Genomic DNA, 144,179 nt, shown 5'->3' on the forward strand with positions numbered 1-144,179 from the left:
CTGACAGGCAAGGGGGCTTCGCCCCCTGCCTCCACAATTACTGTCAGACAGGGAGCTTAGCAGGCTCATCCCCATCCTTGTTTTTTTTTTTTTGCCAGGGAGGGGCCGAGCCCCTTCCCTGTGTCCTTGTTTTACGAAATGTGAGGGAGTAGATTGTTTTGTATTATATTATTTTGTATATTTGTGCATTGCAGGTACGTAGCTGAGCTAATTACGCGATGATTAGTGCTAAGCATCGCATGTGACTAAAAATGCAATACAAAAAAAAAATTAAAAAATACAAAGGCAAAAGCAATTCAAATCGGGTAAATACCCGTGGCGAGTAAGTGATGCAAACGCATCATATGTTATTTAATTTTTTTGATGCAACACTTTTTTGTTCATACACTTACTTAGTTGTGGATATTTAGGACTGCTTTGATGGAGTTTGGAGATCATGTTGAGCATGACTTTAATGTATAAGAATAGAAGTGTTTTTATTTTTGAAGTACAGATTCTATGCTAGACATGATAGTAGTTAGCAGGATATTGAAGTGTGTTTACTGCATGTACATGTTTGATATTGTTTTGATATGAATGATTTGAATGTATTATAATGTTTGATATTTTTGTATCCATGATTGCATGAAGTTATTTTCCATTTGATTATGCCGTATATGTGAAATTATATCATGAATTTTTTGTTCAAATGAATATATTTGTGTCATCATAGCATTATTAAGAGTTTCTTTTAACTGTTGATGAAAATATCTGTAATATTTTAAGACAAAATGGATGCAAACCGTGAATAGATGTATCGTAGGATAGTTTATAATGAGGTGTCGCATGAATATATGGATGGTGTTGACAGTTTTATTGAATTCGCTATGATAAGTGTCAGTACAGTGGATCCTACCGGTCGGATCAGATGTCCCTGCACGATGTGTAAGAACAATCAATTTATAGAACCTCATGGCGTTATACATCACCTATACAGGAAGGGTTTTGTTAGTGGTTATCAAAATTAGACGCTTCGTGGTGAAGAATTTTGGAATAATTATGATGCAAGGGTGGATGTGGTGTACGATAATTCATATGTGGACCTGATATTTGATGCCGCAGGACTGAAAATGGGTTCTGTTGTGGGACATAGTGATGCACCAACTAGGGTAGAGGAAGAAGCAACAAACGATGCAGCTAGTACATTCTATGACTTACTTAGAGATGCTGATGAACCACTGTGGAATAGTTGAGAGAGTCATACTATCCTGTCTGCAATTCTTCAACTACTAAATTTGAAGTGCGAGTTTAATTTGAGTCAATCATGTTTTGACCGTCTGTGCTCTATTGTGAAGAGTATATTGCCCAAAGATGAGAAATTGCCACAAAATCTCTACCGTGCGAAGGTTATGGTCAATGCTCTAGGTATGGGGTATCAAAAGATAGATGCTTATCCTAATCACTGCATGTTGTATTTTAAAGATCAAGAAAAAAGCAAATCATGTCCATCATGTGGACATCTTCGGTTCAAGCCAAAGACAAAGGAAAATGGTAGCACAAGCTCAAAAGAAGTGTCGTATAAGTCACTCTGCTACTTCCCTCTCATCCCTAGATTGCAATGTCTTTATATGTCTTTGAGGACAGCTAAACAAATGATATGGCATGCAAATAAAGTTCGACATGATGAAGACAAGATCACACATCCTGTTGACGCAGAAGCTTTAAGGCACTTTGATCGTACTCATCAAAACTTCACTTTGAAAGTGAGAAATGTTAGGCTAGGTTTATGTACAGATGGATTTAATCCATTTGGGAGGTAGATCAACCTCATACTCGTGTTGGCCGGTATTTGTCACTCCATATAACCTTCTTTCAAGTTTGTGTATGAAGCATCAAAATCTTTTCTTGTCTCTATTGATCCATAGTCCGACATGTCCCACTAAAATCTTGATGTATATTTGAGGTCATTGATTGATGAACTGAAAATACTATGGGATGACGGTGTTCTCACGTACGATGCCTACAAAAAACAAAACTTCAATATGAAGGTTGTTGTTCTATGGACAATCAGTGACTTCCCTGCATATGGTATGCTATCTGGTTGGAGCACACATTGGAGGTTAGCATGTCCGTACTGCATGGAGGATACAAAATCGTTTAGATTGACGCATGGAAGGAAGCCGTACTGGTTTGATTGTCATCGTCGATTTCTACTCAACGATCATTCTTTCTGACGATAAAAGAATGTGTTTCGAGCAGACACAACTGAATTGGAAGGTCCACCAACAAGGTTGACTGGTATAGAGATTTTAAAAAGATTGTGATACTTTCTATGTGGACTGACAGATGCCCGTAGGGAAACGCCCTTTATTGGATTTGGGAAGAATCACAATTGGACAAAAAAATCATATTTTGGGAACTACCATATTAGCCAACCTTATTGATACGACATAATTTGAATGTCATGCATGTGGAGAAAAATGTGTTCAATAATGTATTTAATACAATAATAAACATGAAAGAGAAAACGAAGGATAATCCGAAGGCACGTATGGATTTAAAAGTGGTATATAAAAGATCAGAAATGGAACTCAAAGAGTACAATGGCAAAGTACTGAAACCAAAGGCAAGGTATGTGCTTGGTCTAGATCAAGTAAAGTTGGTATGTCAATGGTTGAAACAATTGAGATTTTCAGATGGCTACGTTTCTAACATTGCTCGGGCTGTGAAGATAGATAAGGGACAGTTATATGGGTTGAAGAGCCATGATTGTCATGTCATTATGCAACGGTTGATACCCCTAGCATTCCATGATATGTTAGACAAACCTATATGGGGGTATTGTCTGAGTTGAGTAGATTTTTTAGAACATTGTGTGCAACTGAAGTTGTAGTATCTGAGGTAAAGAATCTCGAGGAATCTGTCGTAACTACTATTTGTCAGCTAGAGAAGATATTTCTATCGACATTTTTTGATGTTATGGAACATGTGGTCATACATTTGCCATATGAACTTAGGGTTGGTAGACCTGTGCAATATCGATGGATGTACCTATTTGAAAGATATATGTTTATTAAAATTTTTCTTTTCAATACTATTGAGAAATTTATTATAATCCGAGATGTATATTATTGACAGCTGCATGTTTGACCTCAAAAAAAAAGGTTTGAAATAAAGCAGGAGTAGAGAGCTCTATTTATGAGGCGTACACCTTGGAAGAGATTTCAAATTTCTCATCTATGTACTTTGAACCTCACATTCCAACACGTTACACATTCCCACCTTGTAATGATGATGGAGAATAATTATCTGTAACTGACAAATTATCTATATTTCAACCACTTGGACATGCATTTGGCAGTTGTCGGTCAAGACTCTTGGAAGATTGAGAGCAAGACGCAATACAAATATATATCCTTTTTAATTGCTCAACAATCAACCCATACATTAAGTATAGTTAATACGTAACATTAAGTTCTATACGTGTGTACATGGTTCGGTAAAATAAGTTTATGTCAAGTATAGATGATTTGATCTGGAGTTGCAAAGAAAACTTTCACAACTCACTGATACAGAAGTACAGAAAGAACGTGAAAATAAATTTGTGGCATGGTTGAAAGAGTTGGTAAGGACGATTGTATACATTTTTTTCCTTTATACAACAATAAGATACTTAATTTGTCGTGGTCATAGTCCTTGTTTGTGCTTGTAGGTCCACCATAGTGATGTTAAAGATCAAGGAATATGTGATTTACAAAATGGTCTATCTAAAGTTGTGCAGTGTTACAACGGGTACATCATAAATGGTTATCGTTTCTATACAAAAGACTACGGTGTCAACAAGTCAATGATGAATAGTGGCGTGTGCGTCAAGGTAGCAACTATGGTGAAAATGAACATGACTACTACGGTGTTATAGAAGAAATAATGAAATTGACTTACTTAGGCACAAATAATAGCTTAACTTTATTCAAGTGTCAATGGTTTGATCCCACAACAACTAGAGTCAACAAAGTCTCAGGCATTGTGAAGTTGAATGGTAAGTCAATGTTTGGAACATATGAATCATTGATATTAGCCTCGCAAGCTCAACAAGTGTACTATACTTCATATTCGACTACAAGGAAGTCAGATAAAAATGAATGGTGGGTAGTTTGTAAGGTGAAGTCTAAACTATACTATGAATATGATCAGTTACAGGAAGACAAGATTGCTGAAGAGGATGAATACTATCAATCAGATGATATGTATGACTTCTCTTATGGTCACGATGTCACACATGGTATGCATGTCATATCTCCATTGGCTGATGGCACATGCATGGAAGAATGTGATCCAAATGATATACGAAGTGGATGGGCGCTAAATGAAGAAGAAGAAGAAAATGATGAAGAAGAGAAGGAGGAGGAGGAAGAAGACTATGAAAGTCAGACAAGTGATGGTGAGTCATTCATGAGCTAGTGAAATACAACTTGTAATACAATTTGATCTTAATGATCTAAATGATTAGAATGATTTGAATGTATTGAAATATATTGCATTGATTTGAATATATTGAAATGTATTGCAATGTTTGAATGTCTTGCATGAAGTTTTTTTCAATTAGATTTGAATGATTAGAATGATTTGAATGTAATGAAATGTATTGTATTGATTTCAATATCTTGAAATGTGTTGCAATGTTTGAATGTCTTGCATGAAGTTTTTTTCAATTTGATCTGAATGATTAGAATGATTTGAATGTAATGAAATGTATTGTATTGATTTCAATATCTTGAAATGTGTTGCAATGTTTGAATGTCTTGCATGAAGTTTTTTTCAATTTGATCTGAATGATATGAATGTATTGAAATGTATTATACTGATTTGAATATATTGAAATGTGTTTCAATGTTTGAATGTCTTGCATGAAGTTTTTTTCAATTTGATCTGAATGATTAGAATGATTTGAATGTATTAAAATATATTGTATTGATTTGAATATATTGAAATGTGTTGCGATATTTGAATGTCTTGCATGAAGTTTTTTTCAATTTAATCTAAATGATTAGAATGATTTGAATGTATTGAAATGTATTGTATTGATTTGAATATACTGAAATGTGTTATAATGTTTGAATGTCTTGCATGAAGGTTTTTTCAATTTGATCTGAATGATTAAAATGATTTGAATATATTGAAATGTGTTGTAATGTTTGAATATATTGCCAGTACATTTTAATTTGTTAGAATATGGTCCGTAGAGGACACAGTCGTCGAGCACCCAGTTGTAGTCAGTTTGAGCCTTCACCTTCGTGGGCTCCTTTGATAGGTATATCATTTAAATAATTATATATTTGATTAGTTGAATTTTACATTATATGAATTTCTAACTCATTGTTTTGTAGGTGTTGTTTCGCCTACACATGACCCACATACGCCGGATGCAAGGTCTTCTCAGTGTAACCCACAACAAGTAATTCAAATAGTGTATATCGATGGTCGACCGTAAGTATTTCATTGTCACATGTTCAATATTTAACTTATAAAAAATGTATATTGACGGTCGATTGTTAATGTGTATCTTTTCATGTGCAGTGCGAGATTTGAGCAGCAAGAAGTAATACGAGGAATTACGAAGTCATTACTGCATCATCTTCTAAGACCAGTAGCGCAATGGAAAGAGTACTCGAGAGAGGTGTTGGACAACTTAATTTCCTCATTCATGGTATGCAATTATTTATCATAACAAGCAGTGTTTTATATTTATGTGTGCTAACGTTCTGAAAGTATTTGTAGGCCTCTCATCGCTTCGCGAATGCAAACGAGGAGAAGGACGCGGGGGTAGTGTGACAGAAGGTGACTGTCAATCGATTTGTTGACATGCTGCACAATATGAAGACTGCAGCAAAAAAAGCAGCTGGTGGGATAGATGATCCACTGCAGTGGAAGGGCCATGGGCCAATTACTGTCAGGAGAGATTATTGGGAGGCATGTGCGACAAGTGGGCGAGCAATGATTTTTGAAACCGCTCAGCAAAGGCTACACAAAACCGAGCAACAATGCCCGATGCGCATCTACACACAGGTGGATCTAGGACTTTTGAGAGTCACTAAAAGAAAATAGTAAGTCATCAATATATATATATATATATATATATATAATCAAATTTGTGAGTATTTTTGCATACTTATTAATCAATTTTTTATATCATGTCACATTACAAGAAGCAGAAAAATGAAGCATTGTGCCTTACAAGGATGTGTTTGTTGAAACACACAAACATAAGAGCATGGGAGATTTTGTATCAGAGAAGGCGAGAACGACAACGGTATGTATTTATTGTATTAATAAACATTGTAATATACAAGTTACTTTGAATTATGTTATCATAAATATTGTAATTCTTAATTTATATTCTAATTATTACTTTGTAGGAGTCATATGAGCAGCAAATGATACGACGATATAGCGATGACTTCACTCAGTATCTATCTTTTAATCCTGCAGTATGGGTGACTGCTACAGGTGAACCCAAAAAGGGTCGTGTGTTTAGGTTTAGAAGTAATATGAACACCGTACCAGTCATTGCCTCCTGCAGCCCGAGCCCACAGAGTTCTCCCACCAGCAGCAACTCCCAACGTCCTATTGACCCTGTTATGTCTTGGGATGGTGTTTGTCAGCGTCTTGAGGATAAAATGCAACACTTTTTAAATGAAGTCATTCTCAACCTTATCCGTAATGAGTTGTGCAACTTTTTTCAGGACATGAGAACTTCATCTACATTCAACATGAGCTCAAGTGCCCGTCAGGTATGCATGATTGAATTGCTATAAATTTTTTCTTATAATTTTGTTAATATTCTTCAATTTATTACTAGTCTATTTGTCATTCAGCGATTTACTTTGTTGCATTAGATTAGGTGGATTGCATATAATTTATTTCATTATGTTTTGTTTATAAATACTAACATTTTGGTTTTTTTTTGTAGGATGATGGAGATGATCAGGGTAGAGGAACTAATGGAGGCATGGAGGAAGGAGCAGATCGAGAAAATGAAGAGGATGATGCCCAAAATCTTGGCGAGGATTAGATTTTTTTGTTTAATTTGTTTAACAAACTTGTAATTAATTATAACTTCGCAAGGACTATACTTGGTAATTAAAGTTTGCTTAACTTAGCATTTCTGTTTAATTTGTATGCATTTTTTATTTGTACTATTTTTTTATAAGCAGGATATATGAATTGTACGAGAATTTTTTTTTTATTTTCAAAATATTTCAAAAAACAATTTTTTATTTTTTATTATAAATTAGCGACAAATATTATCCGTCGCTACTCCATCACCAATTTGAAGTAGTCATCAATTTGAGGCAGAATTTAAGCCATCGCTAATGTTCGTAGCCAATTAGCGACAGATATTCATCCATCGATAAATGGTAGCGGCGAAAATAGCGACAGATTAAATTCCGTCGCGTAACCAAATCGATCATCGTTTAACGATGAATTCGCGACGTACATGATTTGTCGCTAAGCCATCGCAACATAGCGACAGATTGGCGACAGGTAAATTCTGTCGCAATTTAGCGACTAGAGTTATGCGATAGATGATATTTGTCGTTAGTCCGTCTCCAAATCCGTCGTAAACATGTACATCGATGGACTAGCGACGGACTAGCGATGGATAGCATCTGTCACCATTACACATTTTTCTTGTAGTGGTTCAAAACATATCTAATAAGTGATGATAAGCATATCTAATGGTTCAGATATACCATAAAACACCTAAAACTTTGATTTTTAGAGGGTCCCAATGGTGACCTAATAAAAAAAGAGGCAGCACAATCCTCTTTCCCCTTCTCTCTCTTTATATATATATATATATATATATATATATATAGAGAGAGAGAGAGAGACTAGAATATGAGAACTAATGTGTGAACTGCGATTTTTATGGATTTTTTATTCTTTTCTCTTGAATCTAACCATGAGGATGTGATCTACATGCTTGGTTTTATAATACCCCACTCTTGAATCATCTAATTTTGATGCATACTTTAAAATCAATGACTCATAATCTTTATAATTATTCAAGCATTCAAAAATTGTATTTTTTCATAAAAAATACACCATCCAATGGTTGATTCTTAGTAAATTTACCATTCCAAGAACATCCACATGGTTGGATTTGCAAAAAGAAGTGTTGGAAATGCCCATATTTCTAGTTCTAGTATTCCAGTGACTATATATATAGTTTCTAATTGCCAAACACTTCATTCTTCATGCATCCATGAATTTCTTTTTAAGTGAACTCGTCCAAACATTTCTTAAATGTTTGGTTCTTGTTGCATGTTTCATGCATAGAGCTGGTAAACGAGCCAAAAGAATTGAACATGGTATGTTTGGGTTTGGCTCATTTATCAATGGACTGAGATCAATGTCAGCTCTTCCCTGAAGGAGATGAGCGGAACACGGGCTGGTTAATGTTAAAAAACTATGTTATTTATATATAGAATGTGAAATCACTAGAATATGAGAACTGAAATATGAGAACCAAAATATGAGAACAAAAATATGAGAACTAGAAATATGGGCATTTTCAGCACTTTTTTTGCAAATCCAACCATGTGGATGTGCTTGGCGTGATGAATTTGCTAGGAATCAACCATTGGATTGTATATTTTTTATGGGAAAATGTTATTTTTGAATGCTTAAATATTTATGAAGAATATGACTCATTGATTTTAAAGCCTTAAAAAAATCTCATTTATGCATCAAAATCCGATGATTCAAGGGTGTGTTCTCATAAAACCAAGCATGTAGATCACATCCGCACGGTTAGATTCAAGAGAAAAGAATAAAAAAAGTCACTCAAAATATATCACACAATATTTTATGTATTAAACTTAATTGTTAATATTTTCATATATATGTTTTGCATCCTTCTCTTTATATATTACACTCAAAATATATCACACAAATTTTTTCTTATCTATACGAGCTCACCTGAGCTGAGATGAGATGAACACCCGTGTTCGGGGTCAACTTGTTTGAGCAAAATGAGATGCCCATGGCTTGGCTTGCTGTATGAGCTTGATTACAAACGAGTTTCTGATGAGCCAACTGAGCCGAGTTGCGAGCTGTTTGATTCATTTACGAGCTCTATTCAACCATCTCTTCCCCCCCCCCCCCCCCCCCCCCACCTGATTTCTTGATCTGGTAACTATGGTTTAGTCAAGCCAAAGATAAATGGATCAGGTCACTGCCATAAACAGAGCCAAGTCACTGCCATAAACAGAGCCAAGTCGACTCCATATATATGCCTCTGAACTGCTGTGAGGGTCTAGGTTCCAGTTGACCGTTGGTTTGAGACAGATGGGCACCACCATGCATGTGAACCGCATGAATTTTTTAACGAGTGTCCCCACCTAATGAAACATCTCAACTGCCTCAGGGAAGGATCCCATGCTGCTGTATGGCTCAAAACTGGCTTATTTGTCTGTCTAACTTATTGCCTGCATGTGCATAACAGGCCTATAAATGTTGGTGCCATTCCTTCAAAGTGAAAACTTTTGTATTCATTCCCCTCATGTGAGGACAACTTGGTTTTGAGAGGATATCACAAGTGCTTAAACATATGAAGACAACTTTGTTTTAGGGAGGAAATCACATTTTTTTATTTTTATTTTTTTGCATTAGTACAAGACCTGACAATTATCTTAGTAGTAAAAAATTATTTTGTCCTCAGTGAAAAAATTGACATTGAGAGTATGTCCTCTTTAACCTCATGTTTGCTTGTGTAAGAGAGAGAGAGAGAGAGAGAGAGAGTTTAGAAAAAAGACCCGATGGGCATGTAAAAAAGGAATTGTGGTTAGCCATCTTTATCAATCTATTCGAAAGAACGATCAAGTGGAATTTAAAGGGTGGGATGTGAATTTGTGGATATACATATCCCTTGCAAAGATCCAAACACAAATATGAAGATCCAAATCTGGACTTGATCTCCCCACTTCTTCTTTTTTCCTTTTCTTCTTTTGTCTCCCCATTTTTTTTCTTCTTTTGTCTCCCCATTTTTTTTCTTCTTTTGTCTAACTTGGATAAAATTTGATCTTGACTATTTTAGTTTTTATAACTAGATGACATTTATCCTTCTCATACTAGGGATGTAAACGGGTCGGATTCAGTTGAGAAGTAGGCTTTAATGAACTCGACCTATTGAATTGAATTGGAGTAATGGATTTGGATTCAGTGAGATCCAGACCAATTTGAGTAGGAATATGTCACATATGATCTTTCTTTTTGCACATTCAATGCATCCTGATATTTTGTTTTCCTTCAAAAACGGTGGCGCGTGTGAAACATTACCATCGTTCCTTCAATGGCATACTTGTCACAAACCATATGTCACTTTATATTGGGTACTCCTTTTCAACACATTGATTAATATCTATTGTTGTTTTTCTTTTTTAAATCTCCGACTTTTTCTTGTGGTGCTAGTAAAAAGCGTACTGTTCTCTTAAAATGGTATTCCAAAATGCCTTATTTAGCCCAAACTGATGAATCACGTAATTAGATTGGCTATCTCATATTACTTGACCATAAATCTGATGGACCTGAGCTAGGCATACTCTTGGTTCTATAAGGTTAATTATTGATGTAGGGTACAGACTGAAGCCTGATAGGGTTCAGTCCTGACTTAGGTCACAGCATATCTTGAATGTTATTTTTGTAAAACCATAATTGCCTGGTTAAGCAGATGCGAGTCATGCTTATATAGCCCAAGAGGGTTTGGCGTAGTGGGATGAGACCTAGGCCGCTAGGCAGTTGGTCTAGATTCAAATCTCATGTGCATCACCTCTTGCGCAAGCCGTGAAGGCAAAAGGTAAGACCACAGAGTTTTACGTTGTCAGGACAACAACAGTAAGTATGGCAGGCAAAGCCAGAGCGTGGTTAGGTCTCTGATCCTGAGAGTGGTTTCTCCATGTAAATATAAAAAAAAAGTCATACTTATATAATTAATATTATTTAAGGCTCCTTGACATTTTTCCTTTGTGCCAGTGGCAAACTCGTGACTCCGGCTAATATTCGTGTTTAGTGAAGCCAAGCTCGAGCTTGGCTCATCCTTGAATAAGGAGAGCTAAACACGAACTGCCTCATGAAAAAACATTTCATTTTATTTATACATGAAATATATATGTTTTTTATATATTACACTTAAAATATATAATTTTGTATAATATACTTATTAGTTCATATTTTTATGTATATATTTTTCATGCATCCTTTTCTTTGTATATATGTTTTATGCATTCTTCCTTCATATATTGTTATACTTAAAATATATATTATACATAATATACATTGTTTATACGAGCTCTCCTGAGCCTAGTTGAGCCAAGCGCCTTGTGTTTGGGCTCAACTCATTTAAGCTAAAACAGCAGTTAATGGCTCGGCTCTCAAGATATACCAATCGATCATGAACGAGTTTGTGGTGAGCCAAACCGATCCGAGTCACAGGTTGTTCGGCTCATTTACCAGCCCTATTCTCAGGTGTCAAATACTGGCGATATCCCTTCATCACAGAACAAATCGAGCTGCCCCCTAGCCAGGTGTGCAGAATCCACATGAGCATGGCATAGCCTTTTTTTTATGATGAGGAACCCTTGCTGAGAACCGGGCAATATTGGCAATGTCAAACGATTAGATGCAATCCATCTTGGAAATAAGTTTATATTGCATTGCCCTTTTCTCTTTACGGGGACTCCATAAAGGACTGCAGCTTGTTAGTAAAAGGCCGCAAAAGCTATCAATGTAGAACCAAAAGGGCCTTAAGTTTTACTTTTTAGCTTGGGCATGTGACCTTAAAGGGAGTCAAGATCCCAAAACTTTCTTCTAAAAAGACATGAAAACTTGCCATCTCACGAAAAGAATCACAGTTTCCTACTTGATAAATGATAATGAGAGTGACAACCATATGGCCCCACAGTTTTACCCTGCAATAATGATCACACCAAGCAAAGTTGCTTAGTTTTTACACAACTTGATATTTGTTATTCTAAGATTGTGGGTAAGTTTTCATGTGGAGCTTAATAATTCTATCTATTTGAGTAATTTATAAATAGATTTTTCATATATACACTTTTTTCAAAGACGGGAAATCACCTTTGGGATCAAAGACCTAGTCGCACTGACTAAGCCTGTCATACTTACGGCCGCTGTCCCGATGATATAAACATGTGGCACACCCCTTGCCCCTACAGAGTCACTCAGCTTCAGTTGAGCAAGAGATAAGCAAGGGCTTACCCCTTGATTTTTATCCCTTGCCCACATTAATCCAAGAGGTTTGGCACCTATGAAAATGAAACCCTAACCACCCATCTAGTGGTCAAGGCCCCTTCCACTGCACCAAACCCCTTGATGCTACACATCTATACAATGTTACTATTGCCTACTTACAAAGGCTCACTATGTACTGTCACATCAAAGTTTTTCAACTAGGTAGGAAAATAACCTCAAAGGGTAGCATACTTGGAGCGAGGCATCGGCTGTCATACGGGCAGTTGGGGTTCTATTCCTACGGGCACTATCCCTTGCATAAGCCGAAGCAAGCACTATGTCTCCAGTACAGATCGTGGTTTCCCCAGGTAAAATATGAAGAAAAAAAACTTGACAGGAAAATGATTTCCCGAGATTTAATGTCTCGTAGTCTAATGATATCATGGTAGTTGATAGATATATTGACTATTAAAGTAAGATCTCAGTAGTCACGTGAGGATTTCTTTAACTCAAAGCTTCCTTATTTTCTTTCCTTTAGTTTTTTCTTTCCATTTGCCTTGAACAGTAAGGCTGGTAAAGGAGCCGAATGAACTATGTAATGGGTGTTTGCACTCGACTTGTCTGGCGCCGGCGAGTTGAGCTGAACCAAGCTTAAGCTCATATAAGCCTGACCGTACGAGCCAAGCCTGAGTTGGTTCGTTAAAATAAAAAATGTTATATAATGAATATGGAATTCATGAATTGGAGCTTACAAGCACTGTCCAACCAATTGTGGTGTTATGTTTTTTTTTTTCTGAAAGGCAAGCTGGGGTTAGGCAGACCCCCACCGGTTTTTATTTAACATACCACTGGGTTTTGAACCTGCAACAAGGCATGCACTGACAGCTCCTACCAACCATGCGGAGCTCCCGTTAGTAGGTTGTTATATAATACTTGAGATTTTTTCATAATTTTTTGAGAAATAAAGAAGAAATTCATGTTCTAATTTTTGGTTGAATTTCAATTTGGATATGGATATTATAATTCAAATATTTAAATTTAAAATGAACTTTGGGTATGGAATTAAGACCCATGGGATGGGATGCCAAAAGATAAGGACTCAATCAAGGCCTAAACAAGGTGGGACGTCCCCACCTACTTTTCTATTTCTCTTATTTAACTTAGTCAATTTTGCTTAATTATTTTCTTATTTTATTAGGACTCCTAATTAGCTAGGATTCATGAATTTATCTTTAATTTAGATGAAATTCAAATTAGCTTAGATTTGCATAAGACTTTCTTACTTAGTTAGGAGATGACACGAGAAAACTATTTAAGAAGGCCTTTCTTCCCTTACTCCCACACGCCCCTCCCTATTTTCTCTCTTTTTCTTTTCCACTCTCTTTCTCTTCCTCACTCTTATCTTTAAAGAGAACCTACATTGATGTTTTTGTGTAGTTGCTCTCCCTTGGTGGTGCAACGGTTAGGAAGGAGCTGGTCTTTGTAGGATCTAATGATGTTTAGTTAAGTGTTCTTTCTCATAATTTTTTTAGGGATCAATCCTATTAGCCAATCATATTCAGGTTTTGGTTTGTCTTTGTACACTACAAGAAACCTGTGGATTAGCGACGACCTAAATCCGTCGCTAATCTGACACTAAATAGCTTAGCAACGGATTAGCATCGAATTAGAGACAGATAGCTTTCATCGTGAATTTTTCGACGCTAATTAGCGACGAAATATATATGTCACCCATTCCGTCGCTAAGTAGTGACAGAATGTATCTGTCGTCAGTTCCGTTGCTAAGTTGAGACAGAATAACAAATGCCAACATCCGTCGCAAGGTCGTCGTTACTATACGGTGATTTTGGTGTGGAGACGGATTTATAGTCATCGTTAATCCGTCACTACATTCAATGCTAATAGTAATTAGCAACGGATATATCCATCGCTAATCTGTGGCAAACAAGGAAAAAAATTTAAAAAAAATATTTGAAAATTAAATATCGAGAAAAAATTTGTCAAGATACAATTTATATTTCCTGTATAATTTATATTTCCTATGAATAAAAAATAAAGTACACATCAAAATACATATAAAAGGAAACTAAAACAATTAATCGATCCACTGTAAAATTCGCAAGTTCTAATTATTTACAATTCAACATTTATATTTTTTAAACAAAAAGAAGGTAGAACAAATTCAACACATGAATCTAATCATCGCCAAGATTTTGTGTGTCCTCTTGTTCATTGTCTTGATCTGTCCCTTCAGCTCCACTACGCTGATTATCGCTAGCAACCTACACGAGAAAAGAAATGTCAGTATTGATAAACAAAATATACTGAAATAAATTAAACTCTATATATGATTCTATCATGCTCATATGTATTCTAAGGCAGTAAAAAAACTGTATATGTGATTCTATCATGCTCATATGTGTTCTAAGGCAGTAAAAAAATTGTATATGTGATTCTATCATGCTCATATGTGTTCTTAAGGCAGGAAAAAAACTTATATGTGATTCAATCATGCTCGTATATGCTCTAAGGCAGTCAAAAAAATGTATATATAATTCTATCATGCTCATATATGTTCTAAGGCAGTAAAAAAACTTTATATGTGATTCAATCATGCTCATATGTGTTCTAAAGACAGTAAAAAAACTATTTTTGTGATTCTATCATACTCATATATATGTACTCTAAGGCAGTAAAAAATTGTATATGTGATTATATCATGCTCATATGTGTTCTAAGGCAGTTAAAAAACTTTATATGTGATTCAATCATGCTCATATGTGTTCTAAAGGCAGTAAAAAAACTTTATATGTGATTTTATAATGCTCATATATGCTCTAAGGCAATAAAAAATTGTATATATGATTCTACCATGCTCATATGTATTCTAAGGCAGTAAAAAAAAATTATATGTGATTCTATCATGCTCATATGTGTTTTAAGGCAGAAAAAAACTGTATATGTGATTATATCATGCTCATATGTGTTCTAAGGCAGTCAAAAAAAATGTATATGTGATTCTATCATGCTCATATGTGCTCTAAAGCAGTCAAAAAACTTTATATGTGATTCTATCATGCTCATATGTGTTCTAAGGCAGAAAAAAATTTGTATATGTGATTATATCATGCTCATATGTGTTCTAAGGCAGTCAAAAAAACTATATATGTGATTCTACCATGCTCATATGTGCTCTAAGGCAGTCAAAAAATTGTATATGTGATTCTATCATGCTTATATGTATTCTAAGGCAGGCAAAAAACGGTATATGTGATTATATCATGCTCATATGTGTTTTAAGGCAGTCAAAAAAACTTTATATGTGATTCTATCAAGCTCATATGTGCTCTAAGGCAGTAAAAAAACTTTATATGTGATTCTATAATGCTCATATGTGTTCTAAGGCAGGCAAAAAACTGTATATGTGATTATATCATGCTCATATGTGTTCTAAGGCAGTCAAAAAAACTGTATATGTGATTCTATCATGCTCATATGTGCTCTAAGGCAGTCAAAAAATTGTATATGTGATTCTATCATGCTCATATGTGTTCTAAGGCAGGCAAAAAACTGTATATGTGATTATATCATGCTTATATGTGTTCTAAGGCAGTCAAAAAAATTGTATATGTGATTCTATCATGCTCATATGTGCTCTAAGGCAGTCAAAAAACTTTATATGTGATTCTATCATGGTCATATGTGTTCTAAGGCAGGCAAAAAACTGTATATGTGATTATATCATGCTCATATGTGTTCTAAGGCAGTCAAAAAAATTGTATATGTGATTCTATCATGCTCATATGTGTTCTACGGCAGGCAAAAAACTGTATATGTGATTATATCTTGCTTATATGTGCTCTAAGGCAGTCAAAAAAATTGTATATGTGATTCTACCATGCTCATATGTGCTCTAAGGCAGTCAAAAAACTGTATATGTGATTCTACCATGCTCATATGTGTTCTAAGGCAGTAAAAAAATTGTATATGTGATTCTATCATGCTCATATATGTTCAAAGGCAGTAAAAAAACTATATATATGATTCTATCATGCTCATATGTGTTCTAAGGCAGTAAAAATATTATACTGAAATATTATATAAAAGACCAGTATTAATAAACAAAATATACTGAAATAAATTATATGCAATGCACCTAAGTTAAGACAATCAAAGTTATATGAAATCTAACGACATGCAATACATCACATAAAACTTTTATACCTGAGAGGCACCTGCAAACGAAGCTCCTCTGTTCTGCAAAAACCTTTTAAAAAGCTCGATTAGCATGACAGTTAGAAAAATTGTTAACAGCTACCACCTTTCTCTCTCTATATATGAGTTTATATTTGGTGCAATCGATTGTACCTACAATCTAATTTGAATCTCATGATGCATATTGTTTTGACATAATCTAACCTAATAGATGTATTCAACATGCCCAATTTAGTAGGAATTAACTCTCACTATAAGAAAAATGCGGATTGGCGACAACTTAGCGACAAATAGCGTCTGTTGCATAATCTTGGTTGCTAAATAGTGACAGAACTGATCTATTGCTAATTCGTCACTAATTAGCGACAAATATAATCCGTCACTAAGTCATTGCTAAAAAAGCACAAATTTGGTTTTGCGACGAAATGTAATCCATTGCTATTTTAGCGACGGATTACAATCCATCACAAAACCAAATATTAGCGATGGATATTATCCGTCGCTAATCCATCACAAAATTTAAAAAATATATAAAAAAATTTATTTGAAATATAACTATCGAGAAAAAAATTCTCGTTATACAATTTATATAAGTTGTGTATAAAAGACAAAGTACACATAAATAATACATATGCAAAGTAGGTGAAACAAATTTAACACAAGTTATGAAAAACAACAATGTTTATTTCCCAGGAATAACTTAAAAGCAAATATTAGATTGAAAATAAATCATTTTGCAGTTTACCGCAGTTATTCAATATAATCAAATCAATATGGCTTCTTCCAAAACAGTAATTGTAACTATGAAAGAAAATTAATTAACATGTAGATGCAGGCTCAGAATGTGACCAAACAATGACTTACCAACCAACTTAGAATAGACAAATTTCTTGAAAAGAAAAGAGAGTGCTCCCTGATAAAAGAATGTTGTTGAACATCGATCACCTTCTTCTCCAAAACTGCGTATAATGTCCTTAAATCAATAGTGTTCCACAAAGAAAAGTGGGTCCCAAACATAAGCCCAAGAAAAAAAAATCTTCTTGGGGGGGGGGGGGGGGGGGGTTGCCCCCCTATTACCCCCTGCTAGGGGTGGTCCCCTTGGACCCCCGACTGCTGACCGCGCAGTGGGACACGCGTAAGAGGGAACCTCTGGACCCCCCTCTAGTAAGGGCAAAAACACTGAATCAGGCTCCACAACTCATCAGCTTCCACTAAAATAGCATATAATAAATTGGAGTAGGCATATATTCCTTCATTCCTAAATGCATAAAAAAAACTTTCATGTAAAGAAACAAAAATTTGATAATGTATATTATACTTATCATTTGCAATTGAATCTTCCCAATGTTTTCATTAGCGTATCTAGCAAAGAAAGCTTATAAAAGTCAATAATAGATGATTATACTAACCATTATTTCTCCACAATATTCATTAGTTATGGGAACATAAAAAAACAACTTGATTTTTGTTGTAGCCAAATTAAGATATTTGGTACATATGAATAGAAAAGAAAAAATAAACACCTATTTTAGATATCGTAGCACCTCCCAGGAGCATGGTAAGAACACTGAAAATAACATGGACAATAGCCATCACAAAGATAAAGATATACAACTGATGTATTGCTTCAAGTGATAAGAGTTGGACAACCAAATTACTGAGCACAACATTTGAATTTTACAATGGAGTGAACAATGTATCATCAAATTATCTAGACCTACTTTCAGACTGCAATGATTTGAGTTGCCGCCTGTTACAAGCAGGCGCCTTTTGCTACCCGATAAATTGGAAGAGCCAAAAACTTGATAGTGGCTCACTGACTATGTAGATGTGGATTCCTTCTCACATGGAAGCATGTGATTAACAAAAATTTAATCCTCAAGAAGCCACACAATAGGGCAAGGAAAATCAAATTTCAATATTATAACAATTTTGGCAATAATAATTACAAGTGATAACATCACAAGATAAATACTTGTACTGGAAAAGGTAAGGTAACAAGGATATTATAAAAACTGTCAGAGATACATGAAAATTCCATGACAACTCGAATGTGATACCAAAGGCATAATACTAATTCAAATATGCAATTAAAATATGGAAATTTCACAAAACCTTGTGTACAATTGCTTGAATAAGATTCAAAATTTCAAATATCTAATTATAGCGTAACAATACAAATATGAATTCTGAACTTGAAAAAAAAAAGTGGAGTTAATGAAGCCATCATCCATGATACCAAATCACATGAAATTTCTCCTCCTATCTTCAAATGCTTGGTAAAAACCCAAAACAATGCCTTATGAAGAACCAATTTTGCAATAGATATATTAAAATTATGCACAAAACTATTAAAATTATGAGAAATGAAAAAGAAAATGAGAAACAGAAAATGTTCTAACGAACAGAAAGGATTGAAACAAGCAATGCTCACGCTATGGTTGAGGAGTTCGACAGAGTACAACAAATAACTCAAAAAAAAAGGAAAACATCCTTCTGGAAAATATTTTCCATGAGCAACACCAGATTTTCCCCAAAATGTCACAAGAATGACAAAAACCGAACGAAAATATGGGGAGATCAGTGGAAAATAAAAGGAAAATGTTAACCTAAAAAAAGTTTCCACAAGCCATGGAGGATTTTGCAGAAAAATGCAAGTAGAGCAAAATTAACTATGATGCGGGGGTTCGACAACATGCCACGAACAACAAACAAAAAAAAAAAGAGAAAGGGGGGGGGCGACCCCCTGCCGGAAAAAAAAAAGAGGCAGAGGGTCCCCCCCCCTGTCGAAAAAAAAAGAGGCAGGGGGTAGGGGGCGACCCCCTGCCCGAATAAAAAAATGAGGCAGGGGGCGACTCCCTGCTGAAAAAGGAAAAAATGAGGCAGGAGGTTGCCCCCCCCCTTGCCGAAAAAAAAAATGAGGCAGGGGGGCGACCCCCTGCCCGAATAAAAAAATGAGGCAGGGGGCGACCCCCTGCCGAAAAAAAAAATGAAGTAGGGGGTTGCCCCCTGCCGAAAAAAAAGAGACATGGAGGCGACCCCCCCCCCCACCCTGCCAGAAAAAAAAGAACGAGGCAGGGGGGCGACCCCCTGCTGAAAAAAAAATGATCCACTTACCTAGGAGACGTTGGGCGGCGGGCGGCGGAACGGGGGGCGATGGACCGGAGGAGGGACGGACGGTGGACCGGGGAGTGATGGGCAGCGGGCGGTGGGCCGGGGAGTGTGTCGGGCGGGAGAGAGCGGCGGTCGGGGGAGTGCGTATGGTGGGAGAGACGAAACAGGAAAGAGAAAGAAGGGTTCTTATTAGGGATTTACGGGAAACTTAGCGACAGATTTGGCGACAGCCTACTTCCATCGCAAATTTACATGCCCAGTTAGTGACGGAATATTAACGTTGTTGCTACGTAGCGACGAAAAAACCTCTGTCGCTAAATGTCGCGGGTATTGCGACAAAAATCTGACGTCGCTAATTAGCGACGGATTTGGCGATGGAAGTTTTTTCATCGCTATTTTGGTAAATATTACCGATTTTGTATGAAGTATCTAGGTTGGATTTGTTTCTCTCGTTAATCCGCTGCAAAGTTGTGACGAAAAAAATCGGTCTCAAACTTCCGTCGCTAATGGTCATTTTTCTTGTAGTGGTATATTGGGTTTGATACAAAGTATAAAGCTTGGCTATAGACAACAATCATGTGTTGCAGAAGGGATATATGATTTCTTTCGTGTTTTGGAGGTATTTCGGAAGAGCTACAATGCAATTTGAGCTTCGTTTTTGTGTGTTGTATTTTAATCAAACCAAAATTGTATTAAAGTACAAGATTTTTACATTTTTCAGCATGTATGGGGTTTAGCATAGGTTGATCAAGCATTGAACCTTGTTTCTATAGATTGTGTATGGAGGATCTAGGTTGGATTGATTTTTAAAACCCTAAAATTGACTTTCATAATAATAGATTTTGATTTATAGAGAAAAACATATGATTTTGGATGTTAGATTCAACATGATTCTATGGTTGTATGCATGAGTCTAATGTGTTTTTGATGAATTTAAATTTTTTAGATGATTTTCTTGATTGTACTTTTTAAAAATTATGAAGTTCTTGGTAGTTTCTTGAAAAACTATATTTTATTCTATGTATTATATTTCAACTACTTAAAATAATAATTTTGTTTCTTCAAAATTGAAAACCCATAAATCCTACAAGTCGGCATAAGAATCCTGTCCTCAGAGTGCACCTGTGGACATATTATATTTTTGTAAAAATCATATCTTCAAAAATACTCAGGATCTGTGAATGAGATTTTAAGGTGTGTTAGTTTGGATATGGATGAACAAACAGTTAAAATCTTGGAGGTTGATTCCTTATGGTTTGAAAATAAAAAATCGAGAAAGTTGTTTAAGAATTTATGATTTTCTGAAACACGTTCTGTCAAATAATAGAAATAGTAGATGTTAAAGGATTTTTAGCTCTATGCTAGAATCAAATTTAATTCGGAGTTTTTGTGGGCTTGAATCAGACATATCAAAGTACCCACAGTAAAAATCACAAATATCTAATTCGTTCTGTATGATTTATAACTGATTTTTTCTTTGGAGCAACAAAATTGAACAAGGTTGTTATATGAATAAAAAATTGTTTGTGTCATAGGAATTTTAATTCCTTGGACTTTAATGAGTTAAGGTCTAGGTCTAGGTCTTTGCTTGTATGCATGTGTGAACATCCCAAATTTTTCCAAAAATCTAAAAATTCCCTTTTACCCCTGACCTCCAACTTGTGAATAAATTGGGTTAATCTCTGATAAAATTCTATTTATTTCTCGAATTCACTAGAATTCGAATTCAAAGTTCCATACCTGACCCAATCCTGCATCCAGATCTGATATCCGGGTCCAATTCTGAGTTTGAATCTCTTATTTTTCAAAAAATCAAAAAAATCAATTCTTTGAATTTTCTCGGATGTTTTATCTGGATCCAATCATACTTTGAGATCCAAACCCCATATTTTCTAAAAAACTTGGATCCAGATCCATTTTAGAGTTTATTTCTGAAATAAATCATGTATTTTTTTCAGAAAATCCTTCTTTTGTAAATACTTTTAAATTTCACAAAAATATTTCAAAATCCTTTGTTTTCTCATAGTTTTAGAGTTTTTATTTCAAAAACACAAAAAAATACAAAAATTACAAAGAAAAAGAACAAAAAAATCAAAATAGAAAAAGAAAATACAAAAAGAAAATAGTTCAAAAGCCCCTTTTTGAAAATCGTCTTTTGTTAAAAAATCACTTTTTAGAAAACCTTTTGAAAGGAGCCCCCTTTTCAAAAAACAATCCAGAAAAAAGAGGGACGTCCTCTGAAAAAAATTTAACGGGCTTATGTTATAAAACAGAGTCGATGTTGCCTCTTCCCTTCACCGAGTTTCACCCCTCCACCTTCGATCAAGGATCTTCTTCACCTCACCACGTTCTTCTTCTTCTTCTTCTCGATCTTCTTCCTCCTTCTCCTCGTTTCCTCTTCTTCATTCCTTCTTCTTCCTCTTCTTCTTCACCTTATTTCCCTGATTTTTTTTCCCATTCGGCTGAAGGAAGCTGACCATCTTGGCAGCAAGGCTATGATCGATCAATCCTTCAGCAATCCAGATTAGTCCTGGAATGAAGAACCAAGGTAAGAATCATCCCTTCCGTTTTCTAAATTTTATTTTTTGTTCTTTCTCTCTTAACGCAACCATCATAGTCTCGATTTGCTTATTGCAAAATCGACCTATGCATATGCAACATCATTGGAATGTGTACATTCCAACATTTTTCATCCTTTCTTTGCAATTTATCTTTGATTTTCTTGCTTTAAATACCCATTTACGTTGTTATATATTAGATCCAACGATTCTTTCTCATTTCTTTTTCTTTCTTTTGTGCAGTTCATTTGTAGATCCTTACCTATATTTTTCTTTACAACATCTTGTTTTTGAAATGCCTATGTTGCATGATTTTATCTCACGTACATTTGAGCATTCCCTATCCCTCGTTTCATTATCATTTCTTTATCAGATTCCATTGATTGTTGATCATTCATGTCGCATTAAACATCTCATTCCGTCTGTATTGCATTCGTTTCATTGTTTAAGGGTTGGATCATATTCATCTAATAGTTTTTCATAATTTATGGATAATATGTAACTATTGATTTGGTTTTAGAGTTATTTCTTTCATCCAATTGATATTTTCATGTATATTCCAAAAGATTTTCAATATGTATTTCATCTCTGGCTCATCCCATGGCATCGACCATGCTGTTATGTTCATAGATTCAAGTATTGCATCTAGCTTTAGGTCTCTTTTGTGTTGTTGCTCTGCGCATTCCCCTTTTGCTATATCGCACCTAACTCTTTTAGATTCATGACAGCTCGATTTCGTTATGTTTCTTTATCAATATTCCTTGTTAATATTTTGCAAATTCCATTTATTATGTGTTCTTTCATTGCGTCTGATATCATTTTGTTGTTTACCATATGTATAGCACCTCTTAATTTGTTGTGTCTTCTTTTGATTCGGCAATATATCAGTAGCAACATCACAGTTTATTTAGCATCATTAGTAGTATTATGTATCTTTGTTGATATCGCTGTAATTACTTGTGTAATCTATCTCATCACAGATTTGCTTCATGAAGTAACATTTGCCTCATTTAAGCGAGTAACCTCAACCACCATGACATCCCACTTCACTGTATCTCACCCCCACGGCATTCCAACATTTCACTCCTTGTAACCCCAATCAATAGAGAGACTTATCTGGATAAACTCCCTTGGAGATACAAGAAGGAAAGTTAACCTTCTCAGTTTTCAGCAGGAGATCTGCTTGTGAGCACCGTGGATCCCTTGAAGGAGTCACCTCCTATCACAAGTAAGTACAGTTCCGCCCATTCTGGTTGTGAACCATCCTACACGCAAAGTCCCCTTCCATGTTTTTGATGACGGTGCTGTAATGCTGACCCTTGAAGCATTAGCAGAGACATTATAGTTTGTAGGAAAACTACAGACATTAGAGTGGCATTTGTATAGAAATTTGATCATCCAAAAGGATGAGGCCTTTAACATAGACATTGTCAATCTGCTCGGGTTTTCACCAAAAGAACTCCCTCAGGGAAAGAATAGATTATACTTTTTTTTTCTCTTAAGGTGTTCTTGAGGAGCATCGAGTACTGATGAATCCCTTTGGTAGGAGAAGCTTTGAGTCGAATGTCTAAGTCTGTCACCTGACAGACTATCAACAATGGAAGCAAGTGGATTGATTCCTCCTCTAAGTCCTAATATAGGATTCAGTCTCAAGAGGGAAAATCATGGCTTTAGTGAAAATTTTCAAGTATTTGATCTTACAAGGAGGATTTCATGGAAAACAATCAGATGATATTATCCAAGTTTGGAACTAGAAATAGTAGCCTTATAGATTGCTTTAATCGAACCACTAGATGTGTTTCAGTGATATTCATCTGGGATAACCCTCGTTGTTGTCCTAACTGTGGACATTCGTCTGGGCTGATCATAAGACACCTCCTGCTCTATCTCTCAAGGGCTTGAAGGGAAAATAACACTCCCTCTAAATGAAGTTACCTACTGTCCTATTAATGGAATCTTTTACTTTATTCCTAAAAATGCTAATTCTTACATCTAATTATATTTGCCAGGAACAGTTCCTAGCATTCAGCCCCTAGAGGCTCCAGGTATCTTTTTACTCTATGATTGTACCCACATGTTAATTAATTTCACCTGGTTATGCCTTTTCTGTTTAATCATGTATGCTTTTCCTTGTATGACATTTTGCACATTAGTGATTTACAAGGGAAAATCTGTATTAGAAACGTCAAATGTTTGATGTTTTATACTCATAGGTGTAGTAGCTATTACATTTTCCCTGTTTATCTCATGCATTTTAAATAAATTTATTTTATTTTCCTAGCCTTCCTTAAAATACTCTCTCTCTCTCTCTCTCACTCACATTCACTCACCCCTTTTTCACCACTTTGTATAATATCCCTCCCTGCACCCATACTCTCTAGCACACCCCATCCTTTCCACACTATGCCATTGTAGCAATACACCTTGCTCCCACACAACACACGCTCCTCCCCTGCGTAACCTCTGGCTGTCCATACCTACAACATTTAGACACTTCCAGCATGTTCACTGTGCTGTCACCTGTCCCAGCACCTTCACTCAATATTTTCTTCAACACAGATCCCTTGTATCTTTTACACGACTACCCTATCTCACCTGTCATACCTATTACTGTAACATCCCCTGTAATACTTGCTGCTATCTTCTTTGTAAAACACATTCACCAGTACTTCACTCCCCAGCATCACTACTTCACCCACCGTATCCCTTGTGCATACACTACAACACCTGCTGCCAACCCATTTGCAGTACACAACAGCCCTTCTCATTCACCCCTATCTGCTGTAATATTACTTATAGCATCACCGGATTACAGTACATTCATACTGTAGCCCCACCCTGTAGGCTCACAGCAGTGGCAAACATTGTTGTGGCTTCCTACATTTTTACACATCTTCATTGCCATCACTTCATACATTACAACATTCCAACCACTATTCTCCACTTCCTATATCACTATTGTACCACGTAGCAGCAGGACATTCACCTGCTTATCACAACCACCTAACCACCTCCTGTGCATAGCCGGTGTACCTCACTCCATATCTACATAAGCACCCATGTATATTTACACAACATTTCATCTACCGTATGCCATGTGTACATCACACCTGTATAAGCATGCTGCACTTCATTCCCTAATCCACCTGCTAACGGCATACTCATGACCAGTTACACTTGCATTGGCCACTTAACCACATAACATTTCCAGTTTTATCACATACCTATAGCATTTTCATTGTCCAACCCACTCATCCAGCTCCAACACCCATACATCCATCATCACTTCACATTCTTACTGCATATTTGTAACCCTTGTATATATTCATTAATACACTTTCTCACTAGTTTAGTGTACCACATATATGCATTTTTTATGTAATCTTCTTCATGAACCTATGCATCACCCTTGGATCAAAGTATATACCCTTCGCACCCCTCATTTAGTATAATTAGCATATTTAGATAGGTATATTTACTTTTCGTCGTTAGCCTAGGCATGACCATATGCACATTGACTTTTAATATAGTATTTTCTAGTTTCATTTATATTTTCATATCTTGTCCTATGTTAACTCAATATTTTGCAGGAAATATATAGAAAATGTTGCTTTCCTTCTTAGATTAAGGATTTTAATCTCAATTTCAATTTGAAGGTTGTAATAATTAGACATTAACGAGAATACTTTACATTTTCAGTATTAGAATAGAATGTATGAGCATGTAGATATCACAAATTGCCTGTTTCATATTATTTTCCTTTTATTTTCAAAAAAATCCACAATGGTGAAAACATGAATGGCACGTGCACCATTCTAATAAGAGGAAATCACTTTGAGATTAAGATCAATGCTAAATTCAAGACCATTTTTTAAATTCAATCAAAATTTCTCAAATCCAACTCCATATTTTCGAATTCCACTTGGATTTCTCAAATCCACTTGGATTTCTCAAATCCACTTCCAAAATCAAGTTTAATTTGGATTCCCAAATCCATCTTCAAGATCTATCTGGATCTCTTGAATCCAATTCCAATTTTCAAAGTTTCATCTTGAATTCCGGATTTCAGATCCAATTCCATCTTGAATTCCGGATTTTAAAAATCCAATTTCACCTTGGGTTCCTGATTTCAAATCCCATTCCATATAGGAGTCCAGAATTCAAATCAATTCCATATTGCATTTCAGATTTAAACTCCAATTCCTTTTTGAATTCCAGATTTCAGATCCAATTTCATATAGGATTACATATTTCAAACCCAATTCCATCTTGCATTCAGATTTTCAAATCCAATCCCATTTTTCAATTTGATTTCCAATTCCAAACTCAATTCCATTTTTTCATAATTCATCTAGAACTCAAGATTCCAATTTCAAATCCTATTTCCAAAACCATTTTTTCAAACCTACTTTCTGAGTCTGAAATCAATTCAATTCCTTTTTCAGATTCTGAAATTAAGAATTCCTTTTTCGGAATCGATCCATTCAAATTCAAAGTCTATTTTGACTTTGAGACTTCATTTTCTTCAAAAGTTCGATCTCAAGTTGCAAATTCCTCTTTTTCTCTTCATTTCTTCAAATCCAAGAGCTATTTTCAAATCTTTGACTATGCCAAGACTTAGATATTCAAATCTTTTGGGTCTATTTCAAGTTTTAAGTTAGATTCAAAATCTAACTTTTCTAAGTCAATCTTCAACTTTCAAAAATCATTTCTTCACCATATTCTCAAATTTATTTCAAAATCACTTGGAAAATCCTAAAATTTCTAAATTATTCTTCTCAAAAACATACATTTCTGCATTTGCATTGCACAAGCATGATTCTTTGTGCATTTTAGACTTAGGATAAATTCTTAGACAATATTCAAGCAAAGCAAAAGGCATAAGTTTGATTACCTCTGATAAAGGCGCTAGGAACGGTCGAACCTCATATCAACGAGCGAATCCCGTCTCTCCATTTTTTCACAAATATTTCAAAAACAGAGGTGAGTAATTTTTCAAAATATCTTCAAAATTAAGGTCAAGTGAGACCTTTGCAAAAGAGCTCATCTCTCTTCTTTCTTTTATTTTCTCTTTTCTTTTCTATCTTTTATTCCTCTTCAAAAAGGGAATAGAGGCTAGAAAGACAAAGAGAAGGAAAAGAGGGAAACCAAGAGAAAAATTTTCGCAATGATCACAACATGCAACAAAAAATTTTTGTTAAAATCTTAGAGTCTGAATCATTTTGTATGATTTATGACAGAATTTACAATGACAAGTAAATTTTATATTATCAGTTCCGAATTAAAAAATTGTTTTGTTGAATGCATGTGATGGTTTTAAATGTGAACCAGATTGACATTGTGACATGTTGTTGAGCAACGTGTGGGCCTATTGAGACTATGTGCTAGTATAATATTTTGTAAAAAAATATATTGAATGCAAAGTTTAAATTCTGTCATGATGCATATGATGAATGATACATAATTTGCACATACTAACACATATTGGCAATTGATGTGTATGATGTTGTGTCTAAGTAGGGAGGTTGCCCAATTAAATGTTGCATAAGATAATATGCATGTTTGAGCTAGATATGAAGCTCATGTGGCACGAGTGCATGATATGGATGTTGTGAAAATAACATATGAAAATTAAATATGTAAAAAGATACTCGAACAGTGTACTAATAATTTTTTATTTGCTTGCCCTCTAAGAATGGCTATCGCGGGTGATACTAAACTTCATGGTATTGTTTTTTTTGATATCTCGATATTGCAGCTCATATCTTCAGTCATGGTAGTAGAGAACTTTTTTCATCATTATGACCCAAGAATGGTATGGTTATGCTTCAGCTGTTAGCGTTATTGGTATACTAAGAAGGTGATTGCCTAGGGTGAAAAGATTCTCAATATCATCTCGAAGAACATGTGCATACCAAGTTAATAAAATATAATAGTGTGTGTGAAAAATACACACTAGTACTGCCTTGAACTACTGTTTTTCCTGTGAACAATATTTATAAAAAAAAACTTAAGCTAATTGCAAGTAACATATTCATACATTCAAAAGTGACTCTAATGGAGATAAAAGCTACCTCATACATTGTTCATTAGTTTATGTATCTCATGTATTTGTAAGCTGCTGTTTGTTTGATTTATGCTTTATGCTATACGGTTGGATGATGTAATAATTTTGTATGAGAATTCTAGTTTTTGTTTCATATTTTTCAAACATTCAAACTCAAACTAGTTGAGTGACGTGCGAATTCTATAAATTATAAAGTGTTTTTTTTCAATGGTTGGGTAGAATGAAAAAATTATGAACTTGAAAATTATTATATTTTGGGTTAAACTAACAGGAAAAGAAAAAGAGACATGATGGTGGATGGATAGCATGTAACGAGAGAAGGGATAAATGGCGATGGTGGTAGAAGGAGAAGAAATTGGGGATGGTTATGTAAAAAAAAAGAGTGACAAAAAAGCGATGGGGATCAGCAGCAATTAAAAACAAAAAAGAGTGGTTAGAGGTAGTGATAGTAGTGGAAAAGGGAAGAAAAGGTGGTGGTGGGGGTGGCGGTGGCGGCAGAGGTTGCATAAAGGAAAAGATTTTCGGTTGTTGTAGGCCGGAGAGTGAAGGGGGTTAAATTAGTAAATTTATGTTTAAAAGTTAACCCAAGTTAAACCAATAGAAACATAAATACGGAACATAAACTTAGGTGTGTTTTTAACAAATTTTCAAAACTTAAGTGTGTTTTTAATAACACTAAAATACGTGCTTTTTTTTTTAACGTTTCTTTTTTCTTTTTTTTGGTCATATTGCGGAATTAGTGGGGATAAAATTGTCACATTGCAAGAGCCAACTCACATCTACCCTTCTTTTCCAGCAAACCTACAGGGCCTGCCATTACCACAAAGATATAAGGGTATTTTGGTCATTAAAAATTACTCTGTGCATTGTAATCTTTGGAGTATCCCATATTCTCATGTATTAGCCCAAATAAGTAAATATGTAATCAATTCAATATTAAATTCCTTTTGTCTTTTTTTCTCTCTCCAAAAAAGCATAACGTCATCGTTTCAGAGCATCCCCTCTTTGTTCCCATGCTCCTGTGAATTATATGCCCAGCCTCTTCCCCCCACATCAGGAGGGATCCATAAGAGGTAAATTCCGTCGGAGAGCAATACCCATTTCTTAATTTCTCTCATAACTATTTATTTTTATTTTTATCAGTTTTTTTTTGCGTTTCTGGGTCCACGGAATTCAAATTTCTCGCTGCCATTTTCGTGATTTTTTTGTGGGTGATCTTGATTTTGTGCAGGCTGTTGCTGATCTTGAAACCCAATTCAGGACAGGAATTGAAGGGCTGGATCCTTCATTTTCTGATTTTTTTTGAGATTTTTGAGGTTTTAATTGTATATATTTTGATAAATGGGGGTTGTGTCGAGGAGGGTATTACCGGTGTGTGGCAACCTCTGTTTCATATGTCCTTCGTTGCGAGCGCGATCGAGGCAGCCGGTGAAGAGATACAAGAAGCTTCTAGCCGATATTTTCCCTCGGTCTCAGGTGAAATTCTATGATTCAGAATCATGTTTTTTTTTTGTTTCCTTTTTCGAACAATTGTATATTTTGGAATTGAAAATTCTATAATTTTGCGTGATTGGAAATCATGAGTTTTGTGCATGTGAGGTCAGTTTCACTTCTTTTTCTGTAATTCTTTCTTCGGAGCTCAATGGTGCTTTTTTTTACACTTTCCAAAAGAAAAGTTTGCGCGTGGTAGCGGTATTCATTGAGTTCTTTGATTAATTTCTCTTTAAGTACTTAATCTGGGCTGTCTTTTGATTCATTCGATCAATGTTCTTCAAGTTTATATTCTCCTGCAAAAGAAGAATTTGCGAATTTGATTTGAACGTTAAAGTTTTGGAGTTCGTACGCATACTGAATCGTAATCATTGTTGGTGAAAAAAGAAGCAATGTATTAATGATATGGTGAAATTTTGGGCTTTGATTTCAATCTTGTAAAATTTTAGCAAGGTTTTAGATCAACTAGTGCAAACATGTTATTGTTCTCCCACTTGATTCATAAAGTTGAATTTGCCAATTAAGGTCAATGTGCTAAGAAGAATTCATTTTCTCGAAATCTCTTTTTTTTTTCGTGCTTCATTAGTGTCATCTTTAATTCTTTTCTTCTTCTTCTTGTTCTCCTCTTTGCTGGTTCTCTTCTGTCTAGGAGGCTGAACTAAATGATAGAAAGATTGGCAAGCTTTGTGATTATGCTTCAAAAAATCCTCTTCGCATCCCCAAGGTAAACGTTCATCTTCCTTCTTTCAATCAGGTTAAGTTTAATTGATCAGGTTAACATTAATGACTTAAAATATGAACCATAGCTTATGCCATGATTGAGTCAGTAAGAATTAGAATATGACTTAAAATTGCAGCTTGGATACTTTTTAAACATCTTGACCTTACTTATTTTGTGTTTGATTGATGTTTATGACTTCTTCTATGTACTCAATTGGCACTTTTTTTCTCCACAAATTTGAGGGAATCGTGACAATGAAATACAATTGAGATTTATTCTTTTAATTGTCCTCCAAACTCCACACGTTGTGTCATTTGTATGATTTTGATTTTAATCCTTGCGTCTGACTTGACTCAGTGAATGCCATACATCAATAATCCAAATATGTTGATGTTTTTGTTACGTTGCTAGAATAAGATACTCCTCTGTTAAGCCTTCTGGTACACATTATTGAACTTAACGTTAGATAGCTTATGAAATATCTTCAAGCTTGAGTTTCAACTTCATCTAAGGAAGTGCCCTACTTTTAGATGCTATAATACCTTGAGAAGCACATAAATCTCAGGCCTCTTGTGCTTGTGCTTTCTGGTGAAATGTATTGGTGAAGAGGGGAAAAAAGGTATACTTTAGAATGAGTCTGCTGAACCATGATGGCTTTGATGTGGTTATTATGGTTATGACATGTATTATTTGAAATAAATTCTTCAAAATATGAGTTCTCAATCTCCTTGTTCGTGTTCTGCTCCTTTTGTAATCATAGCATTCATTTGACTTTTTGTGACAACTTAGATCCTATATGAACAGTGTGTATTTCTATTAAGCACTCTACTTCTCAAAAAGAATAATCTATCAAGAAAGAAGTATGTTTCCATGTATTTCACATTCTTTGAAAAATAGTCTTTCTGTGGAAGTGGGGAATGCTAGCAACGAACTTGTCCGCTTTGTCTGTTATCTTTCTGCAGTTTCTATTGATTCTAGTAAAATGTCCTCCATGAAAACTGGTTAAGGGAGAAGAGTTCCTCTGGTGAAATATGTAATGTAATGCATAATCATGGAAGATTATGTGCTTTTAGGGAGAGAATTTCCTTCAAGCATCAACATTTCCATTGCCTAATGTAATGAGCCCAAAGAGCTAGATGTACCTATTTCTCTTTGTAAACACAAAAGACTATGCACTTCTTAGCTCTTGTGCCATTTAGTTTCAATTATTCCTTCTCTAAAGCTTTCAAACAATCATTTCGAGACACCCCTAAAAGTGTGACAGAGGCCTTGTTAAACCAAATTGGAAATACCATGGTTAATTGAAGCTCCTTAAAGCCTTAGATTCATGCTCTCCAGGAAGTTTGCTTCAGAAGCATGAAACTGCATGTTTCCAAAAGATTTAGGGCCAGCATACTTCCATAGAATGGGAAGCTTGCTTTATTTAATATGAAAATCAGGCTTTTTGGATATTAGAAATTTACTTTCCTTATACAGGAATTGTACTTTCTTTTGAAAAATCCTGCTTTTCTTATATAATCGCTTTATGATGGGTAATTTGGAAGAAAGCTGAAAAGAAGATGCACACACATGTTTCAACTGCTGTTTTTATGTCACTTCCTGCCTGCTTCCATCGTCACTTCTTACTCATTTTGCTAATGCTTTCCACACTGCTTCATGCATTAGGGCATCTCTTACACACTCATTTTTTGTCTTCTATTTCATGCATTTCTTCTTGTGCTGCTGTCTTTCTCTGGAATGTATGGGGAAAACACTATAATGAACAGAGCAATGTCTGCATAACAAGATGACTTAATGGTCTAGTTGTTAAGACAATTTTTTCTGTAGCTCTCTCCTTAGTAGCTTACTAGATGCTCTGAATAATGAAATAGTTGTGAAGACTTTCATGAATATCTCATGAGGAGATTTACTTGGTGCCACATAGGGTTTTTTTTAAGGGAAAGCAAATTACAAAAAGGTGATTTATGTGTTGAAGTGATTGCCCTTGGTCTGAGCTTACCAAAGCATAATCAGTTTTAGTTACAAGATACGTGCATCTGATCACATTCTATTTCTGAAACATGAATAAAAATTATGCATCTTGATGATATATGTTAATGATATTGTTGTTGCTTGGATGATAGGGGAAATCGAAAAAAGTTAAACAAGTACTTTTAGTAAGCCCCTTTTGTTTTCTAATTCTTATTTTTCTTTAAACGGGTCATAAATGAATTCATTGAATGATGACAAAAGTTCAAAGGTCAAAGGCCAAACAAAAAAGATGAGATCTGCAAAACTGGAAAATATCCATAAACAACTCAATGCAGTATGAGCCAGTTCAATTTAGGTTCTTATTTGGCCAAACCAGGAAAGCAAGAGCTAGAAAGCTTACTGCAATCATTGACAAGATGAAGTTTTGTTTTGTTTATGTGATCAAAATGATCGCACTCTTCTCCATCCAAATGAACCACCTGTAATGAAATATGCGGAAATAAAAACAATGTCCTATAATGGACATTCACATATAAAAAGCAAAAGAACAAGTCCAAAAAGGACATACACAAAGGCCAACAATGGCTTGCAAACATAAATTCTTATAAATGCAAGAGAGGGCTTGAAGAAGCCAATACTTTACAAAGGGGGATGCCCCACTTATTTATAGGCAAGAAGGAATGAGAGAGAGGGAGAAAAGTAAGAGAGAGAGACCACATTGGGATGCCCAACAAGGTGTCGTTGGGCTCCCAATGGTCACAATTGTGACCGTTGGGGGCCCAATGACTCTTAGTTGGGACCCCCAATGTGAATGCATTAAATGCATTTTTAGGAAAAGAAATCAGAAAAATAAAAAAAAGAAAAAGGAAAATAAGAAAAGAAAAACAAAAATGAAAAAAAGACTACATTGGACAGAATTACAGGAATACCCTTATTGGGTATGATTGAATATATATATATATATATTGATTACATGTATTTTAACACCCTCCCTCAAGCTTTACGTGGATATAACTGAAAGCTTGTTGAGAAGGAACATAAAACGAGGAGCAGCAAGGGCTTTAGTGAAGAAGTCCGCCAACTGGTACTCGGATGTAACGTAGGGTAGTGCTGTGGTTCCTCTTAGGTATTCATCACGAACGTAATGACAATCCATCTCGATGTGTTTAGTACGCTCGTGGAAGGTGTGATTGCTTGCGATATAGATTGCACTTTTATTGTTACAACACATCTTCGAAGGAGTAGAGATGACTATGCCCATATCACTGAGAAGACTTCTAAGCCACACAAGCTCCATGGTTGTAGTGGCCATTGCACGATACTCCGCTTCTGTTGAGGACAATGATACTTTGTGCTGCTTCTTGCATCTCCAAGAAATCATAGAGTCACCTAAGAAAACACAAAAACCGGTAGTTGAGACTCTATCATTGGGATTTCCTCTCCAATCAACATCAGTATAAGCAATTAAATCAAGTGATGACGAAGAGGAAAGAAAAACTCCCTTAGTTATGGTGTTTTTGATGTATCTGACTATACTTAAGACTGCACTCATGTGCACAATTGTAGGTGCATGTTGAAACTGACTGACTGAGTGAACTGCATGAGGTATGTCTGGCCGAGTGATGGATAAGTAGGTCAGAGACCCAACAAGTTGGCGGTAAGGAGTAGGATCCTCGAGTAGTGTTCCATCTTCCAACCTTAACTTTGCATTGATAACTTCAGGGGTTTCTGTCTTCTTATCATCGGAGATGCCAAACTTGGAACAAATATCAGCAACAAGTTTCATCTGAGAGAGAATGTACCCTCGAGGAGAGTACGCTACTTCAATTCCTAAAAAATATCTTAAGAAACCAAGGTCAGACATGTCAAAATTTTCTTTTAAAACTTTCTTAATATCATTGATTCCTTGCTCATCACTTCCACTGATGATCATATCATCAACATAAAGTAGTATAATAACTACTGAAGACCCTGCACTTTTCACAAACAAGATAGTGTCAGTATAGCATGAGCGAAAATTCAAACTCATCATTACATTGCTAAATCTATCATGCCAAGCCTTTGGAGCTTGCTTTAACCCATATGATGCCTTTTTAAGTTTGAGAATTTTATTTTCACCAATAGATACTCCTGGTGGAGGATCCATGTAAACCTCTTCATTTAGTTCACCATTTAGGAATGCATTTTTAACATCTAATTGATAAATAAGCTATTTTTTAACTGACTCAACCACAATAAGAGTCTTAACACTAGTCATCCTAGCTATGGGAGTGAAGGTTTCTTCATAGTCTATACCGTATTCTTGAGCGTATTCTTTTGCTACCAACCGGGCTTTATAGTGTTCTAATGACCCATCACTTTTAGTTTTAATTTTGAAGACCCATCTACATCCAATAGATCTTTTTCCAGTGGGTAAAAAGGTTATTTCTCAAGTTTTTGCCTTTTCAAGGACACTAAGTTCTAAGTTCATGGCTTCAACTCACTGGGGAATGTTTTTGGCTTCATTATAATGTGAAGGTTCATAAAAAGAGTGTAACGCAATTAGACACGCTTTATGCTTTGGTGTTAGAGACTCATAGGAAACAAACCTATTAGGAGGATTGGAGATTCGGTTGGATCTCCTTAAAGAGGTTTCTTCTATGTTGGACCCTTGAGAGTATTTTTCTAAGGCACTCATGGGAACTTGTTGACCACACCTGACATAGGTTTGGATGGGTCGATCACTTTCATTTTCAATATTGTTAAGAGGAATATCCTCTAGATCATTCAACAAATCATTAGAGATTTCCTCTTGTTGAGGAGTCACATCTTCTTGAGAGATAAGATCAAGTAAGAAAGCATATTCGCTTTCGTCAATATCTTTAGTTTTCTCAAAACCATTTTCATTTTCTAAAAGGTTACATCTTTAGACACATATAGTTTGTTATTTTTAAGGTCAAAGCATCTAAAACCCTTTTGATTTTCTATGTATCCTAAGAAAACACATTCAATAGCTTTAGGAGATAATTTATCTCTTTTATGTGTAAGGACAAAACATTTACACCAAAAAATTCTTAATCTATTGAAATCGAGTGTTCTTTCAAATAATTTTTCATATGGAGATGTATTTTGTAAGGATGAAGATATTTTTCTATTTATCAAGTAAGTTGAAGTTAAAGCGGTTTCGACCCAAAAATTCTTTGGAATTTCTTTGGAAATAAGAAGTGTCCTAGTAGTTTCCACAATCTGTCTATGCTTTCTTTCGGCTAGACCATTTTGTTGGGGAGTCCTAGGACATGATCTTTGATGATAAATTTAATTAGTTTTCAAATAATTTTGAAATTCATTTGATAGATACTCTCCACCCGAATTGGATCTAAGAGTAGAGATATTACTTGAAAATTGATTTTTGACTATCATATGAAATTTCTTGAAGAAGTCAAAGACTTCGGATTTTAAATTGAGAAAATAGATCCACACATATCTAGTGTAGTCATCAATGAAAGTAACATAATAGGAGTATCCTCTTTTCGATATGACCGGAGAAGGGCCCCAAACGTCCGAATGGACTAACTCAAAAGGTCTTTTGGATACAAAAGTTCTATTTGGAAAAAGAGTAGATTTCATTTTTCCAAAAATACAATTGTTGCAAACAAAATGTTTCTCATTACAATTTTTTTTTCCAAAAGGAAAGGAGTACATTTTTGAGAAACTTGGATGTCCAAGTCTTTGGTGCCAAGTTTCAATATTTTTATCTTGGACGTGATTACAAAAAGAGTTAGTGAGAAGTTTCAAGTTGCTCATGTAATAGAGATCTCCCATCCTATGGCCTTGCCCAATCTGCTTTCCGGACCGAAGATCCTGTATAGAGCAATCCTTAGTTGAGAAAGAGATTTCACACCCATGATCACATATTTGAGAAACAGAAAGGAGATTTAAATTAAGTTGAGGTACCACTCTTACGTTTGACAGAAAAAAATCTTTTTGAAAAATTTAAAGTTCCAAAACTTTTTACTTGTAAAGATGTACCATCGGCGGTTGAAACATAAGAGTTTTTAGAGTTATTGCATAAATCAGAAAGCCCATTTTCAAGAAGGGTCATATGAAAGGATGCTCTAGAATCAAGAATCCAAGAAGACATACCTGGAGGAGAAGAAAAAGCTATGGCGACACCCGAAGTTGATGGTGATTTGAGTAGGATTTGAAGTGCTTCCGATAGTTGAGCAAGAGAGAATGACTCCTTCCTTTTGATAGTCTCCTCCTTCTTTTGAGTAATTTCTTCAACGGAGGCAACCTTACTTTTTGGTGCTTTATTTAGCTTAGGGCAATTAGGTCTTATATGACCCGGTTCTTGACAATGATGGCAAATGACTTTTCTATAGTTGCCATTATAGTTATTTTGCCTCCCAAAGTGTGGAGGCTTGTAGGCTTTCACATGATTGCCGGGTTTAGACACGGCCAAAACTTCATCTCCTCCCTTAATCATGCCAAAACAAGTTTCTTCTTGGCATATTTCGGCTATGACATCTTCTAAAGGAAGCGGCTTAGATCTATGAAGTAGGGAAGATCTAACTTGTTCATATTCGGGCCTAAGCCCATGTAGAAATTAAAAAAAGTATTCTTTTTCTATTTGTTCTCTTCTTAGTTCCACATTTTCACTATAAACCCACTTTGGTTCTAGTAAAGATAGCTCATCCCATAAGGGTCCAAGGGTGCTAAAGTAATCTCTTACACCCGTTTCCCCTTGCTTAATGGTCCAGATTTTTTTTTTTGGAGAAAGAACTGACGAACAAGGTCTTTTTGAGTATACATACCTTTCATAAAGAACCATGCTTCATTTGCCATCCGAAATTTAGCAATGTTGGCGCAAATTTTAAGCTCCACGTTGTTCATGAACCAAGCAAGAATTTTTGCATGCTTGCTTTCTCAATCTTCCACTTTGGATTGGTGATCTTCAATGGCCTTCATGCGGCCATTTCCTTCAAGAGTTTTTTCTTGATCACCATCCATCTTGGTGAGTGGGAGTTGTGGTTCCGAAATAGTGCCCATGACGTATCCCCAAAGCTTTTTACCCTTGAGGTTGTTCTCCATGGCGGTGGCCCACATCATGTAGTTGAAACCATTAAGTTTGAAGGAGAGATCAATCTTTTGTTCTCCTTCCATTTTCAAACTCAAGAAGACAAACCAAGAAAGAGAAATACAAAATAAAAAATATAACTAGTCAACTAGCTATATCAAGAATCAAGAGCATACACTTGGCTCTGATACCATGTAATGAAATATGCGAAAATAAAAACAATGTCCTATAATGGACATTCACATATAAAAAGCAAAAAAAACAAGTCCAAAAAGGACATACACAAAGGCCAACAATGGCTTGCAAACATAAATTCTTATAAATGCAAGAGAGGGCTTGAAGAAGCCAATACTTTACAAAGGGGGATACCCCACTTATTTATTTGCAAGAAGGAATGAGAGAGAGGGAGAAAAGTAAGAGAGAGAGACTATCTTGGGAGGCCCAACAAGGTGTCGTTGGGCTCCCAACGGTCACAATTGTGACCATTGGGGGCCCAACAACTCTTAGTTGGGACCCCCAATGTGAATGCATTAAATGCATTTTTAGGAAAAGAAAACAGAAAAATAAAAGAAAGAAAAAGGAAAATAAGAAAAGAAAAACAAAAATGAAAAAAAGACTACAATGTCCCTATTGGACAGAATTATAGGAATACCCTTATCGGGTATGATTGAATATATATATATATATATATATATATATATATATATATATATATATATATATATATATTGATTACATGTATTTTAACACCACCAAACACCTTTCACCAAACATTTCCATACTAGAATACTATTTTGATGAGAAGCTTTTGATATTAAGTATGTGGGGTAGTTGCAGTACTGATGACGAATGAAATTTGCAGATCTAGGGGAACTAAGATATTGTTTAAAGCCACTTGATGTATCCAACGATTTCTTTATGTTGGGTTTCAAAGCAATTGACATTCCTACTCAGCAATAGAACGGTTAGTAGGAGTAAATGATTAATCTTTCATAGATAATGTAATGCACCAATTCCTTGTAGATGCAATAATGTAGTTGACATCTGGTACATCATATGTTATTAGTGGTGTCACGAAACACCAAGAGTTGTGTGGATGTCATTTATGGACGAGCACAAATACAATGATCACTTGTGGGTCAATAAGAAGAACACAATATGGGCACAAATCACACATAAAAAATATGATTTTTATTAGAGGCAAATGCATTGAGAAAGCATAAAATGAGAGGGGTTTTAACCCTTTATATACAAAAGGGAGAGACCGTATAGCCGTTGGGGAGATCCCAATGACTCTTTGGCCTATGACAAAAATGCCCTCAGCCTAATACCTAAATTACATACTAAAAAATAAATACAGGAAAAAAGGAAAATACATGTACAATGACCACTATACCGTTACACAAGAAAAAAACTAAAATACCCATATACAGTATATATATAGATATATATATACATTAACACTCCCCCTCAAACTTCCGTTGTGATCACCAAAAGTTTGTCTAACAAAAAATGAAACCTTAGGGAAGGTAGAGCTTTAGTGAAGAAGTCTGCAATATGATATTCAGAAGTTACATATGGCAGCAAAATAGTCTTCTTCAAAAATTCTTCTCTGACATAATGACAATCCATCTTGATGTGCTTAGTGAGCTCACGAAAAATATGATTCCCAACAATGTATATGGCACTCTTGTTGTCACAACATAATCTTGATGGTGTCGTTAATGGTACTCTCATGTCTTCTAATAGGCATCTCAACCATACAATTTATGATGTATGGTTGAGATGCCTATTAGAAGACATGAAAGAATGAAGATGTGCCAGTCATAAATTGAAGATCGAGTTTCTTGAGGAGACTATCTCTTGTTTGGGTATCTAGTTGATATAAGACCATCAAGTGTTGCATGTTGGTGAAATTTTGCAGCATGGAGAAGAAAGAAACATGAAAGTATTATCGTCGTCAGTAACTTCTATGATGTGTTTATGCTTGGACATGTATAGTTGATTGTTTCCCAATAATGCATGTAACTTAATATAGTTTTGGACTATGCTGAATTTCATTTCTATCTTCATTTGATGCTCGTTGAGATGGTCACTTGACATCTCCTTGAACTTGCTTATATTGAGCCACTCATTTTTGATCTCTTCCTCAAAATTCCTTTTTCCCATTACCACCCAAATTGCTTGCTCACTGCATTTTTCATGCATTCACTTTAACTGCAATTCATGGTTTATTTTATTTGGTTTAGATAACAAAGCATCTTGAGCAACGATGCTATAAGGATTTGCGAAATGAGCAGTTCAATTCAGTGAAAGTTGTCTTGTGCATATACAGGAAGCTCTTAACTTCCTGTAAGGATCAAATGTGAGTTCCTAGTTTTGGTATTTGGTTTGCCTATGCATATTCTGGTCGGTGATGTGTTAAATCAAATATTGCTTTTAAACAAAGTGTTTCTATAATGATAACAAATATGGCATATATAACAAGCTTTTAATTAACAATCTCAAGGGGAAACCAGTGCCATTGCTGGTGCGAAATTATAGTTGGTGGAAGAGATACGGTTTCTAAAGTGGAACATGAGCTCTGTATCTGGCCTAATTCTCCCTTTCTGAATGGTGTATTTTTCATGTTAGATTCTCCCATTGCCTTTCTCTTTTCCCTACTATATCATTTTAGAATTATAATTTGAATTTAAGCATAAATTTTTAGCAGTTTCTTGAATATAGAAATGATGAATAAACAGAATGTTTGGGAAAAAAATATTAAAATGGTTGGAGAAATCAGATCCTCTATGTTTTATGTAATCGAATTTCATTGAAGAACCATGACTATATCACTTCCACTAGAATTTCATTGGGTTGTATGTCTATCTTCTTGTAATGGAGATCATATCTTGTTAGGATGTCTAATGAGAGATCTTTCACTATGAGCTGTCTAATGAGCAATCTTTCATTATGAGTTGTTTTTGCTATGTTTGATCTGCTTATCCATTTTTGAGTTATGATACCTGGCCTTGTCAACAATTTCATTTACTCTTCTCAGAACCATTCACTGTTTTGTTGATTGTTTATTAACAAGAATAGTCTTATGCATATGGTAGTTCTTTTATTGAACTTCTGAAGATCCTTGTGCCTTGAATTTCTTGTCCTGGAATTCATTTACTCTCACACTCTTCTTGTTGGGAGCTGAATGCAGATAGCATCTGTTAAAAGCAGATCTCTGTAAAAGATATTTTTCTTTGATATGCCTTTTGTTTAAGGAATCCTCTGTAGTGGACTAGCACGTCTAGAGTATGTTACATCATTAGTTTCATTGATCTTTGCTTGAGTTTCATGGGTATATCATGTTTATATGTTTAAAACAATTTTCAAATGCTTTCAGGCCACTTTTCACAACTAGCTTATTGAGCATTGTACGAACTCTTTTAGACCAAACCCAACAGGATGAAATGCGGATTCTTGGCTGTGACACTCTTGTTGACTTCATAAAAAGCCAGGTAACATAATTATTGTCATCATAAGTTACATGAATGATACAAAAGTTGATACATTTTTTATTATGACTGAATATCAAGAGGAGTTATGATTGATTGACACCATAGCTTCTGTTGATAAGCTATGCTTTGTTTTCTAGAGTGCATCCTTTCCTGATGCCTATATATTATGTGTAGACGGATAGCTCATATGTGTTCAATTTAGAGGGCCTGATACCCAAACTCTGTCAACTAGCTCAAGAGTTTGGTGAAGATGAAAGGGGGCAAAGTCTCCGATCAGCAGGACTTCGTTCTCTAGCTATCCTGGTATGTGTTTCTATGTGCTTCACATTTTCTATTTCAATTCATCACCCCTTTATAGAATTCTAGATTTTTCACCAAATTCATCCATTCTTTCCATTGACATATTGGGTCAGCTAGCATAGACCTAATATCTTTTATAGTGTATGTAGTTGAAAGTGCAAACTTGATACTTTCATTATGAACATGTCGATGGCCATTGAAATATGCCGAGGGGATATTTGCAATATCCTGTGTTAGGTAATTTTTTTGTTATATGTGTTTACTTGCCATTTAGTGTAAAATCATGTTAATAGCTATGGAGCTTATTGTAAAAGAAAAAAAAAGCCTTCAAACAAGAACAAATGTCCACCAAAGAATCCAAAATGGATAAACAAAAAGATCCACTATGGGCACACTAACAAAGGCCACACACCAAAGAAGGCTCACAATATAAAAGATAATATTTTATTAATTCACAAAGTATACAAGAAGCATACTTAACAATGAGGGGGAGATCCCCTATATATACACAAATGAGAGGGGAGAGAGAGTAATGAGAGGAAAGAGACAGAGGGCTTCTAGTCATTAGACCTAGTCTAACGACTAGAATAGCTAACCATTAGACCAACTCTAACGTCTAATCAAGTCAACAAGAGTTGACAACAACAACAACAACTACGCCTTCATCCCAAAACAATTGGGGTCGGCGATATGAACCAAAAAAGAAAATCATTCTGGGTCTTCCACATGAATCCTTCTCCTCCAAACATTTCTATCCAATGCCATGTCCTCGGTGAGGTTCAAAGCATTCATATCCTTTCCTATCACCTCCATCCATGTCTTCCTAGGCCTACCCCGACCTCTTTTAACTAATATATTTTCCCATTTCTCCATCCTTCTAACTGGAGCATCATTAGGCCTTCGCCGAATATGTCCAAACCACCGTAAACAATTCTCTCTCATCTTATTTTCAATGGGTGCAATGCCTACCTTCTTACGTATCTCCTCGTTCCGAATCTTATCTTTTATTGTATTTCCACACATCCATCTCAGCATACGCATCTCAGCTACACTCATTTTTTGAATATGATGTCTCTTGGCAGCCCAACATTCCGTACCATATAGTAAAGCGAGTCTAATAGTCGTCCTATAAAACTTTCCCTTCAACCGCAATGGCATTCTACGATCGCACAATACTCCAGTTGCACTTTTCCATTTCATCCACCCAACTTTTATCCTATGATTTACATCTCCATCAATTTCTCCATACTTTTGAATGATAGATCCCAAATATTTGAAACAATCATCCACCGGTATTTCTTGCTCACCAAGCTTCACTACACTCCCATCACTACTTCGTTGCTTACTAAACCGACATTCCATGTATTCTGTCTTACTCTTACTCAACTTAAACCTCTTGCTTCTAATGTCTGTCTCCATAATTCTAACTTAGCATTAACCCCAACTCTAGACTCATCAATCAAAACAATATCATCAGCAAACAACATACACCATGGCACATTTTCTTGAATTGATCTCGTAAGCTCATCCATCACTATAGCAAATAGGAAAGGGCTTAAAGCAGATCCTTGATGTAACCCAGCCATTATAGGAAAATTGGTTGTCACCCCTCCACAAGTGCGGACATTGGTTACTACTCCTTCATACATATCCTTAATTATACTAATGTACTTGAGAGAAACACCTTTCTTCATCATTGTCCACCAGAGAACGTCCCTAGGTACTCTATCGTATGCCTTCTCCAAATCAATAAAAACCATATGCAAATCTTTGTTCCTCTTTTTATTTCTCTCAATAAGTTGTCTAAGAAGATGCATAGCTTCCATAGTTGATCTTTCAGGCATAAAACCAAATTGATTCTCCGATATCATGACAATCTTCCTCAACCTAGACTCAATCACCCTCTCCCAAAGTTTCATAGTATGACTCATGAGTTTTATACCACGATAGTTTGTGCAATCTTGTATATCACCCTTATTCTTATATAGAGGCATCAAAGTACTCTTCCTCCACTCATTAGGCATCTTATTTGTCCGCCAAATCTTGTTAAAAAGATTTGTCAACCATTCTAAACCTTTCTCTCCAAAGCATTTCCAAGCCTCGATAGGTATACCATCTGGGCCAACTGCCCTTCTTGATTTCATTTTCTTTAAAGCCTCTGCAATTTCTTTCTTTTGAATCTTGCGCATGAATTCACGATTCATCTCATGAAAAGGAATGGACTGTCATACCCTATGAATATCAACAAGAGTTGACCAAAAATAAAAAATAAAAAACATTGTTTACGATAATAAAGAAATAATATATATATATATACATATTTTAACACTCCTCCCTTAAACTTACGATATAATGACCGAAAGTTTGCCAAGAAGAAAGTAAAACCTAGGAGCTGGGAGAGGTTTGGTGAAGAAGTCTGCCAATTGATATTTTGATGTGACATAAGGCAGATCAATATTGCCTTGAAGATACTCCTCTCGTATAGTGATGGTCCATCTCAATATGTTTTGTTCTTTCGTAAAACGTATGGTTGTTGACAATGTTGATCGCACTCTTGTTGTCACAACACATTTTCAAAGCTTTTGTTATTTGAATTCTCATGTCTGACAACAATCTTCTTAGCCAGACTACTTTCATCGTAGTCGTGGCCATGGCCTTAGTTGTCATAGGCGCTAGGCGGAGCCCAGGCGGTGAGCCCCTAAAAAGGTCTAGGTGGGGCCTAGGCGGTGCCCAAAATAAAAAAACAAAAAAAACATAAAAAACATAATAAGAAACATGTATATTGTTTGATCTTTCTTCTTCTTTTTCTTCTTCTCCTCGAAGAAGAAGAAAATAAATGATGTCTTCAAAGAAAAAACTTCAAAAAAAAAGAAGCGTATGCGATGACAGCCTAGGCGATCTAGGCGGCAGTATAGGGCTCCACCGCCCAGACCTGGTCGCTCAGGCAGTGGGGCTGCACCTAGGTTTCCTAGGCAGCTTAGGCGGCACCTAGGTGCCGCCTTTGACAACTAAGGCTATGGCCCGGTATTTGGCTTCTGTCGATGAAAGCGAGACCTTCTGTTGCTTCTTGCGCCTCCACCAGATAAGAGATTTACCTAGAAAAATACAAAAACCCGTGGTTATGTGCCTATTATTGAGATTACCTCCCGAATCAACATCAGTATAAGCAATTAAATGCAATGTAGATGAATAATATAAAAAGAAGTTTCTAGAAATAAAAATTTTAATGTAATTAATGCTTTGTAAGATTGCTCCCATGTGAATGGATCTAGGAGCATGCTGAAATTAACTAGTTGTATGAACAACGTGCTCTATGTCTGGTCTTGATTGATAGGTAAGAGAGTGCTCCAATCAATTGTTGAAAGGCATTGGGCTATGTCACATGGGTGCGGGTTTAGAGGGTATGATACGGCAATTTCAAAAAATAAGGTATGATGACATGGCTATATATATTAATTAAATTCAAAATAACCTGAATATAATCTAAATATATATGCTATATCTAAAATATATATTATATACTGAAAAATATAAAGTTATAAACTGAAAATATAATTATAAATTATAAATTGAATACAAACTTGTATGTACGGAGGGTAAAATGGCATGTCCAGGTACGTGTGTCGACACGGGGACACACGTGCCGACATGGGTACAAAGGGAAAAATGGAGTGTTTGTGTGACATAGGCGTTGGGTCTTCAAGAAGTTCTCTATCATTAATTCTCACATTGACATTAGTAACCTCTAGAGTATCAATTCTCTTATCATCCATAATGCCATACCCTATGTTACTGCGACACGACAGATTGGTCGACGTAGCTGTGTCGACACGGGCACAGGTACCGGTATGCCGCAGGTTGGGTCGGGTCTCAGACCATTTTTTTTTTCAAAATTTTTACCCAATAAACCCCCCTCCCTCTCTCTCTCATCTCCCAAAACCCTCGGCTCTCAGTCTAGAGGGGAAAGGGCGCGTGCGAGAGAGAGAGACTCACCGATCATTGGAGATTTATAGGACCAAACCACTCCTCTTCTTCTTATTCTTCTTCTTGATGAAACTTTTGATTAATCGATGGTGGGGATTTCCGTGATAATTTAACAACCAGAGTGGCATTGGCATCGGCATGGCATCCTCGGGGTTGTTGATCGTGCTGCTCCCCATCTTGGATTCCCTTCACCGAAAGGAATCTGGGCCTTCTTTCTGCTGGTAGGTCCCGAGTTCGACTCTTCGGGTTGTGTGACCCTTCACATTTGAGTATGTGCAATTCTATCCTTAATTTTATAATTAAAAAGAAAAAAAAGGCGGGAAGGGCGGTGAGCTGGCCACATATTGTGTGCGTTACAGTGACTTGGCATACGAGAGCTTTCGTCCTCTTTAGGACCGGGTTGCAAATAGGTCGGGTACTCTTATATCTCTGATCTAAATCTGACTCATTGTTATCAATTATGGATCTTAAAACATTAGCAGAATTCACATTCGGATTGTATTCAAACTTACATGATTAGACTTTTCTGGGTTCATATTGGAATAGCATGGTAGCTTTAATCGTATCTATGTTCATATCTTGACCAGATCCAATTAGTTTGCACTTTTTACATGTCATACACTCATTTTCAATGTTTCTGTGTTTAAAATCTTGATCAGAACTTTATCATATCGGGTATGGAGAATTGAATTCAGGACCACTCCCAATACCTGAATTTAGATTCAGACACGCTTTCATCCCCTTCCCCTTTTATAACACGGCTTCGTTGACCAGGTTTGGACAAGTCCAAACCTAGTCAATGAAGGTTTTCGAGTTTGGACAGGTCCAAACCTAGTCCAGACCCAAACTCTTTATATATATATATATATATATATATATATATATATATATATATATATATATATATATTGTCATGTCGTACCCATACCTGTATCCCGGTGACATAGGCCATACCTGAAAACAATTTCAGAAGCAAATTTAGACGAAGATAACAATGTAACGAAACAACAAGTGCACAAATACAATGCCACAATGTGGCTACAAAGGTGCACACTCACAAGAACAAGAGCTACTAATGAGCCAAATACAAAGAGTCACTAAAAGCTAATTACACAAACTGTCAAAAGAGAGCAAGAACATAAAAAACAATAAGGATTTTATTGAACAATGCTTGGCAACAAGCCTTAAGGCACCCCCATGCATAAAGGGGCTGACCCAACTAGCTGTTGGTGCTGGTCCAATAGCCAGTTGGACCAGCTCCCAATCAGATGTTAGCTGCAGCTGTAACTGCAGTTGTCAGCTGTCAGCTATCAGAATAAAAAAAAAAGTAAAAATAAAAAAACTGGAAAAAGTTTACATACACAGGGGACTATATATATAACAATAATAAGTCGGCTATAGCCCATTAGGGGAATGCTGCATACGTTAACTGTAGACTAACATAACCCATTAGGAGACTTCAACTGAGTACATCTGTCCATCTTGCTGTAGCCCATTAGACTTCTCCTAATGGGCTATAATAGGACATGTCCATCTTGCTTTATACGTTAATAGTTGCACAGACCTGTGCAATGCAGTCTGTGACTGTGCAACTACATTGCACAGTCTGGTTATATATATATTTTTAAAAAAATATGTATAAAAAAATGAGTTTTTTTGTTTTTTGCCCTAAAAATGGACATTTTTGGACTCGGTCAAAGTTGACTGAGTCCAAAATGTGGACGGACTCGGCCTCAACTCGTTGACCGAGTTTGACTCGGCGTTGACCGAGTCCAGGCCGTGTCCGAAGCCGCACCCGTGTCCGCACCTGTGTCGGGGCATGTCGACTCGGGTGCGGTGCCTCCCTAGCCGAGTCCGTGTGACATAGTATATGAGTAACTCATTCCTTAGGCCCGATTTTTTGTTATGTCGTTAGGCCCCTTCAAAAACCATAGTTTTATTTTTTTTTTCTCACATCTAACACCATAGATGTGATCTATAGGTTTTGTTTAGTGGGAACTGACTTTTGGATCGCCGAATCTGACCTCTATACAGGTTTTTTCGGTGATCCAAAATCAATGGCTATGAAGGTACCAATTTTTCTTGGCTTAGAAAAACATATTTTTTTGTCAAAAAAACATTAACCAAGAGTTGATTCCCACTAAATCGAGCATGATAAACACATCTAACGGTTCATATCTATCATAAACACTTAAAACATGTGGGGCAGAACGAGAAATGAGGCCTAATATGTTCCGTTCTTATACAAAATACAAATGAATACAAACGGCATATACATTATACACAATACAGTTTAACACCCCCCTTCAAACTTGTGGTGTGATCACTTGTGGTGTCAAGAAGAAAATAAAATCGTAGTGACGGAAGCACCTTGGCAAAAAAGTTTGCTAGTTGTTTCTCAGAATTAACATAAGGTATGGTGACGATCCTCCTCAGAAATTCTTCACGAACATAATGGCAATCAATTTCTATATGTTTGGTTTTTCATGAAATGTATGATTGTCAGCTATGTATATTGCACTCTTGTTATCACAACACAATTTAGAGGGTGTCTGAAGATGAACATTCATGTCTTTAAGTAATCTTCTCAACCAAACGATCTCTGATGTTGTATTTGTCATTGCATGGTACTCGGCCTTAGTGGATGATAATGATACTTTTTGTTGTTTTTTTCACTTCTACAACAACAACGAATCACCTACAAAAACACGAAAACCAGTAGTTGAGCGTCAATCATTTGGATCTCCTTCTCAATCTGAGTCAGAATAAGCAATCAACTAAAGAGAAAAAAAGGAGGATAACAAAAGACCTCTAGAGGTAGAGGTTTGTAGATATCTAACAATTCTCATCACATCACTCATATGAACTGTAGTGAAAGAATGTTGGAATTGGCTAGCAATATGAACTGTATGCGCAATATCAGTTCTAGTAATAGTTAAATAAGTCAAGCCGCCAATCATTTGACAATATAGAGTAGGATCATCCAGAAGTGTTCCATCATCAATCTTCATCTTGACATTAATAAATTCAGGTGTGTCCACCCTCTTTTCATCAGTAATGCTGTCTGACTTGTCAATAATATCATTAGCAAACTTGGTTTGAGAAAACAAGTATCATCTAGGAAAGTAAGTAACCTCAATTCCAAGAAAAAATCTGAGATATCCAAGATCAGTCATTTCAAAATATTTTTTGAGGATAAATTTAATATCCTTTACTCTCAATTTGTCTTTACCTGAAATGATCATATCATCAATATAAAGGAGAAGTATAACAATCCCTGCATCAGATTTCTTAGTAAACATAGCAGTATCAATATAACAAGACTTAAAATCAACTTTAGCATAACAGAACTAAAGCGATCGTACTAGGCTTTAGGTGCCTATTTAAAACCATAAAAAGCTTTTCTCAATTTAAGTACCTTACCAAAGGGGACTTCATATCAAGGAGGTAAATCCATATAAACCTCTTCTTTTAAATCTCTATTTAAAAAAATAGTTTTAACATCCATTTGGTATATAGGTCAATCTTTAATAGCGGCAACAACAATAAGGGTCCTAACTGAAGTCATACTAGCTACTTGTGCAAATGTCTTATCATAGTCTATTTCGTATTCTTGTGCGTACATTTTAGCAACTAACCATACCTTGTTTATTTCTAAGGTGTCATCACTCTTAGTTTTAACTTTATACACCCATCTACAACCTATAATTTTCTTACCTTTAGGCAAATCAGAAACTTCCCAAGTCATGGATTTTTCAAGTTCTCCTAATTCTTCATTTATAGTTTTTACCCATTCGAAATATTCTTTTGCTTGTTTATATGTGAAAAGTTCAAAATAAGCCAAAATCCTAGCTAGACAAGCCCTATATTAAGGTGAGAAGGATTCATATGAAACAAATCTATGAGAGGGTCTAGAAGTCCTATATGATCTCCTGACGACTTCAGTTTGTTGGTTTTTTAAGGTAGAATACCTTTCTAAGGCATTTGGTTAACTATCATTGTCACGTCTTCTATATTAAATTATACTAGGTCCTTCAGTTTCAATATTTTTACAATCCTGATTTGATTGAGGCTCTTTTTCTCTATCATTCTCATACGAAGAATCACCCTTACATTGAGACAATAATTCAAGCAAAAAAGAATACTCAGTCTTTCATAGGCATACTTTGAAAAAACTTTCATTTTTAAGAAAGCGAACATTCGTGGATATATATATAGTTTGTTATTTTTGAAATCAGGACATCTAAACCCTTTCTGAGTTTCTCCATATCCAAAGAAAGTACACAGTATGACTTTAGAAGAGAATTTATCATTTTTATCAGTGAAAACAAAACATTTGCATCCAAAAGGTTTTAATCTAAGATAATCACGAGAAATTTTGAAAAGTTTTTCATAAGGAGATGTTTTGAAGCTTAGATGATAAGAGGCGGTTTATGAGGTATACGACCATTAAACACGCTTCAACCTAAAAAAGTTTTGGAACATCTTTTGCAATTAAAAGAGTTTTAGTAGTTTCAATTATGTGTTTATGTTTTCTCTCAGCTAATCCATTTTGTTAAGGAGTACAGGCGCATCATCTTTAATGAATAGTTCCATTATTTTCAAAATAAGTTTTGATATCATTTTACATAAATTCTCCCCCAGAGTTGGAGTGGAAGATAAAAATTTTGGTCTTAAATTGGTTTTTGATAAAGATGTTAGTTTGGATCATGGATTCGACCCGCACCACATTCCAAGGATCCACCTCGGGATGTGTGGGCGGTGGCATGTTTGTAATTTAACTTTATTACTTGTGTAATGTTATACCCTGTATAACACTTATAAATAAGAAAAGAAAAGGGAAAACCCTATTGCCGCCGACTCCTCTCTTCTCTATCTTCTCTCTTTACCTCATCTCTAACCCTTGCAGGTTGATATTTTTGACATGGTATCAGAGCACAGACGCGGAAATCAATCATCTAGAAGGTCTCTAAAGACCAACACGTGCTGCTAAAGGACGTAGGTTTTATTTCTGTCCCTTTTTCCTTAATCAGATTTGCTTCTTTCCTCTTTTTCTTAATCCTCTTTCACGTCATTCCTGTTTCTTTTTCGATTCTTTTCATCTTCAGTATTTTCTGGTACGCACGTCTTAACATTCTGTTTTCAGTCTGCCGAATCTTTGTTTTTCTCCCCAAAACATTTCTGTTCAATATTCTTCTAGTTCGCATGTCACTATTCCTCTGTGTAACGTGTGTGTTAATATCATTTTCTGTGTAACGTGTGTGCTGATATCATTTTCTGTGTAACGTGTGTGTTAATATCATTTTCTGTGTAACGTGTGTGCTGATATCATTTTCTGTGCAACGTGTGTGCTGATATTATTTTCAGCACACAACATTGCTGTTTTCCCCTCAATGCACTGTTAGTACAGTCGACATTCAATAATTTTCTGGCTCGCACACCACTATTCTTCTGTGTAACGTGTGTGCTGATATTACTTTCAGCACACAACATTGCTGTTTTTCCCTCAATACACTGTTGGTACAATTGGCATCTCATTCTTCATATAACCCATGGATTCCAAGTTGAACCCTAGTTTTCTTACTCACCTCATGACCCACAAGTTATCCCATGATAACTACTTACTTTGGAAACGTCAGATTGTGCCCTTTATTCGCAGTCATGGTCTTTATGGGCATCTAGATGGGCGATCACCCGCCCCACCTACACATGTCATGCAAGAAATAACAGGTGAAGATGGGAAGGTGAGTCAACTTCGAATCACCAATCCTGCTTATGACGTATGGGTACAACGGGATCAGACATTAGTTGCTTACATAACTTCCACACTTTCTGATCGTGTTTTACAAACTATTTCTGATGATCAATCTGCTGCCGAGTTGTGGAATGGACTAGCTCATTCCTTTTCTCAGGTTTCCGAATCTCAAGCTTTACAACTCAAGTGGCAATTTCAATCTATGCGGAAAGGAAACAAATCCATTACAGAGTTCATGGGGGATGTCAGAGTGATTACAGATCAGTTAGCTGCAATTGGAAGTCCTGTATCAGATAAGGATATGGTACAACAGGTATTAGGTAGCCTTGGACCTGAATATCGCATGTTTTGCACGACACTCCAGGTTGTTTCAGTTCTTCCATGTTTTGATGATCTTCAATCTAAACTTTTGCAATATGAGGTCAGTTTAAATCGGGAACACGCGTCAGATGATGCCCATCCTGTGATGATGGCACATACGCCTATTCAAACAGGAGTCTTATTTACTCCTCCTCGTCCCAATGGAACACCTATGAACAAAGGAGGATTACTACCTACACCAGGTGGAGGAGGTATTGGTTCAGGCAGTGTACCACGAGGGGGACGTGTTCCTACTTGTTTTCTGTGCAACAAGCGAGGACATGTTAAAGCAAATTGCTGGTACAATCCTCAGAACCAAAACAAAACAGGGAGGTCAGATAGTAGGCCAGGGCATAAGGCAACTCATCAATTTGCACGCACTTCTCAGGGACAGGTTCTTCCACAGGACGTACAAAATATCCTTATGACTACTTTCAATCAGATGAACTTACGCCAAAATGATGAAGGTATATGGTATATTGATTCAGGGGCAGCAACACATGTTACTTCTGATGCAGGTAAATTTTCTCACTTGACTCCTTACACTGGAAATGACACCATAGTCATAGGAGATGGATCTCACCACCCCATCTCTCACACTGGAAATGTCTCCCTTTCTTTGCCTTAATCTCAATTACCCTTGTCAAATGTCTTACTCACACCTGCTATTCAAAAGAATATTCTATCTGTGTCAAAATTAGTTGATGAAACAAACTCTTCCGTTGAATTTACTCTTTCTTCTGTTTATCTTAAGGATCTTCACACCAAGAAGACGCTCGCTAAAGGTGACCGGCGCGGGAATATATACGTCTTTGAAGAATCTCATGTGCCTTTGAAGACGTCGTCTTCCGTAGCCGTGGCTTCTTCAGCTTCTTCCTTAACATTTTTGAGTCGATCTACAGATCATAGTTCTTCATCTAGAGTCTTGAAACTTAATAAGCCAGACTTATGGCATCTTCGTTTGGGTCATTGTAGTCAAGTTTTTCTTGACAAGTTGTCTGCTAAAGGTTTAATACCACCGCAATCAGTTTAGAGTCAAAATGTCCAAGTTGTCACTTATGCAAAAGTCATGTACTTCCTTTTCATAGTATCAACAAAAGAGCAACAAAGCCTTTTGAGATTATATGCTCAGATGTTTGGGGTCCTGCGCCCACTGCCTCTCTTTCTGGATCTCGATACTATGTACTCTTTCTTGATTCTTACACTCGTTTTAGTTGGATTTACTTCATGAAAAACAAACATGAAGTTTTCAAGTTGTTCAAACAGTTTCATGCACTAGTCCAAAACCAATTCAATACCAATGTTGTATATTTCCAGTGTGATGGGGGGGAGAATACATATCCCATGATTTTAGTGAATATTTGAAGGAGCATGGCATTACACGTAACATTTCTTGCCCTCATACCCCTCAAAAAAATGGAGTAGCTGAGAGAAAACACAGGCATATTGTTGAGACAGCCTTGAGCATGATGCACACTGTGGGTATTCCTTTCTCTCTTTGGACAGGGGCTTTCCATACAGCTGTTTTCGTTATTAACAGGTTGCCCATGACCATCCTTGAAGATAATTCTCCATATTTTGTTCTTTATAATTGTCATCCATCATATGAAGAGCTACATCCTTTTGGTTGTGTATGTTATGTTCATATTGATCATTCATTGAGAAATAAGTTTCAAGACAGAGCTGTACAATGCAAGTTTCTTGGGTATGCAGATGACTATAAGGGATACAGGTGTTATGATCCTCATATTGGCAAAATTCGGGTATCTAGAAATGTTGTTTTTGATGATGAAAACTTTGACACTCTGGGTTCATCTTCCATAGATACACATGATAGTTATGATCCTTGGCTCAGTGGCTCACTTTTATATGACTTGTTGCCTTATGAGGATTCAGCTTTATCGACAGACAATGAACCCTATACTTTCGATGTGGAACCACATATGGAAGATATTCCTCCTACAACAACATCCTCACGTTTTTCTGGTCTTGTTTATTCTCGTAGAGTTCATCCAGTTAATGATGAGACTCCTCTACGACGTTCCACTCGGATTAGACACCCTATAGATCGCTGGGTAAGTTATAACAATTTCTCTTTGGATTTTCAAACATTTCTAACTAGAGTGTCCAAGGAAATAGAACCCTCCTCCTTTCATGAGGTTGTTCATTCCCGGGTCTGGGTAGAGGCGATGAATGAGGAAATGGAAGCATTGCATGAATGCAACACATGGGAAATTGTACCAAGGCCAGATAACAAGAATGTTGTAGGATCCAAATGGGTGTACAAGATCAAGCACAAACCGGATGGTAGTGTTGAGCGCTATAAGGCTCGTCTGGTTGCACGAGGCTTCACACAACAGTATGGGCAGGACTACGATGAAACGTTCAGTCCAGTAGTAAAATTGGGCACCGTCAGGATTATCATTGCATTGGCATTACAACATGGATGGTCACTCAGTCAACTTGATGTTAAAAATGCTTTTCTGCATGGTGAACTAAAGGAGAAAGTTTACATGGAGCAGCCACCTGGTTATAGCATGCATGATTCATCAAATTGGGTTTGTAAACTTCGACGCTCTCTTTATGGCCTTAAACAAGCTTCTCGATCTTGGTTTGAAAGTTTTTCCACGGAAATCCAGCATCATGGGTTCACTAAAAGTGTTCTAGACCATTCATTGTTTATATTCAAAAGTGATTCAGCTATTGTTTGGGTGCTTATATATGTTGATGACATCATTATTACCGGGAGTGATGAGGATCACATATCTTGGGTTAAGTCTATGATGATGGCTAAATTCAAGATGAAAGACTTGGGTCCCTTGCGATATTTTCTGGGTGTGGAAGTTGATAGTCGACATGAGACTATTACATTGAGCCAACATAAGTACACCATTGATATTTTACTTGCTACAGGGATGGAGAATTGTAAACCAATTAGCACACGTTGCCTTCTAAATCATAAGCTAAGTGCTAAAGAAGGCATTACTTATCATGATCCTACTTTGTATCGTCGAGTTGTAGGGATGTTACAATACTTAACATTCACTAGGCCTGACATAGCATACTCTGTCAATCAGGCTTCACAGTTTATGCATGCTCCTACAGATGTACATATGGAAGGAGTAAAAAGGATGCTTCAGTATTTAAAGGGTACGATTGGAGATGGCTTGATGTATACCAAGGACACAACTTATACGTCAGGGCATCGACTATTCACCTACACAGACGCGGATTGGGCTGGTGATCCTGACGAGCGCAGATCAGTTTCGAGATATTGCATTCTTATCAGCAATAATATTGTAACATGGAGTAGCAAGAAGCAAAATGCAGTGGCGCGATCTAGTACTGAAGCAGAGTATCGTGCAATAGCAGCAGGAACAACCGATGTTACATGTGTGAGACACCTACTGCAAGAATTACAAGAACCGATCTTGTCCTCTGTGCTTCTTTGCGATAATCAGAGTGCTATTAATATTGCCTTCAATCCCATCCTTCATTGTCGCACGAAGCATATCGAGATCGATCAACACTTTGTTAGACAAAAGGTGGAAGAAAAAGAAATTGAACCTGCATATGTTCGGTCAGATATGCAAGTTGCTGACATCTTTACCAAGGGATTATCCACTCATCAGTTTTGGGCACTCAAAGACAAGTTGAGCATGATCAAAGACCATACTCAACTTGAGGGAGGCTGTTAGTTTGGATCATGGATCCGACCCGCACCACATTCCAAGGATCCACCTCGGGATGCGTGGGCGGTGGCATGCTTGTAATTTAACTTTATTACTTGTGTAATGTTATACCCTGTATAACACTTATAAATAAGAAAAGAAAAGGGAAAACCCTATTGCCGCCGACTCCTCTCTTCTCTCTTTACCTCATCTCTAACCCTTGCAGGTTGATATTTCTGACAAAAGTTATGGTATTTTTTAAAGTTCTCAAAAACCTCATTTTTGTGCCTAGGAAAGTATATCCATGAATATCTTGTATAATCGTCAACAAATATAACATATTAAGTAAAACCACCTTTAGATAAAATGGAAGAAGGTCCTCATACATTTCAGTGCACTAATTCAAATGGTTTAGATGAACAGAAGGTTCTTTTTTAAAATGAGAGAACCTTTATTTTGCCAACAATACAATCTTCACAATAAAAATTTTCATTGCAAAATTTGCTTAAATGAGGTACTTCAGATAATTTTGACAAACTAGGATGTCCCAATCTTTGGTGCCATAAAACTAAATTTACATTTTAAACATTATAACAAAAATTGTTTTTTTGAAGATGAAGACAATCCATGTAGTAAAGGTCTCTTTCTCTATAGCATTCCCGAATCTGCTTCCCAGATTGGAGATCCTGCACAAAACACTTTTTAGATGAGGAGACACTATACCCATGGTCGGTAATTTGTGAAATAGACAAATGTTTAAATTTAGTTTTGGGACAAGTCTAACTTTTGGAATAGAGAATTTCGAAGTGTTTTCAAAATTTTCAATGCTTTTTATGCTAAGAGAGGATCCGTCGGCTGTAAAAACATTTTTTTGTGTTGAATTAGTGCAACATTCGAAAAGTAAAGAGGAATGTAGAGTCATATGAAATGAGCCTCCGGAATCCAAAAGCCACAAAACCTTACCAGGAGGCGAAGATTTAGAGACCGCAACACCGGAGAGAGAAGAGTTATTTATTAGTGGATGAAGAGACTATAATTTGAGTGAACATGGTTCAATAGATTTAGAATCTTCATTGGTTTCACTTCTTTCTCCGTGAGACGCTCCTAGGGATGCTACATTTTTTTTTTCTTCCTTTTAACTTGAGACAAAATGGCATAATATGGACAGGTTCTTTACAATTATGACAAGTCAACATAGTTCTCTTTTTGTTGTCATCATATCAAGGCTTCCCATTGTAAGGTTTTGAAAAATGGGTGGTTTATAAACATTTGTAGTGGCCCTCTATGCATACTTGAGTCAAAACTTCATGTAAGGGAAGAGGATTTTCCCTATGAAATAATATTGACTTGAACTTGTTCAAATTCGAGTCTAAGACCTAAAAAATTGAAACAATTGTTTCATCTTTTAGAGTCTCTCGTATAGGCCCAAGTTTAGTCAATTAATCCCAAAGTTTCTTGAGAGTACTATAGTATTCTCTCATGGTTTTTTCACCTTGTTTGCAATTGTGTACCTTGTCTTTGAGATCCCATTGGGTGCCACATCATTTTGAGTATATGTTTGTCTAACATATTCTCAAGCCTTATCGGCTCTTTCAAAGTCAAGAATGTTGGAGCAAAGCTCCTCATGCATACTACCCATAAAGAGGGAGAGGACCTTGGCATATCCTACTTCCCCTTCTTTATAGGCTTTTTATAGTCAATCATAGTCTTTCCTTTTCAATTCCTTTAAGGCTTTCTCTTTTGATCCACCATTGGTTCCAACAATCAATTTTGCGAGAATTGGTTGTGGTTCCAATTCGGATCCATCAACAAAATGTCATAAGTCTTTACTCATGAAGATCCTCTTACCGCCGTAGCCTACATGTAGTTTTTTTCATCAAATTTGATGGAAACAACTATTACAATTTCTTTATTGGCCATAGTGGAGGAAATAGTGGAGATAAGAATGAGAAGAAGGAAGAGGGAAAGAAAGTGAAACAAAATTGTTGAAGAAGTTTGATGGCGCACTCCCCGAGACAATGAACCAACGAACCAATGCTCCACTAATCTCACAAATCTCCTCTTCAAGCTTTTGCCCAAGAACACCAAAGGCTTTGATACCATGTAATGAAACTATAAGTTCACAAATACAATGCCACTATTTGGCTACAAAGTGCGTACTCACAAAAACAAGAGCTACTAATGAGCCAAATAGAAAGAGCCACTAAAGGCTAATCACACAAACTCTCAAAAGAGAGCAAGAACATGAAAAATAATAAGAATTTTATTGAACAATGTTTTGCAATAAGCCTTAATAATACAAGAGAGGGAGTGCCTTTATATAGGCACTCCTATGCATAAAGAGGCTGGCCCAACCAGCTATTGGGCCAGCCCCAACAACTAGATTTCTAGCCGTTGGGGCGGGTCCAATAGCCAGTTGGACCAGCTCCCAATCAGATGTCAGCTGACAATTGCATCCTGGCAGCCGTCATCTGTTAGAATAAAAATAAAAAAGTAAAAAACATAAAACTGAAAAAAGAAAATTCGCACTCCTATTACAACATGAAATGACTGAAATACCCTTGATAGGTATTTTAGTTTACATACATAGTGAACTATATATATATATATATAAAGTACAAATGAATACAAATGGCATATACAAAATACATTTTAACAAACAAATACCCTTTGGGAGAATAAGCAACTTCAATTCCTAAAAAGTATCTTAAAAAACCCAAATCAATCATTTCAATTTTTTTAAAAAGTTTTTTGATATTTTTAACTCCCTGTTTGTGTCCCCCAGTGATGATCATATCGTCCACATATAGAAGTAGAATGACAATACCTACATTGGATTCCTTAACAAACAAAGTTGTGTTAGTTAAACAAGATCTAAAACAAATATCAAGTATAACCTTAATCTATCATATTATACTTTTGGTGCTTGCTTTAAGCCATAAATAGCCTTACTCAAGCGAAGAACCTTCTTTTTAAGAATGCTCATGCCTGGTGATGCCTCCATGTACACTTCTTCAACTAGTTTCTCATTAAGAAATGAGTTCTTTACATCCATTTGGTATATGGGCCAAATCCTAATAGAAGCAACTGCTATAAAGGTCCTAAAAGTGGTCATTCGAGCAATAGGGGCAAAGGTTTCTTCATAATTTATCCCATATTCTAGCGAATATCTTTTGACTACTAATCTTGCTTTATACCTCTCAAGAGTCCAATCACTCTTGGTTTTTACTTTATATACTCACCTATATCCTATAAGTTTCTTTCTCTGTAGAAGTTCTTGAATTGTCCAAGTTTTGACTTTCATTAAGGCTTCTAATTCTGCTCTCATGGTTTCTACCCGTTCGGAATGTTCTTTAGTTTGGGCATAGGACGAGGGCTGTACATATGAATGAATTAACGCAATACATGCCTTGTATTTGGATGAAAAAGACTCATAAGATACGAACTTTTCTGGGGGATTTAATTCTCTTGATGATTTTCTAGATTGCACCGCATGTTCATTTTCAATGTTTGAATATTTCTCAAGTGCACATGATTGCAAATAGGTTTTATCACCATGAGGTTGCTCTTCATTGATCATTTCATCTCTTTATTCATTGTCATTATCAAGACCAAACTCACAATCATAATCATCAATATCATGCTTTGAAATAAAATCAAATAAAAATAATACTCAGTTACTTAGGTTTTTCACAATAAAAGAAATTTTCATTTTTCCAAAAAAGACACATTTCTTAAAACATACAATTTTTTATTTTTAGAATCAAAACACCTATAACCTTTTTTTATTATCTGCATATCCAAGAAAGGCACGAGGAATAGCCCGGGGGATAACTTATCATTTTTGTTGGTTAAAACAAAACACTTTCTTCCATAGAGTCTTAATTTGGAATAATCAGGAGTCAGTTTGAAAAGTTTTTCAACAGGAGATATGTTTTGTAGTGATGAAGATGTCATTCAGTTTATAAGATACATAGCAGTTAAGGCATCTTCAGTCCAAAAAACTTTAGGTATATGACTTGCAATAACTAGAGTTCTCATGGTTTTTATAATATATTTGTTTTCTTTCAGCCAAATCATTTTGTTGTGGCGTGTGTGGGCAAGATCTTTGATGTGTAATGCCATGCAAATTAAGATAATTTTTAAATTCTTTTGACAAAAATTCTTTCCCTGAATAAGTGCAAAAGATAAAAATGTTATTTTTAAATATATTTTTAACCAAGTTATGAAGAATTTGAAAATACAAAAACTTCAAACTTATGTCTAAGGAAGTAAATCTAAGTATATCTAGAAAAATCATCCATAAATATCACACAATATGCATATCCACCTTTTGATATGATCGGTGCTGGACCCCAAACATCTGAATGGACTAACTCAAGTGGTTTAGTAAAATCAAAAGCCCTCCCATGTGTTACAATCCAAAATCAGCCCCAATTTGTCTTGGTGTTCCTTTGATTTCAATAGGATTTGATATTTCAATTTTTTTGCTCAAATGAAGCGAGTGTAGCAAGACATCGTGTTTTGATATTAGTTTGTGGTCTATTTATTTATAGAGTATGGAGTCGGGTCTATACGGGTCAAGATCTAAGAGTCGGCCTTAACACTTGTTATATGGCTCATACTGTGAAAGATGCCCCAAGATTCGTGCTCTAAATCCAAGATACCACCTCATGCCCCATGGGGGGGGGGGGAGCAATTTCAGCTTGTGTGGGGTCCATTGTGTTGATGTGAAAGCTTATGTGACTGAATGTAGTGTGGAAAAAGTCTAAGGACACATGTCATCTTCCTATTCAAGCAAGGGAAGATGATATGGGTCCCACAAGGAGGACACATGGCAGACAATGAGAGTTTCTTACAAGGGGAGAAAATTTTCTAACTTGTGAAGACACTTGGCACGTGAAGGGAGAAAGAGAAAAGGGAAGAAAAGTGGCTAAATTAGAGGAGCCACAAGGTTAACAAGTGGGGGTCACCTTGTGAAGAACAAATCGAACCCAGCAGGCCTGGGTTCGGTTCTATTGAGCTCAGGCCTGGGTTCAGTTCTGTTGAGCTCGGGCTTGGGTTTAGGTTTTGCTGATTCCAAGCCTGGGTTTAGCAGAATCGAACCCAGGAGCCGAATTCAGTTGGATTGGGTTCGACCCTTGCGCCAACGAGGGGAGGCGGATAAGGAAGAAGAAAGATAAAAGAGAGGAGGAGGAGGAGGAGAAAGAGAGGAAGAGGAGGCTAAGGAAGAAGAAGAAAGAGAGGAGGAGGAGAAGCAAGAAGATGAAGAAAGAGAGGAGGGAGGCAGAGGGGAGAACAAAGAGAGAGAGACATACCTGGGTTCGTCGCCACCATCGAAAGAGGAGTCGGGGAGGAAAATCACTTGTTACTATTATCATGAACTGGGATACATCAAACCCTTTTGTCCTAAGTTGAGAAGAAGGGAGGAAAAGAATGTGGCTTCGGTTGGTACACCTAAAAAGACTAAGGTCATGAGCAACCTTTGAGACACATCCGTTGGAAGCATGTCTCTATCTCAATTGGTTGAGGTACTTCAACCTCTTAGATGATTATCTTCCTCAATCGGAGCCGCGGTCACATCCTACTCCGATCCTAGTAAGTCTCCTTGGCTTATTGATTCTAGTGTATCATTTCATATGATTCCCAACCTTGATATTTTATTTGAATGTCATACTAATTCAAGCATGTCTGATATTTTCACTATCGATGATACATCTATTTTTTTTTTAAAGAAATTTTTAAAACTCCAAAAAATTTTCAATTCCAAAAAATAGATATATATTCATAAACTAAATTTAAATATTTTTGTCGGTTTCTCAAATTTCGGATCATGGATATAATGTCCCATTCTCATCAAATGGTTGTTGGGTGTAGGATCGCCAGTCAGGGGAAGCTGTTTGGGGTAGGCCATAGAGAAGGTGTTCTCTACTACATGGACTTTTTGGAAATACCCAAGAATACATTTTGTTGTAATGTTCAAAAATTAGATTTGGATTTGTGGCAGAAAAGATTAAGACATCTAAATGTATCCAAAATTTCATATTTTCAAAATTTTGAAAATTTTTGTAATATTGACAAATTTACTTATAAAGATTGTATTCTTGGTAAAATTAAGAAATTACCATTTCATGACCCAAATTTTAGGCACGTAGTTTCGATCCTGAGACATGTGGGTTATGGGTTATATCACGGGGACTCTTTAAAAGGGTCGTCGCACCCATGTCGATGTGACATAGGTGTGAGTGTGGCACCCGATGTGACAATAATTAAAATTTGCCGCACTGGGTGCGGTCAACTCGCACCCAGGGTTATATTTGACCAAAATAAACTTGGTCAATGTTGATTGAGTCTATTTTGGTCCTTCTAAAAAAATGGGTTGCGGGGGGGGGGGGGGGGCGTGCTTTAGGGCACACATATTCATTGTGTTGTCTCCCAAAGTTAGGTAGCTTGTATGTGCGAGTATAAGTGCCCGACCTAGATACAACCAAGACAGATTCATCATCATTCTTGAGAGTGTCTCTTCAACCTATTTTCTTCCATACTTAGCTCTTCAATCGTATCAATAATAGAGAAAATCTTTCTTCTATGGCGAAAGTTGACTTGGTGCCCTCAAACTCAGGTTGCAACCCATTTATGAATTGGTAGAAATGCTTTGCCACAGTGACATTCTTCTTGTCCTCCATGATTACAAAGAAGAGAGAGAGAGGTAGATGTAGAGAAAGAGCACACCCACTCTAGCCACCACGAGCACTTGAGGAGCGATCCACGAGCACACGAACAATGAGGTTGCCAACTTCAAAATTAAGAGCATTATGGCTTTGATACCATGTAAAAAAAGAGGAGCCTTCAAACAAGAACAAATGTCCACCAAAGAAGCCAAAATGGATAAGCACAAAGTGCTACTATGGGCTCACAAAGGCCATGTTAAAAAATGTAATCTCATATGTAAATATTCCATCATATGTAATCTTTAATCGTTTCTTTTCAGTTTAAATACATAGTTTAGTTACATTAGGATTAGAGTAGTTAACTTTAAATTTCAGTTTTTTGGACATATATAAACTTTATGCTTTTTGACCAAAAGTCAAAAGCCATAAAGTAGAGAGACATTGGACTCCCAACAACTCTTAATAGAGCCGTTGGGAACCCAACGACTCCCTCTCTCTTCTCATTTCTTTAGTTATAAATAGGGGACTCTCCCCTTTGTAATACACTAGTGTTGGTGTGGGTTTAATCCCACTTGAATGAAATTCATTCTTTACTTTTTATTTGTGCATTCTCTTTTGGGCACTTTGTGGATGAACCTTAGTGGTTCTTGAGTGAATGCTTTGTGTATGAACCTTTATGGTTATTTAAGAGATTATTTGTGACGATTCGGTTGTGGGTTCCATCTTCTTGCATGGTATCAGAGCCGTTGGTTGAAGCGATCAAGCTAAATTCTTTTGATGCATTGGGAAGCGTGCTACTCGAGTTTTTGAAAGGAAGTGGCGTTCCTTGAAGTTGTGATCGTGCGAAGGCTTGAAAGCTTGAAGGAATACTTGTACTCACCGTTTGTGGTAGAGTATTCTCTTCATCTTTCTTTTTGCTTTTTTCCTCTTTCTTCTTCTCTTTATCTCCTCTTTCTCAAAATTGTAAAATGGATGACAATGTCACCATTAAGCCCATCAAACTCAACGATTCCAACTATGTCACATGGGTTTTAATCATGAAACATCTTATATGGGAAAAGGGATTATGGGGATTAGTGGATGGGACCGATATGAAACCTGCACTAATCCTTACAAAGGATGAAGGAGAACCTTTCATGGAAGTAGAAAGGATTAAGGCCATCTCTACTTACGAAAAAAAGTGGAAGGAGTGGAGAATGGGACATGTCAAGATCATGTCTTGGCTCATTACTGAAAGAAAGAATAACCCACAATAAAAGTATTTCTCAACAAATACTCACAAGGAGATTACAAGGACCGAAAGGCTCCTCAAAGAGGGCTCAAACACAAAACCACACAAAATATCCAAAAAAGGGTATACACGAAAAAAAGGAGAGGAAAAACTTCATTAAAGTGGGAGAAATCCCAACTAAAATAATAATTACAAAGGGGAATAGGACCCCATATTTATAGAGGAAGTAGAGAAGCCTTTAAGGGAGTCATTGGGCTCCCAACGACTCTATTTAGAGTCGTTGGGAGTCCAACGACTCTCTTGAGGAGTGCTTTTTGACTAGTCAAAAAGCACCTTTTTAACTAGTAAAAAAGGTAGAGGCTATGGATGTCCAAAACTGAATTCTAACCTAATTTCTAGTTAAGTTCTAACTCAGGCTAACTAAAAACTAAGAAAAGAAAAAAAGTACATGCCTATGAGATTACATATGAGATGCATATGAGATTACATATTTTAACACTCCCCCTTAAACTTACGGCTGGATAACTGAAAGTTTGTCTAAGAGAAAGTGAAATCTAGGAGCAGTGAGAGGTTTGGTGAAGAAATCAGCCAACTGATATTCTGATGATACATAGGGAAGATTGATGATGCCGCAAAAAAATTCTTCTCGTACGTAGTGACAAACATCTCTATATGCTTGGTGCGTTCGTGGAATGTCCGATTGCTGACAATATAGACAGAGATCTTGTTGTCACAACACAAATTTGATGGTCCTGGACTTTCGACTCTCATGTCGGAGGGTAGACGTCGCAGTCAGACTACTTCCATAGTGGTTGTAGCCATTGCCCTGTATTAAGCCTCTGTTGATGAGAGAGAGACTTTTTGTTGCTTCTTGCATCGCCATGACACCAAAGATTCTCCCAAGAAGACACAAAAACCAGTAGTTGAGTGGCGGTCATTTGGATCACCACCCCAATCTGCATCAGTATAAGCAAGAAGCTCTAGGTTAGAGGAAGTAGACAAAAATAGACCTCGAGAAATAAAGTTTTTAATATATCTAATAATACACAAAACTGCTCGCATATGAACAGAAGTTGGGGCATGCTAAAATTGACTAGCTGTATGGACAACACGTGCAATGTCAGGTCTTGTAATGGAAAGATACGATAGTGCCCCGACGAGTTGTTTATAAGGAGTTGGATTCTCAAGTGGCTCTCCATCATCAATCTTTATTTTAACATTTACAACTTCGGGAGTGTCAACTTGTCTTTCATTTGAAATACTTGACCTGACAACAATATCCAAGGCAAACTTAGATTGAGTTAGCAAATATCCTCTAGATGAGTATGCAACTTCTATACCAAGAAAGTATTTAAAAAAACCCAAATCACTCGTTTCAAAATGTGTTTTGAGAAACTTTTTAATATTGTAAACTCCCTGTTTATCACTTCCAGTGATGATCATGTCGTCAACATAAAGAAGAAGTATAATAATACCTGCATTAGAATTCTTAACAAACAAAGCTATGTCAGTAAGACAAGATTTAAAACCAAAATCAATTATGACCTAAGTCACACAGACTCTGTTAGGGAGGCGCCGCACACCCCGACACGGGTGCGGCTTAGGACACGGTCCGGACTCGGTCAACGACGAGTCAAACTCGGTCAACGAATTGAGGCCGAGTCCGTCCTTATTTTGGACTCGGTCAACGTTGACCGAGTCTATATTCATTCATTTTTAAGGTGAAAAAACTAAAAGAAAATTATTTATATATATATATAAAGAGACTGTGCTGTGCACAGTCATAGTGCAGACTGTGCACTTTTTTTTAAATATATATAGCCGAGTCTTCGTGTCCAAAATTTTTAGAATTGCGCCGCACCCGTGTCCCGCACCCATGTGACAGATCATGACCTTACTAAACTTATCATACCAAGCTTTCAGAGCTTGTTTGAGACCATACAAAGCCTTATTCAGGCGAAAAGTTTTCTCTTTAGGGACACTAATTCCTTGTGGGGGATCTATGTACACTTCTTCAGCTAAATTTTCATTCAGAAATGCATTTTTAACATTCATTTGAAAAATATGCCATTTCTTTATGGATGCAAGAGCTATTAAGATTCTAACAGTGGTCATTTTAGTTACTGGGGCAAGGGTGTCTTCATAATCTATTCCATATTTGTGGGAATAGCCTTTGGCAACCAACCGAGCCTTGAACCTCTCCAGAGTGCCATCACTCTTGGTTTTAACCTTGTACACTCAGTGACAACCAATAGGTTTTTTGTTGGGTGGAATATCTTGAATGGTAAGTGTTTGCTTTTTCTAAGGCTTCTAATTCAACTTCCATAGCTTTGACCCATTCAGGTTGATCTTTAGCTATAGTATAACTAGAAGGTTCTTCATAAGAGTGAATTAAGGCAATGAAGACTTGATATTTTGGTAAAAAAGACTCGTACGGCAAATTTTTCAGGGATTTTCGAGATCCTAGTGGATTTCTTAGTAGAAGACACAAGTTCTTGTTCTTTTGTGTATTTTTCAAGGGCACGCAGTCTTTCTAAGTTTCCTCGTCTAGAGTATTGAATGCAGTCCTGATTGCTATTAACTGGTTCTGAATCGTGTTAAAATGTACTCCATATATATATATATTACATCAATACCTGATAGGGGTATTTTTGTAATTTCACATGATTGTTTTAGAAAACAACTATTTTTATTTTTTGTTAAAATGTAATTTCTTTTTTAATTTTTGTTTTCCTTTTTTTGTATTTTTTAGGAACCAAAAGGGGCTCCAATCATAGAGTCGTTGGAGCCCCCAACGGTCACAAATGTGACCGTTGGGGGCTCTCAAAGACTCCATGGGAGCCCCCTTTTGGGCTTTTCTTTTGAGGCCCTTGGCCTTCCTTTTCCTTCCACTCCCTCTTGTATAAATAGGGGTGAACCCCTTGTATGTATGCATTCTTGAGAGCTCTCTCTCTCTTTTTAATAAGAGGCTTTTTATATTGTTGCCCTCTTAAAGGCTTGTGTTTGTATTGCCCCTTAGTGGACTTGTGATATTGTCTCTTTTATTCATTGTTGTAAGTGCTTATAAGCACTCTTTATATTTCCGCAATATCTCATTACATGGTATCAAAGCCACTCAGTTCTTGAAAAAAAAGCGTGGTATATATATTTCATATTTTGTGTATCTCTTCTCTTTTCACTTCTTGGAAACATCATGGAGGCAAAGATCGACCTATCCTTCAAGCTCAATGGAAAGAATTACATGATGTGGGCATCAGCAATGGAAAACAACCTCAAAGGAAAGAAACTTTGGGGTTTTGTCATGGTGGGTACCGTTCTAGAACCTAAATTTATGCTCACAAAGAACGATGGAGGTCAAGCAAAAGCTCTTGAAGGAGATGCTCGCCTCAAGGCCATTGAAAATCATAAAAAAAAGTGGAAGATTGAAAAAGTAATCACGCAAAAATCCTTGCATGGTTTATGAACAATGTTAAACTCAAGGTATGTTCTAATATAGCTAAATTTCGCCGGGCCAATGAGGCTTGGTTCTTTATGAAGGGTATGTATACTAAAAAAGATCTTGCAAGAGCATATTTTTTGCAAGAAAAGATTAGAACCACCAAACAAGGTGATTCTAGCATTCAAGACTATTATAGTGCCTTAAACCTACTATGGGATGAATTGACTCTTTTAGAGCCAAAATGGATTGCTATGGAAGATATTGAATTGAGACAAAAACAAATGGAACAAGAACGATTGTTTCAATTTCTTTTTGGGCTACGTCCCGAATTTGAGCAAGTGAGATCCTCACTTCTCCATAGATCTATATTTCCTCCAATTGAGGATGCCATTGCCGAAAGCACTCAAGAGGAGACAAGGCTTGGCATGAGTAAACATGTTGATGAAGTGCTTGCCGTATCCAAACCCAACAACAATGTAAGAACCTATAAACCTCTTCACTTTGGGAAACAAAAAAACTATAATGGAGGAAGAAAAATGATTGTTTGTTATCATTGCTATGAGCCGGGTCACATCAAACCTGCTTGCCCAAAGCTTAATGGAACTTTCAAGCCTAAGGTGGCCTCTTTTGAAGAAACTACCACCAAAGAAGATGAAGGCAAGAACGGTGACCTCAAAGAAACTCTTGGGCAATTATCTATGGCTCTTCAACAAATTCTTAAAGCTTCTTCCTCCACATCGAGTGCGGCTATTGCTTCTACATCATCACCCGGTACGTATTCTTTGATCCTTGACTCCGGAACTTTTCATATGACCCCCCATGAAAATGCACTTGTTGATGTTTGCACAAATTCAAAGGGTTCTTGTGTCTCTACGGCCGATGAAACCTTTTTAAAAATTTCAAGTATTGGCTCTTTTAAAGACTCAAAATTTTTGTGTTCCAAAAGTAAGAGTTGTTTCCAAACTAAATTTAAATCTCTTTTCGGTCTCCCAAATTGCCGACCATGGATGTGAAATATCTTTCTCATCTAATGGTTGCTTTGTGTAGGATCTCCGGTCTGGGAAGCGGATTGGACAAGGCCATTGGAAGGAAGACCTCTACTATATGGATCATCTAGACCTTCCCACAAATTATTTTTGATCTTATGTCCAATAAAAAAATATGAAAACTTGGCATAAAAGACTTGGTCATCCAAGTTATTCCAAAATGTATCTTTTTCCCTTTGGAAACAAATTTTGTAAGGAAAAAGAAATTAATTGCAAAGATTGTATTTTTGAAAAAATGAAATCTATTCCGTTTCCAACTAGAACTTTTCTTTTTTCAAGACCATTTGAATTGGTGCGTTCGGATGTCTGGGGCCTTCTCTGGTCATGTCTAAAGGGGGCTATTATTATTATGTTACTTTTATCGATGACTTTACTAGGTATGTTTGAATTTATTTTCTTAGTCATAAGTCAGAAGTATTTACTTTCTTTAAAGATTTTCATAGAAAAATCCAAAATCAATTCCAAAGCAACATATCTACTTTGAGAACCGATTTCGGTGGTTAATATTTATCTCATGAATTTCAAAACTATTTAACTTAAAATGGAATGTCATAAAAAATCATGTCCTAGAACCCCTCAACAAAATGGCCTAGTGGAAAGAAAACATAGGCACATTGTAGAAACTGCTAGAACATTACTTGTCTCTAGAAATATTCCAAAGAAGTTTTGGGCCGAAGCCATTCTAACCGCAACTTATCTAATCAATAGAATGCTCTCTTCTAAGTTAAAAAATGCTTCTTCCTATGAAAAACTCTTTAAATTTTTACCCGATTTCAATCGTCTTCGTATTTTTGGTTGTAAATACTTTGTTCTATTGCATAAGAGAGATAAGTTGTCTCCAAAAGCAATTGAATGTGTTTTTCTAGGATATGGTGAAAATAAAAAAGGGTATAGATGTTATGATTTTAAAAATGATAAACTTTATGTTTCAAAAGATGTAACATTTCTAGATGAGAATGGTTTTGATAAAATAGAAGAAACAAATTAAATTGATTACATATTTTTATATGATCTTATTGATGACATACAAAATGATTCTCTTGAAAGCATAGAAGATACATGTGAGGTGTCCAACCTTGATATAATACCCTCAAATGATAATGATGCAAATATAAATGTATACTCAAGAAGAAATCAAGAAAACCCTATTAGTGCCCTCGAAAAATACTCCCAAATTTCTGAGTCTACAGAGGAACCACAAATTAGACATTCTTCTAGAATATCAATACCACCAAATAGGTTTGTATCCTATGATTCTTTGACACCCAACTATAGAGCATGTTTAATAACTCTACATTCTTATTTTGAACCTGCTCACTATAATCAAGCTAAATCTATACCACATTGGGTTGAAGCAATGCAAGTTAAACTAAATGCATTAAAAAAGGTTAATACTTGTGAAATAGTTAATCTACCCCCCCACAAAAAACCTATTGGGTGTCACTGGGTTTTCAAAGTCAAAACTAAAAGCGATGGATCTTTAGAACGATATAAAGCTAGGTTAGTCGCTAAGGGATACTCACAAGAATATGGAATTGATTATGAAGAAACATTCACTCCCGTAGCTCGAATGACCAATGTCAGGACTTTAATAGCCGTCGCATCAACCAAAAAATGGCCTATTTATCAACTTGATGTAAAAAATGATTTTTAAAATAAAAGTTTAAATAAAGAAGTTTACATGAATCCACCACCTGGAATTAATATTGAGCAAGGTCAAACTCTTCAGCTTTTAAAAGCGTTGTATGACCTTAAACAAGCCCTTAAGGCTTGGTATGATCGTTTTAGTGATATCATGATAAAATTAGGATTTCACTCTTGTTATACTGACACTGCTCTTTTTGTTAAAAATTCAGGTACTAGTATTGTTATGCTGTTACTTTATGTTGATGATATGATTATCACTGGGAATGATCAAAATAGTATTGTTGATGTTAAAAATATGTTAAAAAATAATTTTGATATGTCTGATTTAGGTTTTCTTAGATACTTTCTTGGAATTGAAGTTGCATATTCTTCTCGAGGATATATTTTGTCACAAATGAAGCTTGCTGCAGATATATGTTCTAAGTCTGACATTTCAGATGATAAAAAAGTAGAGACTCCTAAGGTTATTAATGCCAAATTACGGTTGGAGGATGGGGTTCTTCTGGAAGATCCCACACCCTACATACAACTCATTGGGTCTTTCACCTACTTAACCATCACCAGATCAGATATCACCCATGCGGTTCACTCAGTTAGTCAATTTCAACATGCTCCTACAACTGCACACATGAGTGTTGTTCTCCGGATCATTCGTTACATTCAGAACACCATCAATAAAGGGTTATTTCTATCCTCCTCTTCTTCCTTGAATTTTCTTGCTTATACTGATGCAAATTGAGGAGGAAATCCTAATGATCGAGTCTCAACTACTGGTTTTTGTGTCTTTCTAGGGGACTCTTTGATTGCCCGGCGATGCAAGAAGCAGCAGAAAGTTTCACTATCATCTACTGAAGCTGAGTATCGGGCATGGCAACCACAACAATGAAACTTGTATGGCTTCGCAGTCTGCTTAAAGACATAGGGGTTGATATTACTGAAGCTTCAAAGCTATGTTGTGACAACAAGAGTGCCATCTATATTGCAAGCAATCATACCTTCCATGAGCGTACCAAACATATTGAAATGGATTGTCACTATGTTCGTGATGAATACTTACGAGGAACAATTGCTCTACCGTATGTCACTTCAGAATATCAGTTGCCTGACTTTTTTACTGAAGCCCTTCCGACTCCTCGCTTCATGTTTCTCCTTGGCAAATTTTCCGTCATTTCCCAGTAAAGTTTGAGGGGGGTGTTAAAATATACTCTCTCTCTCTCTCTTTCTATATATATATACCCGATAGGGGTATTTTTGTAATTTCACATAGTTGTTTTAGAAAACAACTATTTTTATTTTTTGTTAAAATGTAATTTCTTTTTTATTTTTTGTTTTCCTTTTTTTGTATTTTTTAGGAACCAAAAGGGGCTCCAACCATAGAGTCGTTGGAGCCCCAAATGGTCACAAATGTGACCGTTGGGAGCTCCCAACGACTCCATGGGAGCCCCCTTTTGGGCTCTTCTTTTGAGGCCCTTGGCCTTCCTTTTCCTTCCACTCTCTCTTGTATAAATAGGGGTGAACCCCTTGTATATATGCATTCTTGAGAGCTCTCTCTCTTTTCAATAAGAGGCTTTTTATATTGTTGCCCTCTTAAAGGCTTGTGTTTGTATTGTCCCTTAGTGGACTTGTGATATTGTCTCTTTTATTCATTGTTGTAAGTGCTTATAAGCACTCTTTATATTTCCGCAATATCTCATTACAAATTGATCATATCAATTTGATCAGATCAACTTCTCCTTTATTATCCCTTGGAACTAGGTCTAATAAGAAGGAATACTCATCTATTTCGGTAGAGTTTTTGCTTTAAAAAAAACTTTCATTTTCTAAAATGGATACATTTCTTGAAACGTATAATTTGTTGGTTTTAGGATCGAAACATCTGTAACCTTTTTGATGACTTGCGTATCCTAAAAAGGCACAGAGAATAGCACGTGGAGAGAATTTAATACAAAGCATTTGCACCCAAATACCCTTTATCTAGAATAATATGGAGTTTGTTTATAAAGCTTTTCAGTGGGAGAAATATTGTTTATCGTAGATGAGGGCATTCACTTAATAAGATATACAACAGTTAAAATAGCTTCGACCCAAAAAAAAATTGGGAACTTGATGTGTAATGAGTAATGTTTTTGTTGTTTCTACAATGTGCCTGTGTTTTCTTTCAGCTAACACATTCTGTTGAATAGTACAGGGGCAAGATTTTTGATGTGAAATCCCATATGAATTCAAATATTCTTTAAATTCTTTTGATAATAATTCTCTCCCTGAATCAGTGCAAAATATTGAAATATCATTCTTAAATTGATTTTTGACTATATTGTAAAATATTTGAAAAAACGAAAACACTTCGGACTTATGTTTAAGAAAATAAATCCAAGTATGTCGTGTAAAGTCATATACAAAGTTCACATAATACAGAAAACCACATTTTGATATAACCGGTGCAGGACCCCAAACATCAGAATGTATCAACTCAAGTGGTCGTGTAGAAACAGAGGTTCTTTCCTGAAAATGTAGTCTTTTCATTTTTCCAAGAATATATTTTTCACATGTAAAAGTTTTAAAATTACAAAATTTTTCCATGTTTGGAAAAAACTGAAACTTGGACATACAAGGATGACCAAATCTTTGGTGCAAAAGATCCAAGCCTAATTTTTGAACATTGCAGCATAGTGTATTTTTGGGTATTTCCAAAAAATCCATATAGTACAAGCCTCCTTCTCTATGGCCTTCCCCAATCAGCTCTCCTGACTGGTGATCCTGTACTCAACAATCACGAGAAGAGAAGAAAACATTACACCCATGGTCAGTTAATTGAGAAATAGATAAAAGATTTAAATTAAGCTTAGGAATATATCTAATTTTTGGAACACAAAAACCTTTTGAGTTTTGAGAAATATTTTCAAAATTCCCTATTCCTTTTATCTCAAGAGACGTTCCAACCGCAGTAAAAACACTTGATCCACTTGAGTTATAACATTGTGATAGTAATTTTATGTTTGGTGTCACACGTAAGGAAGCACCTGAGTCAAGAAGCCAGAGAGATTTACCGAGATCGGAAACGCCGATGGAAGAAACAACGGCTCTGGCAGAGGAAGAAGCTCCTTTGAGAAGTGGTTGCAGTGCCTCCACCAATCGAGTTAGAGACATGTTTCTAATAGATGTCTCACTTGATTTCTTTGAAGATTCTACTGAAGCTACCTTCTTTTCATAAGGCCTTTTTAGCTTTGGACAGTAAGTCTTGACGTTCACGACAATAATAGCAAATGAGTTTTCTTTTTTCAAAGTCGCTTCCTTGTCTTTCATCATTTGTCCTCCCAACATGTGGAGGTCTGTATGAGCGAATATGATTTCCTGGTCTAGATACAGCTAAAATTGTATCGTCATCACTTTTGAAGACTCTTTTCTTGAGTCTATTCTCTTCCATACTTAGTCTTCAATTGTGTCTTCAATGGAGGGGACTTTTCCTCGATACAGAAGAGCGGATTTAGTTGATTCAAATTCTGATCTCAACTCATTAATAAATTGAAAGAAATGCTCCACATTTACTTGATTTTGGCGAAGCTCAATGTCTTGTAGACAATGCCACTTTGGTTCAAGGAGAGTTAATTCTTCCCATAGCTTGGACAAGCTATTATAGTATTCTCTAATACTTTTATCCCCTTGAACCATATTGCAGACCTTTTCTTGAAGATTACATATGTGGTTAATATCTTTAAGAGAGTACATTCTCTTGAGATAATCCCACACATCATTGGCGTGTTAAAATTTTGCAAGACTTGAACACTTCTTTATATCAATACTAGATATAAGCCAAGACATGATTTTGGCATGACCCATTCTCCATTCTTTCCACTTTTTTTCATATGTAGAGATGACTTTGGCTTTTTCTACCTCCGAAAGAGGTACTTCTCTTCCTTCTTCTTTGGTGAGAATTAGTTTAGGTTCCTCATTGGTTCCATCCACTAATCCCTATAGACCTTTTCCCCAAATAAGGTGCTTCATGATAGAATCTCATGTTACATAATTTGAATCGTTGAGTTTTATGGGCTTAATGGTGACATTATCATTGTCATCCATTTTATAAACTTGAGAAGGAAAAAATCAACGAGTAAAGGAGGAGAATACTCTACCACAAAGAGCAAGAATAAGTAGCCTTCCAAGCTTTCAAGGTTACACACGACCACTCCTTCAAAGAGGCTTCACTCTCTTGAAGAAAACTTGAATGACACGTTTCCCAATGCACGAAAAGAATTTGTATTGATTGCTTCAACCTTGCTCTGATACCATGAAAGAAAGAATAACCCACAATAAAAGTATTTCTCAACAAGTACTCACAAGGAGATTACAAGGACCGAAAAGCTCCTCAAAGAGGGCTCAAACACAAAACCACACAAAATACCCCAAAAAGGGTATACACGAAAAAAAGGAGAGGAAAAACTTCATTAAAGTGGGAGAAATCCCAACTAAAAGAATAATTACAAAGGGGAATAGGACCCTATATTTATAGAGGAAGTAGAGAAGCCTTTAAGGGAGTCATTGGGCTCCCAACGACTCTCTTGAGGAGTGCTTTTTGACTAGTCAAAAAGCACCTTTTTGACTAGTAAAATAGGTAGAGGCTATGGATGTCCAAAAATGAAATCTAACCTAATTTCTAGTTAAGTTCTAACTAAGGCTAACTAAAAACTAAGAAAAGAAAAAAGTACATGCTTATGAGATTACATATGAGATATGCATATGAGATTACATATATGAGATTACATATTTTAACAATTACAAGCGTCCACTTACGAAAAAAAGTGGAAGGAGTGGAGAATGTGACATGCCAAGATTATGTCTTGGCTCATTACAAGCGTTGACATAAAGAAATGCTCAAGTCTTGCAAAATTTGAGCATACAAATGATGCGTGGGATTACCTTAAGAGAATGTATTCTCTTAAAGATATTGCACATGTGTGTAATCTATAAATCAAAGTAAGAAATATGGTTCAAGGAGACAAATGCATTAGGGAGTACTATAATGGCTTGTCGGAATTGTGGGAAGAGTTAGCTCTTCTTGAACCAAAATGACATTATCCACAAGATATTGAACTTTGCCAAAATCAAATAAATGCGGAGCATTTTTTCCATTTTATTAGTGGATTAAGATCAGAATTTGAATCCACTAAGTCTATTCTTCTCCATCGTGGAAATGTGCCTTCAATAGAGGACACAATAGAGGAATTATGTATGGAAGAAAATAGACTTAAGAATAGAATCAATAAGTGTGATGGCAACTCAGTTCTAGCCGTCTCAAAACCAGGAAACTATGTTAGAACCTACAAACCCCCTAACTATGGAAGAGGAAATGATGAAAAACAAGGCAATGATTTTGAGAAAAAAAATCATCTGTTATTATTGCCGTGAACCTGGACATGTGAAAACTCACTGTCCAAAATTAAAAAGACCTTATGAGAAAAAGGTTGCCTCTGTCGGACCACTATAAGAATCAAGTGAATCTTTCATTGAAAGTATGTATCTAGCACAATTGATAGAAGCAATTCAACATCTACTTAAGGGAGCATCTTCATCTACAGGAGCTGTAGTCTCTTCTTCAGTTAGCACCTTCGATCCAGGTAAATCTCTATGGCTTCTTGAATCAGGTGCTTTATTTCATATGACCCCAAACATTAATATGTTATCTAAATATTATAACTCAAATGGATCTAATGTTTTTACTGCTCACTAGAAATCAAAGCAATAGGAGATTTTGAAAATGTTTCTCAAAACTTAAAAGTTTTTTACATTCCATAAATTAGGTATATTTCAAAATTAAATCTCAGTCTCTTGTCTGTTTCCCAATTAACTGATCATGGATATAACGTTTTCTTCTCCTCTCGTGATTGTCGAGTACAGGATCACCAGTCAGGGAAGTTGATTGGGGAAAGCCATAGAGAATGAGGCCTATACTATATGGACTTTTTGAAAATTCTCAAGAATACGTTATGTTGTAATGTTCAGAAAAAGGACTTGGATCTATGACACAGGACACTTGGTCATCCTAGCATATCCAAGATTCATCTTTTTTCAAATATAAAAAACTTTTGTAATTCTGAGACATTTAAATATGAAAAATGTATTCTTGGAAAAATGAAGAAACTACCCTTTCAAGAAAGAAATTTTGTCTCTTCTCGACCTTTTGAGTTAGTACATTCAGATGCATGGGGTCCTGCACCTGTCATATATGAAAGAGGTTTTTCATACTATGTCATTTTCATAGATGATTTTACAAGGCATACTTGGATTTATTTTCTCAAACATAAATCCAAAGTATTTTTTCATTTTCAAATATTTCATAACCTGGTCAAAAAACCAATTTAAGAATGACATCTCTATTTTTCGCACTGATTCAGGGGGAGAGTATTTATCAAAAGAATTTAACGATTATTTGAATTTACATGGTATTACACATCAAAGATCATGTCCTTATACTCTACAACAAAATGGTTTAGCGAAAAAAAAACATAGGCATATTATAGAAACAACAAGAACTCTACTCATTACTCATCAAGTACCCAAAATTTTTTAGGTCGAGGCTACTCTAACTACAGTATATGTCATTAACAGAATGCCATCATCCTTGTTAAACAATATATCACCCGTTGAAAAACTTTTCAATCAAATTCCAGATTATTCAAGGTTAAGGGTATTTAGTTGCAAATGGTTTGTTTTATCTAACAAAAATGACAAACTCTCCTTTCGTGCCATTCCATGAGCGTTTCTTGATTATGCTAACAATAAAAAAGGTTATAGATGTGTTGATCTCAGAACTAGAAAGTTATATGTGTCACGAAATGCATCCTTTTTAGAAAACAAAAGTTTTTTTTGAAGTTAAAGATTTGAGAGAAATTGATGAATGCTCCTTATTGGACTTAGTTCCAGAGACTAATGAAAGAGAAGTTGATCAAGAAGATCAAAATGATATAATAAGCACCAAATCATCTCATCCAGACTGCATTCAATACTTCAGACGAGCTAATCTAGAGCAACCTTGTGCTCTAGAAAAATATACTAGAGCACATGATCAAATAGAAACAAGATCATCTAGGGTGCCAAAAGTGCTCAGAAAATTTGTATCCTATGAGTCTTTTTCACCAAAGTATCAAGCATATATTGCCTTATTACATTCCTACATAGAACCGTCTAATTATGATACAACAAAAGAACATTCAGAATGGGTCGAAACCATGACAACAGAGTTAAATGCCTTAGAAAAGGCAAATACGTGGACTATTCAAGATATTCCACCCGGAAAGAAGCCCATAGGATTTCGATGGGTATACAAAGTTAAAACAAAGAGTGATGACAATCTTGAAAGATTTAAAGCCCGACTAGTTGCCAAAGGTTATTCACAAGAATATGAAATAGACTATGAAAAGACTTTTGCACCAGTCGCTAGAATGACCACCGTAAGAACCTTAATAGCTCTTGCCTTTGTAAAGAAATGACATATCTTTCAGATGAATGTCAAGAATGCATTTTTCAATGAAAACCTAGTTGAAGAAGTATATATGGAACCGCCACTGACATTAAGATTCTTCAAGGAAAAGCCCTTCGTTTATAAAGAGGCTTGGTATGATAAGTTCAGTCAAGTTATACTTGATTTTGGTTTTCAATTTTGTCTTACTGATACAACTTTGTTTATTAAAAAATCTAATTCTGGCATTATTATTCTTCTTCTCTATGTGGACGACATAATCATAATAGGAAGTGATAAATAGAAAGTTGACAATATCAAAAAATTTCTCAAAAACAACTTTAAAATGACTGATTTAGGGTTTTTAAAATTTTTTCTTGGTATTGAAGTAGCTTATTCTCTTAGAAGATATTTACTAACTCAATCTAAATTTGCTTTTAATATTATTGACAGGTCAGGAATCAAAGATGAAAAACATGTTGACACTCCTGAAGTTGTAAATATCAAAATGAAGATTGACGATGGAGAGCCACTTGAGAACCCAATACCTTACAGACAACTTGTTGGGGCGTTGTCTTACATTTCCATCACCAGACTTGACATTGCAAATGTTGTTCACACAACAAGTCAATTCCAGCATGCTCCTACCGCTGTTCATATGGGAGCTGTGTTACACATTATTAGATATATTAAAACTTTCATTTTTAGAGGACTTTTTTTGTTTGCTTCTTCCTCATTAGAATTAACTGTTTATACTGATGCAGATTGGGGAGGTGATCCTAATGATCAACACTCAACTATTGGACTTTGTGTGTTTTTAGGATAATCATTGATTTCTTGGAGGTGCAAGAAACAACAAAAGGTCTCTCTTTCCTCAACTGAAGCAGAGTACAAAGCCGTGACTACAACCACCATGAAAGTAGTCTTGTTGAGGCAACTGCTTCAAGATATGGGTATTGGGCGTACAGGAGCATCACGACTATGTTGTGACAATAAAAGTTCTATTTGCATTGTCAGCAATCGCATATTCCACGAACGGACCAAGCATATCGAGATGGACTGCCACTACGTGCGAGAAAAATTCCTACAAGGCACCATTGATCTTCTATATGTCTTCTCAAATATCAATTGGAGGATTTCTTTACCAAACCTCTCGCTGTTCCTCGATTTCACTTTCTTTTGGACAAACTTTCGGTTGTTCAACCGTAAGTTTGAGGGAGAGTGTTAAAAAATATAATCTCATATGTAAATATTCCATCATATGTAATCTTTAATCTTTTCTTTTCAGTTTAGATACATAGTTTAGTTACATTAGGATTAGAGTAGTTAATTTTAAATATCAGTTTTTTAGACATATGTAAACTTTATGCTTTTTGACCAAAAGTCAAAAGCCATAAAGTAGAGAGACGTTGGATTCCCAACAGCTCTAAATAGAGCCATTGGGAGCCCAACGACTCCCTCTCCCTTCTCATTTCTCTAGTTATAAATAGGGGACTCTCCCCTTTGTAATACACTATTGTTGGTGTGGGTTTAATCCCACTTGAATGAAATTCATTCTTTACTTTTTTTTTGTGCATTCTCTTTTGGGTACTTTGTGGACGGACCTTAGTGGTTCTTGAGTGAATGCTTTGTGTATGAACCTTTATGATTCTTTAAGAGATTATTTGTGACGATTCTGTTGTGGGTTCCATCTTCTTGCAGGCCACACACCAAAGAAGGCTCACAATATAAAAAATAATATTTTATTAATTCATAAAGTATGCAAAAAGCATACTTAACAATGATGGGGAGATCTATATATACACACATATGTATATATAATATATATACGTATGTATATACATACATATGTATATACATACATATGTATGTATACATAAACATATATAATATAAATATACAAGGTGTACATATATTAACACTTATTCAACAATATATCCTTTTATTTGTGATCCCTTGATTATATTAATGAAAATGATACTGGAAGCTTAAAACCCAATTATGTGACTGTTTATGTCCTTCAGTAGATAAGAGTCTCACATCTTGTTTTTCACTCTATTACTGGATGTGTTTTTGTTCCATCCGTGACATGTAGTGCATTCTTCAGTTGAATAAATTGTTATTCCATCTATTGATTGTGGAACGTTTTATTGCATTTTTTAACTCTTCATTAAACATCTTCATATCAAATTTGGGACATCTGTTCTTTCTAATTTTGGAATTTTTTCGTTTCTTGCATTCATGTTTAAATTTACTATCATTTCAAAGTATTTCGCATGATTTATTTTGTCCTATTTGTGTCCTTTGTTTAGGTTTCTGTTATATGAAAAATATAAATAAGTTTAATCATTTAATTGTATTTTTATAGGTAGCTTAAATCCTCTACTGAAATGAGTATATGGTATTTATTTTTTCTATCATATCTTGCTCAACAAATTTATATGTTGTTTCCTATTATATTCAGATGTGTTTCATGGGGGAACACTCCCACACTTCTATGGATTTTGATGATGTAAGTATTTTCTTTTAATCAATGCATTGCACATGAATTTGAACCACATCTTACTTGAGTGTGCTGTTTCTTTTTTTCAATAAACATGTTAACTGTTTTGCTGTGCTGCAGTGAGAGATAGATGGTGAATGTACAATTTTTTTGCAGAATAATCATGTTGTGCCGTTTTTTTTCTTGAGGATGATACTCTAATTATTGAACGCATATACGTGTTTATGTTCAACAATGTCTATTAGCTACATTTCATTAAGCACATCTGTATCTGATTCAACCATTGGGTATCAAGCAAGATCTGCTTGACATCACATTTATGTGTGAAACCTGGCTGTCTCTTGACCATGTGTTGACTTCCAATTAGTCAACCATGTTGCTTTTCAAATTTCAACTCTTTCATTACAAGATCACATTTAAAATGTGAATAAGAGAAGATTTTTCTTGATATTGGCGAGACCATTAGTCATGTTGTCTACACCTCTTCCTTCTTTTATTCAAGCATGTGAAATGGAGTATTGTTGTACTTCCATCAATAAGTCATATGATATGGATACAGGAGGGATTAGGCACCAAAGCTCTACCATGCTGGACCAAACAATGTAACCACAAAGTGTCTGTTTATATAATCAAATGGTTTGAACCCTGTCTTTAGAACAGTAGCAGGTCTGTGCACACGTATGTACTGCGTGTGTCAAGGAAATCTCTAGGTTCTATGTATATTTGGCCTAGGAGGTCCTGCTGTAACCCGAAGCCATACATTTTGTTATCTCCACTCAACCTTGGTTCACGTATTCCAGCAGTGAGAGTCATTTTAGGGGTATCTTAGATCCAAAGTAACAGGTTTTGATGTGTTTTGCCATCCCACAGTCCCTGCCTTGTTAAGCAATTCAAGTTACAAGAGTCGTCATCTAAGTAGTCAAAAGTGCTAGTCAGCACCTAGATGTACCCCTAAAAGGCCTAGGCAGGGCTAGTCGACCTAGTTGAAACAAAAATAAAAACAAAAATAAAAATAAAAATAAAAATAAAAATAAAAATAAAAATAAAAATAAAAATTTACAATAAATTATTAAAATTAATAGAAAATACATATTCAACACAGTTTATGAAGCTAAACAATTGAAATAAACACATAATTCATGAACGAAGCTGAACAATTAAACCATAATCACATTAATCTATTCAAACAAATATTTGCTTAGTTGTGTCGCCTAGAGACACAAAATAATATAATCATTTAAAATAAAAATATAAAAAACATTGCAAAATGAAAAACTTAAATGTTTCAAAATACACAGTTAAAGCATGATTATATTTTTTGAGAAAAAGGCAAAAGTTTAAGGCTTAAAGCATGATTGTTTCCCCACTTAGGTACTCGCCTGGGCACCTAAGCAGGATTTTAATCACATAGGTCATCATGAATATGATATAGATGATAAGTTCATCCTAAATAAAAAAAGATTATTAAAACTGAGGTGATTTTGATTTAACCTTTTGTATATGCAAGATAAAGTAACGTTGCATGAATCTCACAGATATGTGTGATAGTACTATTTTACATTTTCTATTTCATGGTTAAAGATCAAAGTGCATGCAATTGAAATTCTCCAATAGAAGGATATCTCCCAGATTTATGGACAATGAAAACATTAGAAGCTGTTTGTTTAAATAAAATCTAGCGGTCATACCATTCCACACCACATAACTCAAGGTTCTTGCAAGATCATTGAGGATCTTTAACATCGTTTTCATGTCTTTGAGTTGGTGACAATTACTTCTTTGACTATATCTTCTGGAGAGGAGATAAAATTAATACAACCTATTCCTAATTGTTCTGCTGGTCTTGCCAATATTTCTTCACAGAGATACTGATAAAATGTCTACAGCAGCAAGAAATTTTTTTGGTTGAGTTTTACAAATGGCCAATGTATCCTTTTTGGCAAATGACAATTGTTCTAAATAATGATAAATAGCTTCCTAAATATTTCCTGACTGAAAATTATCTTTTATATTGGTTAGATTCTCTAAGGTACTTCCCTCAATTACTTTTAGTTACTCTGTTATTCATTAGATTCACTTCGGTAGTTTCCTCAATCAATGTTAATCTTTTAGTTAATCTTTTATTCATAGGGATTTGCTTCTATTTTCTATTCCTTATGCAGTTCAACTTTCCATGTGTTATATGCCCATTGTTTACCACCGTGCATGGCATATTGTGTGCCTAATGGACTTGTATCTATCTTTTTACAGCCACACCAAACCCCTGCATGTCTCACACATGTCGCTTTGGCCTTGTATAGTGTTGTAATGTACCATTTTATGAGTATGGTTTCCTTCATTGTTTTCCACTTCCTTCTATCCATGGGGGTTGGTTCTGTAATAAAATGGTGGTCTTCAACAAATGCACAAATAACTCACAAACAAGTGTCTATTGGAGACACTACAAGCATGACCCTTGAAAGGGTATAAAGGGAAGAACACTTGAAAAATAAACAATACTTTATTCATGAACAAAATGCTTAAGAAGCATGGTTATTTACATTGAAGGGGTTCACCCCTATATATACAAAAAAATGGGAGAGAGAGGAGAGCTCATTTTGAGCTCTCCAAAAAGAGACGTTGGATTCCAACGTCTCTTAATATAGCTGTTGGACTACAGTCCAACAACATTTATTATTATAGCTGTTGGACTATAGTCCAACAACATTTATTATAGCTGTTGGACTGCAGTCCAACAGCTACTTGCACAGTCAAGTTCCAACAGGAACTTGACTGGATCAAAATATCTAGTTTCTATTGAACTAGATGCTAAAAAAAGAAAATAAAAAAATAGAAAAAGAAAATAATAAAAGAAAATATAATAATATTAAATAATATATATATATATATATATATATATATATATATATATATTGCAGTTTACATTTTAACACTCTCCTTCAAACTTACGGTATAATGAGCGAAAGTTTGTTTAAGAGGAAGTGAAATCTGGGAGCAGCGAGAGGCTTGGTGAAGAAGTCTGCTAATTGATATTCTGATGTAACATATGACAGATCAATGGTTCCATGTAAGTATTCCTCTCTGACATAGTGACAGTCCATCTCAATGTGTTTAGTGCGCTCATGGAATGTCCGGTTGCTTGCAATGTAGATCGCACTTTTGTTGTCACAGCACATCTTTGAAGCTTGCGTTGCTTTAGCTCCCATATCCGCTAGCAATCGTCTGAGCCAAACAACCTCCATAGTGGTGGTTGCCATGGCTCTGTATTCAGCTTCGGTGGAGGAAAGAGAGACTTTCTGCTGCTTCTTGCACCTCCACGAAATTAAGGTTTCACCTAGGAACACACAAAAACCAGTAGTTGAGTGTCTATTATTGGGATCACCTCCCCAGTCAGCATCAGTATATGCAATTAAATTTAATGAAGATGAAGCAGACAAGAAGAGTCCTCGTGAAAGAGAGAATTTTAAGTATTTAATAATACGCAAAATCGCTCCCATGTGCACGGAGGTGGGAGCATGCTGAAACTGACTGACTGTATGAACCGCATGAGTTATATCTGGCCTAGTAATGGAAAGATAAGAAAGAGCTCCAACAAGTTGTCTATAAGGAGTAGGATCATCAAGAAGTTCTCCATCATCAATTTTCATTTTAACATTGACAACTTCTGGAGTGTCTACTTTCTTATCATCTGTAATTCCAGACCTGGAAACGATATCAAGAGCAAATTTAGATTGAGATATCAAATACCCCCGAGGGGAATAAGCAACTTCAATGCCTAAAAAATATCTTAATAAACCTAAGTCAGTCATTTCAAAGTGAATTTTAAGAAGAGATTTGATATTTGCAACTCCCTGTTTGTCGCCTCCGGTGATGATCATATCGTCCACATAGAGAAGAAGAATAATGATGCCTGCATCAGATTTCTTAACAAACAAAGCAGTGTCAGTTAAACAAGGTTGAAAACCAATATCAAGAATAACATGACTAAATCGGTCATACCAGGCTTTTGGAGCCTGTTTAAGACCATAAAGAGCTTTTTCTAGACGAAGAGCTTTACCCTTAGGGATTCTAATACCAGGTGGGGCTTCCATGTATACTTCTTCAACGAAATTCCCATTCAGGAAAGCATTTTTGACATCTAATTGAAAGATAGGCCATGTTCTAATGGAGGCCAAGGCTATTAAAGTTCTAACAGTGGTCATACGGGCCACAGGAGCAAATGTTTCTTCATAATCGATGTCATACTCTTGGGCATATCCTTTTGCTACTAAACGGGCCTTATATCTTTCCAGGGTCCCATCACTTTTGGTTTTGACTTTGTATACCCACCTACAACCTATAGGTTTCTTACCCGGAGGAATATCTTGTATCGTCCAAGTATTGGCATTTTCTAGTGCATTAAATTCTATTTTCATGGCTTCTATCCATTCTATATGATTTTTTGCTTGAGAATAGGATGATGGTTCAACATATGATTGTATTAATGTAATGGCGGCCCTATACGTGGGTGAAAAAGATTCATAAGACACAAATTTTTCTGGAGGTTTAGAGATTCTAGACGTTCTTCTAGGTGAGACTTCAGAGTATTTTTGTAATGCACATGGAAGATTTTGCTCTCTACGTCTTGAATATTGTAGACTAACATCCCTATGGATTTGCTCTTCATTATCATCATTTTCAACAACAATAGGACTTTGATCATTGTCAAGGTCACATCCAACATCACATTCATTGGATTTTGAAGTTGGATCAATTAAAAACGAGTATTCAGTGACATCCTTGGATTTTTCAAATTCAAAGAAGCTTTCTTTTTCCAAAAAAGATACATTTCTTGACACATATAATTTATCATTTTGAAAATCGAAACACCTGTAGCCTTTTTGATTATCAGCATATCCTAAAAAGGCACATGGGATTACACGAGGAGAGAGTTTATCATTTCTGTTGGTGAAAACAAAACATTTGCATCCAAAGACTCTTAATCTAGAATAATCTGGAGTTAAATTAACAAGCTTTTCTATTGGAGTTGTATTCTTTAATGAGGAAGATGGCATCCTATTAATGAGGTAGGTGGCAGTTAGGACCGCTTCAGCCCAAAAACTTTTTGGAACTTGATTTGCAATTAGCAATGTCCTAGTAGTTTCCATAATGTGCCGATGTTTGCGTTCGGCTAGGCCATTCTGTTGTGGAGTGTGTGGACATGATCTTTGATGTGTAATACCATGTAAATTGAGATAGTCTTTGAATTCGTTGGACATAAATTCTCCCCCTGAATCAGTGCGAAAAACAGAAATATCATTTTGAAACTTATTTTTAACCATTTTATGAAATATTTGGAAGTTAGCAAAGACATCAGATTTATGTTTAAGAAAATAAATCCAAGTATGTCTAGAAAAGTCATCAACAAAAATGACATAATATGTATAACCACCTTTGGAAATAACTGGTGCGGGGCCCCAAACATCCGAATGTATTAACTCAAGTGGTCGTGAGGAAACAAAAGTTCTACTAAGAAATGGTAACCTTTTCATTTTGCCAAGAATGCAGTCTTTACAAGAAAAATTTTCAGAATTACAAAATTTTTCCAAACTTGGAAAATATTGAATTTTAGACATATGAGGATGGCCAAGCCTTTTGTGCCATAAATCCAATTCTAATTTCTGAATATTATAACAAAATGCATTCTTGGGTAATTCCAAAAAGTCCATGTAATAAAGTCCTTCTCTATGGCCTTCCCCAATCAGCTTCCCTGACTGGCGATCCTGTACCCAACAACCATGAGAAGAGAAGGAGATATTACATCCATAATCAGATATTTGCGAGACAGATAAGAGATTCAAATTAAGTTTAGGGATATATCTAACTTCTGGGATAAAAAATCTTTTGGATTTTTGAAGATTTTCAAAACATCATATTCCTTTTACTTCGAGAGATGTGCCATCGGCTGTAAAAACCTTTGACACACTTGAGTTATTTTTAAGACATTCGGATAGACTATTAACATTTGGGGTCATATGAAAAGAAGCACCAGAATCTAAAAGCCAAGGAAAGTTACCTGAACCGGAGAAAGATGCAACTACCGCTCCAGTTGAGGCTTCGGTTGAGGAGGATACCCCTTTGAGAAAAGGTTGAAGGATTTCCATCAATTGAGCCATAGACACAGGTGCATCTTGATCTTTTGACTCAGATTCAACAGATGCAACTCTTTTTTCTTCTCTTCTTTTTAACTTTGGACATTGAGGCCTATAGTGCCCCGGTTCATGACAATGATGACAAATAACTTTTCTTTTATCAAAGTCGTCGTTTTGCCTTCCAAAATGAGGCGACTTGTAAGTACGAGTATGATTCCCCGGTCTAGATACAGCTAAAACGGAATCATCATTAACTTTTGGAGTACTTTTTCTAAGTCTATTTTCCTCCATAGTGAGTTCTTCTATAGTATCAACAATAGAAGGAATTTTTCCACGATGTAAAAGGGCCGATTCGGTGGATTCAAACTCCGGCCTTAGACCATTCACAAATTGATAGAAATGTTCCATATCGAGTTGCTTTTGGCGAAGCTCGATGTCTTCGGCACAATGCCATTTGGGCTCAAGAAGAGCCAACTCTTCCCAAAGTTCGGACAACTCATTATAATATTCTCGAATAGTTTTATCTTTTTGAGTCATTGTCCGAACTTTATCTTGTAAATTGCATACATGTGCAATATCTTTAAGGGAATACATGTTTTTGAGGTATTCCCAAGCCTTATCGGCATGTTCAAACTTAGCTAGACTAGAGCATTTTTTAATGTCTATGCTATTGATGAGCCATGACATAATTTTTGCATGCCCTATCCTCCATTCTTTCCATTTCTTTTCATAAGTGGCTAACGCCTTACTCTTCTCTTCTTCCGTTAGAGGAACCTCTTTATCACCCTCTTTCTTGGTAAGAGATAGTTTAGGTTCCAAATCGGAACCATCCACTATACCCCATAAACCTTTTCCCCAAATGTGGTGCTTCATAATCGAAGCCCACATTACATAGTTAGTATCATTTAGCTTCATAGGAATGATGGTGATCTTATCATTGTCATCCATCTTTTACAAGGGTAAGAGAGGAATAAATAGGAGGAGAGAGAGAAAAAAATAAAAAGAAAAGAAAAAGAGTAGACAAAGGAATAAGAGAGGATACAAAACCAAATTTTTTTGTAGCACAAGTTCGCCTTTCTTCAAACAAATCTTCTTGAGCCAAGAACAAGGTGATGAAACACCTTTTGTAAATGTGGCACGGAAATCGAGGCGGAAGCACTTCAAGATCTAAGGATTTCGTAGCTTTGATACCATGTAATAAAATGGTGGTCTTCAACAAATGCACAAATAACTCACAAACAAGTGTCTATTGGAGACACTACAAGCATGACCCTTGAAAGGGTATAAAGGGAAGAACACTTGAAAAATAAATAATACTTTATTCATGAACAAAATGCTTAAGAAGCATGGTTATTTACATTGAAGGGGTTCACCCCTATATATACAAAAAAATGGGAGAGAGAGGAGAGCTCATTTTGAGCTCTCCAAAAAGAGACGTTGGATTCCAACGTCTCTTAATATAGCTGTTGGACTACAGTCCAACAACATTTATTATTATAGCTGTTGGACTATAGTCCAACAACATTTATTATAGCTGTTGGACTACAGTCCAACAGCTACTTGCACAGTCAAGTTCCAACAGGAACTTGACTAGATCAAAATATCTAGTTTCTATTGAACTAGATGCTAAAAAAAGAAAATAAAAAATAGAAAAAGAAAATAATAAAAGAAAATATAATAATATTAAATAATATATATATATATATATATATATATATATATATTGCAGTTTACATTTTAACAGGTTCCACATTCTGTACTACCTTGTGCTAAGACATTTTTGTGACCCTTGTGGTGAGATTGTTTCCCATTGCTGTCAAAATTTATCTCCATCATGCTCTTGCAATATTAGCATTCATGTTCCCCTTTTGCTATCTTGCATAAATTTCGCTTCAATTCTTCCTACATATGTATGATTTTTGCAAACATACCCTGCTATGGCCCCTCTTAAATGTTTGTCTTCTGTTGCAACCACCACATGGTTGATGTTGTGTTTTGACCATGTCACATGGGTTGTGCTTCGTATGCTCAGTGGTGATTACAAGTTGGGTACTTTACTTTCTATGCATCACATGTAATCGATCTCGTGTCATTGCTTCTTCTCTTGAAGATAAATTCTATACACATTTTTCAATCGTAAGGTCTTTACATGTTCATCTATTGTGACTTCTCAGCGACGTAATTCTGCACCCGATCTGTAAACATTCTCCTATGGGATGGAACTTACACTGATAGTCTATGTTCCCTCTTGCATGTACTGTTGATCTATTTTGGACTAAAATGCATCAGCTTCAAGCTATGTCACAGGGACTCTCCAACTAGGTGCCACACCCGCACCCGATGCGGTCAACCTGACCCTGGGTGCAGTCAACGCACCCAGGGTCATTTATGTCCATCTTTTGGACTTTATATATATAATTTTTTATATTTTTGCCGCACCCCCGCACCCAAGTTTTTTGAAAGTGACACCCGCACCCGCACCCATGTGATATAGGCTTCAAGTGATTTGAAATATCTATCTAGTTTCTTGCTGTTATATAAGCCTGTCCATGCTTGCGTTCAAATTCAAGTATATTTCTGAAGTAACTGTGTTGATGTTGCTTTAAATCATGAATACAATGGCTCTAGGAAGTTTGCTCAGCTGAAATTTTTTTTTGGTCATGCTAAATAAACATTTGAGGAGCATGTTTCTTCTCATCTGTTGGTTCGTTGTTTATGGCATTCACGTCTTGGGGACATTCTGGTTGTTGTCTGTATTGACATTCATGCTAAACCTTCAAATACAGATTGTGTCGGTGATGTTGGATAATTATGAACCTGTTCAAATAATCACAAAGAGTAATGGCCTTGAAGACCAGTGGAGGCAAGAAATGCCCAAAGTTGAGAATGAGGATTCACCATCAGTAGATACTGTAAAAAATGTTCCTTCATCACAAGAAACTGTTTATGGTAAATGCACACCAGATACAACAATGTGAGGATCTACATTATGATATATTTTTTCTTGGTTAATTCCACTGAAATATTAATCTTTCTAATTTGTTGGTTTACCTATTTGAAGCAGTGATGTAAAAAGTCCCATATATTGGTCAAGAACATGTTTGAAAAATATGACCCAGATAGCCAAGGAGGCAGCCACTTTACGATGCATCTTGGAGCCTTTGTTTCGATATCTTGATAATGGAAATCGTTGGTCGCTGCATAATGGGCTTGCTCTCTCAATTTTATCTGATATCCAGCATTTGATGGAAAGCTCTGGTAGTTTGAAACTCTAGGCTTTTGTGCTAGTGCTTAGATTCATGGTGTATTTTTTTCCACTGTTTATTCTTGGAGAAAGATATTGTTAACATATTTGGGTTATTTACGTCTTATTTTATTTGGTTTACCTGCAGAGCAAAACACCCACTTAATATCTATCCTAGTGAAGCATCTTGAACACAAAAATGTTGTCAAAAAACTTGATGTGCAGGTTAATATTGTTGAGGTGATCACACATGTTGCATATTACTCCAAGATGCAGGCATCTGTTGAAATTATTGGTTCACTAAGTGATCTGATGAGGCATCTGCGCAAGCATATACAGTATTCTCTTGAATCTTCACATCTTGGGGATGACCATAAAAAACTGAATGGGATTTTTTTGTCTGCATTGGAGGATTGCATCAGACAGCTAACAAATAAGGTTATTTCATTGTTTTTTTCTGTTTGAACTTTGAATGCTTATTATACAAATGCAATGTTTCTCCCCCCTCTAATTATGGCACCTTCATATTGAATGGCTTAGTTGTCATAGGCGCTAGGCGGTGAGTCCCTAAAAAGGCCTAGGCGGTACCCAAAATAAAAAAACAAAAAAAAAACATAAAAAACATAATAAGAAACATGTATATTGTCTTCTCTTTCTTCTTCTCCTCCTTGAAGAAGAAAACAAATGATATGTCTTCAGAAAAAAAGGAAAACTTAAAAAAAAGAAGCTGACCTAGCCGGCAATATAGGGCCCCACCGCCCAGACCTGGTCACCCAGGCGGTGGGGCTGCGCCTAGGTCACCTAGGCTGCCTAGGCAGCGCTTAGGCTCTGCCTTTGACAACTAAGTTGAATGGTGCAGTTATATATGAAAAATATTTTGGTTGCTTGCGATTATCTAATACCATTTCTTTATTGGTTTCTAGGGAAATATGAGGATAAATTTCTCTGAATAGAAAAATATGGAAATAAGAAAAATGAATGTGAGAACATGAAAGATCTCTCTTTTTGTTTATTCAAATAACCTCAATCAGAATCCCTCTTCTCTTGGTGCTTGTGCTATTTCATTTACACAAAAAATTGACCCATAGCTTGAGGGCCAAAAAAATTCAAACGGTGAAGTTTGTTTCTCTTTCCAGCTTATAGGCAGAGTTTGGATGAAATACTTGCTTATTTATGTTTTTTATATGACAAATCAAACTGAACCATTGCAAGGGAGGCAAAATATTAATGTCTTGAGTTGACAGATTGGAGATGCTGGTCCTGTCCTTGATGTAATGGCTGTGATGCTGGAAAATATATCAAGAAATAGTGTTCTAGCCAGAACAACCATGTCTGCTGTCCATCGTACTGCACAGTTAGTAGCACCTGTTTCTAAGATATCATATCATGGCAAGGCGAGCTTCCTCATTTTTCTGGATTCATCCTCTATTTTTTGTTCTTTTTTTCTCTAAATCTTTTATGAGATCATAACTTAGTTATCCATTGACTGAGTTGGTTGATCCACTATGTATTCAGGCCTTCCCAGAGCCTCTGTTTGGTCAGCTTCTTATCGCAATGCTCCACCCTGATCATGAAACACGAGTTGGTGCTCATCATGTCTTTGCAGTTGTCTACATGCCATCATTTTCTTGTTACTGGCCCAAAGCATTTCTTCCAGAGTTGCCAAAAAAATCAAATGCTTATACAACCTCAGAAACTACACCTTGTTATGATGATCTTCCAATGAAGCTAAGTGAGGAAAGGATTTCCTTGGAAAGCAGGTCTCAAGGAAGTATGAACAAGGTTGATATTGTGAAGGGAGTAGAAAAAGAGCATGATGATGTTGCAGAACCAACAGACAAGGTGAATGGAGACATAAAACTATATGCAGTCCATCCATCTCACTGCCAATCTCACAATGTCGAGCTTCCTCCTGTGTGTTCAGTAACAGATGGGAGAATTGTTACTGAGCCTGAAAAGGATGCAGTATGAACACTTGTTCTTGTTTCTTGATAACTTCATCCTTGTGTTTTTGGCAGTGTTTCTGTGTCAGAAAATGGTTATGTTGTATTAGGATTTATTGGCAAAACTCAGTACCCAGCATCATTCCAGCCTAAGATCAGTTTCAACTCGAGACTAGAACCTAGCTGTCCTGAGTTTATTTTGAGACTCTGACTTAGTGAGATAGCGCCATCACTGACCTGGTTTTTCTTATTCCCTTTTCTTCATGGGTTAATTCCATTCTCTGAGCTTTCCTTTGACAGCTTCAGGTCAAATTTGGCACGGAGACCCTTCTTGTTTCCCCTTATGAAATTTGCTGCTTTATACTATTATTTTGTGTGGTTATTTATCACTTCTTTTAACTGGATATCTGGTAGCAGGCTTCATTGCGGATAAGCAGCGATCAGATGGGTCTATTGCTTTCTTCAATATGGGCTCAGGCAGCATCTCCAGGAAATACTCCTACCAATTTTGAGGCAATGGCTACTACTTACAGCCTTATCTTGTTCTTTTCTAGAGTCAAGGTGAGACCTTTTCATCGACTCTTTTTTTCATTTTTTGTGTTGCTGTCTTTAAATAATTCTAAATTATTGCAGATCTTCAATACATGGCTAGTTGATTTTCTGATATGTATTTCATTGTGTTGTCTTAACTTGCTGAAATGAGAAGCTAGCTGTATATCATAATCTTTTTTTTATTTTCTACCTCTTGGATTTCATTTTCTTCCATTTCATAAGTTGGAGGAGAAGATGAATCTTATGCTACTTATGTTGGTCCTAAGATATTAAACGGAAGGATTTGACTCACATAATATGTGCAAACGTACTTTTCATGCTTCATGTTGGACATACCAACATTCTAGGTTGGAAAAGTTTTTTCTCCTCCTTGAACCATGGGATTCTAAGTTAGAAATGACAATCTTGAACTATAGAACTTATGACAGCCTTATACATTTGGATTGTTTTCATTGCCTGTATGTTGGAGCTGGTTCACAAAACCATATATGTTAGGAAAATTTCCTGAGAACCATGAGACTTTTGCTCAAAGCCAAAGGTCTTGACATCTGTGGCCTTTTAAGAGATGTTTCTTTCCCTCATACATCTATCTAACCTTTCCTCCTTCTGGACTTATCATCTGTTGGATTTCCACTCATATCTATTTTTAGTTTTACAGTATATTAAAGTGATTGTTGAGAGAATATGAAACAATTACCAAACCCGGTCTATGTAACCAACTACACTACCTCTGCTTTTGTGGAATATAAGTCATCATATTGTATGTAAATTCAAGTAGAGTTATACACAGTTGGCCAAGAATGCTATTATTCAAAATTTACAGATTTAGCCAAGAATGCAATTAATCAAACCCAAATTCAAGAAAACATGTGTTGTATCAAATGTTGGTTGACCCTTATCTGCCCTAAATTCTAATTAACAACCACAACTTAATTAATCAGCATAATCTACTCTTACTAGGTTATTTAATATGTGATTTTTCTCACACAGGAACCATTAATTGTCATTTAACATATCTTTTACTACTCAAGGAGCCTGTTAAGGCTTATTGAAGATAGGTCTTGCAAAGTCACTGGAACCAACAGTGAGAGATCCTACAATTCATCCCATGTTTTATCTTATTAGCTACAGCTACTTCTTCTAATTGGCATGCTTTTAAGTCAAAGGTTTTGTGATTTGAGAGTTTGTCTTCCCACATCAATGCTAACAAAGCTGCAACTTTCACAATATAGTAGGGTGTCTAGCTTGATAGATTGTTTGAGAGAGACTCATCGTGGCAGAGAGTCCTGGCTTAATTGACTTGGGGTGTGTGAACATCCAAGGTGAGAAATTTGACTTCTTGGAATTGTGGGCCCCATTTTACCTGAAAACTCCATGACCCAGTTTTGTAGGAACTGCAATTACTGAGTTCTTTTTTACTGCCAATTTCTATCTTACCCAGACATACCCTTGAAATAGTCATGTATGTCGACTTTTTTTAACATGTGCTTAGTGTTAAAATATGTATTATCGTCATTTGTAATCTCGTATATATTTATATTCATATATATATAGATGCATATACATATATATATATGTATATGTATATCTATATATATATGAATATAAATATATATTCTTTATTCACCCAAAAGGGTATTTCTGTAAATTCCTGTTTTGCACATATTCCACTTTGGAATATTGCTTGTAATTTTCCATTTTTATTTTTTATTTTTTCCTTTTTTCCTTTTTAATTTTCGGCTGCTGTGCCACATAGGGAGGCTCCCCAAAGAGTCGTTGGGGAGCCTCCAATGGTCACATATGTGACCGTTGGGGGCTCCCAACGACTCTCTTGGGAGCCCCCTTTGTGGCTCCTTTTCTTGCTTATAAATAGGGGCTCTCCCCTTTGTATTTACTTACTTCTTGAGGGAGCTTATGCTCCATTGTAATGGGGTTTTTACCCTTTGTCCATTGTTTCTTCAATGATATGCAACTTATGACTTTATGTCATATTTTTCCCTTTTTATGGGTTTTATGGGTTAGCACATTATGTGCTTGTGTTGTTTCCCTTTAATGGGTATATTTGCACTTCACGTGCATATGTATGGGTTCATTATTGAACCCAATGTATTCCAACTCACTTTCTAACATGGTATCAGAGCAAGGTTGAGATCGAGTTGCTCTTTGGTGCATCGGGAAGCGTGGTATTCAAGAATTTGTTAAAGAAAAATGGTGAAGTATTCGTTTCTCTCTATTGTCTTTCTTATAGCTATTCGGTATGCATTCTATTTCTTTGAGTATTGTATGAAGAATGTAATATGTTCTTTTCTTTATGTGTGCTTTTTGTCATTATGTCTTTTTTGAGTTACTTGCTACTCCATTGAATCGTTTTCGTATGTTTTTTTTTGAAAAACTTTAAATGATAACTTGTTTGGCGAAAAATTAGATATATGATTGCTCAAAACTTGCTTTAATGGGTCGGTAAAAATTTATGACCGTTGGAACTTTGAATTTACATTTTAAACCTAACCTTGTTTATGAAAATATCTTCATATGAATGTTTAGTCTTTAAAGAAAGGTATGTTAAGATTAAAATGCTTGTGAAATATAGTTTTTTGAAAAATGTTGGCATATATGAAAAATTCCATATTATGTGTCCGTTTTATATGAGCAACATTTAATTAAGAAAGTTTTTTTTTATAATACCGGTTGAATTAAGTTTTAAAATGGTCTTATGGAATATGGTGATTTTCTTTCCATCTTTACACTCTTAAGGATGTTTTCAACATTTAGAAAGTTCTCTCTCTTTTCAATAAGAGACATTTATATGTTGTGATTGTCTCTTGTGGGTTTTGGTGTTTGCCCTTTTGTTTGTTCATTAGTGAATGTTGTAAGTGCTTAATGCACTCTTTTGCTTTTCCGCATATTTCATTACAAAAGTTATGGTCTTCACTAATGTTTATTGTGTACTTATTTCATTAGGAGTAGGTAATAATCTATTAAGTCATGTTTTTTGATAAAACTTAAGAGTGTTAAATTTTTCCTCAATAAATGTTTACTTTTTATTTAAGCCATAGTACAATCTTATTTATCATAAGGTTTTGTTAATGAATCTATTTTGTTGGAATTTCTTCCACTTTAATGGAGTTTTCTTCTTCTTTGGGAGTTGTATATGTTTTTTGTTCAAACTCTCCTTAAGGAGCCTTTCGGTCCTTATTATCTTCTTGTGAGTATATACTCTTTTATGAAGATTTCATGATTGTTTATCATTTTTAAGTTGCAATAGTAGATTTCATAAGTTTTTCGAACTTCACCATCTTTATGAATGCCTATATTGGCCTAAGTTTGTTATTTTTTGAACTTCACCAACTTCACCGTTTAATTGCACCTTATGTCTTTCATAGTTAAGGCTTGTTTGTTCCAAATCGGTTCATACACATGATGTTGCTTAATATTTCATGTTATGTTCCATAGTAAGCCTTTTTTGGTGTACAAGACTTCTTTTGAAGATTAAGCATAATTCGTGTTTATGCAAAATTGTTTTGATGGATTATATTGGACCTTTGATTCAATTTGTTAATCGGTCCTCTTTGTAAAAACTTTTATTTGGAAAATGATTCCTTATGTGTTTATTGCCCTTTTGTGGCATTTATGTTTGTCCATCACATGTTATTTAATGCATCATTTATTTGGCCTTAGTATTGTTATATTAGAGATGTTTGTCGAGGTGAGTTATGGGCACCTCGTGTTGTATCATTTTTAGATTGTCCACCTTCCATATTATAGATGGTTGTTAAGGTGAGTTATGGGCACCTTGGGACTCTAAAATGATTTGTTATTTGATCTCTAATTATGAGTGTGACACTCATTTCTTCTCTTGTGCCATTGATATTATGGATGCTTCTATGTAAATGTGATGGACATATGGTATTTGAAACCTTAAATGTTTTAAGGTACATTTAAAATCAAGATGTTTTGGGATTATAGCCCAACCTTTTATTTGTTTATGAATCTTATGAGTGCATTTGCACATTTGTGATTCCGTATGTTGTGCTCGTTGTGCACATGTGTTCTTGTGTTTTTTCACAAGTGTTCTTGGTGTGTATGTTCACACATTTGTTCTAAAGAATATTATTTTATCGGTTGTAGTATCTTGTTGAAGATACGTTTTACTTGCATTTATTCCAAAATGTTATTATGAGTATTCCTTTTTGAAGGAATATTGTTTCATTCAAGGTTTATTTTCATTACAAGTTTATTGCCTTAAAAGTCTTTTCCTTTTATGCCCATTATCTAAGTGTCATCATATGTAGACAAGAATTTTATTACACCTTCGTGTGTTTTAGCCCTTTGTTGGCTTTTGCTCTCTTGGTCTAGTAGCTGAACACACTTGTCTTGAGTGTTTTTATATGTAGACAAGGCACGTTGATTCACACCATGGTGTGTGATTTTTAGCCTATGTTGGCGTTTGTGTCCTTGTTCTAGTCGCTTAAGATGTATGCCCATGGTTGGCTTATTTCACTCATTTCAAGTGCTATCATATGTAGACAAGAGATGTATTATGTTTTAGCCCATGGTTGGCTTATTACTCTTGTTCTAGTAGCTGAACATACTTGGTTTTAAGTGTATTTTTTACGTAGACAAGAGATACTTTTTAGTCCATGTTGGCATGTATTCTCTTGTTCTTGTCGTAGATGCACTTATTTCAAGTATTATTATATGTAGACAAGAGGTTTCTTTTACACACCTTTGTGTGTGTCTTTGGCCTTTAATGGCTTTTTATTCTTGATCTAGTAGCTTATACACTTGATTTATGGGTTTTGGAGGACTAATGAGGAAGTTGTTTGTAATGGATAAACTATTGTTGAAATTTGCAAAATTTCATTCATGACTTATGTTTTTCAAGTAACTCATATTTTTTGATATGAATATCAAGTTGATTTCTTAGCATTTAATCTATATATTAAGTGCTTATGGTTTTTGCCACCCTTATATGCAAAATGTGGATTTTGTCAATTAAGTATGACTTTCATAAATGATTTTAAAACCTTGTGAACTCTTGGGTTTATTTTACCTAAAGTATGCTTGGAGACTTCGTTTCTCTTGTTTGGGACTTCATTACATGTTTGAAGCATGATCATTAATGAGTTCTTTGAGTATTAATTCATTTAATGATAATATGCATATGCTCTTTATGGCCTTTTTTGGGCTCTCATTCAATAAAGCATAGGTATTTTATGCCTCTTCATAGGCTTCTTGTGGTATCCCTTTGTGGATCATTTTGTTATTCCCCATTATGGGGTTATATTTGTCCAATGATGGACCTTATGAATGCATTATGCATTCTTACAATTTATTTTTGCATAATTTGCTTCCGCTCATTTTGTTTTAACATAATGTATGATTTTGAAAATTTAAGTGTCATTTCTGCATAATTTGCATAATTTCTAACATAGGTCATCCATAATTATGCTAGTTAGAAATGGTCCATTTGAGTAAAAGTGCAAATATATGTTTTACTTGTTTCTTTGTTGATTCTCTACAGGATCGCTAAAGATGTGGAACATTAGATGCATCATGGATTCGATCGATGGGGAATTGGACTTGAAGACCTAGCTCAAACTGTCATGAAGATGGAGTTTTTTCTTAAAGACTTTTGAAGAATTGGACTTCGTCTCAAGACTTCCCTTTGATTTTCCAAACTTTCGGGTTTTTTCCCCGCAAAGTTTGAGGGGGGATGTTAAAATATGTATTATCGTCATTTGTAATCTCGTATATATTTATATTCATATATATATAGATGCATATACATATATATATATATATGTATATGTATATCTATATATATATATATAAATATAAATATATATTCTTTATTCACCCAAAAGGGTATTTCTGTAAATTCCTGTTTTGCACATATTCCACTTTGGAATATTGTTTGTAATTTTCCATTTTTATTTTTTATTTTTTCCTTTTTTCCTTTTTAATTTTCGGCTGCTGTGCCACATAGGGAGGCTCCCCAAAGAGTCGTTGGGGAGCCTCCAACGGTCACATATGTGACCGTTGGGGGCTCCCAACGACTCTCTTGGGAGCCCCCTTTGTGGCTCCTTTTCTTGCTTATAAATAGGGGCTCTCCCTTTGTATTTACTTACTTCTTGAGGGAGCTTATGCTCCATTGTAATGGGGTTTTTACCCCTTGTCCATTGTTTCTTCAATGATATGCAACTTATTGTTAAAATGTAAAACTGTACATATATGTATATATAATAATATTATATTATTATATATATATATATATAAATACATTTTTAATTTCTTTCTTTTCTGTATTTTTTTTCCTTTATTTTTATTTTTTGTCTTTATGTCATCTAGTTCAGTTTGAACTAGAATGACTGTTGCTAGTCAAGTCCTGTCCAGACTTGACTAGCAATAGAGCTGTTGGACTGACACAGTCCAACAGCTCTTAATAGAGCTGTTGGACTGACACATTCCAACAGCTCTAAATAGAGCTGTTGGACTGTGCCCAACAGCTCTATTGAGTCCTCTTTCAGCTGTGTATATAAAGGGGTGCAGCCCCTCTTGTATTTCACTCCAATGCTTCTTAAGCAATTGGTTTTTCATATCAATAAAGAATACATTTTTATTTTTATTTTGTTTCCAGTTATACCCTTTTTAAGGGTTATGCTTTAGTGTCATTCTTGACACTTGCTCTTGTTAATCAAAGCTCGTGTTTCGAAGATCCCCATTTCATTTCATGGTATCAGAGCCGCGGAAGTACTAAATCTTGAGGAAAAGCTGCCTCGATTTCCGTGCCCGTTTGCAAAAGTGTTCGCCACTTGAAGAGAAGTGTTTTATCACTTCATTGGAGAAGATTTCACATCTTGTTGTATTGTTTTTTTTTTTTTCTTTCTTTCTCATTTTCCTTCTTGTTTCTCTTCTATCCCTATTCTTTCTCTCCTTGTAATCGATGGATGACAATGATAAAGTCACCATCATGCCTATGAAACTAAGCGATACGAACTATGTAACATGGGCTTCAATCATGAAGCACCATATATGGGAAAAGGCTTATGGGGGATTGTGGATGGTTCCGATTCGGAACCTAAGCTATCTCTTACTAAAAAGGAGGGAGATAAAGACGTCCCTCTATCGGAAGAAGAGAAAATCAAGGCTATTGCCTCATACGAGAAGAAATGGAAAGAATGGAGAATATCTCATGCGAAGATAATGTCATGGCTTATCAATAGCGTTGACATTAAAAAATGCTCAAGTCTTGCCAAATTTGATCATGCCGATAAGGCATGGGAATACCTTAAGAATATGTATTCCCTTAAAGATATTGCACACGTGTGCAACCTCCAAGAAAAAGTTCGAATGATGACACAAGGAGACAAAACTATTCGTGAATATTACAATGGGTTGTCCGAACTTTGGGAAGAACTTTCCCTTTTAGAACCAAAGTGGCATTGTGCCGAAGACATCGAGCTTCGTCAGAAACAACTCGATGTTGAACATTTTTACCAGTTTATCACTGGATTAAGGCCGGAATTTGAAACCACTAAATCGGCCCTACTTCACCGGGGAAAAATTCCTTCTATTGTTGAAACTATTGAAGAGTTAACAATGGAAGAAAATCGTCTCCGGAAAGGTTCTTTAAAAATTGAAGATGATTCCGTTTTAGCCGTGTCTAGACCAGGGAATCATGTTCGATCATATAGGCCTCCTCACTTTAACCGACAAAATGGTGACTATGATAAGAAGAAAGTTATTTGTCATCACTGTCATGAACCGGGACACTACAGGCCACAATGTCCCAAACTTAAGGAGCTGAGAGAAAAAAGAGCTGCAATTGCTGGATCGGAGCCTAAAGATCAGGATGCACCAGTTTCCCTGGCCCAACTAATGGAGATCCTTCAGCCTCTCATCAAAGGTGCCTCTTCCTCATCTGAAGCTTCAACCGGCGCAGCAGCCTCATCTTTTTCTGATTTAGGTAAAATTTCTTGGCTTCTTGACTCTGGTGCATCTTTTCATATGACCCCAAATAATCAAAGTCTATCCAAATGTGTTAAAAATAAAACAAGTGTGTCAAAGGTCTTTACTGCTGATGGGACTTCTCTTGAAATAGAAGGAATAGGAGATTTTGAAAAAATTTATAAAACAAAAAATTTTTTTATTCCAGAAATTAGACATGTTCCCAAATTAAATTTAAATCTTTTATCTGTATCTCAAATTTCTGATTATGGGTGTAATATTTCTTTTTCTTCTCATGGTTGTTGGGTACAGGATCGCCAGTCAGGCAAGCTGATTGGGGAAGGCCATAGAGAAGGAGGACTCTATTACATGGATTTTTTGGAAATGCCGAAGAAAGCTTTTTGTTATAATATTCAAAAAATAGAGTTGGAACTGTGGCATAAGAGACTTGGTCACCCACATATAGCCAAAATCCAACATTTTCCAAATCTAGGGAAATTTTGTAACTCTGAATCATTTGATTGTAAAGATTGTATTCTCGGCAAAATGAAAAGATTGCCATTTCAGAACAGAACCTTTTTCTCTTCAAGACCACTTGAATTAATACACTCGGATGTTTGGGGTCCTGCACCAGTAATTTCTAAAGGAGGATTTGTTTACTATGTTATTTTTGTCGATGATTTCTCCCGACATACGTGGATGTACTTTCTCAAACATAAGTCTGAAGTATTTTCATACTTTCAAACTTTTCATAATATGGTTAAAAACAAATTTCAAAATGATATTACTATTTTTCGCACAGATTCAGGGGGAGAGTTTTTATCCACAGATTTTCAAAATTATCTTAAATTGCATGGCATCACACATCAAAGATCTTGTCCTTATACACCTCAACAAAATGGACTGGCAGAACGAAAACATCGCCATATTATAGAAACCACTAGAACTTTATTAATAGCAAATCAAGTCCCTAAAGACTTTTGGGCAGAAGCTGCCTTAACTGCCACCTATCTCATTAATAGGATGCCATCTTCTTCGTTACAAAATATCACTCCCATTGAAAAACTTATGAACATTTCTCCAGACTACTCTAGATTAAGAATATTTGGGTGCAAATGTTTCATATTTACTGACAAAAATGATAAACTTTCCCCTCGTGCGATTCCCTGTGCTTTTTTAGGATATGCTGAAAACCAGAAAGGTTATAGATGTTTTGACTTCAAAAATAATAAACTATATGTGTCTAGAAATGTTTCCTTTCTTGAAAAGGAGAGCTTCTTTGATTTTAGAAAATTAAAAGACGTCACTGAGTACTCCTTTTTGCTAGATCTAACATCAACATCTGATGAATATGACCTTGATTGTAACTTTGATGATGATCCAAGAATTATTGATCTTAATGTTGAAAATGAAGAAGTTCATAGAGATACTAGTATTCAATATTCCAGGCGACAAGAGTCTAATACTCCATGTGCACTTGAGAAATATTCTAACATTCCAACTAGACAATCATCCCGAATCTCGAGGCCTCCAGAAAAGTTTGTATCATACGAGTCTTTCTCACCCACATATAGGGCAGTTATTGCATTAATTCACTCATATGAAGAACCATCCACATATTTTCAAGCAAAAAATGATATCAAATGGATAGAAGCCATGAAAGTTGAATTAGATGCACTTGAAAAGGCTTCTACATGGAATATTCAAGATCTTCCTCCAGGGAAGAAAACTATAGGATGTCGATGGGTTTATAAAATTAAAACCAAGAGTGATGGTACTCTTGAAAGATATAAAGCCCGTTTAGTAGCCAAAGGTTATGCTCAAGAATATGGGATTGATTATGAAGAAACCTTTGCTCCGGTGGCTCGTATGACTACTGTCCGAACCTTAATTGCCTTAGCTTCTATAAAAAAATGGTCTATTTTTCAAATGGATGTCAAAAATGCTTTTTTAAATGGAAAGCTAGTTGAAGAAGTATATATGGAACCCCCTCCTGGTCTAAGTATTCCTAAGGGTAAAGTCCTTCGCTTAGAAAAAGCTCTTTATGGACTTAAACAAGCACCAAAAGCTTGGTATGATAGGTTTAGTCGTGTTATGATTGATATTGGTTTTCAATTCTGTTTAACTGACACTGCTTTGTTTATTAAGAATTCTGATGCAGGGATCATTGTGCTTCTTCTCTATGTGGATGATATGATCATCACCGGAAGCGATAAACAGGGAGTTGAAACAATCAAAACACTTCTTAAATCTCATTTTGAAATGACTGATTTGGGCTTGTTGAGATATTTTTTAGGCATTGAAGTTGCTTATTCTCCTAGAGGATATTTATTATCTCAGACTAAATTTGCTTTTGATATTGTTTTCAGGTCTGGTATTACTGATGATAAGAAAGTTGACACTCCAGAAGTTGTTAATGTTAAAATGAAGATTGATGATGGAGAACTTCTTGCAGACCCTACTCCTTACAGACAGCTTGTCGGGGCACTTTCCTATCTATCCATTACCAGACCAGATATAGCACATGCTGTTCATACAGCAAGTCAATTTCAACATGCTCCTACTTCTGTTCATATGGGAGCAGTCATGCGTATTATCAGATACATCAAGTCCTCTCTTTCACGAGGACTTTTCTTATCTTCCTCCTCTTCTCTTGATTTAATTGCATATACTGATGCTGATTGGGGAGGTGATCCCAATAACAGACACTCAACCACTGGCTTTTGTGTCTTTTTAGGGGAATCATTAATCTCGTGGAGGTGTAAAAAGCAGCAGAAGGTATCTCTCTCATCCACCGAAGCTGAATACAGAGCCATGGCAACCACGACCATGGAAGTAGTTTGGCTCCGACGACTGCTTGCTGACATGGGAGTTGAAGCAACAAAGGCTTCACAAATGTGTTGTGACAACAAAAGTGCGATCTACATTGCCAGTAACAGAACATTCCACGAACGCACCAAACACATCGAAATGGATTGTCACTACGTCAGAGAGGAATATCTACACGGGATAATTGATCTGCCATATGTCACTTCAGAATATCAGTTAGCAGACCTCTTTACAAAGCCTCTCGCTGCTCCCCGATTTCACTTTCTCTTAGACAAACTTTCGCTCATTGTACCGTAAGTTTGAGGGGGAGTGTTAAAATGTAAAACTGTACATATATGTATATATAATAATATTATATATATATATATATATATAAATACATTTTTAATTTCTTTCTTTTCTGTATTTTTTTTCCTTTATTTTTATTTTTTGTCTTTATGTCATCTAGTTCAGTTTGAACTAGAATGACTGTTGCTAGTCAAGTCCTGTCCAGACTTGACTAGCAATAGAGCTGTTGGACTGACACATTCCAACAGCTCTAAATAGAGCTGTTGGACTGTGCCCAACAGCTCTATTGAGTCCTCTTTCAGCTGTGTATATAAAGGGGTGCAGCCCCTCTTGTATTTCACTCCAATGCTTCTTAAGCAATTGGTTTTTCATATCAATAAAGAATACATTTTTATTTTTATTTTGTTTCCAGTTATACCCTTTTTAAGGGTTATGCTTTAGTGTCATTCTTGACACTTGCTCTTGTTAATCAAAGCTCGTGTTTCGAAGATCCCCATTTCATTTCACTTATGACTTTATGTCATATTTTTCCTTTTTTATGGGTTTTATGGGTTAGCACATTATGTGCTTGTGTTGTTTCCCTTTAATGGGTATATTTGCACTTCACGTGCATATGTATGGGTTCATTATTGAACCCAATGTATTCCAACTCACTTTCTAACACTTAGGACCTCATAATGGCAAGAAAACCCTAGGCTTGATAAACATAAGCCATGTCATGCATGTTTGTGTATTGGTACATGCTAGGACATGAGTATGGATTGTATGACATGGTTGTTTTCCAAAAAAGGGTGCGAGGACGTAGCCAGGTTCTGTGTGTGGCACACAGACTCATAATATTCATTGTGTACATTCTGCAAATGGAGACCCCTAACAAAATAGTCGGTGTGTTTAGATTAAGGTTTGACCAAATAAATTTGAGTTCATATTGAGAGGAAAATGTGAATTCACATGACTTCAGTAAAAACTCATGGGACCCACATTTTCTGGAATTATTGATTCATGAATTACTATTGTGCACACTTACCTTTGTCTTTGACTTTGGAAATTGAATGGAAAACACGATTCTTTTCAGAGGAGTTTACAAGCAAAAATTTTCTGGGGCCTAGTGAGAGTTCTTATTTAAAAGGTAAAACATAGAAAGCATGGAATATTTATAGGGTCATATACAAGCTAGGGATTTTGAAGTACCCCATATAACATAAGACTTTAGGTAGTCATGCATATCATTTGGGTTCTTCCTTTAAATTCCACTATGAAAATATCATTATTGCACTTGTTTAGGGCTATTTTTTAGAGATTGATGAGTACTTTTATTTTTTACATGTTTACTATAGCATTAAGCTGTCATTTTTGCCATAGGAGGATTTATGTGCCAAGTTAGTGGCTCTATTGTAACGCCCCAAATTTCAAACTTGTGAACCTTTTCAGAAAAACAGGCAAGAGACTACAAATATCTCTTTCCTTCAAAGTTGTTTTATGAAATCAGCGGAAGATTTTGCTTTTGATAACTCATAAGGCAAGTTGATAACTTTGGGCACGTTAGCTAAAAGAACCAAAACTCACAAGATTCGGATATCCCAAGGAAAATCCGATACAAACCCATAGCGTCCAGGACGCGAGCTAAGAGCAGGAAGAAGAAGTCTTGAAGCCATCTTGCAATCGCGCCATCGCCCGTAGTGTACCTAATCATCACCTGTACCCATAGAATGGGTTAGTTTCACGAAAAACTAGTAGGTGCACAAGAGAGACTACAAGGAACTGAATTAAGTACATTTAATTAAGTAGGCTACGCAGTTTAAAGCAGATATGCAGTTAAACAGGTAAGCAATGCAAGCAGGTGAATAGTGCAAACACGTAAGCAGTACAAGCGAATAAGGCGTGCGAGCGAGTAAGTAGTGCAAGCGAGTAAGCAGTGCAAATGCGTAAGTAGTGCAAACAGTAAGCAGTTCAACGCAAGTAAGCAGTTCAAAGGAAGTAAGCAGTGCAACTGACAAACGCAACATACGATTCAATTGATCGTAGGCTGTGAACTACCACGCAACTAGCTTGTTCTCGTTCCTAGAACGAGGTTACAACATCTAATCACCATCATGACATCGTTTGTCGCTCACTACTTCTAACAAACGCGTTGTCCCGAACAACCTTAACCTATTCTCATCTTTCAAAGTCTTACGCGGCTAACCGTCACCGGTTATGACGCACTAAGGCGTCATACCTTCTCAGAAAAGCTCACCCTTCCGTAGAAGGTCCAAAACATGATCACTAACTCAAATCGCTAACGATTTGATTCTCACACCTGAGTCAAGCATGTAATCATGCTAAAACAGAAAGGCGAAACTATGAATTCATAGTTGGCTATCACAAACAATCTCAGAAGATCGTCACAGCTCACCATAACTTTTTATGGTAAGCAAAAACATAAGATCCACGTCGGATCGTTCGGTCCGAGAGATATACGACCGGACAAGGAATTACCGCCCTAGAGGGTATACCTGATCTTGGACCCTACACTTCCTCACAGGAGTTCACCGTCTTTGCGACTACCTGTTCGTGGACAGTGTACATCCTCACAGCGAAACCTTTGGGAGATCAGTCCCTAACAAATGCCATATCCAATGAAAATCATTGCGATACACGCATCCACACAAATGACCGCTCTCAGGGTCGATAGCCACTAATACAAACAACAAGATCAACGCCCGGATCACCTGGTCTGGGACATGTATAACCTTACAAGCAATTCCGCCCTAGATGGTATACCTGGTCTTGGACCATACACTTCCTCACAGGAGTTTACCGTCTTTGCGGCTACCCGTTCGTGGACAGTGTACATCCTCACAGAGAATCTACCACTCTAGCCGGGTACCTGGTCTTGATCATACATGCCCTCGCAGATAATCCTTTGGAGATCAAGTGCTCGACCGACACCCCACTCAGTGATACATGCATCGTATCACTTCACATAGAAGCATATAATCCTACGCATCGTGTTATTGCCACAAGGAATATTACAATCCTCAAATAGGCCCTCAAAGCATGTGTAAATGACACATGAGAACGCGCAAATATGGCAATTCAGTTGGTTCTATTGGCGAAGGGTAACTAACTCTACTCGTCAGCCAAACAAAACAACTGAATAAGACAAACACTCATAACAATGCTCGTAAAACATATAATTACCATAAAATGGCTCAGTCCATCAACAAGTAATTAAATTAATCGTAAGGCATAAACCATTACATCAGAAGCCATTCATAAGCAATCATACGGCAATAATTATATCACAATATGTAAGCAACTTATAAGACAAACGACCACATCAATCCTAGTTGTCACAAGTTCGTAGATTATGAGCTGTATGCAATCACATCAATCCTAAGAGATGCAAGTCAACAAGTGCTACGCTACAATAAGCACCAAACAGTTCGACCAAGGGATAAAGCAAGTCACATGCTAATATGTAGCAACTGACATAATGCTACTATTATAAGTATTTAACTAGTATGAGAAACTCCTTATTACTTCTCAAAGAACTGCATAAGCAGTTTAACCAACTAGAGTAACGCCTTGACAGGCGTGCACAACTCAATGAGTAGCATACTGAACTATCGAGCAAGCAAGCGAATTAGTAGTGCAAGCGAAACAGTAGTGCAAGAGAAGCAGTAGTGCAAGCGAAGCAGTAGTGCAAGCGAATCTCACGACTCAAAGACCAGTGTGAACAGACCTTATGTTTCGATAATTACGAACCTGCGGGTACGCGCAGGCAAAACGTAGACCCAACTGAAACTAGTTCGGGCGTCTGTTATTCTATGTATTTTCAATAACCCGAATAGCTAGTTGAGTTCGCTCCAAAGGGACGACTTTAGCCAAGAGAGGATTCCCCAAAGGAGGCTGTGCCACGGACGCATCCAACTTCTGTAGAAGTATTGAGCTAACTAATGCAGCCCCTTTCCCCTAACTCCAATGACTGGGGAGGCCGGATCGTTGCCCGTAGGGTGATTGTTAACAACTTGTCCATTGGAGTTTGTACCGCTCTGTCCTCTCCCTTGACAGACACAAAGAAGCGAATAGGTACGTTAGGGGTTGCTTAACTAACGACCAATTTTATGTTGTGGTGTTTAAACCACTCGAGCATCTTGCCTGTGAAGGCGAATGTAAGGCCATTTATGTGATTTCAACATTTTGCATTTAGCGTTGTTCGAGGTCGCACGGCCGTCTCACCCGATCGTCGCAGTACTAGACGTGTCGTGCACGACTACAAGTACTCTCGGATGAAGAGGGTATAACTCCTCAATAGAAGCCTCAACAGGAGTGTTTCACAAAGATGTAAAGTTTATCAACTTTACTTTATCTTTTGAAACAACAGTACCTTGTGCCAACAATGCATGTGATTATCTCAAATCACATCCGCTATCGGGGTATCTACATGCATCGCATGACTCGACACCGGCCTCGATAGACGGGATACGGGTTTCTCAATAGGACACCCGCTAAAAAGTTCGCTCGAACCCCCAAATCGGGATTACCCAAGATATGCCAAAAAGGCGAGCAGAACCAGCCAGTCACATCCTTCCAAATGCTTCGATTTGGAGCAGTCTTTGATGCTTTTGCGCAGCTCCCTGAAACCTCAAGTCGACTCTGCAGGACTGCACACACGGAGAGCCAGGATCCTTGCAAGGTATCATTCTCCTTAGACGAGGATGTGCCGCTCGCTCCCGACTGAACTCTTGTCGCAAGAGGGAGAGGGGTAAATGCCCCTTGCATCCTCCACGAGGATGCCTTTAAGGCATACACAAAGAGCAAGAACTCGCACGTCATCTGCAATAGCAAGGCAATACCAACACATATGCTAAGGCAAGAGCCTAGGCGCAAAGCGCGACGGCAAAGTAAAGGCGATAAGCAGAAGTGCAACGCAAACCCTCGCACAACGCGCAACGGCAAGTAAAAACTGTAAGCAGGAGTGCAACGCAGAACCTTTGCACGATGCGTAACGGCAAAGTAAAGGGACAAGGATCACGAAACCACGTCCTGGAGTTAAATGCGTACTCGTATAAATATATATGATATATATATTTATTTAATTGTCCTTTTTAGTTAATTGAACTCAATTCAATTGTCCAAGTCTTCTGTGCAATCTTCCCCTACCTTTGAGAGTTGCAAGCTTGCTGTTGTTCGCAGATGTACGCGATTGGCGGCTCGGGTCGCGGAGCGCGAGCAGGATCCGTCATACGAGCTGCAAAAGTAACGATCTTAGCAAGCTAATACCAACATAGAAAGTCAGGGGCACTGTCGCCGTCCTGACGTACAGGAAAGCAAAGGCAGGGGCATCGTGCACATGCACACCTGCTATAAGCACAAGAAGCAGGGGCAGGGCCACGAGCCCCTCCTCTGCCGTAATAGGAGGCAGGGAGGAGGGCTCGGCCCCTCCCCTACCTTGACAGAGGGCACAGAGAGAAGGGGGGGGGGGGGGGCGAGCCCCTCCTCTGCCGTAACAAAAGGCAAGGAGGAGGGCTCGGCCCCTCCCCTGCCTTGACAGAGGGCACAGAGAGGAGGGGGGGCGAGCCCCTCCTCTGCCGTAACAAAAGGCAAGGAGGAGGGCTCGGCCCCTCCCCTGCCTTGACAGAGGGCACAGAGGGCGCTTCCCCTCCTCTGCCCCATCTGCTGTAACAGGAGCAGGGAGGTGGTCCGACCCTCCCCTCCCTGCGTAACGGAGAAACGAGGGGAGAAGAGGGATAGTGAGAGAGAGAGACAAATGAAAGAGGGGGAGGCGCGTACCTGGAAGTCGTCGGCGGCGACAACGTCGGCATCGGAGGCTGTCGGCTGCCGTCGATGCCTGCAGTAGCCGAGACAAGGGTGGTGGCCGGCGGTGAGTCGCCGGTGGCCATAGGAAGGAACGAAGACGAGAGGGCGAGAGGCGCTGAGGGGGAGAGAGACCGAGAGAGGAAGAAGGGGGGCGGGGGTTCTCTTTGAAACCCCTGCCTCCCTGTCTTAAAAACACGGGAGGCGGTGCCTCCATTCGGGTCCGGGTCGGGTCCGGATCCGACCCGAATCCAAACTTAATTTTTTTTTCGGTTATTACATCTATGACAGGTGATTAGACCATAACAATCATAGTTTCACAGGCATAGAATTTTTCGCAAACCTACGGCGCGACAGACTGTCCAGTCTGGCCAGCCTCACGGTCAAAGGTCGTGCACCAACACTTTTTCATGTGTTGAATCATTTCATTGGCCCTGCGCACCACCTCGTGCACAACTATCTAGCCAAAGCTAATCAAGCGTATCTCCAAATGTGTATTCTATCTGGTTCATGCCACTTACGTGCATAATCGTCCCATACCAACTAGCAAGTGCACGAATGCCTTAGCCTCGCACGCCATAAATCGTATTGTGACTCCATGGGCACGCCCAAGCATAACCTCGCCATAAAAGGGACAAGGCTTTGCGACCCATAGTCTAAAGACCAACTGATGATTGTATGTTATAGCAAAGAGCACCACCTAGACTCATTCGTTGGCTCCTAGGCGTTCATTCGCCTAGTTCCGAGTCACCATACTTGGTTGGAATCACCTAAGGTGATTCTTGTTGGAATTAGCCCTAACTCACACGCACCCCCATGCATCCAAACTCTATGCGTGGAAAACTCATACAAGGCAAGTGATCCTTAACCAAATCCCCAAAGGCAACATTCTCTGATCCGTTGGCACTGCTTAACCAAACAACGCTCCACTTCTGTGCCACCACACACCGTCGCACCAACGACAATACCATTGCCTATCACATGCCATGCTACCACCGCATATCACCGATCAAGCTGTGTACCGCACGTTCCTACACTCGATGTATTTTCTACTCAGTAGAGCTCCGCACTGCATATACCCCATTCCGAAGGCTCGGTCTAAGACATTCTCCTCTACCGACACCATTGTCGTCCTCGACAATGTCGGTGTAGGTAAAAACACAACCTTTACTTATGCGAGTTTCTCTTTGTGCCTATCTTTGTTTTTCTTTTTTTCACCCTACTCAACTTGTTCCGGTTTTCATCCACCATCACCGCAATCTTTAGCACGCCAAGTCTCATTCCTCAATGCGCCTCAAATCACTTAGACAACAATCTTCTGCTCTATCAACATTGAGCACTTTTTGCTCGTGGGACCCCAGTGCAATCTCATACACATGCAAGTCATCCTCGCCCATACGACAAACTTGTTGTCTTCATGCTCATGATTGGGGCGCTTTTCGACCCCAGCAATGGCAATTTCAAGCCCTTTGTGGTCCTTGCAAAGAAAGACGACCACCAACTTGTGCCGCAGTGATATCAACTCCCTTAAAGCACCAACTTGTGGTTTTCCAATGGTTTAACCTAGTTCTCAAGTGGGGGACGCCTACTTGTGTATCACTCTAAAGTGGTCCTTCAAAGTGTCCTCCTGGTCACTCGTTCACACAAGGGGCAACTCACAGCCCAACGCTGCAACTCACTTTCAAAGCTAGCACGCTGCAACTCTTATATGGAGGCAGCAGGCATGTTTTCGTAGGAACCAAACCTATGAGCCACGAACAACAACTTTTTTCACACACACAATCCACAGAGGAACTGCCAAACTCAAGAGACCAAAACAATAAGCATTCTGCTCAAGATGGGCACTCCGCTAACCTATAATTTTGGGAGAGAACATAGAAGTTCAATTGAGTTTTCCATACTCAAAGGTGCAAATCCGTTCAGCCGAATCCAACTTGCATTCTCTGCATGCACAACCCAAATGCCACACTCCACCTGCGAGCCTGACGCACAACTGGTCGGAATCTTTGGCTTATCCACGTTCCCTTAGCCAACTGAATAACAACCTTACACTGATGCTTACCATCGACAAGATGACCCATACCACCCTGCTAACAACTTGCTTCTACACTCGGCTAACCACACTTCAGTTGCGCAAATTCACGTAAACAGGACAAACCATCACTGCCCTCTTCAGTGTCGTACTCACTGAATAAAAAGGTCTCCGTGAATCTTTATGCTATGATGCCGATTTATCACGGGGATAAAATTTTTTGCAAACCCACGATGCGGCAGACTGCCCAGCCTAACGGCCAAATGTCGTGCACCAACACTTTTTCATGTGTTGAATCATTTTATTGGTCCTATGCACTACCACGTGCACAACTGCCTAACAAAAGCTGATCAAGCGCATCTCTAAATGTATGTTCTATCTGGTCCATGCCATTTACGTTCATAGGTGTTTCATACCGACTAGCAAGCGTACAAATGCCTTAGCCTCGTATGTCATGAAGCGTATCGCAACTCCATGGGCACGCCCAAACATAACCTCGTCACAGAAGGGACAAGGCCTTACAACCCCCAACAAAGACCAACTGATGATTGTATGCTATAGTGAAAAAGCGCCACCTAAACTTGTTCGCCGGCTCCTAAGTATTCACTCGCCTAGTCCCGAGACATCATCCAAGTCGAGAGGTCCTTAACCAAATTCTCAAAAGCAACATCCTCTGATCCGCTATCACTGTTTAACTAAACAACGCTTTACATCTGTGTCGTCATACACCGTTGCACCAACGACAATACTGTTTTCTATCGCATGTCATGCTACCACCGCACGTCACCAATCAAGCCAATGAATACCGCATGTTCCTACACTCGTTGTATTTTTTACTAAGTAGAGCTCTGCACTGCAAATGCCCCATTCCGAAGGCTCGGTCCGAGATAGAGGGGCTTTTTAAGATTTCTAAATAATAAAAAATAAAAATTCATGATAAAAGATTGGTGATTCTGAGAAAGAGATGGACCATAGTATATTAATATTTGTAATAAATAAAGAACATCATGTTCAAATCAAGATAAAAGGAAGCCTACTTTAACATTGCTCCAATGGTATGATTTCTAACTTCAAGAAAAAAAATAGAAAGACGAGTTCCTTCGAGTTAGACTCTCTCTCTCTCTCATGTACTCAACGCACACCCTGAACAAAAGTTTGAATTTGATGCATATGTCAAATGGTGCGTTCTTGTCATCCAATGTGAGGTTAAAGCAAATATAATCTCTGCAAGCTTTCCCTCACTTCAAATATCAAACATGTTAGAGACAAGAGAGTTCCAATGGATTGTTGCTGCTCTGTGTACCTTAAAGGATGTGAATAGTTTCTGTCAGCAACAAGAAAAAATCCATCTTAACCGGACCATTGACCTACCAATCTACAACTTAACTCATTTAATGATTCTGTTAAGTGCATCAGTTTGTGCTTTAATTCATTAATTGGTAAATCTGTTCATGCCAGGCATCAAGTCATGTTGCTTTAATTCGAAGTTTTCAACTGGCGTTGTCTCTTAGGGATATCTCTCTTGAGAAGGAAGGCAAGTTCCTACTAAGTTGCCTTTAATTATCCCTTGTTTTGCTTTGAAAATGCTTTTCTTGGCGATTGGATTTCAAATAACTATGATTGCATATGTTGTACAGGTTGTCTACAGCCATCTCGTAGAAGGTCGCTCTTTACATTGGCAAATTCAATGATTTTGTTTTTGGCAAGGGCGTACAATATTCTTCAGCTTGTTCTTTGTGTTAAGCAGTCACTTACTGATAAAATGGTCTGTATTTATCCACTAGAAATAATTTTGATGTGTAACTTTCATTTAGTGGATCTTTTATGCTTTATCTTTGTCTATCATTCTAAGACTTGCACTGTTCATGCTTGATTAGCAGGCTGATCCTTATATCCGATTGATCGAAGACAGCAGGCTTCAGGCTATTCACTTAGGTTCTGATAGTGGAAAACCCACTTATGGATCAAAGGAAGATGACCTTGCTGCCTTAGATGTTTTATCCTCAATAGTAATTACAAGTGAGCAATCAAAAGAACATTTGGCGTCCATAGTCATGCATAGTCTTGGAAATTTATCAGAGGTAGGCGCAACTTGAATTGCTTAAAATTCTAGCACAAGGGCATGCATTTTTTGTGTATGAGTGTGATATGCATGTTCTCCTGTTAAACTGCTGTATACATTAGAAATGCCTTAGGATCTTAAGTGCTTCAACCCACAGTTACCTGTATCTTTCAAGGTAATTTCTCAGTGAGGGTTTTTCTCAGAGATATTTTCAAAAAGTGAATTTTCTCGGCAAAATCTCATGATCTTTAGAAATTGAAAAAATATAAATAATAATAAGAAAGATAGGAAAATAATAGCTTTTCTATTATTTTTCTTGTAAAAAATATAAAGAAGCAAATTTTTAAAGGTTTTAAAATACAAAAGAAACCAAAGAATAAAAAAATTGAACTTAAAATATATAAAAATAATTATATTTTTTTCAAAATATCGTGATAATATCACCATATTGGCAATATTTTGAAAATATCATGATACTTTGCCGATATTATCAGCCTAACTGAAAATACTGATAATATCGGTGACTATGCTCCAACCCCTCAAGTTCCTCCTTAGAGAGATGTCACCATCTCATTGGAGTTCTTGATGATCAGGTGACATCAATTAGGAAAAACTCAGAGCAGACCAAGGTTTGTCTTTAAAGATCCTTCTGAGTCAACCCAGTTCTTATAGGTCATTCCTCTTATCATAGATCTCTAAAATTGATCTGTTTATCTAAAACGAGGTCAAAACTCTACATTAAATACAATTTTTTTAAATATTTGTTGGAGATATTGAAGGTCTAAAGAAATTTCTAGTGATCATTAATCCTTGGTAAAAGAAATTGGAGGTACACAAAATAGTTACTAAGACGTTCTCATTTCTTAATGTGGATTATCTCTACAAAAGTTCAATATCTTTCATAAAGAGAAGTTAAATCTAAAATAAATACACAAGAATGTGTGTACTCACGTACACATCCAAAACATGCTCTTGTTGTGGGCGGATCCATCCCATGGTCACCATGGTTGCAGGGTGCAGCCACAGGTCACTAGATGGTTAGAGATACTGAAAGTTAAGGTGGCACTTTTGAACATTAAAGACCTCGATATGGTGTCGAATGCACAGTTTGGAAATGTAAAATGGAAAGCCTTTCAGTTAGGTGTGGGATAATGGGGAAGTGGTTATGGGTTTCCTATTTCTTTTCTGTATCCTTTCAGTTAAAACAGGTTGTTATTGGAATATACCGCAAAAACCACCTTTTATAATAGCCTGGAAACACCAGGGCAATAATCTTTATTATCTTCATGTTCTCAAGTCATTATCAATTCTATTAGAATTATTTTTGTGTATGCTGCATGCATGCTTTAGCTGTTCAAAACAGAAAAACCGCTATGTTCTTTAAATAAATTGAAGCCATGCAAGCCTCAATTCATGTGCATCTGTTAATGTACTCTTCAATGCATTCTTATATTTCAAACATAATTTTACCATATTCTTTAACAAATTAAAAGCACATGACCTACCAATTGATACATTTGATAATGACATTAAATTTGACTGGTTTTTTGCAGGATGAATTTTCTAGCATTCATAAACAACTCCTGCTGGAATTTTCCCCTGATGATACTTTTCCACTAGGAGTTCCACTATTCATGGACACGTCAAGGCCAGGTTCCCCGTTTGCTTCAAAAGATTACCAATCTTTTGATGAGGTTGTCTCATGTGCCTGAGTTTCTTTCTACCATTATGTATTGGTAGTTTGATGCCAGGAGCAATTATGTACCACTTTTTATTTATTTATGGATTTTATTGCAGACAATGCCTTCATCATACTTCTCAGATGAAGAAACTTTGCCTGAAGTATCGGGAAGTCAATCGGATTTAAGAACACCTATGTCTATAAGCTCTTCAGAGGTTCTGAGTGTTAATCAGCTCATGGACTCAGTAAGTTTACTGTGGGGTTTGTCTTTATTGATTTTATGTTTATGATGTTTGGTTAATATGAAAAACCATGCTACTACACCTAAGGCTATGTTTGGGAGCCTTGAATCAGCAGTTTGTTGTGGTTTCCGCCATACTCCCATACTCTGCTGTGTGGGAGCAGTGGCATTGCAGAAGCAATGTGTTGGGACTGGTGTTGGCTGGCCCAACACCACATTTCAACACCTTTCACCGGAGGATGCTTTTGGCAACCCCATCTCTCAACATCACACATTGGCAAAAAGATATTTTGGCAGCACACTGAAACTGTGTTTCCATCCCATTGCAAGGCTCCCAAACATAGCCTAAATGATTGTGGACTTTTCCTGGGCTCAAGCCCAGATGAAATTGAGCCTTGTCATCCCTCTATCCCTATTGATTATTTTATATCATATATGGTTTTTGTTCCCATCTTCCACTTGTGTTGTTTCTTGAATGTTTCAATCATAATCAATGTAATATGTGTTTTGCTTGATGATTGAAATGGTAACAGGTGCTAGAAGCAGCTCTGCAAGTTGCGAGTGTCAATGTTTCTACGATGCCCATACCATATGATCAGATGAAGAACCAATGTGAAGCCCTCATAATCGGGAAGCAGAAGAAGATGTCGGTACTTTTGAGTGTCAAGCATCCGCAGGATGTGCCCCCTATTGACTTATCCACAGATGCCTATAGCAATGAATCAACTTTCTCAAGAAAGGTAAGAAAATGAAAAAATGAAAACAAAATAAAATTTACATGAACATAATCATATTTATCTTATTTTGTCCTCTATGATCTTGAAAATATGTCCAGAAAACAATGGATATGCCTGAAGAGTGCTCCAGGTTGACTGTAAATGAGAACAACCATTCCGGATGTCTCTCATGTTCCAGTGAATATTGGCAGTCATTTAGGCTGCCACCTGCAAGTCCCTATGACAAGTTCTTGAAAGCCGCTGGGTGTTGAGAAAGGCTGCTGGCGTGGTACATATGCATGTGGCTCTCCTTCCTGCCATAATCCCCATTCATCATTATTTTTTATTCATTATTTGTTTTATTTCCTAATTTTGTAAAAGGTAATTCGATGTATGATTAGTAGGAAATGAACTGAATCTTAATGGGCATATATAATTCCTATTTGTATATATTATATAGGTTTCCTGTAGGTTTAGGAAGAGGCACTGTGATTTTTCTCTAAAGTTTGTCACATGTACCTCTCTAGGTAGCATTCTTCCTATGAGCTTGTAATTCATACTATATTGAAGGGAAGCACATTCAGAAGTTCCTTTTATCATTATATATATATATATATATATATATATATATATATATTGCATTATTAGTGCCAGTCCCAAGCTTGGATAAAAGTGGTTTGGTGTCAGTGTCTAACAGCCATGAACTCGAGCCACATCTTATGAATACGAGTCCTAAAAGGAATATAAAAATAGGACTTGTAAAGCTGACCCCATGTAGTTGGGTTAAAGCTGGATGATATGATTTTTTTTTTAAAGTCAAGCTGGGGTTAGTCAGACCCACAACTTACCATTGGGTTTTGAACTTGCAACGTCCCAACACATGGTGACGTGCATGAAGATCTCCTACCAAACAAGCAGAGCCCCCCGTTGGTAATGATGATGAAAATTTGTTAAAGCCAAACATGCAATCTACTAGAAAACACCAATTTTTTCATTTTTCTATTCAACTTTTTAGTAGATCTAACCTTACAGATGTGATCTATGTAGTTTTTTTAAATCATGATTTTGCAATGTCATTTTTCTAAGGGCTTAACAATCAACAGCTCAAAATCTACCAATTTTTTATGACTCAAAAAATCATATTTTCCAACAAAAATAAGTTATCCAAAGTAAGATCCCTAGCAAACAAACCATGTTGAACACATCCAAGGTCAAATTGAAATGGATATAACTTGCAAATGTGATTTTCCAACTAGATTATATATATATATATATATATATATGCATTTTTTACTGGGATCAATGAGGTTTCACACAGTTGTCTTTTGTTTGCATACTACCGAGTGCATGCTATTTGGAACTTTACATGAACTTTCGTTGAGATCTTATTTGAACTCAAATAATTAATCCATGAATCCGAACTAAAGCATTGGTTTAATGTCAAGTAATGTGTTTTACTCTCTCTCTCTCTCTCATGGGTTTGTCTGACGTTGAACTTTGATAGCAGCATTCAACTGATTGAAATGGCTAAAGCACGCTGGTTAAGTTGGAGGCTAAAGCAGCCGCTAAAGGATAAGAGAAATTCCATGTGCAACCCCATGGGTGCACTGGAATTGGAGAATTCTCCCATAAAAAACCACACCCTGATTTGCCTTGAGATGATGAAACAACTAATTCTTGGAGATACATATAAGGTAGTCTTTAACTCATTTTGAAAATTTTGGGTCACTCATTGCCAATTCAAACCGTTCAATTGAACATAAAAAGAGACCAAAAATGTTTCCCTGGTTAGGTCGGTGCTTTGCATACTTGTCATCTGAGGAGCTTTCACATGAAAGGGTGTTGAGACCTCTTAAATGATCTTGAAATGGTTAACTATATAATTTGAATAACTTTCGTAAGTAAAAGTTTTAGAAATCTGAATGCGTGAATTTAATACGTTGGGGTCAGATGTTATAACTTAAGTTGTGGAATTGAACTCACTCTCAACCGAAGATTCTCATGTTTGAGCAATCCCCAAGCTTATCTGAGATCAAATGAAAAATTCAACATATTGGTTATGGCATTCTCTAAATGCCATAATTACCCAACAACCTGCTATTAGTGCCCTATCCACATCCATGTGTCTACTAAGCCCACCAGCACAGTTTCACAAATACCAAATTCTACCATTTCTTCAAATTGGGCAGTGAGGGCCCCGCAGTCCTACACTAATTAGTTTTCGAGGGTAGATCAAATGATCGGGGACAAAAAAAACTTTCAACCAAGGGCCACGATGTAGAGGTTGCTCCACTATTAAAAAAGGGGGCCCCACTCCCAACCCACCCCAACGAGAAAGAGGCAAACACTTGTGAAGTGTTCGCTCGATCACCTAACCATGTCTCGTTAGTTTTGCACCAAACTTAAGCAGGTCTTTGTGTGCACGTGGATCCAAGAGAACAGGCAGATTCTAAGTTACAGGCACACGTCGCTTAGGGGTGTTTGGATTGCTGTCCTGTCCTGTCTGTTGGATGCTCGCTGTGTGGGGCCCATGCACGTCCACACGGATGGGCGGGACACAGGACAATGTAGACACCCAACAGAAAAAAGATTCATAATCTGTCTGTAGACAGGACAGGACACACTGTCCTTGTCCGCCACTGTCCGCAAATCAAACGCCCTCTTAGGGACTGTGTTTAAGGGGACACGACCAGACATACTTTGACATGCTCTAAAACAACTAGAGATGTACGTCCATTATTTTAGATTTTTTAATACTTTCTAATAATATTTCAATAAAATGTAGTTTTATGTACTAAATATAATTTTAATCGATTAAACATTTAAAAAAATTTCATGTTCTCACGTCTTATTTTTCAAAAGAAACTTTAACCCACGTGTCAATTTCAAGCCACGTATCAACCAATGGAGGGTAGGTAGCTACCCGCCGCCACTCAACTCGAATCACCTTTTAGGATCATTCGCATGCATTTGAAAGCCAACGTTGTGTGGCATAGGGAGCTAGCCTATATATATATATATATATATATATATATATATTGAAATTGAAAATAATAGAAATCGGACTCTAAATCTGCACAGCCAAGCTCAAGCGAACTCATTTACAAAATAAAAGCATTTTTTCAATATGTAATTAACAGGAGATTTGAACTCTAAACTTATTGTTTACAAAGCCAAACAATTCAGCCATCTACAATTCAATGATATAAAATACATGTAAATTTTATTTTTCAATAGATAACAAGACTATATGAGTCGAGATAAGTTGAACACTTGTTGATCATATTCAGCTTGCCGAGCCTGTTTCATGAGTTCAATGAACTCTTTAGGTGGGGAACATGAACCGACCTATGAGCAGCGTGTCTCGTTTCTCAGCCCTATAGGCAGGCACTGGTCTGGCACAGGGCCCACACCCTGATCCAACACATTCAAATGAAGTCTCCCAGATTTTTACTTGTTTAGGATTTGACACACATTTATATTAAGAGAAATCCTCATTTTTTTTTTGCCCAACCAAGGGGTTCGTCCCAGCAATCCTTGGTTTTCTTCTTTTCAATTTATAACCTAAAGGCATGAAGACCTGGTTGCGCTGGCTCAGCCTGCCATACATTAGGTCATGCGTAAAACTCCAAAGCTAGGACCCCAAGCTCCATGGCCTATACTAGGCATTGACTTGCGCAGAGGAATGACACCCATGAGAATTGAAACTTGACCGCCCGTCTAATGGCCAAGGCCCCTGGGCCCCACTACACAAACCCCCTTGGGGTGCCAGCCATCCTTGGTTTTCATTTTCAAAGGATCTCAAATCAGATCCTGGGAATTGAGAACTGAGGCCCTCAAATGCACCCTTAAGTTTTGTTGATATTCATTACCATATGGTCCGGCCTGAGGTGTTCTACTTTTCAAAGACACGGATAATTACACCAACATCATTATAGCAATTTTTTTAAAAGAGAAAGCTGGGGGTTAGGCATACTCCTACCAGTTATACAACCATATACCATTGGGATTTGAACTTGAACATCCTAACACAAGGTGACGTGCACTATCCGCTCAGCCAAACAAGCAGAGCCCCCTGTCGATAGCATCATTATAGCAGATGATGTGCCCATCATGTGAAATTCTTAATAAATAATGTTAAGTTTAATTTATCTACTGTTTTCGGTATATCAAAATCTAAACATGATTTGATGTTTTATAATATTTTTGGTACAGGTTGGAATCGGATCCTGGACTGAGACCGCCCACTATAAATCCAAACCCAAGTGCGGTCATTGGTCAGATGAGCAAGAAAGTTCACGTCGATGATACCTCGATCTGGGCTCAATTTTAGAACCATTTTGCATGTAGGCTCAAGAAGGGGAAAGAAAAGGAGGTCAGAAGTAGCTTACTTCTGACCCTGGTCTTTTTGGTTGGATCCGGATCCACGTACAACGTGTTCTGCAGTATGATCCGGGTAATGGCAAATGAAAACCAGGAAAAGGTTGCAGCAAAATCCACACGACCAGCAATTGAAAAGAAGAGGAGACATGTACCCTCACCTCAACAAGTAACACTGAAACCTGAGAAGAAAAAAATGGTAGGTGAGGAACCCAACTACCTGCCCTTGACTTCCCACCAACCATGTCATGAAGGTGGGAACTCTGTTTCCCAGCTACCATTAACACCCTCCAACTCCCTGTCCGTCTAACCAAGCATGTCATGGGAATTGGTTCAACTCAGTTTCCCAGCAAACACTAACACCCTCCAATTGGCATCCTGAAAATCCTTTTGATCTTTTGGTACAGAAAGATCCATCTGTCCCTTGGGAATATATAGGGAGGGCTTCCTTTCTTAACTTCATAGGTTACAAAGATACACATATATAGCCTGATTCTTTTGTGAAGCAAACAAACATCCCCATAGTTTTCATGAGAAAATGTTGAGGTGACATTCATTTCATCTCTTTCCCACCATGAGTAACAAATATCCAACCATCAAGGTGGAAAGTACCATACTGACACAAGTGGGCCTCAGCTTTTCTCACCACTTTTCTATTTTCACATGAAAAGTCCTCTATACCTCCGCTGTGAAAGAGCTTTCCAAAAATGGTTGACAGGACTTTTTAGGAGGTAGTGCCACTTCTCATGAAGGATGTTCCCTTCATGGGAAGGAAACAAACAGAGCCGCTTAATATATAAACTGTTTCTCATGCGTAGGTTCAGGTTCATAATGAAAATATTGGTTATTCCCAATTTGGCACAAAGTGAATACAAAGGCTTTTAGATTCTCCATGTAATTGAGCCTGATGTGCCCTGGTTCAATGTAGTTATGTAATTAGTTGGCAGCTTTGAACCTCCTCCAGTAGGACTGGTAAACGAGACAAACAAACTCAGTAGAGGGTGTTCAAGCTCAGGTCATTTAGGCCCCCCCCACCCCAAAAAAATAGCATGGAACTGGTCATGTATGTTGGGTATAACTTAAATCCAACAATGTTTTACAAAAGAACATGAACATCTTAGTAGCATTTACACAGCTTTATTTGCTCAAACTAAACTTTTATTTTTAAATTCTAATACAAGCCCAAAATCAAGCTTTGGGAATATTCACAGAAATCTTTAGTACATCAAGCTAACAAAACACGACTCATTTTTTTTTTTTTCATTTTCTGTCAATGTCCTCATCAAAGGTTATCTTTCTAGATTCCCTATTGTCATCCAACTTTATTATGAAAAATCCAGTAATCATGAAATGAGCTAGCACTGCCTAATAGGTTATTGATTACCATCCTTCCATTGGAGTGTTAGCTTCATTTACGAACTACTCAATAAAAAAATCATTGCTTTAGAACAGTCTTTTTCAAAATTTCAAACCTTTTAAGGACCTTTGAAAGAACTTATTAAAAATTTCATTACCTTGCAATTAACTTTCTAAGACAGTTTTATTTGAGAAAACTCTTTCAAATATTGAAATAAGGTAAAATTCTTAATTCGCGTTGGACAATACTTTCATCGGTCACTATCAATGTAAAACAATACTTTTAAATACCTTATTGTCCAATAAACATGTCTAAATCACTAGCCACCAGAGCTTCAACTGTCAGACAAGGCCTCTTAATTACTACGGATGAGCCACACGCTTAATGCTAGGCTTATGGGGCAACACTTACCAACCGGTCACTTATAATATTTTAGAACCCGAGAGGAGTCAAGGCACAAGGCCAATATCCACAATTAATGGAGAACACTTAATCCCATTAACTAGACAAATGATCCATCCAGTTAGGACCAGTTCACTGGGTTGTAGACTTCTAGTGATGAGTCTTTGAGTCATATAACACTTAACACCCACCACCAGAGGTCTTTCTTGAAAAATACATCGAGGGAACACTTAATCAGCCGATGGTTTGATACATATACAATATAAAAGCTATTGGACAATCTTAAATTCACAAATACTTTAAATCTAAGAGTTATTTTGCTTAAAAATACACGTATATGTTCAATCAATAAATCAATGAGTATAAATTCAAAATCTATTTAAATAAATAGTTTTTTGAAAAAAATATGTGTTCATTTCTAAAATCATATGTGTCAATGGTCCTTTGCAAAACATCGTATATTTATTCTTGAAACATTAAATATGAAGAATCAATTTAAAATAATTATTTTTGAAACCATAAGTATAAAAAATCCTTTAAAAATCAACACATATTCATTTTCGAAATCATGGGTCTTATAAATTTTCTTAATCATGATGAGGTATTGTTAAAAAGGATGCAATCATAGTTTTACAATAAATTTGATAATTCGAAAAAAAATGGAGGAATGAATATCATAACTTAATAAACCAAATTTAACTTTAATTGCAATTATCAATTTGTAATCTAATCATGAATAGAAGATTATAACTTAATCTAACTATGCATGGTAAATCATAACTTAAACATAATCCTATTTTTAAATGATAAACACTAACTTATTTTAAAATAAATTTCTAACTACAAGTCATAATTAAAACAATAAATTATTTTCCACTAAAATATAACTCTAATTTAAAAATTATAAATAACACTTACCTAAGAAACTTGTCTCTCCTCTCTCTAGGTGGGACGCCCTCAAGGAGTTGCTCAAGTGATGGGGAGAGGTCTCTATCCCACCCCTATTTATAGCCTCTCATACTCACTAGGGTGTGGATACCTTAATTGCCATGTGTCCTCCTAGTACTTGATGTAAGCATTGTCATGGACACTCAATGCTTGAGGTGTTCATTTGTAGTTGATTGTATTCATGTATTGGCACCTAATAGGATGAGGTGGTTCCGCCTTCGCGTTAGTGGTGGTGTCTTTTTCAAAATCTACTCTCAAGCGTGAGTTATGGTTTCGGAAGAAGAAGAGCTCCCAAGCCGAGTCTGGCATGTTCCCTTGCTTGAGTAAGAGATATATTCCTTGTCCATACGTGGGCAGGTAGTAGCAGTAGGATTGGACTAAAGTTAAGGTATGCCGTTATCCTAGTAGTCCCATGCCTTATCTGTACTTGCGTTTTAGAGTTGAGAGGTCGTGGAGCTATGAGAGAGGAATAGGAGAACGACCACCCATCAAAATCATCATTAAGTGAAAGAAAAGGAAGGGAGTGTCCGTAAAGAAGATCTGATCGATGATGCGCCAGTCCCTTGCAGCTGACTCTTCGGTCGCACGCTACAACAACCATTTTTTCTCATAATCCATAGTGCCTCGCTTTGCTATAGGCTTTGTTTATACCCTAAAGCACTTGCTTTGCTCTGAGGGCTTTGCCTTTTTCCACGAACATAATTGGGTTTTCTTGCTATTGGGCATCGACGAAGAAGGTTTGCTCATTGAATAAGCGGTGCGATCTGCCCCCCACCCAGAAAAAATAGTTGAGTGGGGAAAACTTCTTGGGCATTACATGTGGTGCGTTGGATTATTGGGTTGAACCTCATTCAAATCCAAAATAGCACACCCAAATCCATATCTGTTGTAGCTAGGAGTGTCAATGGGTTGGGTTTGGTTTGGACCTAGGTGGAACCAAACTTGGACCTGATTTTTGGGTATGGTATTGGGTGTAGACATGATAAGAACTATATGAACCAAACTTGAACCATACCTGGTAAAAACATAGTTTTTTTTTATCAATTTTACTTAAAAAATGGCACATCTTAATTGAAACTTGGGTCGGGTCCTAGTTTGGTATAAAATTTCACAAACTATACCTGAGTCCATGTAATAATCGGACCTTCAGGTCTGGACCCGGGTCTTTATCGGGTCTTCTTATTTATCACCATACCCGAACACTATAGGGTTTAGTTTGGGTCGGGTCCAGGTAAACCAGACCCATTGACATTCCTAGTATCCTTGGTTATTTTTCTTTAGCTCTTCCTCTTTCACTACATGAACAATTATGACCTTAGGTTTGACTTTTGCAAATTATCTAGAATATTTATCTCCTATAATTTTTGGACGATTATGACCATGGTTTGATTTTTTCAAGAGATCTATTACGAGTGACTTAGGTCAGTATATTACACATTTCTTGAGCTCATGGTGAGCTTGATCTAGCTTGTGTATAAAAAAGTATACTATTTAAGAGTTGAGATAGTAGAATTTCGAAGCAGGTTATATGTCCCCCTCCCCCCCGAAGATGCACTATTTGCTACAGTGCGTGTTCGAGGGTCCTAATGAGTGCCACATATGTAAGCACGTGCGGCTCGTATCCCCATGTTTGCCAGCATCGGTTAGCGTCGGAGTCCGGTGCGGTTGCAAAGACTTAAGTACCCTTTCCGCCATTGGTGTCATAAAACGACGATTCTAGAAAAGGAGCTGTTGCAAAGACTTAAGTACCCCAAAGATGGTTATTTAAAACCCAGTCTCTGCATTGCAGAATTATCCGAGAAAGGAACCCCCCTCTTAAAGAAGGCCATGAACATCAACCCTCTCTCTCTCTCCCTTCTCTTTCTGCCTCTGTGCACATTCAACAAATGATCCTACACTGCTCCATCAAGCATCAACTGACTTGCACAATGACTGTAGCATGGTTCAACTTGATGAGTTGTAGAGCTTGATTCAAAGTTTTTACCCTTACAGAAGGAGGGGTTCGAAGGCTCCCTCCGGTGCGGGTCCCGCTGCACATTCAGCGGGCGAGGGGTCTCTGGGGGGCAACGCCTCCCAGAAGAATTTTTTTTGGGCCTTGTATAAATTCTTTCTTTTCTTTCCCTCGTATAACTATCAAAAAGAGCAATAAAGTTTTTCCTCTGGGCGACCATGGTTTTTTACTCCCTCTCAGATTTGAGGGGAGTTTTTTTCATGTAAATTTGTGTGTCATTGTGTTTTGTTTGATTGTTCTTGTTTATTGTTTCCTTCGGTTGTTCCTTGCTCGCCTTTTTTGTAACACCCTTTCCCGCCATTGGTGTCATGAAACGACTATTCTAGAAAAGGATAATTTTTTTTTGCTACGTGATTTATGAAAATCACGTTGCGATTTGCCTTTTTTTTTTGCAACGCGACTTAGCTATTTACAGACATCGCGTAGCGATTTACGGTTTTTTTTTTTCGCTACGCAATTTTCGTAAATCGCTACTTGATTTAGCGATTTTCCATTTTTTTTTGCTATGCGATTTTCATAAATTGCTACTCAATTTAGCGATTTGGCATTTTTTTTTCGCTGCGCAGTTTTTGTAAATCGCTACTCGATATAGCGATTTATGAAAATCGCATAGCAATTCGTCATTTTTTTTGCAACGCGATTTTCATAAATCTCTACTCGATTTAGCGATTTGCTATTTTTTTTGCTACGCCAGGACTTGAGGGTGCGAACGCCCGTGTTGAGCAGTGTCAGGGTGGCCTGGAAGGCATAGCTCTGATCGAAAGTATTGCCGACATAGGGGTAGACGGATTGTACTTTGAAAGACTTCGTTGTAGGTGTACTGGAGGAAGATTCCATTGTGGGTGTCCCTCGAAGACGACGGAGGGGCCATCACAGTCGATTGCCCGCTAGACGAGGGCAGCATTCCGGCCACTGCTAGCAGAAAGAGGACGTCGATCGCCATCGGATCGCCGACTCTTTGCCTCCCTTAATTTTTTCTCTAGAGAGAAAGAGAGAGAGAGGGTTTTACAATGTTTCACGAAGAGAAGGAAGAAGAAGAAGATGACAACGGAAAATTCAAACGGAAAAGAAAGAGAGAGCGCTTCAGGTTCGTTTCGCTGTTTGGACTTTGAAGAGTTAACATCATCCTCGACTTTCTGGATGGACATTTTTGTCGTTTTCTCGAACCGTCATTTTCTTTTTTTTGAATGGAGGACATTTTTGTTATTTTCTTTAACCATTGTTTCATGGCGAGAATAGCAAGAAAGGTTACTTAAGTCTTTGCAACCGCACCAGACTCTGATGCTAAGTGATGCCAACACACGCGGAAATATGAGCTCCACGTGCTTATATACGTGGCTCTCATTCGGACCCCCGAACATGCACTGTAGCAAACAGTGCGTCTTCGGGGCTGAACACACAACACCCTCCCATAGAATTTGGACTCTAAACATACTGAGCCAAACTCGAGCGGGCTCGTTTACAAAATAATGACTTTTTCAAAGTTGTAAAAAGGTAGGATTTGGGCTATAAAACTTATTGCTTGCAAGCCAAATTCTTTAACCATCCATATTCTATGATATAAAATACATGCAAAATATATTTATCATTAATTAATAATAAGTTGAGTTGAGCTGACACAAACACTAGTAATTCATGTTTGGCTTGTTGAGCCTATTTTACAAGTTCAAATGAGCTCTTTACAGGCAGAACACAACCGAAGCTATGAGCGGCTCATCTTGCTTCCCAACCCAACAAACAAAATAATTATGCCTTCTCGATTCACAACATTTATTTAGCAAATTAAGGCTCTGCCTGGGATATGGTAGTGGAATGGGGGTTTATGCATTTGAAAAAACATGATTTTGAACTACCTTGGTGGCGGATGTTTGGAAACTAGCAGCTGGGATGATAATTTATGAAGTTAGTCTATCTTCCCTTTGTATTTGCACCAAATCTTGGATTTGGCAACTATCACCTGCTAGATAGGGGTGGACATTAGGCTGACCTGATTAGGGCTTAGGCCAGACCTAAACCCAGGCTTCGATCCACCTGGTTATAATCAGGCTCGATCAGTACTCTTTAGGGCCGACCCAATTAACAGGACACATTGATTTTGCAAATGGGCCAGTACTGACTTTAATCGGGCGCAGGCTGCAAAATGCAGCCCAAGCCCAACACATCATGGGCCAGGTACCTGGCTTGATGTTCACCCCTATTGCTAAAGGTGGTGGCTGCCAAGTCCAGGATTTGCCAGCTGCCACTTTTCCAAATGCCTAAACTCCTCCTTGATTGCTAGTTTCCATACATAGATAATTTAAATAGAGCTAAAGTAACTATTCATGGTATGAAGCTACACCAATTCCTCCTTTGTTGGAACAATATATTACTATGCATTAAGGCTAGAAAAGAATTCGTGATTAAGTAATTAAATCAAAGATTATAGAACTACTTTCCATTTAATATGACAATTTTGAGCTGATAAGATGTAATTATGTACAAGGATTAGAAGGGTTTGACATGAAATATTTAGCATAAAATATGGATTAACTTCCCTAAACCTATCAACCTTTCATGCTCTTTATTCATTTATAAGCATGAAAAAAGAATTCTTAATAATGGAAGGTGTGCATGCTGAGCGCGTGCCTTTGTTGCCAAATTCAGGGGCATACAGTAGAGGTGTGTCTGGATCCAATAATCCATCAGATATCCTACCAACAGGGTATATATCATTTTTTAACTATAAACTTACAAAAATCATGACCGAGTAAGATTAAATGGCTCACACCCAACAAATGTGTTCTTAGTTTAAAAACAGGAAGCATGGGAAGTTGGGCTTATGGAATTTGTGGGGGCATTAATGGGAGGGATAAGAAGCTTTTCCTTGCCAATATCCTACTAACTTCTAGTTTTGATCATTGATCTTTGCGAGACGGGGGGATGTCGACTTTTCCTTTCTACTGGCAGTGGGTATGATTTTTTTTTTTCAAAATCACCATTCCGCTATGAGATTTGGTGAAAGAGGGAGGAGGGGTTCAAATAGATAATTGGGGCCTTGTGAAACGCATCGTAACTGGGAAAGTGGGTTGCCTTCGTATTCACGAGGAAACTGTGTTTTGTTAGGACCCAGCTAAAGCTATGGTCCAAGAGCATAGGGAAGCACTTAAATCAGAGATTTAGATTAATGGAAAGAGGAGCTTAGGCTCATCCAAGATTCCAGTAGGCAGAGATCTAATCACATCTCCAGGATTCAGGTCGTCAGTGTTCATTATGGCAAGGAATCCATCTTGATGGACACAACAACTTCAGGACAAAATTCCAAACTCTACCTGAGCTCGGAGTGATGCGGGATCAATAGTTTGCCACTGCATTGCACGAGCAACACTGCCACCTAGAGGCATCTTTTACGGAAGAGGAGAACAAACGGGCATTGTGGAGCCTCGCTAGCTCCAACGCTCCCGGCCGGTATGGTTTCATTCCATCCATGCTAGAAAGCTTGAAGTGAATCCTATAAAGGCTTTTGACTGAATCAGTTGAGGCTACATCATTTGATGTTTGGCTGACTGTTGGGTTATTTCCATCGATGTGGAGGATGGCCCACTTAATCTAATCGAAGCAGGTTATATGTCCCCCCCCCCAAAGACGCACTGTTTGCTACAATGCATGTTTGGGGTCCGAATGAGTGCCACGTATATAAGCTCGTGGGACTTGTATCCCCGTGTGTGTCAACATCACTTAGCATCAGAGTCCGGTGCGGTTGCAAAGACTTAAGTATCCTTTCGCGCCATTCCCGTCAAGAAATGATGGTTCGAGAAAAAGACAAAAATGTCCTTCATCTAGAAAAGTGAAATGACGGTTCCAGATCCTCCATCTAGAAAAGTGAAACGCCGGTTCTAGAATGATATTAACTCTTCAAAGTCCAAATGTTTCGTTTTTGCCCTAAACAGTAAACTTTTGCACCATCTGCTGTAAGAGAAGCTCCCTTTGATGATGCACCATTTGTCGCCATCTGCTGCCCCTGACCCTCCTTTTTTGTCGTATGCTTCCACCGGAGCACCCTTTGTCGTTATCTGCTATTGTCGGAGCACCCTTTGCCACCGTCTGTTGTCGTCAGAGCAACCTTTGCCTTTGTTTGCTGCTGCCGGAGCACCTTTTGTCATCGTCTGCTGCTGTTAGAACATCCTTTGTTGTCGTCTACGTAGTGGTAGCACTGTTGCCACCATCGGCTGCATTGTTGCCACCATCGGCTGCGTCTACCTTCTAGGTGTTTCTCCTTCATAGTCGGATTACCAAAACTCATCATTTCGGTGAGTTTCGTGTAAGGTTTCGTTATGCAAACAAATCGATTTATAAATCTAAATGCTAAATCTTACAACTGATTTCACTATTCATGCTAAATAACACCTATTTTCATACTGAAACAAATCGATTTGTACCTATCCACCTTTTGGGTGTCGAAAAACAATTAGCACGATTTGTTCTTATGAAGCAGCAACGATTTATACATTTGAAGTTGTAACGATTTAATGAAATTACCATGATTTGTACTTAAGTTTGATAAATCATACAACAATGTTTACGTATGAAGCCCAAACGTTACAACGATATGTACTTATGAAGGTTATGATTTCTACAACAATTTGAAAGTTTGAAGCAACAACGATTTATATATTTAAAGCAGTAGCGATGTGTATTTATAAAGTTATCTCGATTTGTACTTAAGTTTGCTAAATCTTACAATGATGTTTACTTATGAAGCCAAATATTGCGACGATTTATAATGTTGGTGATTGTTTAACGAATGGGATAATTTATAATATTATATACTTGGAGAGGAGATTGTAACATATAATGATGCAGTTAAATTTATGTGTTGTACATGTTAGCAATGTCTAAAGCTCGTCAGACAGGAAATCCCATGTCGTTCGATTTCATGAGACTTACTGAAATGATCTGCCAGTCCCATCTATATGAGTGTTATGAAAGGTACCAAAATATAATGAAGATTGAGAATGATAAAAAAAGGGACAAAGTGTTGGAATTGTATTATGTGGAGCAATATTCATCAGATATTGAGGCTGAAGATCAAAGGAAGCATGAGGAAGAACTAAAGATGAAGAAAAAGAAGGATGACAAAGAGAAGGAAAAGCAAACGAAGGAGGAGGAGAATGAAAAACAAAGGCAAATGAAGAAGGAGGAGGAGAGGGAAAGGCAAAGGAAGAAGGAGGAAAGGGAAACACAAAGAAAGAATAAGGAGGAGGAAGAGAAGGAAAAGCAATTGAAGAAGAAGGAAGAGGAAGAAAAGGAAAGACAAATAATGAAGATGAACAAGGAAAAGCAAAAGAAGAAGCATCAAGATGAGGAAGAGAAGAAAAGGCAAAGGAAGAAGAATGAGGATGAGGAAAAGAAGAAAAGACAAAAGAAGGAGGACAAGGAAGAGAAGAAAAGACAAAGGAAGGAGAAGGAGGACACGGAAGATATGGAAAGAGAAAGGAAGAAGCAGGAGGAGGAAGAGAAGGAAAGGGAAAGGAAAAAGCAGGAGGAGGAAGAGAAAGAAATGAAAAGGAAAAAGCAAGAGGAGGAAGAGAAGGAAAGGGAAAGGAAGAAGCAGGAGGATGAAAAAAATGAAAGGGAAAGGAAAAAACAGGAGGATGAAGAGAAAGAAATAGAAAGGAAGGAAGTAATTGAAAAGCGGAGTAGGGAGCCAAAGGAGCGAAGGAAGAAAAAAGAAAGTCAGAGGATGGAGGGAGGGGATGAAGATGAGAAAAATATGAAAAAGGTACGTAAATCGATTCAGTCTGTCATGATTTACTGTGAGAGTTATTACTATGTATAGTGATTAATGTGATAGCGATTACTATGTGATAGCGATTACTGTGATAGCGATTATTATGAATGATTTACTGTGATATTGATTACTATGTATAGTGATTATTGTGATAGCGATTACTGTGAATGATTTATTGTTATAGGTATGATTATGTATAGCGATTACTGTGATAGCGATTATTGTGATAGCGATTACTATGAACGATTTATTTGATAGCGATTACTGCGAACAATTTACTGTTATAGGTATGATTACGTATAGTGATTACTGTGATAGCAATTATTATGTATAGAGAGTATGCAATGATTATTATTTATAGCGATTACTATGTACAATGACGTGTAGAAGTACAAGTGAGACTAATTTTGATTTGATACGAATAATATGTTATTTTGTATTATAGGGAGGTTACAAAAGAAGTAGAGAACCAGGTGAAAAGCTCAGAGGGCAGTGTCAGTGGCCTGCAGTTCTGTCGTGGTATGGACAACTGAGTGAATATCAGAATGATCGATTGTGAAATATGCACTTCAGCGGCCTTCTGGACCATCATTCTTTTAAAACGTGCTTGCTTTCAAGCAGAACTGAAGTATATCGAAGGTATGGATTGCAACAGGCAAAAAAGATACAACCCGCACGATTAGCACCTTCAGTTTACTGAGTGACCTTCGCTAGTCACTGGGAATGATAGAAGACAAATCTATCTACCAATAGAGGCCCTTATCTCTTTGCAAGTTTTTTTGCAACACATTTGTACCTCTTGATTATGCATAGACTTGTTTCCATGTGTTCCTCCTAACGTATAAGAGTTGGAGGAATGTACTGCAAAAGCAAATGGTCTTTCAGATCATGCATTTATCACTAGCCAGGGGAAAATTTAACACTCAATCAAATGATTCCAAAAGTTCTCAAATTCTCATCCAAGATAGAACCCCACATAGAACAATCGAAACAAATGAGTATTTAGTTATAATATATCATGAAAAGCTATTTATGGGAGGACATTTCTGTCAAATGCGTATCTATCTTTTAGAGACTCCCATTTTTACAGAAGAGATCATCAAAACATCCATATCGTTCATCATCAAGTTCATTTTCTGCTGCAAAATGATTCTATGTACAACTGAGGATACATCCTCTCCAAGAAAATGAGCTTAAAATTATTCTTTGTGCAGTTGAGGATACTCTTACTGTACCATTTTGTCATGAAGTATATCGAAGATTAGGCAAATATTTTTTCAACTGCGAAGTATGGTTTGCGAACAATGGAGGGACCGACAGTAGAAATAGATCGAATAGATGGACATCAGCATCACTCTCTGTCTATCATGCAGAATATTTATGCTTGCTTCGTTATAGCGGCAATGATTGAAGTTTATTATGGTCGTTATATTTTGCGTAAACTTCGATATACTTCATGATAAATATGCCATAGTCGTATGTGTCATGAATATATTGATGAATACACACAAGATAACAACCATAATCATCATCGAAGATTATACAGATCTTTCCTCACGGCGTGAAACAATTACGTTATTAGCATCAAACCCCATTTATCAAGCACAGGTAGAAGGAACACAGAAGAACAAAGAAAAAAGAAAAATACAAGGAAGAAGGAGAAGAAAAAGAAGAAGAAGATGAAGGCGGAGGAGAAAAAAGAAGAAGAAGATGAAGGCGGAGGAGAAAAAAGAAGAAGAAGAAGTTGCATTGTCGTAGAAAAGAGGAAGATAGGTTAAATAGATTAGGGGTTTAGACGTGGACAACGGGTCAGGTAGGGTTTTACACAAATCTATATTAGGGTTTTACATAGAATAGGGTTTTTACCCACGTGTACACAAATCGACACGATGTTTAGACTTAGTAAAGTATAAATTGATTTACAACTTGATATAAATATTCAAGTAAAAGTTGCAAATCGCTATCACTATTTTATAGAAGGTGTTCTATCATGATCTGTACAACAACAGACATAAAGCAGAAATGATTTGTCCTATCGCGATTTGCATTTACGAGTTTTGCCTATATAAACGATGTCCTATCGCGATTTACATAATGCTATATCAGTAAGAACCCATTATTATAAATCATCATCTCACGTTTAGCACTCATAAAAAAAATCAAGATTTACACAATAATGCTATATTAGTAAGAATCAGAATTAGGGTTTGTTGTCCTATCTCGATTTGCTTTTATGAGCATTTTCTACGTGAATGATATGTCGTATCACGATTTACACAATGATTGATTCATAAAAGGCAGAAAAAAAAAAAAAAACAAATTGACACAATGTTTAGACTTAGTAAACTATAAATTGAGGTAACTTCATAAATACAAATCGATGTAATTTCATAAATACAAATTGACATCGTTCACAAAGGCAAACAAAGACATATTGTTGTCGCGGTAACTTCATAACTACAAATCGACGTGATTTACAACCACATTCATTTATAAAATATATAAGTATTTAGTTACAATACATCATGACCAATGGTTTGGCTTAGATACAATACATGACCATCATCATCAAATAAAACAGACATCATCATATGCCCAATCACGATTAGGGTTTAAGGTTTAGGATTTTAGGGTTTGCGGTTTAGGGTTTAGGATTTAGGGTTTATGGTTTAGGTGTTTAAGGTTTAGGGTATAGGATTTAGGTTTTATGTTGTAGGGATTCAGGTTTAGGGTTTAGGGTTTTAGAGTTTAGGGTTTAGGGTTTAGGGTTTAGGGTTTAGGGTTTTAGGGATTTAGGGTTTAGGGTTTAGGATTTAGGCTTAGGGTTTTAGGGGTTTTAGGGGTTTAGGGTTTAGGATTTAGGTTTTATGTTGTAGCGATTGGGATTTAGGGTTTAGGGTTTAGGTTTTAGGATTTAGGTTTAGGGTTTTAGGGTTTTAGGGGTTTAGGTTTTAAGGTTTAGGGATTGGGCTTTAGAGTTTAGGGTTTAGGGTTTAGGGTTTAGGGTTTAGGGTTTAGGATTTAGGGATTGGGGTTTGGGGTTTAGGGTTTCAGGGTTTAGGGTTTTAGGGTTTAGGGTTTTAGGGTTTAGGGTTTAGGGTTTTAGGGGTTTAGGGTTTTGGGATTAGGGTTTAGGGTTTAGGGTTTAGGGTTTAGGGTTTAGGGTTTAGGATTAGGATTAGGATTAGGATTTTAGGGGTTTAGGGTTGACGAGCTTTGTTTATGTGAACGATATATCCTATTGTGATCTACATAATGACTAATTAATAAAATGTAGAAAACTAAAACAATAAAAATTTGAGATGATGTTTAGAATAGATAAAGTAAAAATCGAGGTTACTTCATAAATACAAATCGATTTACAACTTGATACCGATTTAAGTTATAATTGCAAATTGATTTCACTACAATGATTTGTCCTATCACGATTTGCTTTGATGAGCTTTATCTATGTTAACGATTTTCCTATCGTGATTTACACAATGACTGCTAAAAGACAAAAAAGAGGAAGAAAAAATAAATTAACATGATGTTTATTGGTAATGTGAATGATTTGTCCTATCACGATTTGCTATTACGAGCTTTATCAATGTGAACGATATGTCAAGAAAAATAATAAATAAATTGACACAATGTTTAGACTTAGTAAACTACAAATCGAGACTTAGTTGCAAATCGATTTCACTATAACGATACGTGCTATTGCATTGACTAGTTTTGTAAAAGGCAGATGAAACGATGCACAATGCAATTTATTTGCTCGCACTTTTTGAAAACTGATGGTATTTTTTGAAATCTGACAGTATGTGAAACAACATTTCCTTTATATATGAATGACACGTCGCACAAGTTCAGGATGGTGTTACTTCACTTTGCTTCGTGATTAAGGAACAGACGAACTGACGTTTCCTTTATAAATGACGTGTTCATGAATCAAACATATAACATGCTTCATCGCAAAGGGGGTATCGATGTCGAGGAAGGAGACGATAGCAGCTACACTACCAGCGATGACAAATCGGGCATATATTGTCTATACCTCGTGATGAGTTTCTTCAAAATTTATCTCTTTTATGGCATATATTTGATTTGTGTTGTGTACTGTAGAAAGGAATTTGAATATCGTTTCTTGAATATTCTGCTAATGTCAGTGGAATATCCACAAAAAAGTAGTGCCCGAAAACTCAGCAAAGAGCTCCAAGATAACATCAAATAGCTGCAATACGAATTTGCAGAAGGAAACACTATCAGTAATTTTGTACGTATGAAACCACTATCAGTTATATATTACGTATGTCATGGGTGTGTATGTTAACACGTGCATATTTGTTGCAAACAGACTATATCAAATTTCATCATGTATATTCAAAGCAACACAACAACCAATACTAGACACATCGTCACCCCTTATTTCATGGTATATCGGTTCTCTTATATGTTTATTTAATTTTTTGATTTACTCTTGTTGCTTTATATTTTAACCGTACTATTATCACTATTTCGTTCAACAGAGTTTCATCCACCGATTGCCATACTCCATTGAATTTCAAGATGGACTACCATACTGGGGTAACAATGATCACTGCGGAGACTTGGTCAAGTGAAAAGCAAGTGAAGAAATCTCTTGTCCAAGGTTTAGGCATAATAGTCCTAACACGATTTATACTATCAATTTGTAAGATATTTTATCGATTTACATATATTGATTTCTATACTCTGGCAAACTGGTCAACATTGAGTCTTATACGTGATGTATTTACGAAAAAACAAATATGGTGCTACAACTTATTGGACTTTCACATTGGTGTACATTATGACATTTTGCATTTGGTAAGTTTTCATCTATAAGGGTATCATATCAGGTACGGTGGTCAAGAATTTACTTGCTTCAGCATTAACCACATGTGGGATTCATCAAAGATGTTTTGGGTGTCGACATTGGTGAGTGGAGGTTTCGCTCAACACACGATGCTCCTTTACAAAATAATGGCGTCGATTGTGGCATATTTGTAATGAAGTATATTGAAGCAATATACTTCTGCATTAACCACAGGTGGGATTCGTCAAAGACATTTTGGGTGTCGACATTGGCAAGTGGAGGTTTCACTCAGCACACGATGCTCCTTTACAAAATAATGGTGTCGATTGTGGCATATTTGTAATAAAGTATATTGAAGCAATATACAATAGATGAGAACATGATTTCGATGTTATATGCTCTTTATTATCCTCTATTATTGGGGACTCAATTTATATATTGGTGTCACATTACATTTTTGTTACAGAATGATGCACAAAAGCCTTGCACCTAAAGACATGCAAATGATTATAGGAAACTTCCTTTCCTGACCAAACTCTATCTAGAGTATCCAAATTTAAAGGAACACATGGCATGAGATTCAACACATGTACAACTATGCTTAAGGCCTCACCCCAAAAAGAAATTGGCAAGTGAGTCTATGAAAGCAATCATCTCACCCTCTCAATTAGTGTCTTGTTCATCCTCTCAACCAACCCATTCAGCTTAGGCATCTTTGGAGGTGTATTTTGATGGTGAATTACCTGTTGTTTGCAATACTCATCAAAAGGTCCAATATAGTCACCCCCATTATCACTCATTATGCATTTCAATTTCTTCTCAGTTTGTCTCTAAACTAAGGCATGAAATTGTTTGAACACATTTAACACTTGGTCTTTTGTTTTCAAGGTATAAATCCACAATTTCCTTGAATGGTCATTTATAAAAGTCATAAAATAGAAAGAACCACCAAGTGTTTTTGTCTTTATGGGACTACAAATATCAAAATATACTAAATCCAGTATACCTAACTTTCATGAAGGAGGGGAGGTCTTAAATGCAACTCGTTTGTTTTCCTACCAAGCAATGAGTACACTTTTTCAATGATGTACTCTTCATTCCAGAAAAGAGATTCTTCTTGGCCAAAACCACCAAACCCTTCTTACATATGTGACTAAGCCTATTGTGCCATAGTTCTATTGTACCTTCATTCTTCACTGAATTAATAATGCCTTGAGAGACTCTTGCTTGCATAAACTACCAAGAAGAACACTTCTTGCCCCTAGCCACAACCATAGAACCTTTAGTGAGCTTCCATTGACCACCACTAAAGGAGTTGCAAAATCCCTCATCATCAAGCTTACCTGCTGAAATCAAATTCAAGCGAATATCAAGAATATGTTTGACATTTTTAAAAACCAATGTAGTACTATTATTGGTTTCCAGGCACACATCTCCCATGCCAAGGGCTTTAGCCAAGCCATTGTTGCCTATCTTAACATTTCTAAAATCATTGATGTATAAGATGAAAAAGAATCCTTTTGAGATGTAGCGTGAATGGAGGCACCACTATCCCAACTGGTCTCATGACATGCAAAGTTTACAACATCACCATCATACATAACAAGGAAGTTACTTGTGATGGTAGCAACTCTATCACCATTATGGTCATCATTTTTCTTTTCTTTCTTTTTGTCCTTGTTGTCTCACTTAAGTTTTCGACAATGCTTCTTTATACGCCCCTTTAGACTACAATGATATCACTCAACATTGGCAAACTTGTTGGACTTACTCTTGCTTTTGTCTCTATTCTTTGGACCTTTGCTCTTACTCCTCTCCCTCTTTTTTATGACTAAGAGCTCTCATTGTGAAGAAGAGCCTTGTGACTTTCTTCTCATCTCTTTATTCAAAATACTACTTGTAGCTAAATTCAATGTCCAAACATCATTTGGAGCTGAGTTAGTTAATAGTGTTCTAAACATCTCCCATGAGTGTGATAGTGTACCAAGAACTCTGCTGATATGGTTCAAAACATTATCATCTACCCATTGTCTGATATACCCACACACCTGCTGATGAGATAAAGTTCATTCTTCATCAATTTTATTTTTAAGTTTTTCCTGTGGAAAACACTGGTAGATAAGTCCTTCATATATGAGAGATCCTCCATTTTTTCTCTCCAAACATGGTAGTTTGAACCATTCAGATTTATCATTCTAGTTGTATTGGTTTCCATCATTTACCACAAGGGACGAAATCAGTTCTAACCGCCTCACTCTGATACCACTTGCTAGATAAAATAGAGTACAAACAACACTTCTATGCTTTTGTGTGAACCTGGTAAAAAAAAAAATAAGTAGAGCAACTATTTAGGCAAATAATAAAAGCCCTCTATAAAGAGATCAAACCACAATAATCACATGCATAACAATACAATAATTTTTAATGTGAAACAAATTCTCAAAATGAGGAGTAAAAAAACCATAAGATCCTAGTCCATCAAACTTCTCCACTATTCTCAAAGTAATAGACACATACAAGTTCTCTTTAGTTAAAACTAAAAGCATATGACCACAAGTATCTCAAGACTAACAAGTCTTGGTAAAGAGAACTTCTACAAGAAGTCAAGAGAGGATTGAAGAGATCTCACAAAGAATGTTGGCCCCATAACTCTACATAGAAATCTGTTGACAAAGAGAACCAATCATAATCTCCACCATTTAGATTGAAGAGCCATGCATCATAAACAAGCCGACCAAGTTTCAGCTCAATCGAACCACGGATCGACCTCACATCTCTTGATCAAAAGCCAATAGCACCTACTCAGCCCAAAAATTTTCTGCAGCCTCTTCTTTCTCTCCATCTCTCTTTTTTTCTTGCCCTGGCCTCTTTGCAGGAAGAGACATTTTGTTTTTCAAAACCACCAACTGCAAGCATTTAATGCATATGCAGAAATGATTCAAATGTCATCGCATGTAGACTTCTTAACCACATGGGCTCAACACATTAGATTAGGGAGGGTGTTGTTTTGTTATTGCAGGTAGATATTGTCTTTTTGATGGTTGGAAAATTAAAGATATTTGTATGTTGGGACCTGTTGACAAGAATGCTTGTTTACAAATGCAAGGAACGGCCTCTACCCCATCCGCTATCGTTCATTCACTCAGTATATGCTATGTATCGCAAATTGCGATTGTAGTAACATATTATCGATTTGTGAGATATTGTTTTGTTTGTTAATATCGATTTGTAAGATATTATGCTAAATTTCTATATCGATTTGTAATATATTTTAAGATATGTATATCGATTTATAAGATATTATGTATTTTGTAGTGTCGATTTATAAGCTATTATGCTGAATTTTTGTATCGATTTATAATATAATTTGCGATATGTATATCGATTTGTAAGATATTATATATTTTGTAGTGTCGATTTGTAAGCTATTATGCTAATTTTTTGTATTGATTTATAATATAATTTGCTATATATATATATATATATATATATATATATCAATTTGTAAGATATAATATGTTTTATAGTGTCGATTTGTAAGCTATTATGCAGAATTGTGGTATCGATTTATAATATATTATGAGATATATATATCAATTTGTAAGATATGTATTTTCTAGCATCGATTTGTAAGCTATTTGTAGAGAGAATTTTAAAACGTGTGCATGTGGAAATACATTTTTGTGTGCTTATGACGACAATTTTCGTATACAAATCGGTGCTCTTTTAGCGATTTCTATTTAAATTGCTTCACAACGTCATAGATATAATTAAATCGATGTCGCGTGAATCGCTATCGTCAACATACATATACGACAAATCATTTTATTTATTGGCATGGTAAATAACAACTCGATGCATAGTATAAGCAAATAACAAATTGATGTCGCTTTTATACTGTGATTCATTGAATTGTTTATTTGACTTGCTTAACCTTATCGGTATCCGTTGTTATATGCATCTTGAATAAATCGTAGTAAACGTATGCACTGGCTAACACAAATTGATATCTTGCTTATAACAATGATGAGTTTATCATCTGGTTGCAATGAAGATGATTTATCTCAATCATTGGAAAGTTATGGAGAAGTGAACATATGCACTAATGACTCACCTGAAGAAGTGAACATGTGCACTAATGATGCACATGATAAGAAGGGTGCAAGCATTGGATTCACTATTGACTTGAATGTTTCAGCAGAAGAAATGCAATTCGATAATGAGGTAGACGATCATGACAATACACTTGATAAAGGTGCAGGCACTAGGAATGTACATGATAGTACACTTGACTCTGTTCCCGTAGAAGGAATGCAGTTTAATAATGAGGAAGTTGCATACAAATTTTACAATGATTATGCCTTAAAACTTGGCTTCAGTGTTAGAAGGTATTCTTGGTCAAAAAATGCACAGGTTGTCGTGGTAAAAAAGACATATGTTTGTTCTAAGGATGGTTGGAAGAAGTCAAGTGGAAGTCCAACAAGGAGCAAGTTAGATTCAAGATGTGGATGTCCAGCGAGAATGGTGTTAAGAAGACTTCCAAATGAGAAATATGTAGTTCATACTTTAATCAGTGATCATAACCATGATTTAACAACTTCATTTATGACTCCTATGTTAAGATCACATCATAAAGTAACTGAAGTGCATGCTGCAATTGCTAAAATAGCTGATAGCACCAACATTGCACCAAGGAAAACATATAATTTATGCACACACATAGATGGTGGTCGCGAGAATATACCATTCACACCTATAGATCTAAGAAACCACTTTAGAAGAAAGAGGACAAATAACATGAAGAATGGAGAAATATGTTCTTTGGTTGATTACTTACAGAAGAAATCAAGCATTGACCCTGATTTCTTTAGCGCAATGCAACTGAATGAAGATGGATATGTTGTGAATATATTTTGGGTAGATTCAAAGTCAAGAGTAGATTATGAATACTTCAATGATGTGCTTGTTTTTTATACGATAATGAAGATTAATACTGAACAATGGTCATTTGTGCAGTTTATCGGAGTGAACCATCACTCACAGAGTTGTATATTAGGTGGCACTTTTTTGTATGACCAGACCAAGGAAAGCTTTGAATGTTTGTTGAGAGTATTTACATTGGCAATGAATGAGAAGAAACCTGAAGCTATACTTGTAGATAGTGATCACGCAATTGCGGCTGCAGTGTCTCATGTATGATCAGATGCACATCATCGCCTATGTTTGTGGCATATCTTTCAAAATGAAGCAAAGAACATAGGACATATATTTAATCAGAAGACAGGGTTTGACAAAAAGTTTACAAGGTGTGTACTTGAGAGCGTAGATGAGATCATCTTTATGTCTGATTGGAAGGCAATGATTCAGATATACGACCTTGAAGATTGTGTGTGGTTACAAAATTTATATGCAAAAAAAAAAGAAATGGGCATTGACATATGGAAGACAATACTTTTGGGCATGTATGATAAGCACACAAAGAGCTGAATCTATGTATGCCACACTGAAGAAAACTCTATATTCATGTTTAATAATGTTTTGCTTCATAGAATAATATGAATTATTTGTAGACGGTCTTAGACAGAATGAGCTTAAGCAAGATATGAAATGCTTTAATACACGCTCTGTAACTTTGGGCATGGAAATATTGATGTGACCTACAGATCTATATACACTAACTATATTTGAATGGATTAAGAAGGGGGTTATACAGGTCATGAATTGCAACATAGAAGAACGTGTGCAAACCAAGAATATGCATAAATACCATATTATATGGGAGGGTGAAGAGCATCCGAAAAGGCAAGAAGCACATGTCATGTACAATGTTGGAAACAGAATAGTTGAATGTACGTGCAAAATGTATGAATTCAAAGGTATTTTATGTCATCATGCATTAAAGACACTTAATCAAGAGAAGACACAAGAAATACCTGAGTCATATTTAATGCGAAGATGGATGAGATAAGCAAAGATTGAACTGCTGGATACAGATAATGTCAGTCAATCTGGTCTTGATGAGAAGTGCTACATAGCCTCTTATTATCAACAATTGTGTAGGTCACTTATGCATGTTGCAGATTTGGCATCAAAAAGTAAAGAAGCCTATGTATGCATGAGAAAATTGTCAATGGAGTTATTTGAAAATGTGCAGTTAATTCACCATCAGTCTGTTGCAGTTCATAAAGGTCAGTCCAACAACATGTGTGTGAACAACAGAGGTAAAAATCATGCTTTCCTTGACACTCATGAGAAGTTGCGTTGAAGCGTAAACATCATCTTCAACAAGTCAGGAGTGAACGATGTAGATTATGATAAAAAAATTTACCTAGCGAAGGGTATCAAAAGAAAACCTACATCTGCTCACAGTCATCATAGGACAAAAGGTGTACTAGAATTGGTTGGCAAGAAAAGGTCTAAGAAACAACCAACCTTTAAGCAAAAGCAACCAAGCCCTTCGCATGAACAGGTATGTAATACATTATATTGCTTCCTATGTGAATTACATTATGTGCAACTTATCAATATCTAACTTGTGTAATTTTTAACATGTAGCAATACCCTACAGATGTGCACTCCTAACCAGTTTTTTCGGAATGATACCTTTAGTTTTACAAGTCTTTTGGTATGTAATCAATGTTGGGAGGATGTTTGCATTTCTTGTGAAACTTAATGTAGTGTCTTATATTATTCTGTTTCATGACATACTCAGAACAATTCTAAAGCAAGCTATAAAACACATGAATCGCTTGTGAATTTTGTTTAAGTCTTACCATAAAGTTAGTTGTTATGCCTCTTTGTATGACCCAATTTCCATATTGTCGGATTTGTTAAGAGTTTAACAAAACAGGAGTTGAATATGCTTATACACTGGATGGTCTTTTTAAGAAAGAGTTTTTAGATATAGCCATTTTTATGAATCGTGAGCCAAAAAAATAGAATTGTTAATATTTTTGTGAATCACCATTCATGAAAATGACTTCATTCAAAAAGCTATGGAACACAAGAATGACGTGTGAATTCTATTTAATAATGTATATTTCACATGTATAAATTGTTGTAATATGTATCATTCACATGTATAAATTGTTATCTCATCTAGCCTACAAAGCGACAATTTTGATATCGTAGGTAAATCGTCATTGCTCAGTGCTTATACAATTAGTGAAAATCGTTGTCGCATCTAGCCTTCACATATATAAATCGTTATACATATACTGTAGTTGAATCATTGCGCAAAAACCATACTTTGTAGTTGGAAAAACACCTGCCTAATCTTTGATATACTTCATGACAAATATGCTACAGTCGTGCGACTTGTTGACAAGAATGATTGTTTATAGATGTAAGGAAGGGCTTGTACCCCATTCGGTATCATCCATTCATTCAATATATGCAATGTATCACAAATCGCGATTATAGTAACACACTACCAATTTGTGAGATGTTTTGTTTGTTAATATCGATTTGTAAGTTATTATACTAAATTTCTGTATCGATTTGTAATATATTTTGCCATATGTATATTGATTTGTAAGATATTATGTATTTTGTAGTGTCGATTTGTAAGATATTATGCTGAATTTTTGTATTGATTTGAAATATATTATGTGATATGTATATCGATTTATAAGATATTATGTGTTTTCTAGTATCGATTTGTAAGATGTTATACCATGTAGTGTCCTATCCCGATCTACACAATGATGTCTATGTCGGCCACAATTGGATGAAAATCATAATGTGCATGAGTACAAATCGCGATAAAAGTGCATGAACAAATCGTTGTCTCATCTAGCCTTCAAATATACACATCATTGTACAGCCCAATCCAATCACTCTCCCACCTAAACCCATAAATACAAATCGACGTAAAATTCAACGAAAAAAATTGAGGTAAATTCAAAGTGATTTACAGCATGATATCGATTTACGTTTTATACAGAAACAATATTTTAGTAACAGTTGCAAATCGATGAGTAAATCATGAAATTATATATTGATATCGTTCACAAAAACAAACAAAGATATATCATTGTCGCGGTAGCTTTTTAAATACAAATTGATGCTATTTACAACCACATTCATTTACCAAAAATATTAGTATCTAGTTACAATACATCATGACCAATGACCAAAATGACTGATTAATAAATGGCCGAAAAGAAAAACAATAAACAAAGCCATACGATGTATAGACTTAGTAAAGTACAAATTGAGAATAATTCAACGATACAAAACGAGGTAACTTTATAAATACAATTTGATTTCATTCACAAAGACTAATAAAGACATATCGTTGTCGCTATAACTTCATAAATACAAATCGATTTTGTCTATAAAGACTAACAAAGACATATCATTGTCGCGGTAACTTTAAAACTACAAATCAATGTGATTTACAACCACAATTATTTACGAAAAAACTTAGTCTTTTTTTACCTGACCACAATGGTTTGGTTTAGATAAAATACATGACCATCATCATAAAAAAAACAGATATCATCACCAGTAGGTAATTATCGGGACATCTAATTGTATTTATGAAGTAACTGTGACAACGATATGTCTTTGTTTCTCTATGTGAACAATATCGATATGTAATATCGTGATTTACTCATAACAATTTTTAATTGTTACTTAAATCAATTTGTACTTTAGTAAGTCTAAATATCGTGTCGATTTGTGTACACATGCGTAAAACCCTGCAAAATGTAAAACCCTAATATAGATCTATATAGATCTATATAGATTTATACACTTATAGAATGTCACATTACAGAAAAGGCTCATTTCCACTATACACAACGCTAATTGCTTTTATGAATTTCATTTACGAAGGGCAAACATGACAACGATTTGCCTTTACTACAAATAACAGTCCAACTTATTGGCGTGTTTAGTCAAATTGAAATTTTATTTATTTCAACCCAGAGAGATTTACATAATTTGTATACACAGTCTTACAAAATTTGTATACAAAATTTGGTTGTATAGTCTATAAAATCTGTTAGAAGTCTATGTACATCATATTACTCCTGGGGGAGTCGTGTCGTTCGTTGTCTTCTAGGTATTTTTGCTAGTTGAGTTTTTTTCTCTACCGCAATTAGAAACTCTATCAATTTTTTGCATAGTTTTGTGTGGAATCCAGGTATATTCTCAAAGATAAGAGGTCTAAGCTTGACATCAAGACTAGATAGTGTGTATTCATTGGTTATGGCCAAGATGATTTTGACTACAGGTTTTATGACCCATTGCATAAGAAACTTATGAGAAGTCAAGATGTTGTGTCTATAAAAAATCAAATCATCCAGAACATTGAGAAGAGAAATGAAATAGAAATAGTGCCACAACATATTGATGACTTGGATCCAGTTTCTCAAACACATGTGCATGCACAAGTTGGGGATGAAGTTGAAGATGACCAGCAGGGTACCGATGATACATATGCTCTCATATATGTTAGAGATAGATGATAACATCCATGAGTAGATGCCAGTACTAGAGATTTCACCAAATGATCCACTCAGGAGGTCTACTAGAGACTGACGACCTTACACACGATATTCTATTGATTAGTATGTGTTATTGATTGACGGGGAAAAACCTGAATGTTACGCAAAAGCTATGGAAGATGGACGTAAAAATTAATGGGTTGAAGCCATGCAAGATAAGATTAAGTCATTGCATGAGAATCACACTTTTGAATTGCTAAAATTGCCTAAAGGCAAAAGAGCTTTGAAAAATAGGTGGGTGTATAGAGTGAAGCACGATGAACACACTTCACACCCACATTACAAAGCTAGAATGGTTGTCAAGGGATTCAGTAAAAAAAAAAGGCATTGATTTTGATGAAATATTTTTTCTAGTTGTTAAGTTGTCATCTAGTCGTGTGGCTATGGGTTTAACATCTAGTCTTAATTTGGAGATTGAGCGGATGGATGTAAAAAATGCTTTCCTTCATGATGACTTAGACAAGAAGATTTATATGGAGTAGCCAGAGGACTTCAAAGTGAAAAGAAAAAAGGATTATGTGTGTA

General features: G+C 36.5%; 1 protein-coding gene across 5 annotated transcripts; it reads left to right on the top strand.

Moving 5' to 3' along the window:
- The first annotated feature begins 29,155 nt into the window (after positions 1 to 29,155).
- Positions 29,156 to 115,029, top strand: LOC149811862 (protein SEMI-ROLLED LEAF 2-like). 5 transcript variants are annotated; one of them, XM_089992683.1, is made up of 20 exons: positions 29,156 to 29,261; positions 29,420 to 29,664; positions 30,329 to 30,403; positions 39,677 to 39,792; positions 40,810 to 40,924; positions 41,099 to 41,227; positions 78,946 to 78,993; positions 87,902 to 88,089; positions 88,180 to 88,373; positions 88,508 to 88,797; positions 89,604 to 89,753; positions 89,875 to 90,201; positions 90,720 to 90,863; positions 111,214 to 111,289; positions 111,393 to 111,520; positions 111,633 to 111,836; positions 113,371 to 113,511; positions 113,615 to 113,743; positions 114,273 to 114,479; positions 114,575 to 115,029. In XM_089992683.1, the coding sequence occupies exons 2-20, from the start codon at positions 29,530 to 29,532 to the stop codon at positions 114,725 to 114,727; spliced, it is 2,949 nt and encodes a 982-aa protein (XP_089848809.1). In that variant the 5' UTR covers positions 29,156 to 29,261; positions 29,420 to 29,529; the 3' UTR covers positions 114,728 to 115,029. The 5 variants fall into 5 exon arrangements, with proteins under 5 accessions (XP_089848809.1, XP_089848810.1, XP_089848811.1 ...); XM_089992684.1 differs by having other exon boundaries at positions 111,636 to 111,836; XM_089992685.1 differs by lacking the exon at positions 78,946 to 78,993.
- The last annotated feature ends 29,150 nt before the right edge of the window (positions 115,030 to 144,179 follow it).

The sequence above is a fragment of the Nuphar pumila genome, chromosome 17 (assembly GCF_984573655.1).
Source record: "Nuphar pumila chromosome 17, dmNupPumi1.hap1.1, whole genome shotgun sequence".
NCBI classification, from domain to species: Eukaryota; Viridiplantae; Streptophyta; class Magnoliopsida; order Nymphaeales; family Nymphaeaceae; genus Nuphar; species Nuphar pumila.

What these genes read in the sequence shown, in the direction of transcription:
- LOC149811862 (XM_089992683.1), top strand. Translation starts at nt 29,530, where the DNA reads ATGGGGGTTGTGTCGAGGAGGGTATTACCGGTGTGTGGCAACCTCTGT. An exon ending in GTCTTGGAAATTTATCAGAG is followed by an intron (nt 111,837 to 113,370) that starts GTAGGCGCAACT and finishes GGTTTTTTGCAG; the next exon opens with GATGAATTTTCTAGCATTCA. An exon ending in TTAATCAGCTCATGGACTCA is followed by an intron (nt 113,744 to 114,272) that starts GTAAGTTTACTG and finishes AAATGGTAACAG; the next exon opens with GTGCTAGAAGCAGCTCTGCA.